This window comes from Perca fluviatilis, chromosome 13 (assembly GCF_010015445.1).
Source record: "Perca fluviatilis chromosome 13, GENO_Pfluv_1.0, whole genome shotgun sequence".
Taxonomy (NCBI): domain Eukaryota; kingdom Metazoa; phylum Chordata; class Actinopteri; order Perciformes; family Percidae; genus Perca; species Perca fluviatilis.
Window position 1 is genome coordinate 14224827 of NC_053124.1, and position 144179 is coordinate 14369005.

Sequence of the window (144179 nt, forward strand, 5' to 3'; positions counted from 1 at the left end):
ATAACGATGATGGTTCTGTATAACATTGTATCTGATGATGCTAAATGTAATTACCAACAACAAAGGAAACAGCAGCACCAATGCTGCGAATACTAACAATACATATGGTAGAGATAATAATGAGAGCGATAATGATAGTAATAAGACAAGCAGGCCTAACGTGCCTCCATAGTTCTCATAAAATAAATAATTCAAGTAGCCTACTTAAATAATGTTTTAATTTTCATGTGAATGTCTTTTTGCCGTCTGGTTATTTGTAGGCAGGATCAGAATGGCACAAAGACTACTGCCAGAATGATACAAATTTAAAAAGGAGCCACTATTTTCCCCTGCTTATCCCCTCCATCATCCAGTTTTAAGCCGGTCAATGACACATGACTGCAGACCTCTATATCTGGTAATATTCCTGTATGCCAATAAATTATTTCACATGTAGCTCGCAGTCTACAAATTTAGCAGGCAGTTAACGCAAAATTTAAGACTTCTGCTGGGTATATTGAAACGTGCAACGGGCGTGTCAGTCAAAAGCACACATCAAGAACACCTTGTGTGTTAGTGTGTATGTGTGTGTGTGTGTGTGTATGAGAGTGAGTGAGTGAGTGAGTGAGAAGTGGCGCTTTTTTTGTTATTTTTATGCAATCCTTCATAATCACACAGCAGGCGACCGTCCAGAAAATATGGAAAAGTCAAGTGTGTGACCGCCCTGTGGTTCACTGCTTTGACCACAAAAACATATTGGTTGTTATGTTTTGACAACTTTTTGACAGCCATCTACTTTAAACACGTGCCATCAAGACTGAAATTTGACTGCATGTAGTTCGTCTTAGCAGCCTGTTTTATAACACGATTTATACTATTAACGATAGAAATTTATAGCCGATCATAACTTTATATAGATATTTCCCTACTTTACCCAGGCTTCAGGAGCTGAGGCCGTGGAATAAATGGGCTCTTTCTCTCTATAATTTGGATGCCAGTACAAACAGGGGATTAAACCTTGATAATGACCTCAGAAAAGCCTCCAGGCTGTGTAGCCAACTCCCAAAGTGGAGCCCTGTCTTCCTAAGGATCCTTCAGAAAGACCAGGGATGGTCCATATCGAGATCACAATTCGAAATAGTTTAAATGAACTATTAATTGGTTATCTCGCTTGGAACTTAAAGCATAAAGTACTATTTTAATCATCATTCAGGCTGATCATTGCTATCTTCCATATCTTCTGCAGATATCTAAGAATTCAGTGCCAAGTCAACAATGAATAAGTGTTTGTGCAAGTGTGTGTAATACGTGTAGCTCTATGTTGAAATGTGCATCTATTTGGCGGGACAATGTGTTCGCCGCTCGCGCGCGCGCGTGTGTGTGTGTGTGTGTCCATTGTACTTTGGGATGTCTACTGTCTGGACTGACCACATGCGCCGGTGGCCACCTTGGCGAGGGCTTTCTGTTACTAGGATAGTTATTAAATGAATAAAATGATAAAACATAAATGATTCCTGAATGAAAACTGATTTAAAATCTAACAAGACAACAAACATTTAATGATTAACGCAAATTTGTTTTTGAGCTTGATTTGCTAACATTGAGAAAAGCGCCACAGGGCAGAACGCAATAGACTAGGGTTTGTACACTTACCCTGACTCATAGTTGCGGCTACATGCTGTTGCTGAATGATTCATTACTTTGCATTTGTTGTATGATAACGTCAAGACACATCCAGGCTACTGTGAATCCTAGTTTTAATCACATATTTTAACTCGGATTTCTCCTCTAGAAGGTAATACACATATTCCAACATAATTAAGAATATTGCATATACTTACACTTTGTTTGATTCATTGTAAACTAGATAAATAGTGCAACATTTTAAATACAAAGTACATATTGAACGAGTAGTCTTTGCAATGCAAATGTAAGAATGAAGATGTAGGCTAGCCTATATTATTTGTATTCTATCCTTGCATGTTTGCACAATTAACACTCACCTGTTACAATAAGTAGGCTAATAAGCGCTATAACACTGTTTAATGACTTATCAAGCCATGTATTTTATAGGCTATTATTTTTCATATTTGATTAAACACATAACGTGATATTTAATAATTCATAAATAATAATTGTCTGTTATTTGGATTCAAATTGACACATTAACGCCACCAAATTACTTTAGATAACAAACATAAACAAGTATGCAGTCCCACGTATTTCCAATATATCAAAAAAGAAATGATGCACCTCCCCCACAGACAAAACATAAAGTAAATTTTAACATATTTGTGGCTATAACACACACACAACCTTTCAATCTTGGTCCTTCATTGTCTCCTCTGCTCGCCTTTTGTTTTGTTGAAAGTTCCACAGTACATTTTTCCCCAGTGCTGGGCCTACAACACAAAACCCCAAATGGTTCACAACATTGCCGTAAAACTGTAAAAAGCATGTATTATTGTTAACAGGTAATCATTTTAGGCGTGTAGTTTGTGATATTTTATATTTGGTTATTGTTTAATTTCTGTATCATGTTGTTTAACTTAATTGTATGATGATATTTACTGCATGGAACTTTAACTTTTGACATATCAAAGGAAACCGGTGAAACCAAAGAAGCTTTTTCTGATATACATAAACATTATACGTCTATAGGCTGGAAACCAAACGTCTGCATCCGTGTTTTACACACTTGAGTGACTGCTTGTGTTTATTTGATGTGTATCCTTGAATAGCAGATAACATAGCCAAATTACACTCAATTGGGCCAAAACGCATGCTGTATTTTGAAACTCTGATAACAAATCCAGTGAAAGCTCCACCAGTTCCATTTCCTACAGAATAGACAGAGAGTAAACACAAACCAACAGACTAGACACACACACACACACACACACACACACACACACACACACACACACACACACACACACACACACACACACACACACACACACACACACACACACACACACACACACACACACACACACACACACACACACACGTCTATCCCGTCCCCTCTTTTCGGAGTTTAGATCATTAGATCATTTTCACACGTATCTGCCAAAAACACCTCCAAAAGATCTGCAAATAAAAAAAACAGCATTCCTTTTACATGTCCAACGCTGGGATACAGAAGTAGCTATACGCACCACCCAAGTGAAGCGGGTACAGACTAGTTCGTGAGAATACACGCTGGAGAAAACAAAATGATAGTAAAAGTTAATGTCCTCCAATAGCTTTCATTGGGACAGGAATTCTCACCCCTCTTCCGCTCTTTTCAAGCGCTCAGACGGTTTCTTCAAAGCCTGAATAGCCCGACAGGCTGGATGGCTAGACAGCAACTTTCAACTTGACCTTGGCCTCCAGCCGCGTCTACCTCCTATATGTAAAAACAAGCACGCACTTCCAACACATAGCTGTTTTCTATCTTTGCATATTGTAAACATATCGAAAGTCTATAGTGTCTGAAATATTCACCTACAACATGTTATCAGATTTTCTTTATTAGGCCTATATTGGCATGGGGCTATTCAAAGGGAAGCTGTTTCTGACTGCGTTTTGGGGAACATTTACATGAATACATTGCATTACTTGAAATATGTCGGCTCTACTTTTCTATAGCATTTCTACATCCCTTACTGAATGCGCTGTTTTGTACAGAGCACGGACGGGGAAGTATCCGTACTACATAACGTAATGTATGCGTCAGCGGGCGGCAGAGATATGTTTAGTTCCTTGTGGATAATGGGCAACATTGGAACACAATATAATGGAACATTGTTTGAGTAAGTGGAAATCTCCTTTGGTAAATGGCTGTGTGCAGGTCCTGTAGCGACGCAGACAAAGGCTGGTCAGTGTGCGTGCGTAAAGGCCAAAAGGCTATGCATATTAGTAATATAAATATAGCTGCTTTTTTATATAAATTGTTGACTATTTTAAAAAATCGACTCTTATTTGAGCTTCAGACAAAAAAACACCTTTAAGCCATTAATTATTAATATCCTATAATTCAAGCATTTGAAATGTTGAAATATAACATAATATGAATAAAAGGTAGGCTACTATTGTATGTATCTTACGTTTTAAGAATAAAGGAACAGCATCCATCTCAACTGAATCAGACACGACGAAAGCTAAATCCCTTTATAGGTACGGTCACCTTACTTCGCCGCATTTTTCTCCATTTAATTATCTGTACTGTGATGTTTACCGTCCTCTTTGCATAGCCTGGTCACGTGATAACATCTGGGCCAATGACGGCGCAACCTCCGCGCTCTTGTGCGCGTCAGAGTGGCATTACTCTCTGGGAACCAGTATCTCCTTTTCTCAGTCTCTGGGCTTTTTTAAATAGAGCCAGAAGCTTCAATGCTGGATGCCGTGCTATGACAACGTCACTGCTCCTCCGTCCTCGCTGGGTCGACCCGTCGGTGATGTTCCTCTACGACAACGGCGGCGGTTCCGATGAAGTGACTAAGAACATGGAGGGTTTTGCTGGTGGCAACTTTGCTGCAAACCAGTGTAGAAATCTGATGGCGCACCCCGCGTCTCTGGCACCCAGCACGGCTTACTCGTCCAGCGACGTACCCACCTCCAGTATGGGCGAGCCAGTGAAACAGTGCAGCCCTTGCTCTGCAGCTCAGAATTCTTCCAGCGCGTCCCTGCCATATGGGTACTTCGGTAGTGGCTATTATCCGTGCCGAATGTCACATCACAGCAGCATAAAGTCTTGCGGAGCGCAGCCCCCCTCCGCGTATGGAGAGAAATACATGGACACGTCCGCCTCCGGCGACGACTTCACCTCTCGGGCAAAGGAATTCGCTTTTTACCCGACCTACTCTTCGGGCCCATACCAACCTGTCCCCAGTTACCTGGACGTTCCTGTGATGCCAACTATCAGCGCGCCGTCAGAGGCCAGACACGAGTCCCTGCTGCCTATGGAGAGCTATCAACCGTGGACGCTCGCCGCCAACGGCTGGAACGGCCAGGTTTACTGCGCCAAGGAGCAGCCGCAGCCTGGACACATGTGGAAGTCCTCCATACCAGGTAGGCTACATCCCTCAGGGTCCACCCTTTACAGGACAGAGCGGTTTGAAGAGCAAACAGGATGCACATTGTATAGAATGGGGTGTATGAAATGTCAGTTGCTTCGCAACCTGCAGGACTTACAGCCCAACAGATAATTTAGCTATACAAAATGAACTGCAATAATGTATAGATTTTTTTTCGTTTACTTAAAAGAAGTGAGGAAATAATCTCAGCGCATAGTGTTTTTATTAAGTTTCCTGTGTAAATGTTACAACTTTATTATTTAATATTAATCAACTGGCATTATCACGGAATATTCATCCTTACCTTCCTTGTTTTAGGGATGTAACATACAATTCTACACAGAAAATCTTGAAATATTTTATTTTAAAGCAAGTGGAAATGTTTGGTTCAGTTATAAACAGATTTTCATTTATTGAAAGTTAAATGTGAAGCTAAACCACTTGTTGAGAAGCAGCTCATCACAGCTTATTTGGTCCATTTTTTCCTCAGACGCGGTGTCCCACGCCGGAGGAGAGTCTGGCTCTTATCGACGTGGAAGAAAGAAGCGCGTGCCATACACCAAGGTGCAACTGAAGGAACTCGAGCGCGAGTACGCGGCCAATAAATTTATCACGAAGGACAAAAGGAGGAGGATATCTGCCCAGACCAACTTGTCCGAGAGACAGGTCACGATTTGGTTTCAAAACAGACGCGTGAAGGAGAAGAAAGTTGTCAACAAATTGAAACCCATCAGCTAGTTTTTTTATTTTTTTATTACGGACAATATCAGTGGGAGATAAACTACGAGGCCTACATAGACACACCTACAGACACATGCTTGGACTCATGGAGTGGAACAATAAAACTCCTTCCTGACTCAATATGATTTATTTGTATGTTGCCAAATGATTTCCCGGAGCTTCTGGAACAAAATTTCTGAGGCCTATAAATGCTGGACCCTCTATTTCCTGCACTTGTTGTTAAATATTGTGTAAGGAGTCAAGTGAGGAAAAAAGAGAAAACGTATAGCTGCAGCATTTGTGACTTTTTTTTTTGCCATGCTCCCTCTCAACACATGAAAACTGACCCCAGTTCAGAAAGTTGTGCGCCACCGAGCTACGCTTTTATCTGCAACTTTAACGAGAGTGATAAAAACAAAAGAAGATTCACAGGAAGTGACGGTGTTATGGATTTGGACCTTGGGAGTTAAATATTAATCTGTCCTAGCTTCCTTTTTCTTTTTTAAAACCTACTCACATGCTTAGCTTGTATGAAGTTTAGTCTTATCATATGAACCCGTGCTCTCATTCATATCCAATCCATGGTGCAATTCTTATTATAATGCTTAGATAATCGTTCGGGAAATGTGTTCATATCAATCATAGCTTTTTATAATGTGTACGTATTAATGTGGTTGTATATAAAGTAAATTCCGGCATGATGGTTGTGTGTGTGTGTGTGTGTGTGGTGTGTGTGAGAGAGTCAGTCTGTCGGTGTTAAAGTCCGTCCCAATAAAATATGGACTTGGTTGAATTTTATCCATGGTATTATGTTGAACATAGATCCTTTGCATTGCATGAGGCTATGATGACAGCTCAGTTTATCGGTTTACACACAACCACTTCATCTTTTCGAAGAATTTGCTCCTCCATTATCGCTACACTTTAAGATACTCTTTAAGGCCCATACGCTGCATGTGGCATATGGTTTCAATAGTGAATGGGTGTAGAGGCTTTGCCGGGTTTGTAGGAGCTTTCTTTATCCGGATATACTTAATGCAAATTTCTATTTTGAAAGTCCAATATTTGCAATGTGTAGTAGAGTTCTGTTTGGCTCTGGGAGAAGAGGAAATCAATCAGTTTAGGCTGGTCTGTGTTGAAATATAGGCTGACATTGCCATCTAGTGGCGACTTTGTGGTACACTCAAGTGGATTATCAGTGGACAAATCATCCCATACATACTGAATAATACGAATAATAATAGTAGCCCAATGTCATGTATTATCATTTTTATTTAATTCTACAATATTCAGTATTTTGACTTTGACCGAGACAGCAGCCGTGGTAAACAGACGCTGGTGGAGTGTCCAGGAAAAACTCGTCATTTTAAAAATGAACCCAGTCTGTATCAAACAGAAAACAAATTACCCCCTGACTCACTGTTAGTGTGACTATACAATGCAAATAATCGGCTAAATATTGAAATTATTCCAAGGAAAATTAATCTTGAAGGACATTGAGGTGAACGTGTGTATTTTTTTCCCAAATGTATTTCTTAGTGCTTCTGTTCTATTCATAAATGCATGTTCAAGGTAAAATCTATTCGCTTCAGGGTTACTTTATAAATGCTAGTCGCCCTTTTAATAAATGACTCTGTTTACATCGACTTAAAGCATTGGGTTTACTGAGATGCAGCTGTTTTGCCTTTACGTTAAAAGGTTTTCATCTTTTATTCCCGCAAAAAAAGAACAAATTGATTTGTCAGCTTGAATCCCTAACGATATTTAGGCGACTGGTTTCAAACGACGCAGGAGGCCAGGTGTCAATCTACTTTGTCCAACTACATATTATACTTATTAGATTAGATACCTTTTTTTTGTTGATTTTTTTTTTTTAAATGAGTAGGACGGACACACACACACACACACACACACACCACACACACACACACACACACACACACAAACTAACATGTCAGAGTGGAGTGAAATATTTATGTATTTATTTGAATATAGTTCCAGTTCTGTAGTTTTTCCGTGATTTGGGGATTAATCCCAAATAAAGTGCAAAATATAATCAGCCGAAAATTAAACTCGGTCACTGTGACGAAAATATTTTTTGATGTTTTTAAATTTAATTTGATATTAGTAGGCTACGTTTTCTAGACGATTCGTGGAAATGTCTTTCAAACAAATGGCCTTTACCTATATGAATATTGGTGCTGTATGAACGGAGTCGCATTTTAGATTTAATCTGAATTAATTTTAACCTTTGCTGGCAGTTTTGTGGTGTTGAAAAAAAATTTATGCTTTTGAAACGTATTTGCTCCGTCCCCGTCACTCCGTCGTTCAGCGTCGATAATAACGTAATGTGAATATTTACTTGTTCTAAAAGTTTTTCCTTTTGAGTGACTAAGTGCAGTTGTAACGCAGTTGCAGCCAAAAACGCATCTTCCCACAATGCTCTTTTGGCGGCATTAATGCATATGATTCAATCTTACTGGCAGTCAAATGTCAGGCATGAAACCAAATCCGTCCTCATTCAGAGCTCCAGCTCCTTTTAGCTGGCTTTCCCACCTGTTAGGCTGATTTGCTTGGTGATACAACTGTTTTAGCTCATTTTGTTAACTGAAACAGCTTTATGCGTCATAGGCTATGTCTTCTCTAATTTCAACCATCTTAAACTGTACATAAGGCTCATATGTGCAGTTTATATATTTTACTTATCCCAGTAATTGATAGCGCATGGCTTACTCATTTAATTTAATGTGTTTATTTGTTTTTGCTTTGTGCTAAGAAACCTAAACGTGACTGGCATTACTCACTAAATATAAGATATAGAAGACTGGTTGTCATCGTTCTTTTGACTCAAATTGACTTAAACATTCTATAAATCCATACAGAACCTGGGTCTTTATCAGGTTATTATTATTATTAGTATTATTATTATGCATAGGCTATGTTAGTATACCTGTTATTCGTAGATTTAGTGATGCTTAATAATGTTGTGATCAATTGAAGCTATTTTGTTTTTATTTATTTGACTTAGGCTATATTATTAATGTCTCATATCTCATCTTAATAGGTGTTTGTTTTTTCAACACATTTGTAATAGGTCTATAGTCATTATTATGAGAGCTGCATTTCATAGTTTAGCCTATTTGTAAAATATTCAGTAGCCTAAACAAACATGTTTTCGGGATTATTTACAGTCAACTAAAGGCTACAATATTTTAAAACTGTGAGTAGTCTGATATCCTGTGTTTATGGCTGATTGAGAGAAACACCCCAGAAATGTTAGCCGGTACGTCCGCGAGCACGGAATGCAGTCGCCCTGCTCCCACGTCCTGTGACGTAGGCACGGCGGGGCGCGCACGTGTTATAGCCTACATTAAGCTCAGAGATGGGAGTAAAGTGTGATGTCTGACTGCTCAGTACATCCTGTACTCCAGAAACACGAAAGGGCGGAAGAGCCGAAGCTTCAGAGCGGAAGTTTACTGCAGTGACGTGATTAGCGAGGCAGCTCATTGGCTGCGAGGTAGCACAGCAGCGTTTTATTGGCTTGCTGAGAACCAAAACAAGCCTCGTGTCCCGCCTCCACTCTGACACCTAACGTGACAGTCCAAAGCTCACAGTACAAAGCTCCGCCTATCCCTCCTCCTCCTCCTCCTGATGGGTCAGCCTATCGGCTGTGGAAGGAAACACAGGGCTGGATCACTGTGCAAAAAATTGAGTTCTGCCGCCACACTAAGGCAAATATAGTGAATTACAGTTAACTTAAGTACTCAAAAATGGTTCAATTAATCTATTATTTACTTTAAAAAGCTGTAAATAGAGTTCCATGCATCATTTGTCTTTAATCACAAATAATGGAAGGAATTGAAGTAAGAAGGAAATGGTTTAATTGTAGGCATAGGCCTATGTTAAGGAGCGCTTTCAAACAACATATAGGCTTTAAAGCATACATTTTCTTATTCAGTTCCATGTTACACCAACAGTGAAAATGGCCTTTTTAAAGAAATAACCAGGTCATGTTTTCTTATCGTAAAATTAATTGAAAAGACTGTTTTGCATCCTCAGAAAGTCTGTAGGCCTCTATAATTTAGACAGAAACTCTGTTTAAACTCATATACCTTGTGAGGTTTCAGATTAGACCACATATCCAATAAGCAGCCCGGTATGTCTCCTGTCTGCCTGCCAGACGTGTAGAACACAGACAAGGCCAACACCGGGCATTGCTCTTTACATTGACCTTCGCTGTCTCTGTGCGTAATGGTGGCTAGGCCTGCAACCTTTAGTCACTTAACAATACAGCTCTGGTTAAGCTTGAGAAGACGAGTTTGGAAGATAATCTCGTAATACACCACAAAGACCTGAGCAGACATGCGTTTATCCAAAACCGTGACAGCGGTCAAATGGAAGCACTTGACCGAGATTATGTGAAAGCCTCGGTCGGCGCCTTTTTCTTCCACAGACGGTTGTTTTCTGTCCTGATCTCATGTTTGAAATATAAATGCTAAAATAATATACTGTGTTCATTTATGAAGGGTGTATGGACTTCATGCTTTTAAAGGAAAGATGTAAGCAGCGTGTATGCGTAAGGGATTACAGTGGAGGCAGAGGGTCTGTTTGCTTCGCGTGGCTTTTGTTTCCCTAAACACAGATTAAGTCAATTCCCTCAATACAAAATCCACATTTCACTTTGATTATAACCAAATAATTAACATAAACTGACAAAATATAGTATAGGGGCATTTTGTGCATCAGAAAGTATGCTTTTGGTTTTTTTATTGAATAGGCCTGTTTGATTTCAATTTGGAAAGTGTTTACAAAATGCGGTGGGAATCTGGTTAACTTGAAATGTTTTAAAAAGCCCATATATATTCGTATCCTGTCTAGACAATAGTTTGATATGACATAATTACTGTTTTAGTCCAAAATAAATGGATTCAAGGTCTAATGCCACCCTTTTCTCATGTTTGGGTTTTTTTCCCAAGTAAAATAGATCATTGGTTGAACTAATGTACAATCCGTGAGACTTTTTTTTTTTATAGAGTTAGTTATTGTATGATGATTTGGTGTCCACCCATTTATGATCTATGAATGGAACTAAAATAGCCAGTCGAGATACGTGCATCATTATTTGAGCTTGGATAAAGAAAAGATCAGTGGTAGAAGAAGTGTATTTCAGTATACTCAGATATTTTACTCTACTTAAGTAAAACTAGCAGTACCACAGTGTAGACTTACTCAATTACAAGTTCTGTATCAAAGCTTTATTTTTGTAAAAGTACAAAAAGTATTCAAAACAGCAAAAATATACTTCACGTACCAAGAGTAAAGCACTCATTATGCAGAAAGTTCCAGTTCAGAATAGTACATATTATACTACTGGATTGTAATTATTGATGCATTAATGTTTTCATCACTTTAATGTTGCAGGTAAAGGTGGGACACATTTGAACCTTTATAAAGGCTACTGCTGTGTATCTTGATCTGTAATATGTCAGCATAATTTATTAGTTGATTTATGTTTTGTATTAATAATCTAAATCTGCAAAGTAAGTTGAGCTGTCAATTAAATGTAGTGGAGTAAAAAGTACAATATAAAGTACAAGTACCTCAAAATCTTAAGTAGCCACAGCACTTGAGTAAATGTACTTATTTTACTCCATTTTATGGAAAAGCTGCGTGACAACAGTGATTATACAATAATATTCCGGAGCGAGAAATGTAGGCTAATTCTGCGTTGACGTTTTCGTTGAAGTTGGACGTTCAATCGAATGAACGTGTTAAGCATGAGTCAGGATATACTTGATCTAAATGCTCCAGTTGACGCAGATATATGCTGTGTATTTGACCGTTTACCGAGATTTTCAAACATCCTTAATTAAAAACTGCAAAGGCATCAAATTTTCGAAATTAACTATCAAACTATACTGCGAGCGTCGCATTGGTTTGACCTAAACATTGTCCAAATGTCACGTTAGCACCTGCGACTGAACTATTATTATTTTATATTGTGGGAGATCACATAAGGTCAAATGCAGAGATGCTAAAAACCAACCAAACATCTAGTATTATTTATTTCTTTAAACCATAGCATCCAAGGGAGAAAAACACCCTTTAAACAAAACAGACTCTTCTTTGTTAAAATTATTGAAATTTCTTTTTTGGGCATGCGCACACAGAGGACTGGCATTTAATTGGAAATTCAATTTCTAATTTTTTTGTGTTCAGGGGTTTCTGACGCCGTTTGTACATTGTGGGTTCCGTTTTCAAAATAAGTTGAACCCCTATCACTGTAGTTAAACTTCTTTTTGTCTTTCTTTTCCCTCTAATCTTTTTTCCTTTGTATAATTTCATGTATTCCCCCACTGAAGTCTAGTTTATGTCCTTTTGTCCATGCAGGCCCGCTCCTGCTGACGCCTTGTTTCCCAGGATACCCTCTGCAGGCTGATCCAGCATTGTTAGTCTCCATTGGTGAGTCAGAGGTGCTCCCGTTGACCGTGGAGTTGGTCAGTTTCCCTGCATAGCCTCTGTGTGGTCCGCATCAGTCGTCGCCATCGCTGTCGGCTCACATTCCTGTCACCTGTGGATAAATCAACAGATGTTCGCTAAATCAGGTTCAAATTTACTGATATATATATATATATATATATATATATATATATATATATATATATATATATATATATATATATATATATATATTCCTGCTTGTTCATTTTTTCGCAACTAAGTGCAAAGCTCTGATTGTTTCATATTTCAGTCTGATGGTTTAATAATCTCCCCGCAACTGTATCAGTGTAGTCAGCAGCATAACAGTTTAGCAAGATCATGCACCATTCAAGTTCAAAAACACTTCAAAAAAATATCATGTAAACATGCAAAGGAAAAAAAAGAAAAAGTTAAAAAACGCTTCAATTTAGATTTTTAATGAATGTTTTGTCTGAAAAGTATACACATGTATTAATTAGCTCAGACAACTGTGTTGCGACGTGTGCATTACAAACCTCCATGTTTAATTAAGTTGTATTTTGTGATCTTTTAATGTATGTGTAATAGTGTGTGCATCGAAAGTCAGTTACCACCCGTCTTCTTATTGCATAGCCACTGCCTGTGTAGCCTTTTGCCTCCTGCTCAGCACACTAAAGACGGTGTTCTCATTTCGAGATAAATAATCTAGTCAAAAGATGCTTTGAGGTGCAGGTGTGGTGGCCCATTTTTCGACCATAAAATGAAAACAAATAAAAAAACGGCCTGTAGCTACTAAAGCTCTGGGGCTTTTTTTATTTCACTTGAAGACTTAAACTACAGGAGGTTTCTTTGCAAGACCATGAATGCGCCTATTTAGCCTCCTTTATAGCCTATAGGCCTGCAGTACCTGACGCGGCGTTAAACCTTACTTTCAGATCCTCCCCACACTTGATTGTTTACTTGTTGTCTAAGAAGGTTTTATGGCACACGGATTGTCGCATTCTGTTCCTGACAAAACCACTGGGCTTCTATCACTGTCGAATATGTTGTGTTAATATCGTTTGAGTTTAGGGTTTGGTTTAATCCTAATAGCATTAACCAAATGTGTATCTGTGCGTGCGCGCTCCGAAAACATAGCTAGGGAGTTTCAATTCGAATTATATTTCAGACTCAAGAGATGGTCCATAGCAATACAAAGAAAAGGATTAAAAAGACATACAAGATAAAACCACAACAATTCATGATTTAGTAAAAAACTAAACATTTATATGTAGGATTTCTGTTCAGTGGTTTCTGAACTTTGGATGAGTAACAATAGCAGCTAGGGGCTGGCTAAAGCCTCTATGATGCTGTTCGAACATGTAAGAAAACAGTGTCCCTGTTTACACTGATTCTTTCTATCTCCATATCAAATCTCCTTCATAGTCACTCGTGGTCATTTATTACCAAAAGTCAGTGCATTAATGTTTATCTTTATCTATGTTTCCTGGTTTGTCCCAAATATAAACTGAAAGTCGTCTTTGCCTAAAAGCGCATATTGGACTTATTATAAACCTAAGGTGTTTTAATGAGAACAAGTCTCCCCAATAGTTTGAGTTAGTATCAATGGTTTACTATTTAGAGATACGATCAAACATACACCATGCAGTACATTAGGGCCCTACATCTGTCATGATGCACTATTAGTGTGAAGGTGAAACTTTTCCTCAGCTCAGAGTTACACGATCACATTATCGAACAATCGTGTAACCTTAAGCCGTAAATGCAAAAGCAATTAAAGGAACTCCATCCGGGGCACATAGGGCCCTTTGCTCTCTGTAAAGGACCCTCTCCCTCCCCCGAACTTGAAGTCGACCGTACAGACAAAGCTTTGGCTTTGAGAGATTTTACGCAGCGCCAGACTGCTGTTTTGATGACCAAAAAAACTGCACAAGAAGGATGTCCAGAGGATCAGCACAGAGACTTCCTTTAATACAAAACACATTTGACATAAAATTGGCGTTTTTATGCTTGTCTCTATTTTTAGGATAATTGCCATTTGTTTAGTCAAATGGCTAGAAATAGGCCCATTTATTGTAAGTAGATATCGTACCTTAGTTGTGTACAGACACATGTTTCTATGTCGTTTAAAATCCTCAGCTGCTGACTTTGGGTCCGTGGAGGTGGCGACTTCCTTTCACGCTTGGCCTGTTTTGTGGTGTCTGTCTGGCCGGGGAGAAAAAAACGCAGCAGAATACTATAGCAGCTATAAAAACGCAGGTCTGTACAGAGCTGGCTTTGGTTTTGCATCCTGTGCTCAATTACAGCTTAAAAGCTTCAGCACAAGTCAAAGAATTTGTCTGGATTGACTGAGAGGCGGAGCGTGTGGTCGCACACACTCGAGTTGTTTGTGCCTCTGCAATTTATCCAAATAAAATGGTCTGCAAGCAGGACGGTGGATAGCACATGCTGCATGTCTTTTCCTGTTTTGATTCACTCACAGGGCGTTAGTTGGTGGTTGCACCGTCTTAGTGTGTGTGATATTTTAAGGTTGTGTTTCACATGTGCCATAAGGAGCCCCTTGGATCCCCTGTGCACATCGGGTTGTGAGGCCAGGCCAGCCGCGGCAGTCTTAATCCGAGCTCAGGTCTCTCATTCACAGCACATTAGAGTCAGGTTGCAGCCTTTCCAAATCAAGCTCCACGGTGGCCTCAGAGCAGAGAGCCAGGGAATGTGCACTGGGGCATGTTTACCAAATCAAAGAAATTGATTAATTTAAAAAGATGTATTGTCTTAATTTGCTTTAGTCTCAGTGGAAAGTACAACTGTAATAAAAAATGATTAGCATATTTATGTATGGCAATTTATATCACGACATTAGTCATTCACAATCAGGATTTTAAAATGCATACTCGAAAAATAATGTAGCTTATTTCTAGCTATACATGTGAAATACTGCTGCAGGTATTTTAAAATCCTGCACCAACATGATCCGTTTAGAATAATGTTTTCTCATTGATTGTGTGTGTATGTTGATGGGATTTAAGCATAGGTATAGCCTACATGCGTAATGGGAATACATAGGGGAAAAAATGAAGAAAATAGATGTAATGGAAATTATTATTCATCAAAACGTAAAATTGTCTTGCTTATTTCTGGAATATGTCTTCTTACTGGACGACGAACATTTGAATAGTTGCACTAAAACGTAAACAAATAGCCGTGCGTAAAAGTGGAGCATGCATGAATGTTGCGACTTTTCGAGCTTTATTGGATCCATTAAATGTTCAAATGAGACAAAACAGAACAGTACAATAAGGATGATTCAAAAATAGAATGCATGTAGTATTCTAAAGAGATTGTTACATTTGACTATTGAAGCAGACTATTAGATTATGGATCAATTCTTCAGTGAGCCTCAGGTCTTTACTGAGAAGTATATGTCGGGTTCTTATGATGTTACCCACAAGTAAATTAAAAATATTACAATAAAACATTTTTACAATTTAAAACGCTTGTTTATTGGTGTGAGGTTTTACAAACCACCACAATTTCATTTCTAGGTTTCCCTTATATTTGCATTCTGTTCATTATACATTTTTTGAAACCGTATCCTGTATTTATTTAGTCAAAATGTCAGTTTTGTCTTTGTTATACTGATACTAACACAAGGCTGTAGCCAGTTGAAACATTAGCCGCTACTTTGAACATGACCCTGATAACCAAATGCACACTGGGCCAAATGCTATGTTGTAAACCCACCAAATGATGATGACTAAGAGGTTTCTAAAAGCAGACTTATGAGATAAGGCTGTCTCCTTCCTCGCATTCAGCTCCATGTTATCTATGCAAGTAATGCTGGTTTAGTTGATGTTGTTTTCAGGTAGGATTCGGACAAGTAATCTTGCAGAATCCCTTTATTTTTCGCGCATTGTGTACATCACAAGGAAAACTGAAAAGCTTCAATTACGCACGCAGATAGTGTGGAAAAACACAAAACATCTGGGAAATTGATATCGATATTGTAGCTAAAGCTTCGATTGAAATCCATATTTACTATTTCTTTTAACATCTAGCATGTAATTATAGTTTTCTCTTCTTCGGACTTCTTCGTTGCATGTTAAGGAATTCATTCTTAAGCCGACATGGCGATAAACCACCAATGTCAAGCTTTAGGACACACAGGCATGTCTCTTACACTCCTACACACACTCTTTCTCTTTCCCACACACACACACACACACACACACACACACACACACACACACACACACACACACACACACACACACACACACACACACACACACACACACACACACACACACAGCCTGAAAATCTGTCAATTTCTGCCGCGTGGTCACGTGGCCTCCTCCTCCGTGGAGTGGATGGAGATGGCTCTCCACGTCAGCCTACGTCTCCAAATTTCTGCTTAGCGAACCTGCTTCAAAGAGGCACGGCGCTTCAGAGCCATGTTCAGGGCGGTTATAGAGGAATCAAACCCCAACATAGAGTTATAGTAGAGGGTGAACTACGATGATGGATTTTGACGAAAGGGTCCCCGTCGGATCGAACATGTATTTGCCCAGTTGCACTTACTACGTGTCGGCGGGGGCTGATTTCTCCGGTCTTCCCTCGTTTTTATCCCAGACCCCGTCCACCCGCCCCATGACATACTCCTACTCCTCTAACCTACCACAGGTTCAACCCGTCAGAGAGGTGACGTTCAGGGACTATGCCATTGAAGCGTCCGGTAAATGGCCGCACCGTGGGAACTTGCCCCATGGCTATCCCACCGCGGAGGACATGGTGCACCGGGACTGTCTTTCAGCTCAAAGTGCCGTCGTAGGGGACATGTTTGGTAAAAACAGCCCCGCAGCCGCCGCAGCCGCCTATCACCACCACCACCACCATCATACGAGCGCCGGCTCTTCTGCCACCAATTTCTACGGGAACGTGGGCAGAAATGGCGTGCTGCCACAAGTCTTCGACCAGTTTTACGAAACTGCGTACGGGAACGCGTCGGAAAGCTCCTCGACAAATGGCTACTCAGGGGACAAAACGGCGACCAAGCAGCCCAGCTCTGCGCCGGAGGACGCACCGTCGTGCAGGGATACAGAGGCGAAGGAGCCACGGGATGAGACCAGCAGCCCGGAGTTATCTTCGGGAAACAATGAGGAGAAATCCAGCAGCAGCAGTACGTATTAAAGTCAGCGCATTGGTTAAGAGAGAAAGTTTGCAATACTGCGCGCTGCTGTTAACATTTTTATATGCTGTTTTATAAGCATATAAGGTTTATAGAGGGCCTGTAGACCCCCCACCCCCCAACAAAACTTAGTTATAAACTGCAGGATCACGTGTTTGGAATTGAAATTGGCCGTGAAAGACATGAGGCCGGTGATTTTTCTTTAACACTCCCTGACGTTTCGAAAAAGCTCCCAGTTACGAATGTAAATTCTTACGCAGACCTGTTGGTTCCATGTATTATAACGGTGCTTGTTTCACGGTTTCTTAACGTTAAAAGAGCACTTGCATGTAATGAGGGTTCTGCCTCTGGTTTAAGGTCTAGCACACATGAGCTCCTGTGTTAAAGCCAATCATGGACTCGGTGTTCCCATTTGTAGGCTGCATTTACCCCCTTTATGTGTTCTATAAAACTAATATTTGCATATAAACTGTCTAACGCAACAAGGTCTCTTTTTCCTGTTGCTTTTAGTTGCTTATATTTGAAAGAGCGCTTGTTGTTTTCATTTGCTAGAAAAGGTCAAAGCCCAAGTGTATCGTCTAGCGAACCAGCACGACTGGATTTGAAATCTTTCCAATGTAATATAATATCACTAATAGGCCTATATGACACTTGAAATGTTGAAATATGCTATTAATGCTTTATGTGGAGGAAATCCGCTCAAAGCATAACCTGGGTAACATCCAGGGCGTGTAAATCTTTTTGTAACATAGTCATGGCTTATTTGAAATGTTTATATTTTCTGTGACCGGTACACTTTCTTTTTGTGCCTTCCAGATGGACAGAGGATCCGCAAGAAAAGGTGCCCCTATTCCAAATATCAGATCAGAGAACTTGAAAGAGAATTCTTTTTCAGTGTGTACATTAATAAGGAGAAACGCCTGCAACTGTCCCGGATGCTCAACCTCACCGACCGACAAGTGAAGATTTGGTTTCAGAACCGTCGCATGAAGGAGAAGAAACTGAACAGAGATAGATTACAGTATTATACGTCCAATCCACTGCTTTAGTGGCCAACACAGCACCGTCACAGCTTCCATGGTCCCCTGCTGTGGGACTGACTGCGTTTACAGACAGACTGACTCTCCGGCTGTGTACATAGTGTACCACAATGGCCGCGACAGCAGCAACAACACTGCTCAATGGTTAATTTCAAGTTCGAGGACAACACTATCCTGCGATCTGAAATACCTAAAGACTGAGCATGAATTAAGTCAGTCTGTGGACTTTGATTTCGCTCTTGAGACTGTTTAGAGGAACGTGTAGAAAATGATTTTTCTGTCCACGCCAAGACTATGCTTGCGAGGGCCCTTGTTAATATTAACTCATAGACGCCTTGTTTATTTTCCTTTCACGCGGGCAGAAATTAGCAGTCCCTAATTGACAGACCCAGTGTATTTTGTAATCAAAAGATTTGCTTAACTACATTTCTGTTTTTAAAATTTGAAGTGGTGGATTTCGAATGATGGCGACTATGACTTTAATAACAATCTATATTGGTGTGACCAAATGAGTCCGAACGGATGAGAATATAATGTGTTTCTGTTTTGTGTGCTTATTTATTTTGTAGCCACTCAATTACTATATCCTTTAATTCCACGGTTAAATAGTCAAAGTCCATTATTACAGGCAGGCTATTGGGATTCCGTGTTGAGTCTGGTCTGACCTCAAAACGAGCTTTTCTCGTCTTTCCTGTGGTCTGCAAAATGAGGGCTATACTTATTTATATTTTGCGTATCTCTCAACACCCAAATCTATTTTCTCCTTATTGATTTTTGGAAATTATTAGTGGAGTATTGATAATGCAGGCCAAAACCAGAGAGATAAGCTTGTCCACTGGATCCGTGTGGAGTTGCACTGAGGTACACGCCCAACATATTCACACAGGTATATATACACATCTATATATGCAGCGGGCCTTTTCGGTCTGATATTGATACGCATAACAGAATATTTTTCAGTCATTTTCATTACTCGTGATCCTTTGGTACTTTGGCAGTCTGAAGAAAATAAAAAGCTACATTTTCAAGTGTACTGTCAGGGCAAGGCTGGTCAGGGTCATCGCATTGAATCAATTGCTTGGTATGCCCAAACTATTGTGTATTATACTATATTTCAAATAAAAAACAAATGAAAAGATAATTTAAAAACTATTTCTGCCTGGTCATTGTTCTGTCTGTCTCCCCTTCAAAAGCTTTTCTTTTAAAAACAATGTAGATCTGTAGCCTACATTTGGTGAATATAAATACGCACATGTGAAACATTTTACGCACGCAAAATTAACACATTCAACTTACACTTGCAATAGATTTATCATAATCAGGTGCATTGGAATGCAGCAAACGATTAAAAAACGCTGAACTGCAGCAGAGCTGAGGCCTCGCATGCAAATTATAAACCGTCCAACCTTGTAGAGGCACACACGCAATGCAAACTAAAAATGTTATGTTTATATTTAAGAATAAAAGTTCATAAAATAACAAATTAAACTATCAATTATTGTTAAAGGTTATCAAATAACCTTACACATTTAATTATGGGCTTAGGTAGATTAAATATAGATATTGATAGAAACCAAAAAGAAATTGTATCATTCTTGTGATCTCATTGCTATCCTTGTTGTTTTGCAATCATTTTGAACCCTATCTCTCAATATTTTGAACCATATAAGATAATTTACAACTCTTGCATTCCATCTGAAGGAAATCTGTTCTTGAACCACATTGGATAGCTTACAGATCCACCTTTATCTATCTTCATAGCATTTCACCATGTACACTTGGTTTTCTATACGTTTCTCACTACTTTCTCTCTCTCTGTAGTTTGTATGTGTATGTGCAAGCTGTCATTTCGCTGATTGGCTTTGGAAACACTGCTCCAACAGCAGTCTCCTTTGGCAAGGGTCGCCATATTTGCTGTTGTTATCATTGTGTTAATGGGAGCTAGCCGCAGCGCATTGGCGTTCATATATGACAGTCAAAAGGGCCATAAACGCGGGGAGAGAGGCTGAAGTTTATGGTTGCCTCTCTCTGCCATAGTCCGGCCTTGCGCATCCTTTACTGCGCGCTGGAATTTCGTCCCTAATTACGGGACATCCTCCCCGTTGCCGCAGCAACGCGGCCATAAAAGCTGTCTGAGAGTCTGGGGCATTTGTACAATTGGAGTGCAGTGCAATAAACCGTCTGAGACCCAAGGTTATTAACTGTGTTACCAAGGAGGCGAAAGCAACGACAGGGAGAGGACGGATAGGAAAAGCCTCTGCTTGCCTGCTGCATCGACTTCATTTGAGAGGCTTTTCCCCCTCGTGTGGTTTATCCACCTCGAATCAGTTTAGTGGCGACGGCTGCACTCAGGAATAGACTCTCCTCTACCACTGGGCGGCGATATTGAGACCAATGTCATGACCGAGGATCTTTTCGTCTCAAAGCTCACCTCGAATGCAAGCAGGTAAAAGATGTTGCCAACACAGCCTGGAGCTTGAATAGTTTGGTCTGTTGGAAGAAGAAACCTTCTGTATGTTCAATCCTTAGACTTTGCTCTTGCATGCTATGCCGGTTAGTTTTAGATGGGAGCCGTTTTTGTGTTTAGTTTCCACATTTCTCTTGTGCTCACTGGGCCGTGCGGTAGAGAAAGTCTTCCTGGGGGCCCTAATAAGGCAACACATCTGTGCCAAGCATTCATGCTGCATGTGCTATTCATTTTGCTGAGCTTGAGCTTTTTAATGGTTGAAGTATAGCATGGCCGGCTACATGGAGAGATCAGCAACCCCGTTCTGTTTAACCACAAATGTTTTGGATTTGGGTAGAAGGCTGCCTTAATTATTTAAAATGTATTCAGTTAGTGTCTTAAAATGCAGCCATTAGCAATGGGAGCTGGATACAAAACAAATAATTTCATTTTTCAGATGGTTCTCATGCTAATGGTCACATCTTAAAACCCAGTCTGCAGCTGTCTTGTATGTTCAATCCTCCTTGTCTTCTTTCTCTTCAAAGAATCCGCTAACAACATTTCACGTCCTTCCAAAACACATACGTGCCAAGTGGATAAAAGCTGCTATTAGAAAAGCTGATTTGATTGTGATAGGGCAGCAATCGCGTCTCCTTTTCCTTCCTGTCATAGATACAGCGCTGCACTATGAGGCTATTCGGTGTCAGTCCGAGTGGCTATTCTGGACCCTATTGCGTGTGGACCGAGACTCTTTCTCCTTTGTCTCTTGTGAAAAATAAATGCTTCCGCTGGATGTAATAAAACACCGCATTATTGTTCATAACTGCACTCGGGACGAACATGATACGACTCAAACGGCCTCTTCGGCCACGATTATATGGGCCGGATCAAAGCTAGTGGTCAGAGTAAACTGTTCTGAGGATATAATAGCCGGGCAGCTGTGAAAATGAAGATTTAATAGCTACAATTAATAACTGTAACACAAAGATATCGATAGGCCCCCATGCCAGTACAACACCAAGAAGTGTGTGCAGGCCAAAACAAGTTAATACAGGGCACACATAATTAATTGATGTATTTGGTTTCCTTAGTGGCTCATATGTCCCATCCGGAACAGGCCACTGTGGGGAAGAGTACACAGACTTTCGACCCATTGCTGTTAGTTTGCTGTTAGTTTGTCTTAATTTAGGTCAACATTGTAGCGAATTATTTTGTTTTTTGGCGAATTTACTAAACAGGCTCAAATGCTCGGTGCACGGCCTTTGTCTTTAAACTCCCGCACAGCAGAAAATCCTCTTTACTTTATATACATTTTTTTTACAATGCTTAAAAAAATTGGTATTGTATTCATACACTCATAAATAACTTTCAACCAACTTGTAGTCATTTAGGTAATTTGAAATTTGCGTTTTTTGAGCAGGAGCGATTGACAAATGTCCACCTTCGACGCGCTAAAAATCTAAAGCCAGGGTACATAAATGAGCTGTCAATGTCGGAGCGTTTGAAAACCTAAATGGGTTCAATTTACGAATTTCTCCCAAATTTCCTCATTTCAGTACAACAGGCTGCAAACAAACCCGGGGGCTAGCGGCCACCTGGGTCTGGTAATGGCAAAGCTGGCTGAGATTAACTTCAACCTGGAGAGAGCAATAGAGTACACATGGCCAAGGACACTACAAGATGGAAGGAGAGTTTTATTGTGGATCTTATTGCCCCAAAGTGGACCGACAGGATGACTTGTGTGTGTAAGCTTTATGTCTGCTCGCTGTGGCACATTGTGCCTGTTCCCTGCACAACGCCATGATCAATATTTTGGCAGTTTAACAAATGCATTTTTTTATACTGAGCAATTTGGATATGTTGATGCTTATAAGACAGATACATACAACAAAAATTGCATTTGCTTTGTTCTTGGAGCCTTTGAACAAAAGTACACGGAGGTTTTCACCTTTTTTGTGTGCTATGCGTAAAACCTAGTTGAGTAGAGATTAACTCATTTTCATATCATAAATTAGTGAAAACCCCCGGAAATACATCCATTATTAATACAAATCATAATTTCGAATAGATCTATTAAAACTACTTTTATGTTTTACAGTGAAATGTAAAATAATAAGCGCAAAAGTTTTATATATAGAAAACCTGTGCCTAATGGGCTGTGATAAAGGAAGGGACTGTATATCCTGTTACATATGGTATTTAAATAATTTAACGTTTGAAAGGTGCAGTAATTCGTCTAACATTAAGACAATTATTTGTTGTATAGTCTTTTTTTCGTTACTGTAAGTTGTATTGCTTTTAATGACTAGTAACAAGGGATTGGTTTGCCGTTGTTTACGCACGGGGATAGATTAATTAGTCTTGATGAATTTCACACCATTCAATATGTGTTCAAAATCTTAAATTAAAAATGGTTATGTTTGATGTAATCGAGTCATTTGAGGAATGCAACAGTACAGTTCAACGATGTAAACTTGATATTGACTACTTCAGAGACTTTCCCTGTAGAACAATAAATAAACGCAAATCTAAAAAAGTATGTTTGATATTACACTCTATCTCCAGGCAGGATTAGACTTACCACCTTTACTTTTAGTGCGGAAGAGCTCAGACTGCCTTGAGGCTAAAGGATGCACCATATAAAATGGCTTTTTACCAAGTCATTTCGCCACAGGCGGATTCTACCTACAGTTAAAAACACTTTATTACCTTTAAGTTCCATTGCTTTGTTGTTGTATGTCTTTGTTGGTAAGTTCTGAAGCCCTGTATAATTTTAAAGTTGATTTGCCACCTTAAGGTCGTATTTCCTTAATGTAGACTAGTTTTAGTGCGTTTATAACGACATGAGTTGGATTTTTGTAGATTTGTTTTACTTCCCATCTGTTTTTCTCTTACTTTAGGTTTTAAAAATCTGATACGTCTAACTGTGTTGCACATATTATTGAGCTTTGTGGTAAACATTTGATTTGCATATGGGAAAAGGGCAATCAGTGCTTTAGACATTGTTTAATGAGAGAAGTGATTTGAAAGCTTAAAGTAATCCATTAATGAAATGCTGCTTCTTTTTTCTTTTTTTTAATAAATATGTATTTCTAAACTTTGTATCATGTTGGACCTTGCCCCTTCTAGGGGTAATGGTGGTGCATTAAGGCGAGGTGAGGGAACACATTGATTGCTCTGCTGTCTCCTTTCTCTGCCTCAGCTCCATGATAGATATCGCTCCGGCTGCTGCGTAGCCACGGAGTGGGAGGGACTGCCCATCTTCCAGCATTTCCATTGGTTTTACAGCCCGCACGGTGGAGAGGGGGGTGCCTCTAATCATATCCAGCATGTTTTGCACAAGAAATGTCAGCCAGAAAGGGCTATCTTCTCCCTTCGCCAAAATACACCACAATAATGTCATGTTCGGACAGCCCGTCAGGAAATGCGTTTTTAGTGGATTCTCTGATCAGTGGCCGCACCGAGACCGGCGGAGGTCACTACGCGGGGAGCGCGGTGTGCGTGCCTCATAGCAGCGCTACAGAAGTGCCTTATGGACTACACAACTATGGATACTTCCCAGGTATGGGTAAAAGAAGCGAGATTGGTCCCCCAAACATGGTTTCCGCCTCTGGTGCGTACATGTCCAGCATGGAGATGTGGATGGACGCGCAGAGGTCATGTCGAATGGACCAAGAGCACCCGGTGGGTCCCCAGGTCGCGCCCTGCTCGTTCCCGCAGAATATTAAGGAAGAGAGCACCTACTGTCTGTATGAGCAACCGAAGTGCCCTAAAGCCTCCACCGCCGAAGATCTTACATATTCGAGGTTAACGACAGCCGGCCTCGGCTCGAGTTCTTGTACAGTTACCGATGGCGGCGGCGGGGGCTCAGTGCCTGTGCCGGGCTACTTCCGCTTGTCTCAGACGCACGCACATTCTCATAAACTTTACAACAGCAACGGCCCCCAGCCGAACCCGTCCCATTCTCATTTTGGCCTACACCCCATTGCTCCTGCTCGCTTCCATACGCCACCAACCTCGACTTCTGCTCCAGCCACGGCGCAAGAAAGGAGGAGCACCGTGTCCTCGCCCGTGTCCTCGGGAAACGCAGACCTGCAGCCCCACGCTGCACCGGGGACCGAGGAGGCACGCGAGTCCTCGGATGCAGAAGCCTCCTCAGCTGACGAGACAGAAGAGCATGACAAAGAGAGACCAGCAAAGACCACTAAAGGTAATCAGAGTTCAGCCTAGGTGTGTTCCAGCGCTGTTGTTTTGTTTGCATGCATGGCAGGTATAGGGCTTTTACAGTAAATGGCACCTGTGAAGTTCCATCTTACTGGTTAGACTTGTCAAGTCTAGACACGGAAATGGAAACTTGACATTATAGTATTGTCTTGTGTATTATATAGTATTATAAGTCTTTTGTATCTAAATTGTTATATTATGAGTGCATTAAAAGTGTGCATGAATACACCCCGAAAGATTATGCTTAAAATGGGGAAAAGGCAATTAAAGGGCAAAGCTAGACTTAGTTTAATAAACATTCTTCAGTGTTATAGAAAATGAATGAATTATTTTGAAACGCATAGTCTACATATAATATACTACATTTCAACTACCTATAGCCATTTAACTAGTATTTCCTTTGCACTGCGTAAAATGTAGGCTAGTAAATAGGCCTATATGCATTTGTGTATTTTTATGTACAATATGTCTTTGTATTCTTTTACTCTTTATGATACAAAAACATGTTTTTCCTTTTCACTTAACTGTATAAAATGGTATCCATTTTTTTTTTAAATATACAAACTATTACTGGCGTTTCAACAAGTCTGGTTAGTCTAACAAAGCAGCCATACCACACACACACACACACACACACACACACACACACACACACACACACACACACACACACACACACACACACACACACACACACACACACACACACACACGTTACTGTAATATGTGTATAACACGACCATAAACACAAACACGATCCTAGATAGCCTCTCTCTCACACACACACACACACACACACGCACGCACGCACGCACGCACGCACGCACGCACGCACGCACACACACACACACACACACACACACACACACACACACACACACACACACACACACACACAACCCCCCTTGTTGCAGTGCGTAAAACCATGTATCTGCCATTTTCTTTAGGAGACACAAAAAGTGAAAGCTCGGCAAACTGGCTGACAGCAAAAAGCGGCCGGAAGAAACGCTGTCCATACACCAAGCATCAGACACTGGAGCTGGAGAAGGAGTTCCTCTTCAACATGTACCTGACCAGAGAGCGCCGCCTAGAGATCAGTAAAAGCGTCCACCTGACTGACAGACAGGTTAAAATCTGGTTCCAGAACCGCAGGATGAAATTGAAGAAAATGACGCGGGAAAACAGGATCCGGGAGCTCACCTGTAACTACGGATTTTCATGATGAACAAGGTGATCACATTGAAATAGAAGATAATTGGTGAAATCAATGGCACCCACCCTCTCCAGCCACCCCACCCTTCCTCACCACTCTGTCCACATAATGACTCATTTCACTGTGGGGTATACACTTTCTTTTATTTCCAGACACGCTTAAAGTCGATGCATCGTCCTCTGTGAGCTACTGAGAATAAGAAAAGGAAAAAAATGAATGTTATGAGTTTCTATTTCATTGTTTTCTGATGTTGTGTTTTTGTATTGTCGACCTGTTTCTGTCACTTCTGTCGTACGGTTGGATAGTGTCGTCAGTGGAGTAAAATTAACGCAATTTAAAAAAACACATTAAAGGGTGACTTAAATTGTCCACTTCCCCCCCCCACCGCTGGCTAATATTCTTAATCTAAATTTAGTCAATCAAATATAAATCTATTTTATTTTAATTGGAATTGCATGATTTTAAGTTTTCCTACATTTAATTTTAGTAATTTGAAACCACCCTGGAATAGAATGCCCATGTTATCACAAAGGGAAGACTAATTCATCTTTGACCATTAGATGTAGTTCTACCTTAATATAGACCTATTCTATGTATGAGCTAAATGTACGAGTTGAATCTTTAATCACGTTGAGGATGTTTACACGAAAACGATGTGCAAAGTGAAATAGGAATGTTTTTATTGTATATTTCCGTGTACATATGACATTGTGTTTTTGTGTAATGCTTAATAAATTATCAGCTCGCATTGAGGATTAGCTGCTTGTATTTTGTACTGTGGGTTCATATATTATATTTTTACTCAATCTATTCTACAGAAGCAGAAGAAAAAGGCTTTGTTTGAAATCCAAAACAATATGTGCTCCATCGCTGGAGTCTCACTATTTTTTGTAAACCGACTGACAAATGTTTTTAGAGGCTAATGTAAAGGCCATCGGAAATAATTAAGATATTAGGCTGTAAGCCGCCTAGCTGCATGCCCAGCCGGCTATTGTAGAGTTTTATGACTGGCTGGTATATGAGCTTTCTCCCTCTCCTCTAAGAGCAGCTTCAGTCGTGGGAGAGCCTTTCAGACGGAGAGGAGGCCCGGCTCTCAGCTAGAAATGTGAACTGTACACATACACTGGATAAAACATAATGTTCTGCTTTAGTTGGGAATACTGGGATTAACATTTCTATGGCTGGGTAAGTCTATTTATCATTGTGAATTTGTCCATTTTGCGCCTTGTTGCACCGGCTTCACTATAGTGTGTACAAAACGGTTGTACTTTCTCAATACAGGCAGTTTTTGGACACTTGATGATGGCATTATGATATGGCTGATTGTGTTTCACTTGAGGCCCGGATCGACTGTCAGTGGTTTAGGTAGTTTCATGTTGTTGGGGTCCATTTCTAACTCTGCAACATGAAACTGTCTTAATTGCCGCAGTTCCACACATCGAAACCACAAGGAAAGCAAATCGGGGACATAAAGATGATGGGATTTGATGGAAATTGTAGAGACGTGTTTTGGAAGCATGTTCTGGACCTCCCTGGCTTACAAACCGGGGAGGGGTGGCTGGCTGCTGTGCATATTCTTAACCTGTCTCCTGTAATGTGTTATTTTGACTTCTCTACCTGTCTTTAAAACCCGCGTGGGCATGTGTGCTGAATTTAAACGTGATCAAAGATGAGCTGCAGTATGCGTCGTGAGATTGGGATTAATGGTAAAGCCGTGAGTGTTTTCTGTGAGTAGTAGTGACGCAGACACGCCAGACAAGGCCTCGGTTACGACCACTGCAGTGGAGGGGAAGGGGAAGGTGAATGGGGCAACAGCGACCTCCGTGGGCAATGAGACCGGATGCTTCCGCTGCGCAATAGTGGCTCAGACAAAAGGAGGGGAAGGGCTTTATGGCGATATTTAGATCCGCCAGACAGGCTGTTATCTGCAGAGGCAAAAGAAGTGAATAGCCCCTGCGGTAAACTGGGTGAAAAAACACCCTGATTTAGGTTTACAGCCTGAGAGCCATTGGCACAGTGGCGTCTTTTCCTCATCTGAAGGTGTTTGTCTATTCTAACTTTTAGTGCACAAATAGGCGCACAGCCGCTCCTTTCCCCCTTCGGCTTGTTTGATGTCTGTTGGCCAAATAATGTGAAACTACCAGTGAGGTGATAGCTTGGAAGCAATGCACATTTTTTTTCCTGTGCTCCTCTTCTAAATGTAAGAGCAGAGTGCAGAGAATTCCTGCGTGTTGAATTGCCTGTGGCCTTGTGGGGTGTTGGCCAAGCTCTCCGTTTATTTGCTAGTAATAAATAAAATACGCAGCGTAATGTGCGAGAACTCAAGGTTGCTGCTTTTTAGACGTGATATGCAATGTGGGTTTATTTAGGATGTTCTGGACGTTACACAGCTACCCGAATTTGTGAAAATCTAACTTAATATAGTTTAAGGTTTTAGAGTGTTTCTGTAATATTCATACATTCTACGTTTTTTTGTGAATATTGTGTTTCATCAATACATTTTCAACTAAATGGATTATGTGCCAGTTTAAGATTAGAATTTCAAGAAATAAAAAGGGAACATTTATGCATTTATTAAATTATTGTAATGTTAACGCGTATGAGGCAATTTTCTAACTGTTTATTAATTCATTACATTTATTTGTAACAGTTATAATATCAATCTCCACCACATAGCCTATATTTTTAATGTGCTGTTGTCTCCTGGTGTTCGCAACTGCTCGCACCATTTAACTTTAAAAGAAGGAAACCACAAGTACCACATTACGCATATTTTTAGCTCTATTTAAGTGTAACGTTACACCGATACACTGGCTAGCAGGCATTAGAGTTAATTTGTTAATGGCGGTGATGATGGCAACATATAAGCACATACAAGTGATAATGGGTGTAAATAAAAAAACGTTTAAAATAGTGGTTTAAGGAGAAAACCGGGACCCGCCAATAATGTTATTTCGAAAATATTTAATAAATATTCCATCGTGAGTCAGTTCGGTGGAAAATAACACCTTCAGTTTTCCTTGCTCGTTTTTTCTGTAGACTAATTCTATATGTGTTTTCCATTTTTGTGAGCATGTTGTAACCCACCTATTACTTTATGTCATAATATGCAGCCATAAGTTATCCTGTACATGTTAATTGTATTTGTTATAGACCAATGCTTTTACACCGTAATTAAAATCAAACTAATATTAGTCTGTAATTGCAACTAACAAGCCAAACTTGGACCTGAAATAGTCCTGTTTCTTCTTTCTTTTTGCTATCTAATTAAAAATAAAATCTTAATTCATTAAGAAATATTCTCATGTTTATTGACTTCTTTTTAACTATAAGAAATGCAGGCTACATAGTCCTGTAATGTGGATTATTAGATTTTAGCCCCAACATATTGGCTACACTGATTTGAGTTATCCTTGTCTAAATTACGAAATGTGGTTATTATAGAAAAATAATACCATGCATTATGGTTAATGTTTAAAGTTGTTAAATCAGCACAGGCCCACAAACAATAGTTATATAAACTAAAAATGACTATTTTCTCCTAGTAGATATGACCCTCACATCTGTTGGTGCGTTTGTCTGTAAAATGTTTGATTAAAGCTGAACAAAGGAAAATATACGGACACTGGAAGATGTCTGATACAGCTAAAACAAAATAAAAAGAATGTAATTTGTATAGCTGCTGTTTGAGATCCAGAAATAGTTTCAGCTTTGAGCTGCTAAGTTTCTTTAACATAGTGCTGGTTAAAATGTGTTTTGGTGAACAGCAATGGCAGGGTGCTTACGTGTCCTATAAAGTAGCTCGTAAAATAAGGCCTCCAAAAACATACTGTATCGTTTTGGATACCAAGAAGGGAATTTCTTCAAAACAGTAGGTTAAGATACTGTAAAATATTTTTAACATTCATATTTTCGTCTCATAGAAAACAGATCCAACTCATATCTTGATAATTCTTAGCTTTAATAGTAGAGGTTGTTATAGGAGAGCGGGTGAGTATTTAATGACCAGAGGGATTGATTTATCCTTTATTGTTCAGCCTTTATGATCACGTGCGTCTTGCTACCCAATGGCATGGCAGCCTGTCTCCCCATTACTAGCCCACTGTAGTTCTCTGTGGGGCCGAGTTGCTACTTGATTTCTCCACATTGTTATTTTGTGAGGCTGGGTTTACTGCGTGTGTGTGTGTGTGTGTGGTATGTGTGCGCGTTTTACTTTTGCATGTATCTGTTGTATGGCTGCGTACATGTGAACGTCTAATTTTCCTGCCATGTCGACATCCGGAACACTGACTAGTTACTACGTTGATTCCCTCATTCTGCCCGAGAGCGAGGAGCTCTCTGTGCCGAGATACCCCTCCGGTCCTGGGCTCCAGCACCCCAGACAGCCCGCCTCCATTAGCGACCACAGCGAGCATGGGACCTGTGCATTTCCGTCCAAACCTCCGGTATTCGGGCCATCATGGAGCCACGTCCCTGCTCAGTTCCCAGGCACCGTATCGTCTATGTATCATCACCACTATCCCCAAGGCTCGGTCGGGGCAGATACAGATGGCCGCTACCAGTCGTGGCTGCTGGAGCCTATGTCCGGTTCCCTGCCCATGGCCGGATTACCGACGACCCATCATTACGGAATCAAACCGGAGAGTCTGGGGACGCGAGCTGACGGCGCTCTGCCCAGCTCCCACACGGCGTTACTACTCTCTGATTACGCCAACGGAACAGTAGCGACGGCATCACCGGTGGAAAAGGACGCACTGTCCAGCCAGGCAGGGGACACGAGCGGGGAAGGTGAAGAGAAACCGGGCCTTGATCCAAGTAAGTCGCTACAGAGTCCTTTAGTCTACTATTTATACCACTTAAAGCTGTGAGGATTGGGGTGCGTGATGGGGGTGCGCGTCTGAACAGATGCCATTCTGAACGTGCCATTTCCTTATGGGGACTGTTAATGGCCCAGCTCCCATTGCTATATTAGATAACCTTTTGCAGCGTTTAAAGTGAACCTGAGCTGGGAGAAATAGGGGGACGTTTTATTTGGATGTAGCTGCGGTAATACATTTGTAGCCTTTTTCTTCTCATCAGAATAAGGACTTTTTTCTGAGGCAAATTATGAGAGATGTTGTTTTTGCATTTGGTCACTCGGAACCGGGCCCTCACCAATGTCGCACCCCACTCTTTCCAGATAACCCAGTGTCCAACTGGCTCCACGCGAGTGCCACGAGAAAAAAACGCTGTCCGTACACCAAACACCAGATCCTGGAGCTGGAGAAAGAGTTCCTCTTTAACACCTACCTGACCAGGGACCGTAGGTACGAGGTGGCGAGGCTGTTAAACCTCACCGAGAGACAGGTTAAAATCTGGTTCCAGAACCGCAGGATGAAGATGAAGAAATTTAATAAAGACGGCGCACCGAAAGAGAGTGACTGAACCGTACAGTATTTAGGCTGTTAGCGAGCTTTGTGTGTGGAAGCTCTTAACTCTGCTGGACCTTGTTTTTAAACGTCTTTGTCTTATTGTTCCATATAAAAAAAAGTTATAAAAGCTATTAGGCTTATTTGTCTTGTAAAAAAAAAAAGCATGTTGGGCTTCAGTTTGATGCGACTACCTTTATATTGCACAATTTTAACGGTGCCCACTCGTTTTGTATTTGTTATTTTCTTATGTTGATTTTAATTAATACCTCGTTAAAGTGTATCAGTTGGCCTGGTCCCTGTGCTTGTTAGTGTATTGATGTTTCTAGCTGTGCGTGTTCTGGTTTGTAGTTATATTTGTTATCTATCTCAGAGTCACCTGAACGTATAGTTTGTAAAATGTATTATTTTTTATTGTTGTTTATCCCTTACTGCTTAGAACTATGACTGATGACCGTGAGTTTGAATTAACTGACTGATGAGAAATATTAGATTTTAGATTTTTTTTGCTTAAAAAAACCCCTCAAAAAAAAAAAAAATATATAAACTATATCACATGGTGTGACACGATTGACTACCTATGTCTTTCAACTACCTACAATAACCTATTTTTTTCTCGATGGCGGATTATAGTAGATTTGCTTGCATTAGATGCTGAATTTCAGGGAGTAACATTTTGAAAGTACATGTTTGTTAGTGAGAGGAAATTAAATAAAACACTGTAGGCTACTTATTAAATACCTCACGGTCTGCTGACCGTCTGACCTTTGGTTCACAAATGTAATTTGTACTTTATTTATTAAATAAAACAAATTATATCTGCGAATGCATATGCACGTTACATTCTTATTTCACTGCGGCCTCACATCGTAATGAATTACGTTTTTAATTCTTGCTGCACAAAAAAGGTGCTTCTTTGCACTGCAGAACATATGAAGGTTACTGGTGTCAACGAACACACACACACACACACACACAACACACACACAAAAAAAAAAAAAAAAAAAAAAAAACAAAAAAAAACACACACACACAATACATAACAAATATATTTTGATAATTTAACAATTAATTAATTGAACATTAGTGGAAGTCAACACATTTTTTACAGGATTCTCAAGCATTTCTTTCCAATTAAAACCCAGACACCTATAGGTGAATATTTTTTTTTTTTTTTTTTTTTTTATGTTGTTCTGTGTTCTGTGATGGTATATTTATGGCAGAGATGTTAGCTAGCTAAGTATACAAAACAAAAAAACGCTTGACAGCTGAAGCCCAAAATAATGCAGCCAAAATGCTTCTGCCTGTTCAGCTCAGATCAAATGACAAGCCCAGTCAACCTAAAGCTCCGCGCCATGCGCAATAACCAGTTTATAAAATTTGATTTAGTGGATAAATATAATGAAATATAGCAGCCCCACGAATTTTGGATTTGTAACGCAAGCAGAGTCTTTCCCAAATCTTTTAGAGAAGAGGTGTAAAATATGACCTCTGCGTTTGTAAGGCTGGTTCAAGTCTCTGCATATTGGAGAAAATATTTTACACAAGGAATATATGAGGAGCAACAAATCCACTGTTGCTGCAGAGCTGCTAAGTCTGATGGTCGATCAGAGACAAGCACGGCTCAGATACACCGGGTTATTTAGTTCTCATTAAAAGCTACACACAAACGGATAGATTATTGTAGTTAGAAGATAACTCGGACTTTAGTCTAACTGGGAGTGCTGTTGTGACGCGTTAGGGGACGCAGATGGACCCAAACTTCAAAGACTCGACCAGAGACAGTGCAATAAAACGCCTGGTCTGCTATACTGTCTGGCATTCCAGTTTTAATGGCTTTATGGCCGTCCAGACACAATTAGGCCGTTTCCAGAATGGCACCCATTTGTTTTTTCTTCTCTTTCTGTGGGGCTACGCTGCTGGACAAAAGGCAGAGCGGAAATGATCAGCTTTATTGGATTCTGCCCCGACGGGGACGCGCAGAACTCACGGTCATTTGGAGCGATCCTTTGTTTCTACCTGGGAACCTTCCGCCCTCTGCTCCTTTGCTGGGCCCGTCCTAAAGGAGAAGGAGCAATAAAGCCAGCAGCTAGCTTCAAACGCAGTGGTAGGCCTTTAGATGCATGATGCTTTTTCAAAATACATCTGGACAAGTCTGTTAAAAGACATCAGCGCTTTGCTTAAAATCACAACGAAGAAACATAACGTTACCTTTTGAGCGTCATGTCTCTTACTTGTATCTTGCATTTTATTCCGGATTGCAGTAGAAAGAGAAAACGCCTGCGCACTGCTGCCTCCCCACCCTGCAGTGCCTTCAAGTCACCAGAGGGTGGCGACACTGTTCCACAACATCACCCCACCACTTTAAACACTCCTCCCTAATGAACCTCACTGGGGAACAAACTGTAGTAACATTTTTAAGAGTCCAGCTAAATAATTTCACACCTTTTTACAGTGTCTCGGTGCAGAAGCTGCTTCTCCAGCCTGCGGCTCTGCGGGACGAATGAGTACTGCTTCTGCCTTCACAGTCGCTCTCTGTTTAATGGTTTTCTTACTCTCATGTTTTTATACGGCTTTATAGACGCAAAGTATTCGGAACTTAGTTAATTTGTTTGATAGCAGGGTTATTAAGACTAACGTAAAATATGTGCAGTGTTCCTCATTGCATTTATTAATGTAGATTTAAATTTTCTAACTAAGATATATATATAAGTTAGGCTTATAAGCAAAACACAGTCGGCTGACAATAGTTTTCCATGTTCAGAAATATTGTAAGGAATTAAGGGCTTATTATTATTATTTTATTATTATTATTATTATTATTATTATTGTCGTAGTTCGGTTTTTGTTTAGTTTATTTTGACAGTTTGCTCTTTTATCTTTGTATATTTATTTTAGGCATCGTTACATTAATTTATTGGTCATTTATGGACATTTAGGCAACATTGTAATGTCAGTAAAACATCTTTGGAGGACGAATTGGACCTTATTATAATTATCATCGTGGATTATTATCGATACATAGCCTACGTTATGTATAATCCAAATAATGTCCTATATTTAATAGCCTACGTATATTTTATAACACGAGACTGTATGCACGTATTGTTTTAAAAGCAAGACAAACAACGAAATCACATTCTGTCGGATTAGTTATCATAACTACATTATGATAGCTATTATAGCCAATTATGTGCCGTATATTAGTGTAGCCTGTGATTGAGTGACTGTAGATTACCTAGGTTAATGTATTTTACGGTGTATAAAATGAAAAATAAATATGAAGCTTTTTTAAATAAATGATTATTTGTAAAGCAGTAGTACGAGAAGGGATAGCCCATAAAATCATGACCTTATATCACCTAACTTACCTCTAGATCACTGGGGTTGTGAGAATTTCTCCCTTGCGTGTTTGTGTGTGTTTGTATGTAAAGTGTAAATCCCACTCTGCAGTCCTGCGCCATAATGAAATACATGTCTGCTTGCTGATTGGATGAGAGTGGCCAGGCCTGAGTCACATGGGGAAGTTCTTTGGTCCACAGTAAAAATGGGGTTCGGTGTAAATCTAGGGTGTATTGCTGTCATATATCACGCTACGTCGTAAAAACGACACTGAGGATTCTTGGCCAACAAATCAGAGAGAGAAAAAAAAATATGAGTTCTTATTATGTGGATGGTCTTCTTAACAAATATACGGTGGGTAGTTCTCTCTTCCCAAACGTGGAGCGGGCTTCTTGTAGTATTGGACCCAGTGGAGAGGACTATGCCTCGACTCGGACTGCTGCGGCCATCGCGTTTGCACCGTCTCTGTCTGGAGTTTACAGCGTCAATAATGCACCAGTGTACCAGAGCCGCCCCATGTTAACCTCGGGATATGGCATGGGACAGGACGCGCGCACACTGCACTGCAGCCTGTTTGACCAGAGCCGCCTGTTCACCGACAGCTGCTGCCATCCGGAGCCGGGTCCCCTCACCTCGCCGCCGGACAAACAATACCGGATGTACCCCTGGATGAGAGCATCAGGTATGTGCTGATACTGTTTCTTCTGTGCTATTTCAAAGCCCTCAGGTCAATGCTTTTACAAAACATTGGGATACTTACATTGGCAGTTAGTGGTTCAATTAATTTCGTGAAGCCATTGGTGTTGCATCGAAAGAATCGTAAAACTTTTATTGCGCAACTAATGAGTTCTGCAGCCATAAATTCATTTGGCCAGCGCGTCTGTGTGTTCAGTACGCAGAGACCTTGCCGCTGGGGGTTTTCTCTGCACTCCTATTACTCTTATAGCCTCTTCTCCCCTTTGTGGTTGTAAAAAAGACCGGCATGTTGTGTAAATCAGTTCTCTTGCACTCTGCAGCTCCATTTCTAATTGGGTCTGCACTGCAGAGGCTCTGGTATTTTCTGAAACTCTTTCGTACACATTGCTGGATCAATATGCACCAGTATTGTCAAAAACATAAATAAGTCAAGTGAATTAAGAATGCAAGCAATTTGAAACATTGGCATGTGTTCTTATTTTGAGGGAGAAGGTGTTGGGACTGTAATCTAATTACTTATGGCTGCTTCGGTGCGCAGAGCATCGCTGGCTTTTAATTGGAAAGGCATGCAGAGTATCAAAGGAGGTTATGGGCCAAACATCCCAGCAGGACCATTTTAAATAGATACAGAGACCTTTAGAAAGAAAAAACATCCCCTACTGATTTGAGTGTGTTCTGCGAAGAAGTGTGTGTGTGTGTGTGTGTGTGTGTAGGAATATTAAAAAAAATATGAGCCACAATTAATTACTACAGATTTTTATTGTGAGCATTAATTTCAACACCACATTGATTAGGTGTTGCAGTATCACATGTCATGCTAAAAAATAAATAAATGCATTTTTATTGCAAGTTATATAGAGCTCGCACATTTTATCTTCCACAGATCCAAACCGAAAGCGGGGGCGGCAGACCTACTCTCGGTACCAGACCCTGGAGCTAGAGAAGGAGTTCCACTTCAACCGGTACCTGACCCGCAGGCGGAGGGTCGAGATTGCCCATGCCCTCTGCCTCTCAGAGAGACAGATCAAAATCTGGTTTCAAAACCGCAGGATGAAGTGGAAGAAAGACCACAAGGAAGAACCGGTGTCGACCCCCGGGGAAAAGGACGGTGATATTCTGGCAGTGCCAGAAGCCGAAGAGCCCGAAGCTGGAGACATCCGGAGCGCCGGTTCGGAGTCAGAAACGCCTGCAATGTAACGAAAGACCGGGACAAAGAATTAAATCAAAGAAACGCGCTGTTTAGTATAAATACGGGATACATCTCAGATGTTTCTCACATACCATTCATGCACTAAGAGCCTATATGCTGATTAATTGAATGACAGCTGAAGGCCATTATGTAATAAGCATTTAACAGTAGGCTGTGGGTCTGTACTTCACATTTAAACCCAAAATACATAAAGAGGCTCCAGCATGAAAGAGCGATATTGACTACCTTTTCAAACTATATTTTTATATATGCAATACGACATATGTAATTTCCCCTGATTGTACTACTGAATCAACATTCCTTAACGAAAAACTACCTAATATTTTCCTGCTAATATTAAAACACTGACACAAGGAATTCAACGTAAGTTGAAATTGACTGTAGGCTACATTAATCTATTCTACCTATTCGAGTAATTTTTCTTCACAGAACGTTGTCTTTTCTAAAGGTAACAATACACCGTTGTGCGCAAATGTGCCTAATTTTGAGTATAGGCTAATTAATAATGAACTTTTTGTTGGTTAAATGCCTCCAACTGTGATTTAGCTGCTTTCATATATGTTTTTTTTATAAGTATAACTGCTTATCACTTAGAATGTTAATATGCCTTTTTTCGATACTAATTTACCTCTTTATACATCCCTCGATTAACACACATTTGTTTAGTTTCGGATGATCTACCTCAGATTCCCAGAAAGTCAACTTGCTTATAATGTAAACCGGAATATCCATATGTAAATGTTTTGAAGTCTTAGCCGTGTACTTTAAAATGTTCTTGTCTATTATATTAAGAAACAAATTCACGCTCAAAATTTCACAATTGTATATGAATTGGCTATTGTGATCTTAAATGTGCAAATACTGTGATATATTCAGGTTCAGTGCTTACGTTCTTAATGTGAAGTACAACATGTGAACAAATAAATATCAAAAGCCCCTGGGAATTGTTTTAAATCTGTAAATGAAAATTATTGAATAAAATAGCCTTTACCTGTCTATTTGTTTGCATGGAATATTTGCCTTCAATATTTTCGAATTTAATATTGTGTAACCACAACAATGATACTAACCACAGTCATTATAACACGCGCCGATTGAGTGATAATATGTTGCTCCCAGTCGCCAGTAAGTGCTGTTTAATGTGGCCAAGATTGGGTTGCATGTAATGAAACATGTTGCAGTCCATTATCAGTGTTAAACACTTACGTTGGGGAATGTGAACTATTAGAAAGCGAGATGGGACAGGCTACAGATGAAGGAAATTACTGTTGAACTCTGCATTCCCTCTATCCTCGGTAAGATGGCGCCTGACGGTGACCTGCCCCCTTCCTTCTCTGTCTTTCCCCCCTCTCACACCCTCCCCTTTCTCCCCATCTCTCCCTCCAGCGCTGGGTCATAAATTCTTTGTTGTTTATGAAAATTTACAACATAGCAATACAACTTTACGACCCGATTCGTCCTCCTATTGGCCGCAGCTTGTCACGTGACAGGGAGCCGTGAACATTAACTTTTTATACATAATTTCCAATAGCGGAATAGAGCAGCCTTTCATTTAACGGTCTCGGTCTTCCACGCGGCTGTTTTCACCGCGACCTTCTACAATGTTACACCTTTTTTTTGGAGTTTGGAGTGTTCTCTCGACTCGACTCGTTGGAGGTTGCCTTGGGACATGACTGGACCGTTTGTGTGCCCTGCTGTCGTTCTCTTCACGGGTATGGGCAAGATGCGTGGAAAGAGCCCCGGTGCGTCACTGACCCCTGGGAGCCCCACTTTCCGTCCGGGGACTTGGTACTTCTCGTCGTCACTGCCCGTCTGCACCTGCCAACTCCCTCCCCTCACCTTCCCTGTTTACAAGCAGAAACCTTCACAAGGTAAGACAACTGGAACTTGTCACGGTTTGCTATTTTATCAATTTGCATTGACAAACAACTTAAGCAAATGATAACCAGTTATTTGTGTACGTATTGCGCCTCATTTGTTCTGTTCAAATGCCCAGAGGTTTAAATCATCTGAAAGAACTAGTTTCATTCGTTTGTTTTTATTTTGATTTGCATGGCAGATCATAAGTGGTAAATCTGATACATCGGATATATAACATTAGTGTTGCTTTGATCTTCTTGGTGGGTTTTGCATGCTGTCAAGAGCTTTGTTTGTTGTTGGATTTGAAAGGGGATGGATTTCAGCTGCAAAAGTCATTGGGTGGATGGTGGCCAGAAGATGTGCACTTTGACGCCCTCCTGTGGATACACTGGGGCTGTTGTGGTTGCAGCTCTGTCTGTTTCTGCTGCAAATGTCCTGCGGTGCAGGCTGGACAGACACGTTTACCTTTGTTTCTATCTTTGTGTCCATGCATAATGCTTGTTATTCATACGTGTGCATGCAGGCCCTGGCTCACTGTACACTGAATTGTGAAATATGCTTGTTTCCAATGAACAAAACAGGATTATTTTACAGTTCCAATGACCTTTAATTGATACAGAAGAATGTCCCTGTCTATGGATGTTAGAAAAGTAAAATGTTTCTGTTCGAAAAGATTATTTGCACTCTGTGTTTGCACATCGATGTTGTTCACAGTGTTCCTTAATATGGACTTAGCGAGCCTATTTGGCATTGAGACTCTGCTGTGATATTTCTCGTGCGATAAATTATTAGTCGATATAATGCAAAGTATGGCCGGATTTTTGCAAGATATCAAACGTGCAAGAGTGAATGCACCCAATATAATGCTAATTTCCACATTCCATATCTGCTGTTCAGTTCCGTTTTTCTTTTTGCAAACAATACTAGTTTCACATTATCGTATTGTTGGAAAAAAGTGTTGAATTGAAAAATGTTTTAATCGTGCTACAGCCGTGCGTAATGATATTCAGACAAAAATGAATTTAACTATAAAAATTATAAACGTATACGATTGTATTACTCTTACACACACGAGTGCTGGTGTTTGAGGGAGCCTGCAGAGTGCACTGCCCTCGTGTTTTTCTGCAGCAGTGGTCCCCTCGCTCCCAGCCCGACAAGTTTGACACCAGTGCGCATTCACTTCTTTCATCTCCTTGATTCTTATTTAGTTCCTGGGTGTGTCCCTGGCTCGACTCAGGGACATAATTTTCGTGGGAACTTTGTTGCCATTGGCCAGCCATAAATCAGCTGTTGGAGCACGACTGCTTAGCCAACACACACCCCGTAGGTATTCTCTTAGTGTGGGCCCACTGGATGTGGAGCCCGGTATTCACCCTTACTCACATTGTGCCTTTGGGGGGGTATGTTACCGCAAAGGGCGCACATACCTGGAACAGAATAAATAATCTATATCTCACTGTTTTTGTCAGTAACACATGATTGGGCTTGTGCTGGGTGAAGGGGCTGCTGTAGGGAAATAGTATGTGGGGGAAAGCAGAGGACAAGCCGCTGCTTTGGAGAGACTAGGGTGCCATAAAAATTCCACAAGGAGAAAACCAAACGGAGGACGCCGAACGAGGCGTCACGAATCTGTTTGGGCTTCGTGCTCTGTGCGGGTCTCCTGTTTTTGTACTCCTGCTCAGAATTAACATAGACAATAGTAGATCGTCGACTTACATTTTGTAATGAGTGGATATATATAGGTTACAATAAGACAGATTTCGTCTGTGTATTTCTAGCGCATAGCCAACGTCCCAAAAAAATGTAACTGTTTAAATGTTTTGATAATAATCATCTTTACTTTGTCTGTCCTGCATTGCAATCGATCGATGCTTTGCAATTTTTACTTCTATCACTTAGAAAGTATATATATATATATATATATATATATATATATATATATATATATATATATATATATAAAAAAAAAATAATGTTTTTATGACACTGTAGCCTAATGTCAAATACGATTGCTTATAGCACAAAGCAAACATTGAACATATGAATTATCTGAATATTGTGGCTATTTTACATTAAATATTTAAACTGCACTATCCATTAATCGCTTTGAATATTTCTTTTTCAATTTAAAATTTCGTCTATTGTTTTTTTAAATTGCAAAGCGACTGCACAAACCTCCACACTGAGTAGCTGCTTATAGAAACTGTTTTATGTTCTTCTCGATATTGTGTTAATTTTTCACAAACAGGCAATACTAAAAATGCAATTTAATAAGATGTTGACTGTTAAAATGTCAATATGAACGATGGTTCGCCTTTAAACGACAGCATAATAAAGTCGGGTTGCATGCAAAAAGCTTCTAAAAATATCATCTGGGAGCTGATTGTTTGGAATACTTCTATTTTAACCAACCTAAAATAGACAGTAACGTGGCTTTACGTGTGTTCATATATAGCATATATTTAAAGTTATTCAATCTTCACTGTGTCATAAAGGACAGGCCTTGAATGGCAGTCTGTTATTTTTCGGCAATGTGATGTTTGGCTTTCATCTTTACCCTAAAAAATGTATTCATTAGTCTTTTCCCCACATAGTGGCTTTTTCGTTGTTTTATGATTATAAGGAAAAGTGTGGGAAAAAAATGCAACACAATTTTGAAAGGGCTTTTATTGTATTAACTGTGCACACTATTTGCACTTATCGCCTATCATAACATGCACAACAGCATGTCACTTGTTGTATTGTTTAGGAGCCCGTTGGTTTTTGCCGCAATGGTCGTTAACCTCCGAATGACCCCATGTGGAGCCCACGCCTCAGAAAGCGCCGCAGACAGGCATTGCAACAGTTGAGCCAGAGGATGGCGCACCACGACAATTCAAAACACCCAAGCCGTGGCTCAGAGTTTGCCCTGGCCACGAGCGCATGGAGGCGCGCACCCCTCACATCCCACCCAGTATTTCCTGCGTGCACGAGTTTACCTCTGGAGGTCACCAAGCAGGATTTACGACTGGTCAACAAAAGCACGTGATACTCCACCGTACCCCATATTTGGGTGCCTACGTAAGAGAGAATCAAGTCCATGTCCCACTCATTTCCATAATTCATCATAAATTGTGCAAGGGTGCTATAGGACGCGCTAAACCATAAGAGCCACAAATCAAGCACACAGGTCTATGCTATTTTACCTCTAAAATAATAAAAACAACAACAATACCTACATCGAGCAAACCGTGGAATTGTCAACAAATGAGCTCCTATTTTGTGAACTCATTCTGCGGTCGCTATCCCAATGGCGCGGACTTCCAGTTACATAATTATGGAGACCATAATACGGCAAACGACCAATACAGAGACTCAACAGCCATGCATTCCAGCAGGTATGGCTATGGCTACAACGGGATGGACCTAACAGTCGGGCGGACCGGTACCGGACACTTTGTGAGCAGCGAGCAGACACCGGGCTACTCCCCGAGTCACTCAGCGGCAACAACACCCTCGGTGGAGCCGGTCAGGTACAGCCAGTCCGCCAGCAGCACCGGGACATCGTCTCTATCGCCACCACCTGACCCACTACCGTGCTCCTCGGTCGCCACCTCGTCCCCGGTCACCGAGACTCAATCTCAACACCGAGCCGTGAAAAACTCTATAACAAACCCGTGCTCAACCCCGTGCTCGAGCTCGAACGGAGGCACGCTGCTGCTCAGCCGGGACTGTGTGTCCAAAGCTTCCCCTCTCGAGGAAGAGAAGCCTGCGGGAACCGCACCAACAACTCCTCAAAATGTCACCGACTCAACACAGCCTCAGATATATCCGTGGATGAGAAAACTACATATAAATCATGGTAAATTGTTTTTTTTTAATGATCTTGTATTGATTTTATAGACCTGGTGTTGTGTTCTTGTTTGGTAAAGGTTTTATTACGTTTATATATTTAAATGTTTTAACTATAAGCAAAACAGGCCGGAATTGGACGATTTTAATATATTTATTTTCAAAGGGGCCAAATGCGCCTCTCACCTGTTTGGTGTACTATGCTACTGCTTCTCAGTGGTGTCAACATAAACCGCAGGTATACGGATGATTTGATAATATAACATATTAGGTTGAAGTTAGTTAAAAGTGTATTAGATATATGCGGGATATAGCCTACGCGTTTGTGTTTATTTAGCTTTGTTTTTAAGGTCAAATAGCCCTCATTTTACATCAGTTTACTGTGTTAATACCTTCTCGCAAGGTGCAGTTGAAAATGTGTCTATCTGACTTTGCTACTGGTTGTTTTTAATAATTTTGGCATCTATGAAGCCTCATTTAAAACTTAGTCGTGTGCCAACTTTTAAGCCATCTCTACCTGCAGAAACTAAACAGCCCGATAAAAAGAAATGTAGTCAAAAAAGGTTGCTGCACTTTACATTTTTACATCTACTGCATCTTATATGTGTTTCCCCCTCTCCTTCTCTACAAGATTTGTCAGGACCAGAGGGGAAGAGAGCCAGGACTGCATACACCCGGTACCAGACCCTGGAGCTAGAGAAGGAGTTCCACTTCAACCGGTACCTGACCCGCAGGCGGAGGATCGAGATTGCCCATGCCCTCTGCCTCTCAGAGAGACAGATCAAAATCTGGTTTCAAAACCGCAGGATGAAGTGGAAGAAGGACAACAAGCTGAAGAGCATGAACATGGCGGCTGCAGGCGGGGGAGGCTACAGGCCTTAATATGCACTCATCTACCCCTGATAGCGAGCACTCTAAAAAAATAAATAAAACAAAGATTGTCATATCAACTTCTCCTCCTATTTGAAAAAGCGCGAGAGACTTGTGAACGGGCTGTGTGCGGGACAAGGGGACACCCCATATAGGTCCACTGTATGTCGAACAACAGTCCCATTATATTCCTTAATATTTCCTTTTTATTTCCACCGTGGTTATGCTTATGTGAGTAAAATTATGCATCATGTACAGTTCTGTCTAGATTTAGTAGAGAAAGAAACAAAATAAATGTTTGTTTAAATTATTTCTTGTTCAGACGAAAAAATAAAAACGTCAAAGCTTGAAATGCTACCTAACTACCGCAACAACAAAAAAATCCAGTAAAAGTTGTGTGCTGCACTCAGAACAATAGGGTTGAGGTTGAGCTGCCTTTGTGTTTAGCGTTTGTTTTCTATGTCTGTACTGTATGTATTTATTTGTTTGATGTATTGTACCAACTTGCTTCCTAAAGTAGAGCCAGCAGAGACGTAAGCCTTGTGTGGTCATTGTGTGCGTTGTATGGACAGAGGTGCCGATTCAGTCTTGTATGTACAGTAGCTGTGCCTTGCTTCTTTTTTTTCTTTTGCTGCTGTTTGCGTTGTTTACCTGGGTTTACCAACATCTTTAGTAAAAGCGTATGTTGTCTTTGTTTTCTCTAGCTGTTTTTATGTGGAGGGTCCCCATGGTAAATTCCATTGCCTATGTGTATAACTCCATCGTGATTAGCTTTTTGTAAATGTTTTTGAAAGACTGGAAGTTAAGAATATACTATAATAACAATAATGCTGACGATGATGGCCATTATAATAAACTTTCTACTGGAACGGCAACATTACAATGAGTGTTCGTTTTTGTAAAATATTCAACATTCGTTTACGTTTAAGAGTCAGAGTTTGCTGTTTGGTCTAAAATCACTAAGTCACCTGTATGAGCTCTAAAAAACATATCACAGTTTCTTCAACTTAAATCTTTGAATTCAACAGGTCCCTCTTGAATTAAAGCTTCATGTTTTACTCACCTTGCTGTGGAGTGGGGAGGGGGGGAGGGGGAGGCTTTGGGGGGTCCTTGGCTACTCACCGGCTCCAGTGGCCGGGCGTCCCCATGCGCACAGACTTCTGGGCTATTCCCGGAGAATCAGCTCGACTTTTCAAGCTGTAAACTTTATTAGGGCCGATTCTGGCTCTCTGACATTTGGGTGCTAAATGAATGGGGGGTTTTGTCTATGAATTAGATCGTAAAAATCATCCGGAGCGCGGCCAGATAGGCTCACTGGCCATAAACGGTCACGTGATAGCCATTAAAGTAAGTTTTATGGTTTTGGGGAGTTGACAGTATATTGCACATAACATATAATCGCACTGACGGCGAGGCTTCGACTGACTCTCTCTTTGCAGGCTGTAAGTGTTACTTGACCGGTACAGACTGTCTCTATTGCTCAGTCTGCCTCAGTATGGACCGGACGCTTTCCAGGATTAGGACCGCGTCTCTGGGTAAGTTTCTGCAGACTATCCGGTAGCCCGAGAACAGCCAGCCTGTGTTAAACAGCCTCATTATTGTATTCGCTCCCTTTATCTGTCCCTATTAGTCCATTACGCTAATTTGTCAGTTGTGCAGTGCTGAATACTGGTCTCGGCAGATGTTGCGCAGGGTTGGGTCCGGCTCATGGCTATTTAATTGCTTCCTTCCCCGCGTAACTTGTTTCCCTCCATCTGTGGTGTAACTCATAATCCGTTTTTACATGTTGGATAATTATCTCTGTGTCCATTTCCACCCCCACAAACTTCTAGTTGTTGTCGTTTTATTACATTGGAGGATTCACAGACCGTGAACCAGAAAGTTTCCAAGGGATGTTTGGAGATTTCCTTGATAAAGTTAAGCGCTAATGCGGGCCTAATATTTACAGCTAGCTCCGTTTGATTGGGTTCTATATGTGCTGATGACTTTTGGAAGTTGTAGGTCCATCCCTGGAAAAAAAAGTTGTTGTTTTGCTGATCGCTGCGCTACACATGTTAGCACCGTGAATGGCTTTAGGACGGGCTGTAAACAGTGTCAAGTAAACACAACATGGGAACAAACAGCAGCAGGGAGACATTTGAAAAGGAATTCCGTTTTGTGTCAGCCACCTCGTTTTGTGTTTGGGGTTGAAAAGTTCAGATGACCTCTTAAAAAGTCACTCTCGCTTTGTGGTGACCTCTTGTCCCATCAGTGCCGAGGCGAAACCAGGCAGCACAGACCCTGGTTCCCAAAAAACATGGACTGAAAATGGGGGGAAAGAAATATATCGTTTATATTTTTTGAAGTATTGGCCTTTTTCTAATATGTTTTCTTTTTATGTTTTTTTCATCTAACGAGTGTATGACTCGATGCGCCCGTTTTCCAGGCCAAATATTAAAACCACAAAAAATAATAATATTTTTATTTTTTTATTTTTTGAATATCACTATTTGAGTCTCATGAATTTTTGGTCAGCAAACAAACTTGCAAATAACCATCCAGCTTCTGTTTTTTAAGTTATCTGGGCAGATTTGCAAAGGTTACATTGTCCGCCAGCCATCATAACTTGAATACCAAGTTTTATTTTGAGTGTAGAGAACTACACCATAATATCTAGAATCCGTACAGTTATTCTACGTAGAACTTTCAAAAACTTCATAAATCCATTTTCACCCAGGTTGGTTTGGAATTTAAAATCTGGTCATATTTTTTAAATAAATTCCTGCCAGACTAGGTGGAATTCTGCACAAATTGATTTTATGTTGTCCTCTTTTTCAGCAAACAGAAATCATACCGTTTTTGGGCAGCACTGATTGTGAACTTACCAGAATAATCCATACTGCTGATATCCCTCGGGTTTATCCATAACACATTTTGCTCATTGTTATGCAAAGAATCCCCATCTAAATAAAATACGGGGTTTACCCTCTTTCCTGTTTGGTTTTAGACACTGGAAATAGAACAGGACACACAGATAGTGCGGCTATTTGGAAATTAAAACCCATGCCAATATTTCAAAAGGAGAAATTTCGACAGGGCCCCATGTGCGGCATACTGCCAGGCAGCGAGAGAGAGAGAGAGAGAGAGAGAGAGAGAGAGAGAGAGAGAGAGAGAGAGAGAGAGAGAGAGAGAGAGGCGCTGTAGGTTCATCTGGAGGTCAGCCACAGCACCAAGATAAATCTGCATCCTCTCAGAGCCACCAGCAGAGCTCGCTTTAGGCCAAGTTCACTGTCACACTGCTGTATGGAGAGAGGGGAACCACTCACACATCCACGGTATACCGCGTGCACACACGCCTTCATGTTAATGACACGTTTGCCTAAAGCAATAACGCGTATAAATGAATTTACCGAGGGACACAGAGCCTGTGGTAACATCCTGCACTGGAGGAAAAGACTATGTGAAGAGATAGAGGGGGTGTCTAACTTTAAGTGTTGCCTCCAACAAAGATTTTTGGCTGCTTTGGTTGCTCTATAACGTTAATGAATGATTTGCATATTTTACGGCCCTATTAGTCTTGAGTGGGAGCCTATTGGATTTATTTTTTCACTCCCTCGTTGGAAACATCATAAAGCTACAATTGCATTTTAGTTCTTGTGCTGGCATCTTCTCTAATTATGAAATTTGGGGAAATGATCATCGTGATGGCAAGAGATGCACATTGTTCAAATCATTTTTTTGTTTCGAGAGGGGCAGATATCTCACTATAGGCTGGGACAGATGAGAGCGAGATAGCTGCAGAAGAGGAGGAAAGGAGAAATTGGGGTCAAAAGTTTACGCGCTGAACAAGTCTCCGTCATCTGTCCACTCGGAGCTTGATGCCAGCCTTATAATAGCGATCTTGACTCTCCACACAAAAGACAGAATAGCTTTGAATTACATATGTTGCACGGTGCACTCCAGGTGAACCCTGAAAGCGCGGTGACCTCGCGTTTGGGACCGGGGGAGGGGACCCCCCACCCGTCCCCAGCAACAAGATTGAGTGGCTGGCGTTTTATTAGGGCGGTTGATTGGTGAATTTCCTTTGAATAAATTGCATTTGATATGTTTAGGGACGAGGGCAAAATTTGCATTTTGAGGATTGATACTCTCGACCCGGTCACAGGGTAATGGGAAGGCCCACAGCCCCCGATTTGAGCCCCCGGACCCCTTAAAAAACATTTAGCCCCTCTTTTCCTGATCTGCTGAATAGAAACCTTTTAAGAAAGCAGAAATGGCACAGATGTTTCTGTGAATCGTAGAAAAAAAATCATTTTTGGTAGCAATATATAGGCTACTAGGCCCTATGTTTTTTTTACTGGGCCTATTTAACCTCTTTGGAAAATAAATGCAGCTGTTTATTAAAGCAAGCTAACATATTGAACCTTTGGTTGTAGATGTGAATCCCCCATGCAAATAAAAGTGAAAAAATATGACTGATAACAAACTCAAATTGACACCGAAAGCAAAATTATTTAATTTGATTTTATGCTTAAAAGCCCCAAACTGGCTCTCCGCTGGCTCGCAGAACTTCTTATATGCAACCGGCAACACACAGGATCGAACAACGTTTTGGTCAAAAATAGACTTTTTTTTCAATTTAAACTTAAACAATAAAGATCCCCTTGACAAAAATGAAACAAAATCTGACTATATTGGCACTTTCGATTTTATGAACTTTCTATTGTCATCTTAACAGAAAATGAAGAAACACTTCATTTTAGAAACTTTCAAAATCATATTCTATTTGTAATAGCCTATATCTAGACTTATTGTAGACGCATAACACACATTGGCGGCACAATATATGTTTTTGGACTTTGTAAAGTGTTGAAATGTTGAATAAAATTCACAGAAGGCGAAATATTTCTTCATTCACAACTTTATTATATTTAAAAGTAAAAAGCTCGTCGATGAAGAATGGAATCGACCCGATAGACAGCAAGCGCGTTCACCCAAAATCAAAGAGCTAAATGTTATAACTTCATACAGGTTTATTTATAATTTTATACCAAAATCATGATTTCATATGTTTTAATTCAAACGATGGCAGTCTGATTATAGTCCACATTCCAACTTATTTAACCTTTTAATAATATACAACTTAAGTCAGACGCTTTAGCGTGTGTGCTTTGGAAACATTAGTTGTGTCGTTCTTGTCTGGAATATTCTGGGGTAGAACTTTTGAACAGCCTCTTTACTTAGAGGAATAAGGAAGTTGTCCGTGCACTTTCTGAAGGATGTCGCTGCTTTTGTTCGCCTCTTTTAAGCGTCGTTGAAGGCTTGAAGGTCACTATGTGGTCTAATCAAAAGCTTGCAGCTGTAGATGAAAGCCATAGCCCTTTGTGAACGCTCAGTCCTTGCTGTAAAGTGGTGGAAAGGACAATCAAAAGTGACATAGTGTAGAAAAGAAACATATTTTACCATAAATATTACCAGTGTTTACCTATATCAAAATGTTTCCATAAAGGTATGAAAGGTGTTTTCTGGCCCGAATCCTTGGCACATCTTGAATGCAGAGAGGATTTTTTATCCCGTCGTGAGAGCTCGGTATGGAGCAGAGACCTTGTGAGAGCCATCTGCAATCTGTCACTATCGTCACACCACTTCTCTGATAATCTAAATTTACAGTAAACTGTCAGCATGATGTATATTGGTTAAATAGACCTTCACCTCACAGTATATGCTCTGAAAGGGGACACCGTGATCTGGCTGTTAGATTATTATAAGCTAAAATACAATCTCTAACAAAAGGCTGCAACGGGGTTTGTTCACGTTAAGAGCAACGTGGGTCTTAAAATTTAGTGGAAAATTAGTTAGATAGTGTAAGCTAGTTTAAAATAGTTTCCAAATGCTTCCTTTTACTAAAAGGGCCAGTTGGAGGATTATTATACTATTGTACTTTGCGCGTGCTGTATTGTTCGAGAGATTTCCAGATGCTTTATTGCATTCAAACATAGAGCTGCACCGTGCAGGTCTGGACTAGATAACGGAGGCACTACCACGACTGGTATCTAAAATGCTTCTTTTTTGCACTTAATACGAGTCTTGTATCATAATAATATGTATTAATGAAGTTGCTCACAGGTGAAACATGGAAGAAAAAGTAGTCATAGCAACAAGTAGAATGACCTGTAAAGCAGAGTAAGTGGATAATAGCCAAGCTGATCTGGCCCATATTTACACAGGGCCTATAATAGAATGACAGCAGACTGTAAATTTAGATATGATGTGAAGTCGTCTTACCGCTGACATTATGTTGACATATTGCCTCTCAGGTGGTCTCTTGGCCATACGGAGAGGATCTATGGTGGAAAGTACATCAGCTTCCATTTACAATGAGTTAGGTGCGAGAAAGCCTGTAAGATACACAACATAGTAGCAGGTCTGCCTCACAGCAACAGTGTGCCAACATGAAAAAAGGCCTCTTTTTTTTTAGAGGAAACAACTGAGGCCTGCCTCTGGTTGCTGTTGGAAAAAAGAATGCACCTGCTTTAATTCATCTGCATCCAAAAACTAGAGGTTTAGTGGTGGAGATCAGCACTTAAAAAAAAAATTAATGAATTCAATATTAAATATATGAGCTCATCTGCAGCAGATTTCTATAGATGCAAGATCCCATATTCCACATATCCTAACACATAGTTCGACGTGTGATTTTCTAGATAGGTTGAAGTCTTTTGCACATTTTTTTTTTTTAAATCCTTTGGGAACCTTCCTAGGTGCTGACCCACGCTAAGTGCTCCCCCAACTCCCCAGAGCTGAACAGACCCTGCAAAACTGAAGTCCAAGTCCGGGGTGAACCCGAGGTCACTGCGTCTAACAGATATGAAAATGTCGCCTCTTTGGAAAAAAAGGGCACGCCTTGTTGTTTAACAAAGACTGTCAATGGGAAGATTAATCAGAAACAAAATGGAAACGGTGTCACTTTGGGGTCAGGCCGAAGTTATCTCTGTTTAGAGGAGCGAATAGAATAGGGGGGGACCAGAAAAAAGAAAAAAAGGAGAGAAAAGAAACCTTTCAATATTTCCGAAGTTTGGCCTCTTGTTTCTCCATGCAGAGGCCTTGTTGACGTGGACAGTGTGGATCAGCTTTGTGAAGAGCTGCTGCATCTTCATGGGACACATATACAGTGTGGCACCTCAGACATGGGGAGGAAACGGGACCTGGACGTGATGGCTGATGACGAGGAGCACGGTCAGAGACTTTATATTTTCTCCCTTGGAAAGATGCTGTTTTTTTTATTATTAAATATTGATATATATATGAGTAATTACCTAAAATAATTACATTAAATAATGTTGATATTGTTATGTTTTATTGTACCTTGGAATATTTGCTCCTTTAAATTTGTAGTACCCCCTCTCTTCAAAACATATTTTAGTTTCAACACATAACGTTATTGCCTTGGTTGTTTACAATAAAGGAAACGCAGGAGAGACATATTAAGATATTGCATATTTGTATTGAAATGTTGGAAAATTGCTTGTGGATTTATTTAATACATATTTCCAAATTTAATCAGATTTGGAAAATTGTATTGGATGTGATATTGTATGCTTTACAGGGCAATTCTGGCATGTCTTACTGTAAATTGTCTATGTTGATTAAAATCCTACGCTTTGGTTTGGCATGTGGCTTTAATGTAAGATGCGTGTCCTGCAAGTGTTTGGATGTTCTTTTCAATGGCAGTTCACATAGGAGAACTGATAATACGTGATGGCCGTGCGATCAGAGCCTGGTCAATTTGATGTGGTTCAAACACAGAGCAAAAATAGCTTGAAATTATTTCTATGTCCTGGCAAATTGCAGAAAACAACCGTTTTCACAATTCCACTCATGAAATGAAAAACAAGTGGCATTGTGCATACGCAGGCGTGCAATGTGAGAGATGAGTGTTTTCTGTTGTTTGTGTCATAAGCGAGTATTCACCAGGTTTCGTTGATGCACAAGTCATATACTTTTTATGCAGGCTTGTCTGTCCGCAGAGCAGCGTCTCGTCAGTGCACTGTTTTCTTTTTCGATCATTTGAATAGGCTCATGTACAACATTACACTTTCTACTGTTGTGTTGGCAGTTTTTTGTTTCCATGTTCATCTCTTTATTAGGATTCATCCCGTTTAAAACTCCAAAAATCGATATTGACGTCACTATTATAAATATTCCTTTGTTTGTGATAACCTTTATTTTGTCAGGGCTTGAATTTCATATCGACTTTCTGTTATAGAGGATGTTTCCACATGCAGTAAAGCCTCACCCACATAAGTTTGGCCCCATGCAGTAAACAAGTTAGTTGATTGGTTTTGCTTTATATACTGTGATTTAATAAGGAAAACATCAACGTAAGCCAGTCCGAGCAGTGTTGGTGGTACCAATGCCATGCTTTCCATTGGTTCCTGTTTACATGATGCCCACAGGACACGTTGTGATTGGTGGCGCTTCACACGTGACCAGGCAACTTTGTACATTTGACAGGGAGTAGGAGGGTTTTGTGGAGATCAGAAAAACGACAGCGCGATAAAAATTAGTATTGTTGCACTTCACAAATTAATGACCATGAGTTCCTACTTGATAAACTCCAACTATATCGAGCCTTCCTTTCCTCCATGCGACGAATATCAGCAGAGCGGATACATCCCCAACCCTGGTGATTACTACGAGCGGCCAAAAGATACGGGCTTTCCCCATCACGACGAGCCATCCTATCCGAGGTCAAACTATACGGAATCGGGCTACGATTACGGAAACGTTCCCGCCACCGGACTCGATGATTTCGGCGAGGGGCATCACGCCCAGCCGCAACCGGTTCCACAGAGCCACGGTCCTCGCCTCACCGCGGCCCCAGACGGTGGCGCAGGGGCAAATGCCAGCAAAGACTGCAGCCTCGCCAGTGAGGTATATCCCGGCGTAGCGAAGGGCAAGGAGCCGGTGGTCTATCCTTGGATGAAAAAGGTCCACGTTAACAACGGTGAGTTATCTTCCCGGTTAAATAGCAGAACCACTGAGAAACAACCACTTGAACATACGCGAGCCTATTGAGGCAGCACTAGTAGCACCCCTTACAACAGCAATTTACGACTATCGAGCAGCAGGGTCGGTAATTAAGGACCCTCGTAAATTTTATTGCCTGTGTTTGTCTGTCGGGGCCATGTGCCTTTGTTGCTTTTTAACCCAAACTACCTCCACCACTGGAGCCGAGCCAAACTGTAATACCCAACCCCGCTGTTTTGTTAATCATATCTATGTTTGATATGCCCCTGGATGCGAGTGCTTGTACATTCGGCATCTCCACATTAAGGTCATGTCCGTAAACTGAAACAAGGCAGACAGTAAAACAAACAGAGCGGCTGTGATTTCCCACTAAACCCAGTAATGTTATATCGTTTTTCAACCTTGTAAAGTGTCCATTGGAGGAACTATGGATTTGGGATAAACGATATCAGCCTGCATGTAACACCTGCTTGCTTGCCTGTGTATGGCTCTTTTTTTTTCTCCAGTCAATCCCAATTACACTGGAGGAATGCCCAAGAGGTCCCGCACTGCCTACACCCGCCAGCAGGCTCTGGAGCTGGAGAAGGAGTTCCACTTCAACCGGTACCTGACCCGGCGCAGGCGGGTGGAGATTGCGCACACCATGTGTCTGTCCGAGCGCCAGGTCAAGATCTGGTTTCAGAACCGGAGGATGAAGTGGAAGAAGGAGCACAAGCTTCCCAACACCAAGATCCGCTCCTCCAGCTCGGCGTCGTCCTCAGCCTCGGGGGCCCAGCAGCAGCAGATCAAAACAGGCCAGCAGCTTGTCCCCACGCCGTGCACCGCAGGTCTATAATAGTGCCTGAATGAACTCCATCCCACAAAAACCCAATCCAGACTGAGATGGCAAATATCACAAGTGGAATTTGATGGACCGATACTCAGTATTTTACACACATGGTGTTCTCTCTTTCACCTTGCCTCTGCCATTGGGCCCCTGTCACGTCCTTTGTACCCTTTCCCTCTCCGGTCGTTCTCGCCCTCTTCATATAAGCTTGAAATTCACCTTTATTTGCCAGGGTGGCAACTGAAGTGTTTATATATTTGTTTATTATTATGAAAGAAGGATAACGCACATGCAAACGCAGGACTTGGATCAAAATGTATCATTACAGTTTTAAATTGAGTGAGGTAAAAGTAAGTTTGAACTCATTCTTCTATGTTTTTTGAGTATTGTTTTTTTAAATTTTTTTTTTATTGCTCATGAAAGGCTCTAATATACTTGAAAAGGATATTTAGTGAGACTCTAGATGCCTTTTAGAAAACCAGACGGCTGTTTTAGAGGTATGGCATCAGTCAGAGTAACAGTGTAGTTTGTGTGTTTGAGTGGGTTGGTTTACTGTTGAATGTAGTCCAGGTGACTTATACATTTAATGTACATAGGCAAATCATAATGAAGGCACAATAAGGAAAGCATTACGTCAAGTAGAATTCTGTTTGTTAGTGTTGTAAGGTCTAGGTTTATTTGTGCTAGTCCGTCCCATGTTGTGCTGTGTTCTAAACTGTGAATATTTGTGTGTGTTTTGTCTCAGTAATGTCCGTTGTGATGTAGGCTAGTGTAGGCTCAATCTGTCTTTGTGAAATAAATATGTCCTTCACTTAATAAGGTTGACTTGGCTTTGGATATTTTGTCATCGCAAATACTGATTTGATTTTTGAAGCAAGCGCGTGTTAACCATGCTTTCTTAAAAAAATAGATTCCTAATTTTGGGGCTTGCAAACTCTGACATTTTATTGTCATGCTGTTTGTTTTCATTGCACTACGTGGACGTTTTAAAAACTTATATTTAAAGCATTTAAATGAGCTATCCAATTTTGGAGATGCGTGTGTAAAATTGTGATTGTGTCTCCGAGCATTGGATAATTTACTACGCCACACTCATAATACTTGTCTTTATTTTTTTACTTCATGTGAATATAATCAAAATATATTTGCTGTATTTGCAGATATTATTACCTTGTTAATCAGTGCGCAAAGATGCACAGTATCTCTTAACGTAAGATTTACACAGAGGGAAACCGTTCCAACATTTTCAGGTGTTTAATATGTGCAATCTATTCAGAATGAAGTATATCTTACAAAACTTTCCCCCATCTGCAACAAAATGCGTAAAATGTGAAGATGTTTCTGACTGCATTATGCCCTTTAATGCTCAACTAACTGAAATGTGCATTAATGTCACGCGCATTTTCGTTGGAATTTAAGAGGCAGATATCAGTGTTGCAGGCTTTGCTTCTGAGCCGGGAATCAAATACCCAAATTGTTAAATGTATCCAGCCTCGCATATTGTTCTTTCTCGCCATTATAGGGGGAGATCTCATCCAACCTTAGTGCACCAGAGTGTGAGTGTTGGTCACTACCTGCTATTTCCAAACAATAGAGAGTTCAACCAGGGGACACTGCCGACTCTGGCCAATCACCGGCTCAGAGTACTTCTTCTGACCCCTGACCTTTCGACACACAATGTTCAGATCATACATCAGTGTTGAGACCTCCACGAGCTTTTTCTTCTCATTTAAGATTTACCCAGAGACCGCGCGGAAACAAAAAACGGTGTTTAGGTGTGAATCTGAGCCATGAATTTCCCCAAACTTATTTTAAGAGACAGCTACTATGCAATATATCACAGAAACACCCCTGTCAGGCGTATAAACAGGGCTAAAAAATATGAGCTGAAACATGCTGGCATTGTACATGTAATTTAGTATGATTTTCAATATATTTAGGCACTGATGGTTTCGGTTATATATATATATATATATATATATATATATATATATATATATATATATATATATATAGTGTGTCAATAATAGCATAATGAATGTTTGCAATGCATTTAATAGTAAATTAGATAAAACTGACATTAACCAAAATTCCCACAGAAAAAGCCAGAGAGTGACAGACACAAACAGTATTCTATCCGTGTTGGTACAGTTTTTGTTGCATCTTTCACGACACTACTTTGTTTGCATAAAAAAAGAATCCTGCAGAAATGTTAAAGCTCTCTCTGCATATACTCTTTAGCCCTTTGGGCAGCACTTGCTGCAGACATGGAAGCTGTGCAGAAGATGGCGTTGAAGCTGATTGGCACCGATTTTGCGCAGACTCCAAGAAGGCCAACTAGTTAAATTACAAGATTTCAAGTCATTTGATTCGCGAATAGAGGTCACTTCCAATGTACTGAAATTTTAATTCGCCTGTTCACGTGACTTGTTGAATAATGAATGCCCCGGGGTCAGAAATAGATCTGAAAATCTGCCTTATTTTCATTTGAAGTGATCCTCTGCAGGGTGCGAGTCAGATCTCTTTTCCCCTGACAGAAGTCTGTCCGCTGGACACAGACCGTCATGACTTGTGAGTAGATTTGGCTTTTTTTCCCTCTTAAATGTAACTACAAAAACTGCTTTAAAATATCCCGGAAGTGCAAGTTAGTTTAATGTTTCTTCTGGTACATTTTTTCCACAGCTATTTATGCAGAGTTTTGAGCTTGCTATATCACAATCTGCATATTAAACTCAAATAATCTTATTTTTTAATTTGATTGCAAAACACTTGAATCGGCATAAAATATGTACATGTATTACATATATGTATGTATTTTGTGCTTAAACGTTAAACCATACTCAAACTATGTATCATATTGGACCTCTCAGTTAATATGATACAAGACAGCAGGTCCATTTTTCCATAACTTTTTAAATCTTCAAACCAAGACAAATTAGGATGATAAAATGTAAACTTCATTTAAATGTTTTTACAAGACTAAACAATTTGTTTTATATAAATGTCAACATTAAGTGATACTATTACACTATACTCTACTGAAAATTGTCAGCTGTACCTATTTGTTTTACCTCTGCAGGGACATTTAGTACCACTTCATTTTAATAATAACGAAAAGAAGCAACAGTCTTGAGACGTTTACTATGTGTTAGCAATTGTACTAAATGTAATTAATTTATTAATTTCACTGTTGAATATGTACAAATGAGAGTAGGCCTACGTCCTATTTAAACAACAGTAACATTGCAAAGGGCTGATATGTTGCTTGGAAGAGCCTTTCAATGAGAGTGAACACAATAGTCAATTTAGCCACAGGTTAAACATTAACATAAGTCCTTAGGGTATGTGCCAATGTGTATAATAATAATAAGTATTAATGTGAATGGGCTATTTTCCACTTACCTCCAAAATGTATCTGACAGCTATTGAACAAAAATATGATCAGAGAACATTTTTCAGTCATAAAAAAGAGCCAGGAAGTTCAACATGTAAAATGCTTTATTATAACCACCTTTACGCAAACACGTTACGTTGTCCTAGTCCGTCTGCATCCATCAGAGATGTCTCCAAATCGGCTCAAGGCGTTGCATTTCGCATTAGCCTTGATGTTGGCCGATGTAAACATCGCAGAAAGAGTTATCTTCGTCTGAGTGTATCGGTAACCCAAGCCTGGCTGTTAAGAGCTCAAGAGTCAACAGTGTGGGGAGATATGGACCCATATGGCCAACATCCAGAGGTCTGCGCCTCTAACTCTTCTTCGCTGACAGTGATAAGGAGCCTTGATTTGTGTAAATAACTCTGAAACATTTGTTTTATGCGAAAACAGTTTAGATTTAAAACATAATCAATCAACTACTACTTTTAAGCAAAGGGCAAGTCTGGAAAAAGTGAAACTAAAAGTAAAAAAGAAACAAGTACGCTACTAGCTGAGGGCCTTTGGTTTCCATCTTCTCCTTGTTTTTGATCCCAAAATAACTTCCAACTCGACTCTCTATGCCTCTGCCCGGGTCAGGGAAAAGTTCGGTTGCCATTGCGAAAGGCAACGTGGGATTATCTTCCAGTGCACGGCCATGTCCAGCCATAAAATCCCAGTGACTGCTCCACATCTGTAATTGTAAAAACAAAGGGAGAACAAAATAACACCTTACAGACACAAACATTGTTTAACAAAAGATAGTCTTCTTTTCATAATCATGCCTCTAAATCCTGTGCGAAAAACTTATTATTTTAGCCCTGATCATTAATATTCCTCCTCTTTGTTCAGTTTTAGAAGTGTTGAAGGTGAATTAATAAGAGCTGGTCTGCTTCCGTTCCTGTCTTTAAAAGTTTACCGCTCAAGTTGTAGTTTGAGAAGACAAAGGCTGGTGTGGGTGTGGGATGCTGTCTATGTCCGCCCCGAATGATTAATAGTTGTGGTGGGATTTTTCCACGCCCGCTGCTCGGTGTTGACGGAAAACAAGCGCCAAACGGTGCCGAGAAGAGAGAAGCTCTTCCGGCCTAGGACTTTTGGCAATACCTGGAGTGGCAGCTAGATATCTACCATGACACATACCACGCTCTTCAGATAGAAATAGGTTTATATTATGGTGGTTCTGGCAAACCACAGCAGGATTAAGTCTTAGTCGGCACTTTTGCCATTATACCCCCTCCCCCCTTCCAAAGCTCAAAAAGTCTTCCTTTGCACAAACCTATAATTTCCAACATCACTCAGCTGGTCATAGGAAACGCGTAAGCGCATTTAGGTCGAATGGGGGTCCATGTAGTGATCAGCGGGGTCAAGCAGCCACTCTTTGGTTTCTTCACCTCCACTTTCCGCTCACTGCTGACTGACACGCACCCCTCACGACCACCAGGACGCGCACACTCCTTATTTAGGACAGGTAAATGTGTGACATTTTATACCCATTTGGCCATCGGCATGCAGGCGTATGCTGATGTAGAACCAAATGCTGATTAAGTGGTACTACAACCAAACTGTGGGGTTGTGGACGGCGGGGGCGATATTGAGTAAAGCTCCCTATAGCCCTGGTTGTGTTGTAAGAAAAAGGGTGAAGACGTTTGCTGGAGTGATGAGTAATCATTATGCCACTCTTAAATGGTATTTGTAGGGAAAGCCCTCTCCATCTCACATAGTGCGAATTATCACGCTGCAGTGCAAACCATTCCGGTTTTTAGGCTGGCTCAGAGCTGTGGCTGTACTTGAAACCCAGCATAATACAGGCAGGATTACCTCTTTCAGCCGCTAACAGGCACCAAATATATGGCACTTTAAAACTGTCTTTCCCTCTGAATGGGCGACACGTGGAAAAGCTGCTTCTCTGCGAGAGACTTGCTCCTCTGCCAGATACATTGCAGTGTCACATACCCCTCTTTTTTCTCCCTCCAAACTGATCCGTTTCTCCTCAGGGGCAATGACTGCCTCCATTAATGATTCACGGGCTCAAATAAAAGGGATTTAAGTTGACGTTGCGTCACGTGAGCGGGGCGCATAATACTGCGCGATGTTATGGCACGGGGAAGAAAACCGGAGCCCCGGTCTGGCCATATGATGCTGATTATATGCGGGTTACCCCCACTTTCCGCGAGGGGAGTCCGGGTTTTGTAGTTTGTTTATCGAGGGGAGAAAAAGAAAAGAGAGGCAGACTGAAAGAGAGAGGATCCCGGGTTTGTGGATGTATTATACTGCTGTCACGGACGGATATGTTTTTCCACGCGGACAGAGTCTGAGCCCGAGCTTTGGGAGGATGGATTTTATTTTGAGGTATTTCCGCCGATTGTTCATTACTGTCGTGAGTTATTGCTGAGCGAATCAGAGGTCAGTAAAATAGGGGTCCAGGGTTTCTGCAGGGCGAGAAAATGGCATGTACCAAGAAGCTATCGATATCCACCTATCTGTTAATATCTAATATATTCATCATAGCTTATCAAACGAAACATAAATATGCCTTCAGAATATACACACACGTAATTTATAGGTAACGATTGAAGGATTTGTCTGAGACGTTAAGAAATGGGCATTGTTCCGTTGTGTACTTCCCAGGCTAATAAAGCCATTATTAGTCTCCGTGTAAACTTAGAATAGCAAAGAATAAAATATTTTTTTGTTTTATTCATATGTTTAATAGCATAAGCAGCCATTTGGAAAAAAAAATAGGCCTGCACAATCGTTTGTAAATAAAGCGGCCATTTAAATATTGGCTTCCAAGAAAAAACCCAAACAGAGCGCGCGGCCGCTCCAAGATGCAACCGGTCCTATAAAACAAAACATCTCGTGTCTTAACGTGGTGTGTTTTTGCGTAAATGATACATCAAGATGAGGTCCATAAAAAGTAGGGGAAAGCGGTGGGTTGTGTCGCTCCGCCAGGGAAACGAGGATATAATGGAAGACTGAGTGCCATCCAGGACCGCGCGGCTGCGCTGAGGTCACGGCGCTCCTGCTTGATTTATGGGCGCAGGGACTTGGGGAAGATGGTGCGCGAGAGCTAATGACTATTCGATCCGTGTGTGGAGAAAGTGCTTACCGGCCAGCAGGGAAACAACAAACACGTTATTTGCATAGGCCCATTTTCATGTTATTAGTGATATTGCGTTGATAGGCAGCAATATTTGGTTGTATTGTTATTTTCTTCTGGGGAGAATTTTTGCATTCTGCCTTTTTTATTTATGCAGTTTTGTTGTGGTCTTGTTTTTCCTATATCCAGATGAATATACTTTGGATAATATTTTGTTGCAAAAACAACTAAAAGGAATCTAGATTTTAATGATTTAATAGCTGTAAAGATGTTCATTTAACACAAAGACTTGACCCAAATAACTATCTTGAAAATGCTTGCATCGAATTTGACTAGATTGGGGTTAGCCTGTTTGCCAGTTCTTTTCTTTTCTTTGTTTCTTTAATTTTAAAATAAGGCCTAAACAATTAGGCAATAATAACAAGACTTAGGCTATACACATTTTCTAACTATAAAGGTAGCGCCTATTCTACAATAAAACCCACACTAATGTATTTTCCTAAACAGATTAAAAGGCTGTATGATATTCTGAAAAATTGAAAACGTTTATTCCTCATTGCAGAAATCCAGCCAAGTAAATCCAGGCCATCGTACGGTCTCCGACACACCTTGAACTGCCTTCGGTAAGTCCATATATCTTTATTGATTTGTGTTATGAATGCTTAATGGTGATATCCTTATTCAATTTCTAATAAGTACCACACACGCCCACCAAAGCACTCGCAGGGATAGAGAAGCAGCCTATGGCTTGTATATTTCCTTGTAGAAGCAATATGACCAGCCCGAGAGCAATAATTCCTTCTCTTCCACTTGTCTTTGTGGTGTAATTTGTCACTATAAAAGTGACGAGGGGAATCGCAGCTCTTGGAGCGGTGCCTTATTCCTTTCAAAAACTACTTTCAGTGAAAGCCATCTGCTTGTAGATGCTATAGTTTACTGCCCTGAAGTTTTAAACATGGATTTTCTTTCATCAACATTTTACTTTTTTTTTTGTTAAGCCTTATTATGCACGGCATTATACGTCCACCACCTCACTGACATTTCACCCTTAGCTCAGGGCCAAATTAAAGAGAAAGACGAATCAGCATTTTAGCAAAACAAAAAGAAGTAAATAATTATCGATGTGACTACTCTGGTTTCGAAAAGAAAAAGCCGAGTTGGCTAAAAAGAAAATCCTCACGCGTGAATTTTTGTCCCACTCACCCTCCCACGCCGTCCGTGTGTTCTACCTTTTTAATAGTGTCATTGAATGTTGTCCCAGAGCCTGGAAGCAGCAGAATGCTGCAGCTCTGGATGTGTTTACAGCCCGGGGAAGCTGAGATGTCATAAATCTATTTTTTCCCCCATTCTTTCTTTTGGCTGCAAAAGAGCAACATTACCATGCAGAGGGATTCCCCCTGCTGCCGGCTCTCTTCTCCCCTGCTCCTCGCTGCATGTCCTCCGCTCTGCCTTTTGGTGATGAACCTTCTTCCCATGTTTCACACCCTGCTCCTGGTGGGGTTTTTCCCTTGATACACATCGAACGCAGCTTTGATGTTAAGTTGTTGTGCTTTCTGATCTTAAAATAATATTGTGTTGGATTCTCCGTACAAGAAGCCATGCAGGCAGTAGTATACCTGGTGCTGGAATGAAAACGAATGGCGCGTCCCTTGTTCCAAAAGATTTAGGACTAGATGCAAAAATGTGGGTTAATGATTAAACCGCGGATAGAAGCCCTTTATGTGCCGTGGACATTGAAATGCAGCATGGTCAGCGGCTGATTATTCCTTTGTATTCTCCCCTCTCTTCAACATCTCATCCACAGAGCTCATAATTCCACTGCATGAAGTGGAATATATAATAACAACAAATTCTTTTTAGGTATGGTCTTCCATGCTATTTGTAACGATGCATTGTTTTTTCTAGACACACTACCTCATTTGGTTGGGGGAGGAGGAGAGGCAGCCACTTGATTTGAACTGGCTTTCCAAGGCGCTACTTATTTGCATAATTTTTTTTTTGTCTATGGTGACGCTCTGGTTCGGGGCAGTTCACTGGTGTCTGCATGGTACTGGTGAAGGATCACATAGTCTGTCATAGCCTTGGCTGAGTTTAATATTGCTATGAAGCCCTGGCCATTGCTCTATAGCATGACGATACATTCAATCTTAAGGCCAGATAACTCTTATCTCGCTGACCCGACTGCTCACGCCTGCTTTCGTAATCTCGGTTTACCCATCCACGTCGAGTAGGAAAAAAGACAAGGAAAAAAGGAAAAGGGGTTCTCTAGGCTCTTCCCTTTTTTGTTGTGGCTGCTAATGCCTGGTGCATGGCAGGGCGCACTCTGCTGCTGCCGCTTCACCCAGCCAGCCCTGCCTTTAAACTTTTCTCTGGATTACTGCTTTGATCGATTTCGTCGCTGAATGAGAGAATATCGCTTGGTGCTCTGCATTCGTCGTCAGAGGATAAGGTAAGCAGGCCAGAAATAGGCTCCGTCGGTTGTAAATGGCCGAGTTTGTGTGTCGCGCGGTGATTTATCACCGTATGACTTAGATCGCGGTTCAGGAAGAGTTCACACACATACAGTCAGGCAGCAAGATTTCTCTAACGCGGAGCAGAAGGCTGCGCAGAAAGTCTGTCATTTGTCTCTGTTTCTCTGTCTTTCATGACTATCGCAATGGCTCGCCTGGCGATATAGCTACACCACAAAGCTTTCTGATATCTTTTCCAGGTCATCGTGAGTGCAGATACAGCGAAGACATCTTCTTTCACTCTGCGGTTTAGCTGCGTTGAGGACAAGCTCAATGCTCATTTTATACTGATTTGCTTTGCACAACTCAAGAGTTGGTCGACATTTTCTATTAATTTGTTTGCGCTCAGTTTATGAAAATGAATTCCAATTGTATGTCTGCTCCGGAACTATAGCCTACACCTAAGTGATGTCAGCAAGACATATTTTTTATTGCAGCCTACAGAAGGCTATTAACATCGATATTGCTGGGATCACATGTACTATCAAGACACATAACACCAGGGCCTTATAGTTTCAGCAGTTAAAATTTGAAGTTAGGGTTTCAATGCAATATTTTTGATTGAGTTTTTATTTATTTTGTTTAGTCTCCAAATGATCTGCTTCCTTGATCGGGTCAAATCTAGAGTGCAGACAAAATAACTGCATTATTTTACAACCAAATCTAAATGAAAAGGGCGGGTTTAAATTGTAGTTGTATTTAAAATGATTTACTTTTATTTAAAGGTATTGCAGCGCATTATTATTAGTATTCGCCTATTATTATTATTATTATTATTATTATTATGCATTGTACTTTTCTGTTTTTAATGGCAATGGTTAAAACACCGGGAGTCCACATTAAACATTCCATTATTTCATTACTAATGTCACATCATAAAAGACATCCCCAAGATGACCCGAGGATCTGTGTCTATTATGGTTTATAGTTTCCCCAATAATCTTTTAGAGGCTGATCCCCATGGTTACCTGCGCGAATTATGGGGGTTTAGGAGCAGGCTCTAGCTGTGCCATGCCGGGTTTCTGTCCGCCTGAGTACCGGGCCGCTCATTCCGAGCAGGCCGTCCCGGCCCACTGACCCCCATATATCACCGCGACGGGCCGCCGCGCAGACAGCACCAACAGCAGCCATTTATATGGGCCTGCAAGGAAAGGTTCACACCGTGGTCATGGAGATGCACGGATGCCCGCCCGGTTTTTCAGGTTTCCTCGTGGCCCTTCCATTTATCTTGCAGCATGCAAAGAGAAAAAAAAGAAAGAGAAGAGAATGCGATTGTTAATGCTTTGCGTCAGGTGTCCGGGGAGGCACGGCACATTGAGGTCTATCATGTTACTAAAGGAAGATTTTTTTACTCAAAGTGAAAAATAAAGATGGGTTAAAAGTGTATGGGCCACATGGTATGAAACCTGCTACATTGCAAATTAGATATACTGTTGACAGCCCTGTTGGTAGAATAACAATATATCAGAAATATTATTTTCCTGTGTGGTAACCCGCTAATAAGATTTCCTTACAGCACCCTTTTACCTCCAGCATTTTCTCTAAAAGGTGTTCCTTTACTCTATAATCAGTCACATTGTTAATAAGCTCAGAGTTTTAAAATGCCTTGCAGTTTCTTGTTAAGGCCTAAAATTGATTTGGCAATCTGAAATGCTTTTGAAACGGTTTTTGTTTTGATGTGGTTTGGCACAGATGGTAATACAAGGTTAGTGCGTGCCTTTGTGCCCTGTGTAAGCCATAAGGTAAACGGTAATAGTCTACAGAACTGTTGGCCCTATCTTGCTTCCATAGTCTCCACTGTCAGGCCTGTATTGAAAAGTAAGATGGATCGCCACCATTTCTTCTCCTCACAGTGCTTCTTGTAACCCTAGGTTCACCCGAGGAGGCCATTGGCGGAGAGGCGTCACGTGACCACGGGGTGCCAATGTTATTCTACAAGGGTGTCAAGACCCTGTCAGTTTCTGAAATAAATATTGGGAAACGGCGAGATGCAAAAGGCAACCTACTACGACAGCTCCGCAATTTACAGTGGCTACCCATATCAAAGCGCAAATGGCTTCAGTTATGATGCCAATCAGGTCCAATATCCCCGGGCCTCTCATGTGGAAAGTGAGTACCATCGACCTGCCTGCTCCCTGCAGTCTCCTGACGGCTCCGTGGCTCTGCAAAAGCCGGGGGAGATGGCGGAGAGCTGCGACAGGACCACAGCCATTCAAGCGGCGCAGTCCAAGGTTCATCCCGAAAGCAATCAACCGCAGGTGCCAGTATCAGCCCCACCCCCTCCCTCACAATCCCCCGGTGCTATCAGCCAAAACACAAGCAACGGGTCCAACCAGCCCAGTGCCAAGACCGGCTCGCCGACCTCTACTGCACGCAAACAGATCTTCCCATGGATGAAGGAATCCCGTCAGAACACCAAGCAGAAACCCACCAGTAGCTCCAGTTCAGGTACTTTGAACCCAAACACTATTGACACGCACATAACGTGATAGCCTCTGACCAGAGAGTTACATAAGTTTTGTTGAGGGTGGGTGGGCAGGTAAGGGGATAGCAGGGGGGGAGGCAAACCGCAACAGGACAGTCCCCCTGTGAGGGTTAAAATGTGCAGTTTTTGTCTGTGCCAGTGTCAGAGAGGTGTTAATTTTACTCTATAATGTTCAAGTCAGTGGTTTGTGGTATTGCATTATATGTTATTTTCTTCTCTCTAGGGATCCTTACATTATTCGGGAACTGCCAAAAAATGACCACAGAGTTTAATCAACACCTCCGTTATACAGTCAGAGTATATGTACAAGTGTTACTTTTATCAACTTTATAATTTTGTCTTCCTGGAAAGTTTCCAACTTTACATATTGGAAATTCTCCAAAATGATACCCCACACAGCAGGCTACATATACTATAAATACAATATAAGATTATAGAGTGCAAACGAAATATGTGCCTCAACATTGGAAGTAGATTCCACCAGTTGTTGTCCCTGTGCCCTGCAGCTGACCTGTCCCTACTGTAAACACGCATCACCACTGATCACATAATGTTCCTGGAGGGACAACAAACAAACACGCACAACAGTTGTTTCAGTTTGTCCTGCTGTTTTGATTAGAGGGAAACTTGGTGAGTCAGAGTGGGGGGTTTGTGTTTGGGGCTGTTTATTTATAAAGAGCCAACCTAAAAATTCAGCAATGCTCATCTTCCCATGACCTTCTTATTTTGTGAATTCTGTGGGTAATATTTCGTTGTGCGGCTTAATTTTAAATTATGTTATTTATCTCTTAAGGCACGTTTTAGGCACATATGCAAGCCAGTTCCTGCTGTTTGGATGACAGGAAAACTTGATGGATCAGGTTGGGGAGTTTGGGGTATTTCTTTACATATACTCAACTTAAAAATTGAGAGAGGCTCATCTTCCAATTACCATATTTGTTGTAAATTAAATGGGTAAATTAAATAGGTAAGTGTCCTATAAAGTTCAAAATGCAAAACAAGGTGGCGCCTTCAATTTAATTTAATTATAATTTATGTTAAGGGAATGTTTTCCATTAGTTTTTAACAACATGTTGACATTAAAGCATGTATGGAACCCCTTTTTACTTATGTGTGCAGGCCAGATCCTGCTTTAATTGCAGGAAAACTTGGTGGGTCAGAGTGGGGAATTTATATATGGAGTGTTTGCATTAGAGGCTCATCTTCCTATGACCTTTCTATTTTGTAAATTAAGTGTGTAAGTTTCCAGTTACCTTATAAGTAGTCTCTACAGTAAGAGCTAAAATGCAAAGCAGTTCATTGATATTTATGTTGGGAAGGTGTGTCGATTAGTTTTTAACGACTGATAAAAGTCCTAGCATTTCAAATTATTTTACGCAGACTTAACGCACATGCGCAAATGCAAGCCAGATCCTGTTGGTTATGATGAGAGGAAAACTCGGTGGGTCAGGGTGGGAGTTTGGGTTTGGTCTTATGCAAATATATATATTATATAGGTAAATGTCTAATTAAGTTATATGTACCCTTCTGCATTAAGAGTTTAAAATGCAAAGCATGTGTGTTGCCCTTCATTGTGATTTATGTTTGGGAAGGGGTTTTCATTAGTTTTAACAACCCGTTGAGGGTGCTAACATTTATGAAAAGTCCTTTTACGCAAGTTTTACGCACGTACGCCAGACAGATAACAATAACCCTCACTTAACACACGCTTCCCAGATCAGTCTTTTAGCCTATAAATCAAGTTAACTAGCGTTTTAAAAACGAAATCATAAGTAAGCACACTAATTAGTGATTGCCCTACATACATGGGTATTCCTCGTGTTAACTTATCTTTCATCTATCTTATAACCTAATTAGTCAGGTTATGTCATGCTGCATTCCTTTTGCTCCGAATTTGGGCGACAGGTAGTGAAATTTATTAAGTGTTGGCCGCCTGCCATAGCGGCGAGTAGACCAACACCTTACCATTCTACAGCCAAGCTCCAGCTTCTTAGAAGAGGAGGCTTATCAGTGAGGGCAGGGCCAGCTGCTTTTATACACCCTGTGGAATACATAATGCTTGTGTTTGTATTACGTGTGCTACTCTGTGACTACGGGGGAAGATGAGGGTCCAAATGTTTTACTAGGAAATCTGAGGTTACCTGGTTCCATTTCAGATATTGACCTACTAATATTGACCTATTATTCTTCAGTTAGGCCTACATTAGTGTAGTGTGCACACAGACACTGTGCCCAGACACAGTGCATAGACTGATTGTTAATTGTCTTATGGAGCCCTCGTGATAACCTTAGTGCTTTGCAGTAGGCAGCGGATTTATGTTTGTGTTTGCAACACATAAACACGCGCACATAAAGAGAGAGGAGAAAGAAACAGTCGATAATGAAACCCCCATTAAAGTAGTGGAGCAGGGCATATTTATCTAGTAAACCCCCTCCTGATGGTTGAAAGTTCTGTTATCAGCTGTGTGCGTGTTGTCAGATGGTTTTGCTTTCCCTCTCCTGTATCTGCCTCTGTACCTCCCTATCTCTCTCTCTCTCTCTCTCTCTCTCTCTCTCTCTCTCTCTCTCTCTCTCTGTAATGGATTACTGATTGACATCCTCCTCCCTTCCTCCCTGACAGTGGAGAGTTGCCCCGGAGACAAGAGTCCTCCGGGGTCAGCAGCATCGAAGAGGGCCCGGACAGCTTACACCAGCGCCCAGTTAGTGGAGCTGGAGAAGGAGTTCCACTTTAACCGGTACCTCTGCAGACCCCGGAGGGTAGAGATGGCCAACCTGCTCAACCTCACCGAGAGACAGATCAAAATCTGGTTCCAGAACCGCAGGATGAAATACAAGAAGGATCAGAAAGGTGTCGGAATGATGCCTTCCCCTGGCGGACAGTCCCCTCGGAGTCCCGTGGGCCCGGCCTCCGGCGGCGGTGGTGGTGGTGGAGGATACCTCAACTCTATGCATTCTCTTGTAAACAGTGTACCTTACGAATCCCAGTCGCCGACGTCTTACAATAAACCTCATCAAAATGCATACGGTATGGCTACGTCATATCCCCCTCCTTTGAACAGCTCCCTCAACAACTGCCCGCCCTCCCAGAAGAGATATGCCGGGACCGACTCGGCCACGCCCGAATATGACGCGCATCCTCTCCAAGGCAATGGCAACTACGGGACTCACATGCAGGGCAGCCCTGTTTATGTCGGCGGAGGTTACATCGACTCAATGCCCAATTCTGGGACCTCCGTTTTCGGTCTGACCCATCTCCCGCACCCTCCGTCCGCAAATATGGACTATAATGGAGCAATCACAATGGGCCACAGTCAGCAACACGGAGTGTGTGATCCGACACCGACGTACACAGACCTAACGTCGCACTACTCTCAGGGAAGAATCCAGGAAGCGCCCAAACTGACGCATCTGTAGCGGTGGCGCTGCCCGGATCACTCCGCCCATTGTCTTATCCACCTCCAGACTCCAGACACATTACTGCTTTGTTTCTTCGCCTCCTCACGGCTCCCACCTCTCTCTCTTCTTTTGTTTATGTTTTCTATAGTTTAACGTGTGAAGTAGCGTAGGATAAATAATCACGATTTGCTTGAATTTTTCTCTATTTGCTCGTGTCATTGTCTCACAAAGACCTTTATATGGGCTGTAGGACGTCTAGAGTGGGAGGGAGGGGGGCACAGTATAGGCCTATTTAATCTTTTTTTTATATTGTTTAAAAATCGAAACTCAAACAGGGTATTATGAACATATGTTATTCATTTTAATGTGAAATTGTCCGTCTTTTTATTTATCCGCAGTTGAAGAATTATGTTTTGCATTTTGTTGCACTTGTGAAAGGATCCTTCTAGAGCCACGAGTTGGGATTATGAGGAAAATACATTTTCAGAAACAAGGGTCACTAGCTTACACGCAACCTCCCTTGCTTGTGTTATTCTATTGGACTTTCTAATGTTATTTATTTTGTTCGGTGTTAAGATAAAAGAGTCCTTTAGTATTATTTGACACCTCTGCAATCTTTGTGTGGGGACAGGTTGGTAGAAAATGAGCGTCTCGGCTCCTTTCCAGCCCATACATGCCGTCTGCAGAAGCTCCTCAGCAGCAGCAGCAGCAGCACAACATGTTGCTATTATGTTTCCATTTTTTTCTCCTCCGAGGTGGTGTTTTTATTTTCTCAGCGAATGTAAAATCAATCAGTCATGCAATACGGCTGGAAAGAAGGACACACATTAACGGTTTCTTTGTTGAAGAAAAAAGAAACCGACATTAACTTTCTTTTTCGATGTCATACATTCCACGCTGCTCCAGTTTGAAGAAGTAAATAAAATAATTGAAATATAATTCAAGCAAATATTGCAGTTTTAATTTAGAAACATCAGAAGCATTTCACATGATCACAAAATTAAACACAATACATTTTTTTAAATAAAAATGTCAAAATATATTTCTAGTTTTGCAATTCTTACATATCAGTATTCGTATATATTTCATGACGGTAACGAATTGTAGTAGAGGTACTAGCAAAAAGAAGAAAACAAATTGACAATTGGCAATATAAGAGACAATACAATGTTAATAGTTAATCAAAATAATGAACATGGATGATCATTGCTAAATCTATATATTGGTATAATATTTATGCATACAAAATCATTTAAAACCAGTGGCTATATTTCATATCCAATAACAGAAAGGGAAATGGCCGCAGAAACATTCAAATATTAAATCAAAGCTACTTGTTTTTTTCTCTCCTCTTCTTGATTCGACGTGAAGGAAACACTCGGGTGGCCTTCTTCCCTCCTCTCATCTGCGTGGGCACATCCATAATAATAAAAATGTCACCGGGCCCTTCTGAAGATTCTGCAAGAAGACAACAAGCTAAATGAGAAATCGTTTGAAAATAATTTCCTGATATGTTCAGTCAGTCAAATGCGGTCAGAGAGGATACAGGCAGAAGTAGAATCGTAACGGGGCTTATTTGTCTCATTATATTACATATTTGCAGATGCAAGCGTAAAGCCACTTCAACACGAAAAGCCTCGGTTGTGTGGATGGTTACAGCAAAGCAAATTATCAGTGGAAAGCTAAAAAACGGCAGTGAATTCCTTTATGTATTTTGTTAAAAATGAAGGGCCTGCATTAGAAATGATATTTATATTTGAATTATTAATTGTTTGCAGTAAGTACTAGCATTGCTAGAAAAGTAGAGGACATGCACACATGGAGCTAAAATGCCTATTTTGTTTTGTCTTTTTTCAGGAAAATTGCTAATATTTTCTTTACCGTGCTCAAAGACTTTTTTTTTTTTACTTTTCTCATCAAATTACCAAAACCTTTTTGTACCATGTTTACACTTTGTGATTATGTTATGCCTTTCTGCAACTGCAGTATTATTTGTTCTCACAAGAAATCATTTTCAGCCCAATGTGATTGATATGAGAGGGCATGAAGATTACTACCCCTGACATATGGTTAGCAGGGAAACCTAGAACAATTGAACCATGGTGTGTCACAGTAAAAAAAAAAAAAGCTGATGCACTGTGTATTTCTGCATCAAACACAGACACACACACACACACACACACACACACACACACACACACACACACACACACACACACACACACACACACACACAGATACACTCGCACACATGCACACGCATACACAGCAAGACACTGATTTGACCCATATGCGCCATACACAGGTAGCACATACAAAACGTTTGAACTGAAACAGAAGATTTGTATCTTTCATTGCATTTCCATCCGTGGGAAAGTGGTCCTAAATCAATCCTGCTGTAAAGACAAGAGTGTAGAACAGGCTGGGGTCCACTATATGCCGCCACCCACTCCTTTCCTTGCACACAAAGCCTGTGCGTAATTCCAAAAAAAAGCCATCCATCTCTTCTCCTAGCAACTCTGTCCTTCACCACACGGTCTGGTCTGCTCATAAACCTGCATGTCTACCAAAACGACAAAAATACATGTATTTTTGTAAATCCATTCACAATTCAAAGATAAAACTCAGGTGGAGAAGCTGCCTCACCTTACTCACCATTGGCGCATTACAGTCTCCTCAAAAAGGAAATGGTCGCATCTTGTGTAGCTGTGTTCTTATTTATCTTTTAAAATATCCCTCCAGCGACAGCCCGGCTACAACTGCGAGGAGAAACTGGTTCTAATCTGAGTGGCCAGTGTTTCTCGCCGCTTCCTGGCTGCATTTGATCCGGGGGAGAGTAAGAAGCCTTAAATGTGTTGTGAGGGCACCGAGCTGTCAGACCTTTTGGCGAGTAAGATTGATCGCGCACAGGCTTCCAGGACTCTTTGTTTGGTATATAAGCAACAAACTGAGAGAGGTCTACCACTTCTCTTCTTCCTCTCTCTTACTCACCAAGCCATACTATTTTTTGGAATGAAAATAATACATGTACTGCTTGACGAAAAACATCCCAAATGTGGCTTTCACAGAACATGCTGGAAGGGCCATAAACCCAAACACTGCAGGGAAGCGCCATTCAATAACAATTCCATTTACATAATAACTCTGCAAATGGATTCATTCTAAATGGTCGATTGGAAACGTGATGGTTTTTCCTTCATTGCAGTTTCAGGTAGAAATGATCCTGGCAATACAGTGAGATGGCTTTCTCAGCATTGTAGCTACTGCCCTCCAAGTAAACCCTGGTTTAGCCTTGAGGTTGTCCACTGTTAACACAAACATGAAACCAATCTAAATAGTAAGATCATATTTAAAATAAGGTACCAATTATAGCAGCTTTTGGTTATCGAAAAATGTGACTATTACTAATCCCAAAAGAAAGGGTTTTTGTGTGTTTAACCTAGTGTTTGTAGGTTTGTGCACGCACATGGGCGCGGATGACCTCGTTATAAAATCGAGCTTTTGTTGAATAAACGAAAATCCCACGTGCGTATATAGCATATCTATAGAGGCCATATAAATAGCCTATAAAAAAAAAAATGTTTGTGAGTGCACATGCGTGTGTATCTTTTTACACGTTTCTGTACCGGATCTGTAAATGTTAAACAGCTGTTATGGGATGAAATGGTGTGAACGTGCCATATTTGTCAGTATTAACTTAATGGATGGGCATTTTATTGTAACACATGTTAATGGTTGCACTGCATATTTCATTATTATGCATCTTTGAAGAATCACATACTCACGAGTCCACACTCACTAAGCAGGCTGTGTTGTTATGGTTTGTTTCTGTCGAGAAGTCTCAATATCAGTTTTTGGGGTATGTTTTTTTTTCACCTCTGAAGCCTGGCTCTTGCCTATATAAAAAGCTACTGGGATGAAATGTGTGTGTGTGTGGGTGTGCGTGTCTGTGTGTTTGTGTGTGCGTGTGTGTGTGTGTACGTGTGGTGGGGGCGTTCTCGACTGACATCCTCAAACAATACGAGAAAGGAGTGCACGAATCCGCGCACCCTAGGCTGGGCTCCTTCCCTGTAATAGTGAGCGTCAGCCATTCTTAAAAAACACATTTTGTAGCTTAGTGGACTGGACTGGAAGGGCGAGAGGAGGATAAACTGAGCGGACAAATATGTAAATAAAAACAGTCGTCCCCCAGCTGAGCGAGGCGTTCTTCATCAGAGTTTTTGGATCAATCAGGCAGACAGTGGCTCCTTTTGATTAAACCCCAAATTGTCATTGGGCAGAGGTAATCATGTGACAGGCAATTCGGTCCAATTTCAACCTTGTCTCCATGAATTCAATAGTTTAATAGTAGCTCGGTCCCCATACGGCCGTAATCAGTGATATAGAAAAAAACCACCAGGAGCTTTTTTAATGATTTTTTCTTTCTCGTCCTCACTGAGCCGCAACATTTATAAAAATACGCGTGCAAAACTTTCCTCGGCTCTCAGGGAGCGGAGATGAATTACGAATTCGAGCGAGAGAGCGGTTTTATCAATAGTCAGCCGTCGCTTGCTGAGTGCCTGACATCTTTCCCCCCTGTCGCTGATTCATTTCAAAGTTCATCAATCAAGAGCTCGACGCTTTCACGCCCGACACTGATTCCTCCTCCCTTTGAGCAGACCATTCCCAGCCTGAATCCGGGCAGCCATCCGCGGCACGGCCGGCCCAGACACAGCCCTGACGGATGCAGCTCGCTGCCCACCGCCTCCTTACCCCCGGAGTACCCGTGGATGCGGGAGAAGAAAGCCTCCAAAAGGAACCACCTGCCGACCTCCACCGCTACCACCATCTCCAATGGACCTGTGTGCTTTTCTCCAAAAGGTGGGTGATTTCAAAACACGGGAACTTTACTGCAAAAGTGTTTACTATCTGTTGCTAAACTGTAGCTCAGTGCGCAGGGCCTTTCCTAAAAAAAAAAAAGAAAAAGAAAAAAAGAAAACAAATAGGCACGTTTTATTCTAATAGGTTTATGGATATTCTGTGATAGTGTTTGAAGCAAGAAAAAAAGTTTGGGTAAAGTTTGGTGATGTAAGATGATTTATTCCCCTAGCCGTAGCAGAGTTTTGATGTGTGACAGTAATGAAGAGTGATGGAGTGCCGTTGCCGAGGAGGGCAGCTGGAGCATTCATTAGTACCCCACACCAGCCTGGACCTCACTGCTTTTAGTGCACTGTGTTTGCTTCACGCTCATGATAGACGTTATTTTATGTGTAAAACAATCTGATGAGTATCTTTATGCTGTAATGATTTTTGGATAAAAGGTGTACAGGCTACAAGCTTGGTTCAGTAGCTCCAGCGGCCATTTTGCTGCAGCATGTTGTGAGCCACTCTATGGTGTTTTGTGATAGCCATAATGTGAGATTCACGGCCAGCGGGGTTATGTAACTGTTGATTCTTGCTTTTTTAATCCCATGCTACCGTGATGCTTATTTTCCAGGCTCGCCTGAGATTGTTGAGAGTGCTGGGGGAGGAGGGGGCTCCCGTCGGCTAAGGACAGCGTACACCAACACACAGCTGCTGGAGCTGGAGAAGGAGTTCCACTTCAACAAGTATCTGTGCCGGCCAAGGAGAGTGGAAATAGCGGCCTTGCTGGACCTGACCGAGAGGCAGGTCAAAGTCTGGTTCCAAAACCGGCGCATGAAGCACAAGCGACAGACCCAGACCAAGGAAAACCACAACGGGGAGGGGAAAGGGCCGGGCGCCGAGGACTGCATCCACAGCGACGAGGAGGACGAGGGCCCCCTGTACGAGCGGAGCGGGGCCCTGCTGGAGAGAGATACTTGCTCCTTTCAGAACAACTCTCTTAGCTCCACACAGCAGCTCCACAATGGCGAGTCCATGAGCTTTGCTGCTGCGCCGCTGAACAGCAATGACAAAAATCTGAAACATTTTCCCAACCCGTCACCCACTGTTCCGGGCTGCATGTCAACAATGGGCCCAGGCTCCGCATCTGGCCCGGACAATAGCGACAGTCCCCCGGCCCTGGATGTTTCTATACACGATTTTCAAGCTTTCTCTTCGGATTCCTGCCTACAGCTCTCCGATGCAGCCTCGCCGAGCTTGTCAGAGTCTCTGGACAGCCCCGTGGACATTTCTACGGACAGTTTCTATTTTTTCTCGGAGTCCCTAACCACAATCGACCTGCAGCATCTGAACTATTAACTGAAATCAATCACAATAGCTTTTTTTCGGGACAATAAAGATCAGGCTACAATGGTATTAACTCTGATGTTATTTGTTTATTCGGCCCATTTATTCTGTTGATATTTGACTTGACGATTAATACAAGGTAAGGATGAAATGAAATCACTGAACTAGCTCTACTCAAACGTGGCTTGTAATTACCATAAGAAATTGATCTCTTGAAATGGAAATTATGAGTGTATGTGAATAATTATACAATATTAGGCCTATGGAACCTGGTCATTTTATTTTTGTATAGCTTCCAATGTCTTGGATATTTTTGTTAGAATACAATTAACTTGCTACAATCCTTTTTTTCTGGTGTTTTGAGTCGTTTCTTGCATGTTGCTTGACACTGCATATTTTTGCTTGAATTATTCATAGTGAGAATATGCAAAAATAAACGAAGTAGAGCGAAAAAAAGATAGAGACGTTATGCAAATTTCACAACAGGTTGGCAATGAATACAAATAGCCTAGCCCGCGTCGAGTTGTGAAGGCACACACATGATTCAAATGTACTTTAATTGTAGAATTTATTTTCAACTTAATGCAGATTGTTTTAAATAGTTTAACTGAAACACATTTTTGCCTTTTTATCAAATGAATGCAATGGCAGTTAATTATGTTATTTCAAACTTTGATCTAACTTTTTAAAATGTAGTAAAATTACTTTTAAATATCTGCTAATTAGCAGTTTATTAACTAATTCTTCATGCAAAATAGTAGCATTTGTTTTGCTGAAAATACTTTAGATTTTTTTTTTGTATAGATTTACACACTATTTCAAGCATGCCTACATAAACCCTAATGCAGATTATTTTTATTTTCACCTTCAAACATTATACTTTGGAGAGTAAAAGCAAACACTCCAGCACGGATCTTAGCATGGCAGGGCTCTTAACATTGTGTGCATGTTGCACAGGCAAATACCCGAGCCATGTTTGCCTTCAGGAGCTCATAAATCACTCCGTGGCATGAATGAGACGGACATTAAGGAGACCAATTGTGGTGTAATGTGCACAAATAAAACCCCACTTACATTTTCATACAGGACTCCCCAATTCCTGCGCTAAAAGAGGGCCGAGTCTCTGCATGCCTTTGGTAATAATTCATTTTTATAGCTTGTTTAAACACGGCTCTGGCTCGGGGACAGCGGCAGCATGCAGTAGCAGGCTGCTCGGGTTATGAGGCTGCACTCTTTCCCCGTGCGTTAAAAGTAGCCCAGACTCAAAACAGACTACTTCTGGACTAGATGTAATTTATCAGACACACATTTACTATGTATAGCTGCGGAGAGAGGAGCATGATGCAATATCTGGCTTACTTTATCTGGAGAGTTTGTGCGTTTTGGGGAGATTTTACAACATTATTGGAGCAGTTCAAAGGAAGTCTTGGAGTTCAATATAGGGATTATGAATGGTCTTGCTCTATTGTATTGCACTTGAGGTGACTTATGTGAATCGGTTATTAGCTCATGCACAACTCGACTCAATATCCGCTTTAGCAGCTTTGTGTGTGAGAACAGCAAAACAACCGGCCTGCACGGATCGATTCACCAACTCATCTACACGTGCGAAATTCATAAACTCGAGTGTTCAGCGTCGGTTTATCGAATAATCTGGAAGCCATAAGATGCCAATCGACTGGTTTAACATTAGCCTACTGGGCAACTGGAGTGTGTGTGTGTGTCAATGTGAGTGTGTGTTTAAGAAAGGGGGTATAGGGGTAAAAAAAAGAGGAGAAGAAAAAGGAGGGGGTGGGGGGTCCTCTACACTCCTGCAATCCAGCGCCCAGTGACTAACCATAGGGTCAGCATAACCAAATCATTCCGAGACAGCGCGCCTTTTCTGTTCACATGTGTTCACACAAAGAGCCAAGAAAGCTCCAAGGCTTGGCGAAGTTTCCACAGGCAGACAAGGCAGGATCCACTGCGCCCACTCACTACTGTTGCAGAGGCAGCTGGGAAGACAGAGAGGAGGGGGTGGAGGGTAGTGTTGACCCCACTGCGCTTTTTTCAGTGGTGGGAAGTTTGCATCGCCTCTTTACTTTCTTTAATACTCCATGAGCTTGAAATACCTGAAAACTTCAAGTATCAAACTTTAAAGAAGGACATGTCTTTTTTTAGTAGACCACATATTTTTTTTAAACTCATTTACATATACATCTAAAGGCAATGGTGGAAGAAGTATTCAGATCCTTCACGGTAGTAAAAGTAGCAGCAACACACAGTAGAAACACGTTTTTCTCATCACAAGGAAAGGTCATATTCATTTGTACTTAACTAGATGTATTAGCAACTAAATAAAAGTATTAGGAATACTTTTGATAGTAGCTAATACTAATGATTCTAATCATGTGGCAGCAGTTGGCCTTGTCAGTTTAACTGGCATATCACATATTATATTATATTATATATTATAGATATTATATCAGTTTATTATTACTAATTACATGTAAGCAAAATTGTAATAATGCAGCTGGTCGAGGTGGTGCCACATTTAACATTTTTATATACTGTTATAGTTCAATTTATAAGCTACAATGTAGACCTATAATTTTATCAAGTGGTTGTGTAAAATCTTAATCTGAAAAGTAATAGTAACTATCAGAAATACTAAGTAGAGTAAAATGGAAATAAGTAAAGACAGCAAACTATCAACACACTGAAAGGCATTTTGGTTGTTTGACCACATACGGCCAATGGGGGCGCTCATCCATCCATGTGATCCTTCGTGCCTCCTTCTCTCCTCCCTTTTCTTTTCCTTCCTCAGTGAGAGGTTGGCTCTGCACGCTGCTATCGCTACACTACAGCTCTCCCACGCATACTCTCCCCCTGTTCTGTCTTTTTTTTCGGCACAGCTTTTCCTGGCCATTAATTTCAAGCAATAAAGCAACAGCTTTATTTGATGAACTTACCAGGATAATCAGCACACAGACGCACCTCGGGCTATATGGGCGCATTAGCTCCACGACGGGCCTCGCATTATCAGATCATTTGATCACTATACATGCATAATGAATACGTGTGGGAGTGAAATCAGAGTAGATAGCAGACCCTATGACCCTGGGAGAGAAAAAATTAATACTACATCATCTTAATGTTTAATAGGCTTTCTTGTCGTTACATCACCTGTGACCTCCCAGCAAGTACTGAAAAGCAGCCAAACATTTCTAATGCGACCTTGATGGGGAACACAGATATTGAAAAGCTCTCTTTGACTGAAGTCAAGTACTTTTTGCTTGTGTCAGAAGTGAAACCTTCCTGCCTCTCTCTCACTGTCACACTGTGAAAATGTTTGCTGAGCAAATCCTTCACAGTGTTAAAGCGTGAAACACTTCGCATTGGAATGGGACACTGGTAGCCCACATAGCCTGTGGCAGTGGCACACACACCAACACACACACACACACACTGAGTTATCCATCCATGCAGGAGAGAATGAGACCATTATACATATATGACATCACGGCTGATACGTGCGGTCGGATAGAGACACGCACAAAGGGCACACGCACATCCTCGCGCGCGCATACGCACCAACACATACACGCACACACACCAACACACGCACACACACCAACACACGCACACACCTATTCTCCTCTCTATTCCAAAAATACCGTACCTGAGGTGAGAGTGCTAGGTCGTCCTCGTGGAGGGGTTGCAGGAGGTGAAACGTTAATCTTTCCCCGGGCGGGAGAGCGCACAGCAGGGGTTAGAAGACGCCGTGTTTGCCGTTCTCCGCTCTTCATGCGACCCCGGAGCAGTCCACCGTCGTCTGCCTCCCAGCTCATTGTTTGCTTGGCCAATACATTAGTGGCGACGCACGTCACCTTGATCGACGAGCGCCTGGAATTTAAATAGCCACTCAAACACCAATCTGTCACCGGCTAAGGGGATAAGGACAAGTACCTCACTGGCTGACCCGGGCCCACGTGACAGCACCCGTTCATTGATATCGGCCCGTGCGCCCCCCTCCCTCCTCTGATCAGGACAGAGTATAGGTAAAGGTTGGCACGGTCACTCAGGGTAAGAGGGGAGATAGGAATAGATCAGAGGGTGTCTGTAGAGTGGACGGTCCCTCAGCCCCGGTAGAACAATGCTACAATGAGCAGCTTCTTTGACTACTCAGCGATGAGCGGTGAAGGTGGCTCATGCTCTGTCAGGGGTTTCCACTCGGACCACGGGATTACAACTTTCCAGTCCTGCGCGGTTACTGTCAACAACTGCGGTGCGGATGACCGCTTTATGGGGAGCAGGGCTTCCCCTGACGGCATCCCTCACCAGCCGGCTTCATTCCAATCTACCGCGAGCTCCCTGGGTCTCTATGGAGCCCATCCGGCCTGCACCTCCAACTATGGACCACAAAGTTTCTGTGCTACGTATAACCATTACGCGCTCAACCAGGAAGTAGAATCCACCGCGGGATTCCCCCAGTGCGGCCCACTGATGTACTCGGGTAACATTTCCTCCTCCATGGTCTCTCAGCATCGCCAAGGTTACAGTGCCGCCCCCCTGGGTCAAGTGCAGTATGCCCATGCTGCCTATGGCGGCGGGCACGAGCAAGCAGCCCCTTTTCCTGGGTGCTCAAACCCGCTGTCACCACTGCACGCAGCTCACCTGGAAGCTTGTTGTTCACCTCTGTCTGAGGGTGCATCTTCTGCACAGACCTTCGACTGGATGAAAGTCAAGAGGAACCCACCAAAAACAGGTGGGTGCCAAGTGCCAATGGCACAAAGTGTCTGTAAACAACACTGGCTTAGAAGTGATCCAAACCCTTTACAATAAAGTGCTACATTTCGTGTGCGTGGGACACAGGAATATAAACAAACTTAAAACCAAGTTGTGGAGTTCAATTTGTATACTTTATATTTGACACTTCCCGCCTGATTGTGCTATATTTGTAATGTGTTATGCAGTCTTAAAGGTAAAGACAGAATACTGGAAATAGTGTGTTTTGCAGTGTTATGTTAGACCATGTATACACACATGTATCACAGCATATTTCAAAGTAGCTGACATTAAGTGGCTGCTGCGTAAAAGTTGCTTCCATGCACACGCAGTTGTCTAATAACTCATGTGTACATAGGGTTACTTTTCTTCAAAGTTCAGGGTGATTTGTTTCTCTGTCTGCAGGCAGGTCTGGGGAGTACGGGTATGGGGGTCAGCAGAACACGGTCCGGACCAACTTCACAACCAAGCAGCTGACGGAGTTGGAAAAGGAGTTCCACTTTAACAAGTACCTGACCCGTGCGCGGCGCGTTGAGATCGCGGCCGCGCTGCAGCTGAATGAGACTCAGGTGAAAATCTGGTTCCAGAACCGGAGGATGAAGCAGAAGAAGAGGGAGAAAGAAGGTCTGCTGCCGGCCAAAGCTTCATCTTCAGACCCGGGAGAGAGCAGTCAAGAGAAAATGGACGATGCAGCATCAGAGAAGTCTATCTCAGCTCCCTCTACTCCGTCTCCCACATCATCCACGGTGTCTGATCCTTACTCCTCCAACTAAAAAACAACAACTGCCTCCTGACCTCTTTGGGCCACAGGCGGCCTGTATATATCAAAGCTTGTACCCAGTGTATCAAAGCCAAAGTCTTGGTTGGTGGATGACATATGTGGACATTTAGGATGAATTAATGCACTATTTGGGACTTTGGACAATCATGTGGACCATTTCTGAGTTAACGAGTTGTTTTATATTGTGTATTGTGTTCGAAAGAAAGATAACATTGCTGTCAAGACAACTGTAGGTCGATGGTTTAAAATGTGTCCACTTTCTTTAGAAAATGACGTTAATTACGCGTTGCGCCACGACTATGATGGTGCAAAATATATCCAGTTCCTTCCTTGCACATGCTCCTGACCAGTGCTGCTGAGTGTGCAAATGTAATGTCACAAAGCTACGCACACAAACATATACCTCAAATATGCCAAAGTTGTGCGTATTGTTCCACGGCCAGGGTGATTGCACTGGATGTCGTAAATTAGGCAGCCCACAATCAACGAGATGACCTCGTTTATTAATCGTTATAGAGTACATTGTTATAGTACCTTCTTAATCACTGTCACCTCTGTGTTCGAGGCCTGTGTGTTTGTGTGTCACTCACGACTGTCTGAATGTCTATTGTGTGAGATTTGCATGATGCGTAATGCTGGGGCGCTGAGTTTTATCAGTTGGGGAACAGGTCATGTAAGGCTATGTATGTCCCAGGCTTTTATCTGTTTATCTATTTAATCCAGTTGAGCGCATACAAAATGTTTTGTCCAGAGATACGTTTACGGGTCAATCATGTGTATTAAAGTGGGTATACCTCTTAAAAAATATTCATCTGTGTCATTGCTGAGGGGACGTCTTGGGAGAGACAGAAATTGACACTTTACTGAGGATTTTATAGCACATTTTTCATCTAAATCCGCCCATCAGACCTTTATTCTAAGCTCTACAGACAAGGACAGCTCTGTCCAGTTTCCCATCGTTTGAAAAGCTGCACGTGTCTCTTTTACGCACAGCAGATTCCCTCAATGTATGCGTATGTGCGCGCTCCCGTCCCTGGGGTGAAGAGTTATTGGCATTATAAAGGCATGTTTATCCACGGAGGAGATGAGAGCGCAGACGTCAGCGTCATTTGTGATGACAACCTTATCGAGCTCTCGGCTTATTGAGGGGACAAAAAATTAAGTCATCTATTAAAAAAATCGAGGTTTGGCTATTGACACGGATGGGGCCCCACTGGCCCTGTCAGCATTAACTCCTTAGTTCCCTAAGTCCCAACGACGTGTCATCATCCCCACCTGACGACAAGATGAACTGTGAAAACTTGCAGCACTGCATGTCACACAGTGAGCTACACAATTTTGCTTTAACAAGAGCTATTACGTCAGGTTATGTTGTATTTACGCCTGATATGTCCATCTGGTCTTTAACGATCATGAATTGTGCGTTAATAAAGACCATACTGTCTTTAAAATCAATTTACATTATGACTAACATTTATTAATATGTATTGTGTAAATCAATGAAGTCTAAACTGGACTCTACACTGTACATTTGTGTTTAGTTTTATTTTACCTGCCTTTTTTTCCGGGCAGCCTATCCTCTGCCTTGATTCCAAAAGAAAAAGAAAGGTGTTATCTGATTATTTTACTGTTTAAATTCCTAGTGTACAGGCTGCTAGTCCATCATAAGGGCAAACAGCGCAGAAAGAGCCATGCTTAATGAGCGACGTTCACCTTTCGATCCACCTGCAGGAGCTGCTCTATTGGAGCGGTGGGAACCTGCTCAGTCTAATTCAGCAACAGCAAACAGTAGTAAGTTATGTAGCCAACCTCTGTTTTATTATTCTCGTGTGATATTGTTAATGTGTTATATTATGGGTTTTTCTCCATGGGGCAATGGTTGCCCTGAAATCTCTGACAAGGTTTGTTTGGTAATTTCAAACACCCTCATTTTGTTGTTGGAGGAGTTGTTTTAGTATAAACAGTGAAGTATGTAAACAGACATGTTGCTCAATGGCCCTGTTTGTGTTTGTCAGGTCAACCTGGATGAGAATAAGGTGAACCATTAGCCTATCTAATTTGTTACCCCCCCCAAAAATAATACATAAAGTCAAAATGATGTTTATGTGCTCTCTCTTTATGACAAACTGTTTTGCTTTAGCAAAGAAATTACTGCAATATATTTGTTTAATGTAAGCTCATTTTAATGGAATATATTTCAATGTTATATATTTAAATAGGAGATTGTTATTTGACCATTTTAAGGCAAAACGACAAGTTAGCTGCTGTGCTCTATTATATCAGCATTCTGCTTATTTGTAAAATAATTATATTATAGAGCTATTGAGAAAGTTTAGACTGATAGGCTGTGGAAACCACAGAGAATCGATTTACGAGGCTGTATTAAAAATAATTTAATTACTTTGAAATGTTATTGTCCCGCATTATTTTGAACAAAGGAATACAGATTTTAATTTTAAATCTTATTATATCGCGGCCAGATCTCCTAAAAATGTGTTTGATAAATTAGTTCTCATCAAAACTTATTATAATATCCAGACATGTCGATTTTATACTCATTGGACATGTTTATTTAATCTGCATAATTAGGTATGATAACGAGTTAAAAAAAAAAAAAACACAGTCTTTATATATATTTATTTTTTATTTTTATTTTTTATTTTAATCAGCAGCCTAACTTGTTTCACAATTATTCTTCAAATCTAAACATCTGGTGTCCTTCTATTTTGCTTGCAATTACAAATCTCCCACTGTGACAACATTTTGGCACATAGTTAGGCTACTTATTTGGCCGTAGATTCTAATTTAATTTATATTCTTCGTGTGTGCGTCCAAACCTGATAGCATTAAATATGTTAAATCAATTTAAATCTAAACAAAATAGAAGTTGTTTTAGAGAGGAACACAATGAAGAAAGTTATTTTCTTCTTACACATTATAAACAGTTATTAGCAAAATGGTGTGTAGCCTGTTATTGGATAATATAGCCTAAATAGTAAAAATGAAAGCATGTGTTTCTGCAGAGTCCAACAAACCATCTCAAGGACCCTTGGGTGTCGCCGGACCCTACTTTGGGAAGTTTAAGCTCCACGGTTCTCCCTCCAGGCTCCCGTGCGCTATGCAGGAGCCACATAGAGGAGATTAGAAACGCAGCTGATCCTCAAAAGAAAGCCCGGGGTCAATCCTCGGTCACAGTTTGAGTTTGTTGTCACAGCACCACCCACACCTAAACAACAGTTTACAGACCACACCGGGCAAACAAGCACCTCGACAACGCAGTCACAGTCCAGCTCCGACGGCCTGTTTGACCATAACACCCTCATATTCGGTGCTTAATGCTCGAAATGACCTCAGCGTGGTAAAAGAAGGTCTGTCGGGACGTTTTTACTGGTCCGACCGCCAGAATCTGGCCCCGCGCGGCTGATGGTTCCCATTAAAGCCTTCGGATAAACACATGGACGAAGACAGATGTTTGACGAAAACCATTACGGCTTTGTGAGAGAGGAATATATGTTTAAATATTTTGACTGAAGGAGGTGACGCAGATATTAGATGGAGAATTTATGTGCACGTCCTTGATGTGGCCTAAAATAGACGCGCGCCTTGTGCCAACCACCATTTGTGCCACGGAAATGATTGGGATACAACATATAAAAAAATGACTTTTTGACTTTGGTCAACTAAGTAAGCACTTATTATAACTATAGGAACATACATATCGATTAGTCTGTTCCTTTGACATGAAGGAAAACTGTGAAATTGAATTTAAATTACATTCGTCTACACTGTAGTTGTAATATTCCACTAAAGAGATGGGGAAATACAACAAACATTCTGAAACTTTATTTTAAAAACAAGCTAACTGTTACGATATTTTAAATAAAATGGCGTGCATTAAAATGTTTATATTAGATTTGACCTCAAACATGAATATATTTATATATTATATACAACAAAAAAATATTTAGGATTGCAGAACAAGAAAGATCGCCCAAAGCCTTATTTAAAAAAAACTTGTTAAAAGGAAAATTGTGATTTGGAGAAAAAAACAAAAACTAATGTATTTAAATTTCGTTTATAATTTCTTTATATATTCTTACATATATTTTATCAAATGTGACCTGAATTAGATATTTAGAAGAGGTTTTTCACTTCGCAAGCATTACGGCATTTGCAAGGAAACCCAATTCCCCAATATTTAAACGAACAAATCAGGTTTCTAGGCTATGCATTTTCTTACGTTTTGGGCTTATATTATATTAGCCTATTAAATAATACATCATAATAGTAATATCTTAATTGTGACTTTGCCTGTATTTTTTTAGGATGTCAGGAATCATTTCACCTCGCATCTTTTTGCTCAGAATCTATGCTGTGGAAAAGACACATTTCAAAAGGTTTCCTGTACCTAGCTAAATGACAGTAATGTAAATAACATTACCACTGTGAATGTGTTGCTAAAAAGCAGTGACTCATTTTCTCCAACAGTATCGGTGGACACAGTAAGATGATTTGTGACACACGAAAAAGGAAGCAGAGTTGACAGCAACTCTCACATAAGCCACCACCTGAGAGTATACAGGTATTCACCTCATAACACACACACACACACACACACACACACACACACACACACACACACACACACACACACACACACACACACACACACACACACAAATGCAGTCAGATGTAAAAGACATTTGTACTGAGGTTGTTTGTAAGCATGTGTGCAAATACAGGTGCTTAAGGATATTGAGGTCAGGGACGAGTTTTCACATGCACAGGCACAAACCAGTCTATGGCACACACACACACACACACACACACACACACACACACACACACACACACACACACACACACACACACACACACACACACACACACAAAGACACACAAAGACACAGAGAGAAATAGAGAGGAAATACATTTAAAAAGATTTTACCCCCCCGAGTGTCAAACTAATTCTTCTGAAATCTCACCTTGTGTTAATTTCATTTTCTCATTTTTCTAGAGGCTTGTGTGTGTGTGTGTGTGTGTGTGTGAGTGAGCGAGAGAGTGAGAGACAGAAAGAGAGACATGGGATGAACAGTCTGTCTGTCAGGTGTTGATACTCACATTAGTCACATAAAAAACAAAGAATGTCTTTTACATCTGACTGCATTTGTGTGTGTGTTTGTGTGTGTGTGTGTGTGTGTGTGAGATAGAGAGAGAGAGAGAGTGTGTGTGTGTGTGTGTGTGTGTGTGTGTGTGTGTGTGTGTGTGTGTGACACCGCAAAGTTCAGAGACAATTACCAAGATAGAGATAGAAGAAAATAGATAGTAGGATTTAGATGCAAACGAGAACACTTTTACAGGGAGAGGAAAAGATGTCAGAAGACATGTCATTGTACCACTTATGGTAAATATCCATTTGATATTGCCATCAAACCGTATTGACTATAGCTTTTCATGTTCAGCCTCATTTCTCCTTTGTAATGGATAAATCCTAGGTGTCCTATAGGGCATTATGCAAATGAAAGGTGCAGGGATTTGAGCAAAACTGTAGTCGTGTGTCCTTGAGGCCTCTGATCAGACTGTGCTTTTACACATAGATCTTAGTTGTGGTTTGTTTATGGTCAGCTATGGTTTTCTGCTCTCAACACACAGTTGGGCACAGTACAAATCAAAACAAGAGAGTGAGACAGACAGGTTCTTGGTCTAGTTGTGATCACACATTAGCAGACAGAAAGTGCTGGAAGCTCAGAGAGGCAGAGAGACAGAAGTCACTCATCAGAGTAGTCGAGGTATTGGCACATCTGCACTCACTGACCACTCCCCTGTCGTGATTGGCAGCCAAAATGAATTCCTCCATCGACAGATGTGCGTCTCCATGTGCCGATAAAGGGACGGAGCCAATAGAGGGATTGACAGTATGATGGAGGAAGAGAAGATGGGGAAAGAGAGAAGAGATGACATTGTGTGATTGCATGTATATGATGAAACAGTGACGGAAACAGTAACGTGTGTTGTGGTGCTTAAAGTGAGGAAAGGCAGAGATGAGGTGGTAGGTTAGAGGCTGACTGTAGCACTGTACGTCCACAGCAGAACTCACCTCAAAGAGTTGTCTGCAGTTTTCTTTCAAGCTCCTTTTGTCTGTTGAAGCAGTCCTGCTTGGCCAAAGGGAGTGACTCAAAGTGAACAGAGGAGAGCACAGCTAGGACGCTTCAGCAGGTCTGAGGCCCAGAGGAGGAGAGAGGACTGGGAGAAGAGCAGTGGTCTAGAGACAGAGGTCCATCCATCACCCATGTCCTGACCTCAGCTTGACCCCAGCATGGCAGCCAATGAGGCGCCCTCGCACTCAAAAGAAACTCCCCACCACATACACACATACCCACACAAGAGACATAGACACCCACGCACACACTTACCTACTCACACACACACAGAAAAGATCGGGTGACGCTGAGTGGAGTCTGGAGGCTCTTTGTGTCCATGGTCGTCGCTTCCCAGAATCCTTTGTTTTTTACGTGACTAATGTGAGTATCAACACCTGACAGACAGGCTGTTCATCCCATGTCTCTCTTTCTCTCTCTCTCTCTCTCTCTCTCTCTCTCTCTCTCTCTCTCTCTCTCTCCCTCTCTGTGCACACACACACTCACACACACACACACACACACACACACACACACACACACACACACACACACACACACACACACACATGATAGCTCTAGCCTACATGAATAATACACACAAATAAGACAAGAAAATACTTGTGACTTCTGCAAAACACCATAAAACAGTTGCCACTCTATATTGAAATTGTTCAAAAGAGAAATATGCTGTGTTGTATCTTCATGTTGGCTCTATTGAGGCTTTTCTTTTCTTAAGGCTACCTATTTTCATCACAAGAATGTTACCATATTACTGTTACAAAACCTATCCAAGTCAGTTTTCAATCTGTAAATTTGGGCGCATTCAAACTTTAAAATAGAACATCTTTTCTAAAATTCATACCCTTAAAACACCATCTGCGAACACATTTCTACAAATTAATTACAAATACAGGGCACTGGCCTCTCGATATGCTGGGGAACAGATGTCACCCCCACAACAATGTGAGGGCAATTTATACTTGTCTTACAAACAGCAGATATACAAAATCATTTAATTTTAGATTTGAAGCACTTACAGTAATAAACACCATCTTCTCTTTGACGCTGAATAGAGTTCTATATTCTATTCTATAAAAAGAAGGTCTTTGGCACAATCATGGCTGACATATGGTTTAAAACACCCATGTCAATTATTCTTGTGGTTCAGTTAAACAACTCACACATCATATTTTCTGTATAGTACAAGTGTCGAAATAGAAAACAAGACACTGTAGTTTAACAGGCAGACAGGAAAAGATTATGAGATATTTACTAAGAGCTAATGTTACCTTAGCCCCGGTGATTGACCGCATTCAGCAATCCAGAGATGTCTTGTTCTCAACTGCTAACCAACTGAATGTAAGCTAAGCTCAGTGGCTGGCAAGCAGATAAGTAGACATAACTCAAATATATCAAAACAAAGACAACTCAGTTTTTTTTATTGCCAAACGACAGTGGGCACAACTGGAGTCACGTGCAAAACTCTAACCACAGTCTGCATTACCAACAGTCACCTGAGCTAAACAGTTCACATCACCTGCAAAACTCATTCAAAGCAACACAACTCTTAACACACATCTGAAAACAGGCTCAGTGCAGCCAAACACTATGCATAAGCCTCACTGAGATAACACACACCGTACTAAAAACACACTGAGAGTAAAAACACTAACATCTAGCAACACCAAAATACAGAAATTACAAACTTTCTCATCTTTACAGTTTGAACAATTGACTTGACTTTACACTACTCAATAGTTTATTTAAGGAAAATATATAGATTTTATAATATACCAATTTTTACGTAAGGTAAATAAGAAGGAATGAAAAGCAGCAGTTTTCTTCAAATATAGTATTTTGTCTCTACTAATTTATGGAATTACTGGGGGAAAAAACTAAAGGTACATAACAGTACCAAAGAATAGTGTGACTAATCCTGCCTCTCTCCAGCATCATGTGGCAAGTTTTCTTCATCACATTGGACGTCTGCATCATCTCTAAATACAAATGAATGTGTTGTTTCCATCGCTTTCACTTCCATTACTTTCTGAAAAACAGTATGAAAGCAGTTTTACTATAGTAAAGATATAGTGTTTTTCACATTTTTTTTTATAGCGGTGTACATAACCTCAGACATCTTACCTGGACATGTTGGTATCTTTGCTCTTTTACCTGTTTCTCTCAAAGGGTACAGTATATACTTATTTCCTTCTTATTTGGTGTGTATACAAAAATAAGGCTTTCTGAGCTTTCTCTATATAAATACCGTATATGCTCACTAACTAGTCTAAAAAAAGACACCCGCTTAGGCTTTCAGCTAAAATTGCAATCAGCAATGTTTGATAGCCACCAGACTGAAATCTATTCTGTTTTGAATGTGTGGTTAAGAGTTTTGACAGCAATGTGTTAGCATTTGAAGAAAGTGCTGTAAATCTACAGTGTTGTGCACATTGTGGTTAAAGTCATGGGATAAGTGTGAGTTGAAGCAATGAAAAACAAACTAGAGTTTGGTCCACGTGAACTGCTGCTGTGCAGACTGTAGTTTGAGTTTTGAATGTGTCTCCAGCTGTGCCCACTGTCGTTTAGCAAACGAAAAAAAACTTTAAGTTACCGGGAGGCACATTTCGCCACATTCAAGCAGGGATCTACAGCATGTGATGTAAGCCACCCATGTGGCCTGTTTGTCCCAGTGCATGTAGAAGTCAAGATTTACAGTTCTTCTTGATTGCTTTGATGCAGCACTCAACTCAAACTCCCCTTTTTCAAAAAAGTTAACACACAGGTCGAAACAGTGGCACTCATGGTCAAAATGACACATTTTGTTTGGTGCCAAAATATTTAAAATATGCAACAAAAGCTAATTTTGCCTTCAAACAACACAACTTGCAAACAAGTGTATGAGCTCTTCCAATCAACCATTACACAGTGGACAGCAAAATACAAAATACAGCAATCAGTGTGAATCAGTGCACCATTGCTTGTCATTGTAGCCTAATACTGTATGTAGCTTTCATGCCAATGCCTTTTGTTGTCAAATTTGTCTTCTTGCATAGAATTAGATCCAGAATTAGAAATGCTTTGATGCACATTTTTTTATTCCATTGATTCTTTTTTCAAACTGTGGCTGAAAACTGAAATGCTGTAAATATTACACATAATACATGTAAACCAAAATAAAATCTATTAAGAGTATAAGAAATTAAGAAAATAAAAATAAAATATATTACAGTAAAGTATAAACATCTATTACTGTAGAGTATAAGAAATAGCCACTATTGATACTGAGTCTCTTGTGTCTTGACGATGGGGCCACATGGCCTAACCCTGCACACTGATCTATGGGGCCACATGGCCTAATCCTGCACACTGATTGCTAAGTGAAGATTTGTGTGAAGGAGTGTCAAACAGGTGCTTCAGTGATTTAATACTGATGCAGGTAGTTTTCTAATAGTTACATTTTCTAATAACAGATGGTTTCTGTTTGGTTACCATAGCTAAAACAATGGAGTTTGGACTGCTTGAATGACATCCGTGTTAACTGTTCTGCAAAAGGGTGGGGGAAATGTGTCAATCCAATGAGGAAGGGTTAACACATTTGCAAGAGGTGTCTTCTGCTCTGCTGAGACAGTGATGACGAAAACCAAGTGGATCCCAGTTTCTTTAAGCAGGTCAAAAGAAATCAAGAAAAACTGTAAGAGTCAGAATCTTTTATTAATCCCACAATGGGGAAATTCACACTGTTGCCGCATCAAGGGATAAGAGGACAAGTAGAATACACAGATTAACACACAATAATAAATATAATTAAAGAATAAATATTAAAATAGTAAAATGTATTTACAGTATTGCACAGTCACATATTTTATTGCACGTTTTATCAGTCCTGGTGTGTGTGTTTTATCCATGTGGTCCACTGGGAGCAGTGCTGATTGTAGAGTCTGACAGCAGCAGCAGTCACAAAAGGAATTACTACTTTTTTTTAGCCTTCTTTCAACAAATAAAATAAAATAATGTGCATTTATCTTTCATATTCTCATATTTTGTCACAGGGAGTCAGATGATACATACATTTTTGTCTTCAGTGTGCCATAAATAGTCAGGACTATATAAAAAATAACCCTAAAATCTTATCTTTTCCTGGTCAAGCAAAGATGAGAAAAGGCCAATTGCTTTGTACTGTATATACTGTGGTTTTTCATTTACTGTTTTGCCTTTTGTTTTGCTTGTTATCATTTCCTATTGAGCCAAAGGTGTACGATTAACACACAAAACTAAAACATAATCCCTAACCCTAAACTGCAAAACCCACCAGCCTTTCTATTCAATAAGCGAGTACAGCCTGAGCCAAGCCTTTGATATTAAGGACCTGAGCCTTTGGTCTCATGAATAACTAGACAGGTAAAGTAGCATGTGTTAAAAATTGCCTCAAGGAGATAATTGCTAATATATCACAGAAAGAAACACAGAACCACAGGCACAACTTTAACACACAAACAGACACAGCTCCTGGGCAGAAGAGAGGTTTCAGCACCTCAGTTTAAATGTCTCCATGTCAGGGAAAATTTTGGGAGTGTGTGTGCGTTGGACTCTGCTCGGGGCGACGTGCAGTGATTGTCGGGATGTTTGAGCACACATGACACCTTTTTACCTGTGAACCACCTGTCAGTCCGCCCCATAGGAAGAGGAATGGTGCTCACGTGCGGTGTGACAGGAGACCACTGGAAACACAATCTGGGAGGATTAGGGAGCAATTTGTGCGTTAACTGACAGAAAATGGAGCGCTCGACCTCTTTGATGGTTGCTGACAATGTTAGCAGAGCAGGTCACATCAAGAAATTGTGATAATTCTCTGCAAAGTTTGACACAGTTGTTGCGCTTGGCAACATTTCTCCTTCTTCCAGTCGTTTGACTGACATGTTAAAGCGTTTCTGTTATTAATAACACTAATTGAAATTAACATATTTCAGCCTTCTTGAGCCCATACATGAGCTGCCCCCTTCAGAAGCAAAGTCAAGTTAAGTGATCTCATCACTTGGCTGCTTATGACTGTTGTGATGCCAGGAATTACACACATCTGTAAAGCCAGAATGTATCTTAAAACAGGCAGTGTTAATACAGCAGCTTGTTATTGTAAAGAATGACAGAGATGTTTCAGTGACAGATGTAAGGCTTAGTGTAACTCTAAGCCTCTCATTTGTAAACACCCTGAAGCGCCCACACTGTGGGAGTCTGAGAGGCAGAGTGAAACTATGCACTGATAGGCTGCCTGTCCCCTTTAGGCAAAGAGCAGTCCAGATTTGAATCTCACAACATTTCTAACTGTAAATTTAGCAAGACAATAGAATTTCACCGTATTCTACTATGACGTTTTTTGACATACTATGCTATGACTGTTTTCAAAATGCCATAATTGGTGGTATGGTGGCTCAGTGGTCAGCACAGCTCAGACTTGATCTAGCAAATAAGCACTTCTCACTCTCACCCTTGGTTTAATCCCTAGTCAGGGCTAAATGTTTTTGTGTGGAGTTTGCATGTTCTTCCAGATTTTCTTTGACATACTATGACTGTGTTGAAATGATAAAAAGTCATAATATAGTTTGTCTAAAAAGGTCATAGTATAGTATCTCCAAAAAAAGTCAAAGTATAGAATGTCCAAAAAAAGTCATACTGCAGTAAAAAAAAGTGAAAAAAGCTGAACAAAGTATGTCGAAAAAAGTGAACAAAAGCCATAGTATAATATGTCGAAAGAAGGTGAATAAAAAGCCATAGTATACTATGTCAAAAAAGTGATGAAAAAGCCATAGTATAGCATGTCAAAAAAAGTGATAAAAGCCATGATATAGTATGTTGAAATAAGCCATAGTATAGTTTGTTGAAAAAAGTGATTGAAAAGCCATAGTATAGCATGTCAAAATAAGCTATAGTATAATATGTTGAAAAAGTGATAAAAAAGCCATAGATTATGTCATAAAGGATTACAAGGAACACTTTGACATTCAACAGGAGAAATGTTGGATTGAACAGCCACCCTTGTGGTTATCAGACAACCATTTTATCTCCAAGCCACAAAACACTGAGTAGGGAAAATAGAAAAAAAAGATGAAAAAGACATAGTATAGTATGATGAAAAAAGTCCCCCCTCCTATAGTACAGAATTTTGAAAAAAGTGATAAATAAAAGTCATAGTATAGTATGTCACAAAAAGTCATAGTATAGTATATGGAAAAAAGTGACGAAAAAGCTATTGTACAGTATGTTGGAATCGAACAGCCATCCTTGCAGTTAAGAGACGACCATTCTACCTCCCAACCACAAGCCACCACTTCAGCAAAAAAAAGCAATAATATACCATGTCGAAAAGAAGTGATGAAAAAGCCATAGTATAGTATGACAAAAAAGTCATAGTATAAAATGTCGAAAAAAAGTTAAATAAGTCATAGTTCAGTATGAGGAAAAAAGCCATAGTATAGTATGTCAAAACAAATGATTAAAAAGCCATAGTATAAGTTATGAGACGACCATTCTACCTCCCAACCACAAGCCACCGCTTCTGCAAAAAAAAGCAATAATATACCATGTCGAAAAAAGTGATAAAAAAGCCACGGTATAGTATGTCGATATAAGCCATAGTATAGCATGTCAAAAAAAGGAATAAAAAAGTCATAGTATAGTATGTCGAAAAAAGTGATGAAAAAGCCATAGTATAAGATGTCAAAAAAAGTGATTAAAAAGCCATACTATAGCATGTCGAAATAAGCCATAGTATAGTATGTTGAAAAAAGTGATTAAAAAGCCATACTATAGCATTTCGAAATAAGCCATAGTATAGTATGTTGAAAAAAGGGATAAAAAAGCCATACTATAGCATGTCGAAATAAGCCATAGTATAGTATGTTGAAAAAAGGGATAAAAAAGTCATAGTATAGCATGTCGAAGAAAGGTATAGTATAGTATGTCGAAATAAGCCATAGTATAGTATGTTGAAAAAAGTGATTAAAAAGCCATAGTATAGCATGTCAAAATAAGCTATAGTATAGTATGTTGAAAAAAGTGAGAAAAAAGCCATAGATTAGTATGTCGAAAAGGATTACAAGGAACACTTTGACATTCAACAGGAGAAATGTAGGATTGAACAGCCACCCTTGTGGTTATCAGACAACCATTTTATCTCCAAGCCACAAAACACAGAGTAGGGAAAATGGAAAAAAAAGATGAAAAAGCCATAGTATAGTATGACGAAAAAAGTCATACTATAGTATATGGAAAAAGCTATTGTACAGTATGTTGGAATTGAACAGCCATCCATGCGGTTATGAGACAACCATTTTACCTCCCAACCACAAGCCACCACTTTTGTTAAAAAAAGCCATAGTATAGTATGATGAAAAAGTAATAGTATATTATGTCGAAAAAAGTTAAATAAGTCATAGTTCAGTATGAGGAAAAAAAGCCATAGTATAGTATGTCAAAACAAATTATTAAAAAGCCATAGTATAGCATGTCGAGAAAAGTGATAAAAAAAGCCACGGTATAGTATGTCGATATAAGCCATAGTATAGTATGTCGAAAAAAGGCATAGCATAGTATGTCGAAAAAAGTGATACAAAAGTCATAGTATAGCATGTCAAAAAAAGTGATTAAAAAGTCATAGTATAGCACGTCGAAATAAGCCATAGTATAGTATGGCGAAAAACGTGAAAAAACCTTAGTATAGTATGTTGAAGAAAGGTATAGTATAGTATGTCGAAAAAAGTGAAGAAAACCAAAGCATAGTATGTAGAAAAAAGGCATAGTATAGTATGTAGAAAAAAGTGATAAAAAAGTGATAGTATACTGTAGTATGTCGAAAAAATTTGATAATGAAGTCATAGTATAGTATGTTGAAAAAAGTGATGAAAAAGCCATAGTATACTATATCAAAAAAAGTGAAAAAAGCCATAGTACAGTATGTCGAAATAAGCCATAGTATAGCATGTCGAAAAAAGTGAATAAAAATCCATAGTATACTTTATCAAAGAAGTGATTAAAAAAAAAAAGCTATAAAAAAAAAAAAAAAAAAAAAAAAAAAAATAATTTGTATAAAAAAAGAAAAAAAAAAAAAAAAAAAAAAAGAAAAGGGATAGGCAGGAACACTTTAACATGCAACATGAGAAACATGTGATTGAACAGCCAACTATTGTAAGACAACTATTTTATCTCCAAGCCACAAGCCACATGGAAAATGGAAAAAAAGATGAAAAAGTCATAGTATAGTACGTCGAAAAAAAGTGAAAAAATACATAATATAGCATGTCAAAAAAAGTGAAAAAAGTCATATTTTAGTACGAGGAAAACAAGCCATAGTATAGTATGTAAAAAAAAAGTGACGAAAAGCCGTAGTATAGCATTTCGAAAAAAGTGAAATAAGTCATAGTTCAGTATGAGGAAAAAAAGCCAAAGTATAGTATTTCAAAAAAAGTGATTAAAAAGCCATAGTATAGTATGTCAAAATAAGTGAAAAAAAGCCATAGATGTGTATGTCGAAAAGTGATAGGCAGGAACACTTTGACATTCAACATGAGAAACATGTGATTGAACAGCCAACGTTGTGGTTAAAAGACAACTATTTTACCTCCAAGCCACAAGCCACAGAGTATGGAAAATGGAAAAAAAGATGAAAAAGTCATTGTATAGTATGTCGAAAAAAGTCATAGTATATTATGTCGAAAAAAGTGACAAAAGTAATAGTTCAGTATGAGGAAAAAAAGCCATAGTATAGTATGTAAAAAAAGTGATTAAAAAGCCATAGTATAGCATGTCGAAAAAGTAATAAAAAAGCCATAGTATAGTATGTCGAAAAAAGTGATAAAAAGCCATGGTATAGTCTTATCGAAATAAGCCATAGTATAGTATGTCAAAAAAAGTGAAAAAATCCATAGTATATTATGTTGAAAAAAGTGACAAAAAGCCATAGTATAGCATGTTGAAAAAAGTGATGAATAGCCATAGTATAGCATGTCGAAAAAAGTGAAAAAAGTCATAATTCAGTACGAGGAAAAAAAGCCATAGTATTGTATGTCAAAAAAGTGATTAAAAAGCCATAGTATAGTATGTCGAAAAAAGTGATAAAAAAAAGTCATAATATAGAATGTGGAAAAAAGTGATAATAAAGTCATAATATAGCATGTCGAAGAAAGTGATTAAAAAGTCATAGTATAGTATGTCGAAAAAAGTGATAAAAAAGCCAAAGTATATGTTGAAAAAAGTGAAAAAAAATCCATAGTATACTATGTCAAAAAAAGTGATTAAAAAGCCATAGTAGAGCATGTCAAAAAAAGCCATAGTATGTTGAAAAAAGAGATAAAAAAAGTCATAGTCTAGAATGTTGAAAAAGTCATGATATAGTATGTCGATAAAAGAGATAAAAAAGTAAAAGTGTCGGAAAAAGTGAAAAACCCATAGTACAGTGTGTCAAGTAGCAGTGAGACTGATGAAAGCAGATTGTGTACTATAGAAAATGCAGCAAACTAGAAGCTCTGACTGCTCATAATAATATCGTAATTACTTTGTGTGGATGTTGTTGTAAATTTGTATTGGAATGCATTATATTTAAAAAACTAACTAGCCATCAGTCTTAAGGCTGATTTATGTTTCTGCGTCAAATCGACGGCTGACCCCCGTAAACCTCTCTGCGTCGCCACGAACCCCCCTCCGAGCCCTCCGCCGTAGCTCGACGTGCACCTCCAAAAATGTGTAACTTTGCGTCGAGGTGACGCAGACTGTGATTGGTCAACTCGTCCTGTGTGTTGATGGTCTGTGTTTCAAGCAGCCTACTGTGGGGAGTAGCACCATGCTAGTTCACTGACATAAGCTTTGCAAATAAAATTTGTTAAGTGTCTATTAATATGTCAGTAATGTTTCGAAATTAGCACTTCGCCAGCAAGCAGTAGCTACTTGTTGGCAGTTGTGTTAAAGTTTGCTTGCTAATATAACATAAACTGGTTGGCAGACACCTGCAAATAACCTCAGACTTATCACCCCCTAGCGTTATGGTGGTGAAATGCACCGCGATGAAAAGCAACCCTGACGCAGAACTCCGAAAGGGTCACGACGCCGTAGCTACGTGGAGTTGACGCACAAGCATAAAACAATATCAATCACTTGAACTAACCCTGGCTAAGTCTAACATACCGTCAAAGTGCCGGTACAGACGTAAACATAAGATTGCATGACTCTGGTACCAGAAAAGAATTGTAAAAACTCCCCAGAAACCAAACCAAACAGGGAAAAAGAATAAACGGCAAAGCATGACATGTGCTTGGAGTGTGTGCTTTGTGTCAGTCAATTGCATAGGCCTAAAGGTAGGCTACTTTGTGTGTGTGTGTGTGTGTGTGTGTGTGTGTGTGTGTGTGTGTGTGTGTGTGTGTGTGTGTGTGTGTGTGTGTGTGTGTGCGTGTGTGTGTGTGTGTGTGTGTGTTAAAGCCAGCTGACCTCTCCAATGCTCACCTGCAGACAGCTGGACAGTCACCCTCGACAACAACCCCCTTCTCTTCCTCCCCCTCGCTCGTTATCATTTGAGCTCCACAGAGACTGTTCTAATGACAGCGCTTGTCTATAATGTCGTCGTCACGGCTTGTGTACGTGTGTGTGTTATTCTGTGTTTGTGTGCGTTTGTGCACTCGTACGGTACGGGTGCATGTTTGCCCTGTAATGACAGCGGCTGTCTATAACGGCTCGTCCTGGCAGGGATCATTCGGTCCTCCCTCTCTCCCACGTCCGCTGTCCGGTGTCACCCGTGTCCGGGTGGACGATGATGTGATCTTTAGTCCCCTCTGCGATCTATAGACTGGCATTTGGCTCAGGGAGCGTCCCCCACCCTGACATGCATGCTAAAGCTTTCCGCTGTTCTGCCGATATCCCTGCCCGCCTTACCTCCCCTAACAGGAAGTTAATGCCAGCCAGCGCAATATTCCGACAGGCAGCATTAGATACCGGAGTGGCAGTTAGCCACTGACGTTCGAGCCCCTGTAGGGAAAAGTAGGCTATAACGTTCAATGGTTGTGTGTATGCATGAATGTTCAGCATGCTTTTTGTCGGTGTGGTAGTAGTTGTTGGATGCCAAGAACTTATATAATTTTTGCATAGCCTATTATTAAAGAACCATTTCATTGTTGTTGAATGTTACTTACTTAGTTACTTGTATTAGGCAAACGGTTTAAAGTAACCTAGAAGAAAGTGGCATGAAAAGACTCAAGTAAAGTACAAGTACCTCAAATTTGTACTTAAGTACAGTACTTGAGTAAATTACTTAATTACCCTACTGGTCCTATGGACAATGCTGTTTAAATAAAAAAAATAAAAAATGATCTTACAAACTCTCACTTTAAAGTAGATGAGTTCCTTTAAACGTAACATTGAGTTTCCTTTATGTTCATATGTGTTTGACCATAGAAAGTCTCTATCTCGACCCGTATGATCTTATTATATTGACACGTGTTCTGTTTATGCGCCCATGTGTTTTATCTCTAATGTAGGCTTATAAGCTTCTGTGTGTGTGTTCTGCCTGGTGGTTGTGGTCCTGAGGGACTGGCTGTGTCAACTCCTGCATTGATGTCATCACACGCTCATCTGCATACCTGACAGCACAGATCTTCCATCCCCCTTTCCTCCATCTCTTTCTGTCTGTGTGCTCCCTCCAGTGCAACCTTTTGATGTACTTTTCTCTTTTCCTTATTTACCTTTCTTGGTTGTCCTGCCTTAGTCTCTCTTCTCTCTCTTTCTCTCGTTCTTTGCTTTCTCACCCCCTTGCTATTTTTCTCTGGATCGATACTGTGTGTGTGTGTTGGGGATTCAGCGGCAGCAGTTTCTAGATAAACACCCTGTTAGCAGGATTATCCCTGTTGTCCTAACAATGTAAACCTGGGATTAGGCTTGACTCTCCAGGGATATAAGTGTGTGAATGTTCGTGTGTGTGTGTGTGTTGTCCTATGCCCGCTGTCTAAAACAGGCTGCCTTTCAGATCATGTAAGGTTCCAATAGCTCACTGCACATAGGAACAAGTCACTGGAGGCAGTGTAATTCATGTTTGTGTGTTTAAGGTGTCAAAATGTGCATCTTTACATTATATCTTTTAAGTAATTTAACTAACTGTAATAAAATCTATGATGTGGAAACCTTTTCTTGCTATGGACGCTGAAAGCAGGATGACCTCTGAAATGTTAAGTAAACAAAGTAACAATAAAGGTGCTGTACTCGATATTAAAAAAGAGGTCTGGGATTGCTTCCACAGGCTCTCACAGAACATTCCCCAACACGTGAAATCCTGTTTATGCTTTCACGGCCCTGTGCATCAGATACTGACACATAAGGTACTCACATGCACGCGGCCAAAATGGCTATCAAAACAAAGAACAGAGAAGCTCGGATTACAACACACACAGAAGGAGTGTAACTTAATTCTCTGCTCGGGACACCATTACTCCACTATATCTTTACATAGCAAGTAGTTGTTTACTGCTATATTAATGTTCTGAATATCGAGTACAGCCCTTTTAAGTATTTTTCACCAAAATGCGTTGTGTCTATCCTTGAGGCATAGCAAATGGGTTGAGTGCATTTTCTTCCTGAAAAAACAAAGCCAATTGCAAATCCGATGTTTTGAATATCTTAAATAGTGCTAGCAGTCTTCTTCTTCTTTGCCTTTGCGGGTGCATTGCTACGCTTCTTGTCACATTGCTGCTGCTTACTGTCAATCAGTGGAATAGTGTGAAACCAGCAACAGGAAGTTTTATTGCATCAGCCGAGTGCTCATGCCTGTGCACGATACAGATAAAAAGGGGACCTACTCGTAAAAACATTGCTTCAGAGCGCTTCAAAAACTCCCCAGGGTACCTCTAAGGTTCATTGAGACTGTAAACACCACTGTGCTAAAAATACACAAGAGGTTATGTTGGTTGGGGTGTGTTGTTTCAGATACTGTTAAGATGACAAAATATCATCCAGGAAGTCCAGTTTGAATGATAGATCCAAAGGCTTATCACACACCTAAACACAACACAGCTTTTTATGATACTGATAGGGAGGATTTTTTTTTTCTGAAAAGCTATTACAGTGACAATTGTTTGATCCTCTATTGTAACAATCGCCAGGTTAATAGTAGAACTACCCTGTTCAGGTTAAAAGGCAAAAGAGCCCTCTGAATCAGGATCCCATCTGTATCAACACAGTGGCCTAATTGACATTATGTGGGGCTGCCTATTTTCATGCATTGCAGTGCCTGTATGAACATGGGCTTAGGCTTTCCTCACATGGAATTGTGTTATGGAAGTAAGGGATTTTCAAAGATAAAATATCTGAAAGATGTTTTTATAACATATTTTACTGGAAAGTTTCTTTGTTTTGCATTGTTGTTAAAGATCAGAATCTAACTGTCACTAGAAACACATTCTTTACATTAACTTAGAGATCATGACGAATCGGCAAACCACCGTTCTTAGAGCCCTGGGTAACGAAACTTCTGGCGAAAGGGAGAAATACGGAGTAAAGGGCTGGTTGAGAAGGCGGGGCAAGGGCTGAGGTGGCGATGAGGAGGTGAGAGGTTAAAGGTCAGGCCCCCTAGTGATATCTCCTGTGCCAGAGAGGCAGTCACGACCCGGTCAGCGGAGGTTCAGGTGTCAGAGAGTGACGACTGACTGACGAGACCTCTCCTGCGCTCCGTCCCGGTTGGACCTTTCATCCTTCCTTCTCTCCCTCTCCCTGTCACTCCTCCGTGACCCATCCCTCCCTTCCTTCAACCGCTACCCTCTTCGCTCTCTTCACTCTCTATCTGCCCAGAGAACCCCCAACCCTGTCATCTTCTCATCCTTCCCTCCTTCCTTTCCCCCCACTCACCTTCTTTTTCACCCCTTAAACTAAACATTACCACAGGGTTTCACTCGGCAGGCCAGGCTGACTGGGGCAGCTCTCTGTGGAGCTGCCTGTCTTTAGTCCACCAGCATATGCTCACACAGCTTACATTCACACTCATACAGAAACATGCAAATACATGTGCCAACAACCTGTGTGCATATATGTATATGCACACAGGTTGTTGGCACATGTAGCCTACACTGTGCTGCCAAACCTACAGGAGTATTTGAGTTTCCAGTTTTTACATACTGGGCCTATGTTTCTAGTTACTGCTATGATCGGTTATGCACTAGGCAAAGACTATAAAAAATGAAAATATGACCCTGAGTATGAAAGACGATTTCTATTATAATGGTCTGTTTTATTGCTGAGCTTCTTTGTTATTTGAAGTTCCAGGAATACCCTATACCATACCTCCTTCTTTAGGAAGTTTGGACCTGCAACATCAACTGATAGAGACTTTGTTAAGTCAGTTTGGACAATGAGTATTAAGGGAACAATTGTTGAGTCACTGCTATTGATTAAATTAACCTCCACACACCTATTATGGTCATTGTGTGCTGTGCTTTAATTTATTGCAGCTTTAACACATATAGTAGTCATTTTCATCTTGTGGTGCATCCATTAAATCAATATTACCACAATACCTGGGATTGAGCAGCCCATTTCATCATATATGACTATTTCCTAATTACAGCACACTGTATTGCCAATAATTGAAAAACAACATGCAATGTCATAACAGTGGACACTTATAAGTTATTGACTGACCTGGTCTTGCTTTCTACAGTATCTTCAAATAAACTACTGTCAAGGCATGGTCAAGGTTTTGGCAAATTTAACACCTGGTCAAGGTTAGAGAAGGACTGTGGTTACAGTTTCTAAAACATAGGTAACCTTTAATTTCAGGTCTGTGATATGTGATATGTCACATGTGAAAGTCAGATTTCTTACACACCCATTATCCACCTGATCTCCACACCCTCTCTATCTTGTTACATAAAGTGCACACTGTACACTTTCTGCGTTGGCACTAAACATTGGAAGTAAATCGTATGGTGCAGAATTGTCCAATATGAGCAGAATTCCAGTGAATACTGGGTTGGGCCTTAGACAGATCTTAGGATCTATTTCTTAAGGATATGCATGCACACATATACGCTGAAAGCATCTACTTTGCATTATTGTGGCAGCACGTGTCTAAGATCACTTTGAAGCAGTCTGGGGATTTAGTTAGTTAAGTAAGACCGTTAGCTAATGGCATGTACCTGCAGCTCTATCACAAGCTCAAATAGTTTAACATTTTTGATTTTTTTAATTATTTTTTCCTTCAGCTTATTACATCTAGTGTGGGAACAGTATTTCCTAACCATCTCACGTCTGCAGAACGGACCTCACCCTGAAGGTATGGACGAGCTTCTCATCACTCTCTTACTGTCTCATCATCGTGTTGACTGGCTGGCACGCCTAAGGACACCAGACATCCAGAGATAGGCGCTGGCAGGTATGCACGCACAGACATACACTTTGGCAGGTGCAGGCTGCATGAAGGGCTGCCAGTCGTTTCTTCTGTGTTGCTTTTCGTTAACTTGTCTAATACAATCAAAGACTGTCATCAAGAGTGACAGAAGGAGAAAGAAATGGAAGACAAGGAGCAGGAGAGAGACGTTGCCTCCTTCTTTTCATAGATATGACTATGTGCATGCAGCTGCATCTAAAAAGAAACTTCCTTTTTCTTTCTGATAACATTGTTTCTGGCCCTTTGTTGCTTCTGAAATGTCTTCGGGGCGTTTTGCACACAAATGCATCACATGTACACACACGTACAGGTGAGAAAATGCAGTGATCGAGTGCTCTGGGCGGCATATAGTCAGCTCATCGTATATCTCCAGAAGCTCACACCTGCATATTCCAAAAAAACATTAAAAGGCTTACTGTTGAAAAGCGGAATTTGCAGCAATGCAATCCGGACGTTTAGCGAAATGCCACATCTTAATGAAATAACGACAGAATACATTCACCTCTCTGCATAAACCGATGGCTTATTTCTTTGCTTTCGGGAGGCGTGTCACTCTGCTAAAGGTTAAAGGGAAGATATTCTAATCAGGCACTCTTTACAGAGCAGCAGCTCAATAAGGTCAACTAGTGTCACAACATTCAGGTTGGAGGGAGGAATGCGTGCATACAAGTGTGTGTATGTGTGCTAGTGTGATGTGTTACTTTGCAGTCATCCTCTGCTTACCTTTCTTATGCTCGTGCAGTGCTTCATTTTTTTATTTTTCTCTTTTTCTAACGTTGTTTGCTTTTATCTTATATATCCCATGAAAACACTATCACTAGACACACACACACACACACACACACACACACACAAGTACATACACTGAGTCACATGCAAAGCACTGGTGTCTGACGGGGTGATCCGCCGGCCAATCGGCTGTATTGATTATTGGGCCAGGGGAGGTTGGTGGAGCGGCAGCAGTAATTAGGGCTTTTTGGTGTGGATTAGCCGAGAGAAAAGGTCACCTGCTCAACATCAGTGGCAGGACCACAGGCAGGGACAGGGAGGGGTGGAGGGGACTGTCCCCAAACGTAATGACCATGATTGGCAGGGCCATGTAAGTAAGTAGCATGTAATGTATGTAAGCACATGCAGAAATTGAGTGACAAAGGATAATGCAATTATATTTTTTGTCCATCATTTTTTTGTGGTTATAACAGTGTACTCACTGGTTTATTGGCCTTTCTTTAAACCACTCACAATCGTCTTGGGTGGCAATAAGTGCAGCGAGCGTGGCTATTCAAAATAGTCTCAGGAAGGAACTTGTTTTGCTGGAACATTTGCACCCTGAAAAAAACCTGTGACATACAATATTAACATGAAGTTAGCTGTTCACACAATACAGTAACGCAAGCTATTTAAATTAGGTGGATACATGGTTAAACGTAATTTGCTCTTACCATTGTATTGCCGTGTGTATTTTGTCCATAGCAAATCCCTGCCAAAAACATCCAAGTTAAACATATTCTTTGTAAATCTTTACAGTCTTTCCCCGAACGAACCAAGCAGGCCTGCCTTGTTGTACTATCTAAGTTTTCTTTAAAGTGCCCATATTATGAAAAAATCACTTTTTCTGGTATTTGGGGTGTTATTTTGTGTCTCTGGTGCTTTCGCACACATACAAACTTGAAAAAAAACAAAACATCCAGGCTGTTCAAAATCTGCAGGGCTTTCTACGTCACTAACCGAAACGAAGGGGCTAACCGTAGCATGCTAGCTCATTCTCAATGGCAAAACACTGCTACAACACACACTAGTTCACCATAATCTACAAAATAACTACTTGCATGTCCCTGTTCTGCAGGTATTCCACGCAAAGTTGGAAGTGCGCCCTCGTTTAAAAGAAGTCTCCCGGCTAATCCTGCCTTGTAACTGACCGAAGTTGGAGAAAGAGCTAGCTAGCTGATATGATCCTTACCTAGGTACTGCACATATGCGACTGCCAGCAAATATGTTACAGCAGTGAGATGTCTCACTCTGTAGCTAAAACAGAGACCTGAACACAGGGTGAGAAGAGGAGCTGCAGCAATGTGCGGTACAACAAAAATATGGTGTTTTTTGAAAATTAAACCATGTAAACCTATTCTGGTACAACTTCAAAATACAATTATGAACCTGAAAATGAGCATAATATGGACACTTTAAAACTTGCCATTTTCAGCTTATAACGTTGCTCAGAGGTTCTGGTTAATGTTGCTCGATCCCATAGCTCAATCCGACTGGACTTTCAAGCTAATGCAAAGAAAGCGGAAAGTGAGGGACAGCCGGTGGCATCGGAACTATCCCGTAAATGAACCATCGCCGATTTAGACTATCACCAAAGTAAATGCTAAGTAAAAGATCTGGGAACACAGTGAAAATCTGACAGGGCAAGAAACTTAAATAGGTTGTAAACAAGGTTTAGAAAGACTATCAAAACCACTTTACTTGGACGTCAAACTGTAAGTAATAATCTCCCTTTGCACAGGAAAACTGTGTGTACAGAACTACAATAAATGAGGTCTGTTAAAGTTAAACCAAGAGGTCGGTCTATAGCCAATTTGGATAAGTACAAACTACAAGTAAAGAGTACTCCCTCTTTGAAATTGAGGGTTTTATCCACTGTGACTTTTTTTCCGCAATGCTGCCTCTCCTCCAATCGCAGCAATTGAGCTAGTAAGTACAAGGTTATCATAACCTGTATGACCAGACCATGCAAGGACATGTGACTATTATACGGTAATGACACGAACATGGCTTTAAATGACAAATTTGAATTCTGTTACAACACTATTATACTGTAATGACATGAACATGGCTTTAAATGACAAATTTGAATTCTGTTACAACTTTTCCTCTCTCTCTCTCTCTCTCTCTCTCTCCAGACCTGCAGGTTGACTTCTCAGTGGTATGACAGGTCTGAATGTATCTTAGAGGGTCACGACCCTCCCAGGCTGGGACCTGGACAAACAGGACTGAGGAGCTACAACAGGACATGGAATGTCCCTTTTGTTTTTGTCTTGTTTCGCTTTTTGGTTGAAAAGGTGAACTTGCCGAAGCAAAAGAAAACATTTTCTTGGCAACATATGAGGCCTGAGTTTACATAATAAACATGATGTGACTGTAACAGTTTACATAATAAACATTATTTGACTGTAACAAAAATTATAAAAGCTCAGGCAGTGCTCAGTTATAACTGAAGATGCATTTTTCTTTCTTTTCTCTGATTGTCATCTTATAAGCCACTGAAGATGTGATTTATTTTAAGAGCAGCCTTTTTTCTTTGTGAACATATTTTTGGTGTTAGCACAGCCACTTGTCTGCATTATCTGTATGTCCCAAATTATATATGTTCTATGCGCCTGGTACCATATGGAACCAATTGTTTCTTAATAAAAAAAAGCCAATGTGAATGATTAAGAAGGTGTCTGCTTGTCTGCAGGTGTCAGCTCCCCTTCCTTTGCTCCACAGCAGCTCAGTGTGAGGCAGCAGCAGCTGTGGCAGATTTGGGGAGGGCTGGTTTTGTGCAAAGCTGCAGCAATCCTAGTGGTGGAAATGCAGAAATGGTGCTACATTTCTACAAAACCAACCAGACAGGAGTGCAGATTCAGAGAGCTTGTGCATGAGTTTTGCTTTGCATTGCATGGCTTTGTGTTTGTATGTGTGATAGCGGTGGGACTCGCATGCAAAATAAAAATGTCATTTTTCTGTGTCCGTCTGTCCAAACACACAACAAGCTATTGCGTGTGTTCACTTATGTGTGTAAGTGCATATCACAGTGTAGTCACTTGCACATGTGGGCTTCTATGTATGTCGTGCATGATTTGTAAATGTCAGTGGAAATGTCATGCCAACAGAGGTTCTGAAGAAGTGTTGTGTTGTGTGACAATAAAGGACATACATAACTGAGAGCCGAGTCAGAAACAAATGTGCAAGGGCCAAGCAAACCTTATATCCTTCAAAACAGACTGCATTTGCCTTTCAGATTAATGTGAACAGAGTAAGCGTGGCAGATCTGTATCCTGACGCCCTTCTGCTGCTGCAGTGTTTAGCTGAATATTTGACGCAAAAAAACATGAAATGTTTACAGTGACTGGTAAAGGTGAATAGAATTGTCCAATGATTAGCAATTTGATGCATCTTATAACTAAATGTGCACGATTACATTTTAATCTACAAAGTCAACAAGCATTACAACATCTGCAGATCATAGCACTCGTTGCCAAACACATCAGTCCTGTAATACCATTCCTGTTGTCACAGCAAACTGGTGTTGATGAAGACTTTATTGAGATTTGGTTAGGGTTCCATGACAAAGGTATGAAGCCTTGATCTTGACTGATTGTGTTTTTGACAGAAAATCTGTTGTCCCAGTGCCCTGGTCATATAAAGCTAGCTATATGGTACACATAGTGGCAGGATAGGCAGGGCAGCCAGGGACCATCCGGACTCTGCACAGCTCCTGCATTAAAGAGTTCACTAGAGGGTCAAAAGTGTCACCACATACATCACAGCTGTAGCAGAACGGCACACACCGTTGTCATGGTGATCGGCCATTTTTCCCCCACTGTGCTAAGCCAAACAGTGGTGGGTGGGTGCCGAGATACGGGAAAAGACAAAAAGGATTGTGTTGCCCGGTCTTATGTATGTTTCAGGGTGTTTGTATGTGAAGTGTGTTTATTTGGTCAGGCGTATTTCGGTTACTCCTAAAGAGACACATGTGTACCTTCCTGGTTTGGTCTTACTATCTGTGGTCTCAGCTGTACTCATCAGGAGAGCTGTGCAACAATAGCTAAGGTGCCCGCGGAGGGAGCTGCACAGCGTGATCAAACTGGCAAAATGAGGGTGTCAGAAGCTCCATTGAACATAATCAGGCTTTGGTAGATGGGCTCGGCTGTTGGGTTTGGGACCATAAGTCTGGCGATTAAACATGCATGGGGAGAATCCTTCATCACAGGGCGAAACAAAGCCGCCCTGCCCTTCCCACGTGTTCCAACATTGCCATGGAAAAAGCCTGTTTCCCTGGCAACCAAACTGGCTCTCTTTGTCACACGAATGGGGAAGGAGGAGGAGGGAAGGGGGGGGGGGTGAGTGGAGGCATGACACTCCACGCTGACCTCCACCTTACCTCTAGGTGAACATGCCGTATTGGTTTCCTGCTTTTCTAAAGGGAACACTGGTCATTTTTCAGCCAAAACAAGACAAGCTCTGTCACATGAGTTTAAAAATTCTACAGCAAAATTTCTCTTTTGTTAAGACACTTATGTTTCTGTTCAAAATGTCATAGAGTAAAGAGAATGAGCAAATGCTCTAGGACAGCAAGAGGAAAGACATTTACATCAATACTCTATGCTGACAGACAGTCCTGCCTAAATGCTTTCCAAAAAGCTGACATCTTTTCTTCTACTGCCCCTCGTGGTGCATTGAACGGCCAATATAGGTGAAACAGGGAGAAGCATAAAAAGGGCTGAGTGAAAGAGAAATGACTCGTACTGCTCCCATAGCTAAGGTTGGTACTCTAGCTGTAATGTTAGCACTAGTGTTTCCCTAATGACCTTAATGACATATGGAGCACAGATTGCAGCATGAGCCGGCTCACTTTGAAACCACTGTCGCCTCCCTCAGGGCTTCGCGAGCACTACAATATGAAGGCAAGGTGACTGAGGACACAGGTCATGTCTGGTGAACTTTAATGGTCATCGGATGAAAACTGAAAGGATCTTTGTCATGACCTGAAACATCTTCACATCTGATTGTACGTGGCTCTCAACAGGTGTATTACTTTCTTTTCGATTGTTAAAACATAAATTCCCGGCAATCATTATCTAAGACACCACACGATGATATGCCTTCTTCCGTAAATTCTCGCCACTGGCCCGTATGACATCTCCCCAAGCATCTCCCCGCGCCAAACCACCCGCCATTTTATTTCAATTTGTTCCCATCAACAATATCGCTTCCTCCTCTCAGCTCTTTTAGTCTGTCCACATCTCGCTTGTCGTCTGGCCGTCATCTTCTCGTGGACTGTTACTGATGATATCGGATTGCTGTTGGCTTTACGGTGCTGGAAAGTGGAGCTAATGGGATTTCACATGCTTTATTGTGAATGCAACCTGTCAAGAGGGGAGAGATAGCATCAGATTTGATTAGGTGGCGACAGCGGCACAATGAAAGTATTTAAAAAGAGAGGAATTATTGTTGTTCTGCATGTCTGTGCGCAGTGAAAGAAAGAAAAAGAGAAACTTCATACAGTATATATGAATATTTTGCCAAATATACTGCTTTGACCTCATTAGATGCCCTTGATCATCCTTAACTCTGCAAGTATTTTCATCCCTGCTTCAATACTCCTATCTCCTTTCTCTTCAGTGTGCCTTTTGCCTATGTATCCCTCCCCAGTGGAGTAGAGAGTAACACTGCCTCTTTTGGATGGACGCGGTAAATGTGTTCCTTTCTGGCAGATGAATGATGTCAAACAGACATATTTATATTCATTTAGGACTGAAAAGGAGGAGAACCCATCTGTAACGGATGTGATAGAAACCACTACGTGTGAGTGTGTGTGCATTTAAGTGTGTGTGTGTGTGTGTGTGTGTGTGTGTTGTAAGCACACGCGTGTTTGAGCATGTGTTCCAAGGTATCCATCGTTTGTGATGAATGAATTGTGCTTTTGTGTGAGTTGATACCGTGTTTGTGATTGTGTGTGTGTGCGTGTGTGCGTGTGTGAGTGTGTGTACGTGCATGCGAGGTCATTCCCCGGTCACTCGTTCAGGCTGTGTGATGAATGAAGAGGAGAGGTGCCTGCAAAGCCAGAGAGATTTGGGAGAAACATTGTTCCACAGGGTTAAAAATGGTCTTGTGTTGTGCCAGAGGCTGAGGGAATGTTACTAAAAAAAATGTAAGACTGCAACTTAAGTGGATGTTCATCATATCCAATGTTTAATATCAAGCTCGGCAAAGTAATAAACTCATAAAATATTAATATTTGCCATTTGATTTGGCAGATTTGCTCAGTGATGAGATTTTGCAAGTAAACAAAGTATCCAAAATGTGCTTCCTTCTCTATGTCTATTTGTTCTTTCCTACAATAGAAGTGAGGTGGAAGTGGCTGTGTTTGGTTTGGACGGCAGGCCGGTGGGGTCAAAGACATTTGACTCAACCAGGAAGTATCAGGTTGCAGTAGACAGGAAGTCAGTGGACTAAACAGTAAGGACATTACGCAGAGGAGGCTACTGAATGCCAGCAGCATTTACAGCCATCAGTGTCTGTCAGCACAGGGCCAAAAAATAGATTGTGTGTGTGTGTGTGTGTGTGTGTGTGTGTGTGTGTGTACGTGTGTGCGTGTGTGCGCGTGTGCGTGCGTGCGTGCGTGTGTGCGTGCGTGCGAACATATGGATGTCTGTATGTTCTAAATATCTCTATATTGAGCTTTTTGACATCACAAGTCTTACTTGGATCCTGGATTTCATGAAATCAAAATCACTTTTTTTAATTAATCCAAATTTTTAAACGCTGAATCTGTAACTAATGTAAGGTGTATAACAACAGTAATCAGTTGGATGTTGGCTTGATAGAGGTCAGCTCTGATCTGAGGAACTGCTGAGGATGATTTGTGTGTGTGTGTGTGTGTGTGCGTACATTCTCAGACACAAGTGTGTCAAAGTATGTGCTTGGGACAATGTGGTCAGGCAGAAGTGCATTGTGGGATCGATGTCCACACCTCGTCCTAAATTATTCATCCTGTCAGCTGGCCTGTCGACCATCGCCATGGAAAACGCTGACCGAGAGCTTTACCCCCATCCCTGCGGATTCACCTCTTCATCCCCTCCTCAGCCCTCACTTCCTCCTCTCTCTCTCTAATTATCTCTTCCCTGATTCGTTCATTTACAGCCTCTCTCGCACTCACTCCCACTTCCAGTCTTCCTTACTTCTCCAATCTTTTCATCTGACTTTCTTCTACTCCCATTATTCAGTATATCTGTCTTCCTCATTAGTCCTGATCTCCCACTGACTCACTTTCTATTTCTTTCTCACATTTTTTTTCTCTTCCTGTCGTCCCCCATGCTGACATTCTCTCCTCTGCTACCCCTGTGTTGCTGACTAAGATTATAATGTGTTGGCTTTGTAGGATGTTTATGTTTGTGTCTTTGAAGTCTGCCCCAGTGGCCTCTTGGAAGACAGCCATAATCCTAGTGAGCCGCCAGAGGTTGTTCAGCGTGCCGTGCATGTGTGTGTATTCATCCTCATACATGTGTGAATGCATGTGTGCACATGATCAACTCCGAGTACAGTGTGTGTGTGCGTGTGAGTCAGTAATTGTGACATGGCTCATACATCATGGCCAGAGCCCGTTTGATTACAAGCGGAGGGGCCCGGTGATTAATCGTTGGATTCAGCTCCCTGGCCCGAGTTGTGACACCCGGTCACAGAGCATCTGTACTGACACACCCCCCTAGCCCCACTGCCCTGCTCCAGCGTACCCCCATACCGCCTACACCTCTATACACACACCCACATACTCACACAAATACCCCCTGCCTTGCCCTCACTTCCTCCCCAGCACTCCATTACCTTCTGCCCTTCTCTCGCCTCCAACAACACACACCTTACCTTTTCCTTTTTCTTTTTTGTACTCCTCTGCCTCCTGTTTCATCTTAGCCCAACCCTCCCACTCTATTCCCCCAACTCCAGCACCACCGTGTATCTTGCCTTTACCACTTTGCACTCCCCGCCTCTGCACTCCCTCACATTGCTCCTCTCCCCTAACCTTTTCTTTTCAAGCCATTCTGTGCAACCCACAGCTTCATATTAACCAAAGCTACTGTTTTGATCTTATCACCTTTAGTCTTGCTGGTTTTTCCTCTTTCTCACAAGCTATGACCCCTCCATCTCTCTTTTATATATAGCAGCCACACTCACCCTATCCCCTAATCTGGTTCTGCTCCCCTCGAAATGTATTTTAACTCCCTAATGCACACACGAAGAATCACACATGCAGTATATTTATCCTTGCATCTAAGTCCACAAAACATGCACACACACACACTCTTCCCCTGCCAAACCAAAAGCCTCTTCTGTACTTCAGTTCCAGCATCTAAAAGGATCTTTAGCCCTCTCCACCTGCTAGTTAAGGTCATGGGATTCAGGTCCCTGAGGTCCAAAGCAACCCTTAATCCTAGGTAGAAGCAAGCAACCTTGAGGCCAAGCAACTGCCCTTTTGTGCCTCATACACGGTACCATCTACTAAAATACCTGGAGTTAAATTTGTGAAAACTTTTATTAAACCAGGACTTTCTGTAGTTCCTTGCACGTGTTCATGTTAATGGAGTTCAATTGTGTTGCTCACTGATGAGATCTATAGCAGAGAGGTATAAGCAGGGCCACACGGAATCTTCAGACGCAAAATTGCACAGAATTTTCCACAGTATTTAAAATAAAAAATAAAGCCAAAGTGTTTACAGATCTCTACCCCTAGCAGAAAAAAAGGTCCACAAAATTCCACAGATTTTCATTCTGGATCACCACTGAGGGTCTGAGTATAATATATTACACTTAGACAATACTTGTTAGTAGGTAAATTAACTGTTGACTTTGGTCTCTTCATGGTAATTGTTGACAAAACGTATACAAATATAAATCATACCCTTTAAACACATGACAGATTGAGCGATTTGATTCTATGAGGAAGATAAGGAAAAAGAGTGTAAGGAAGCAAATATGCAGGATAAGAGTCAATGGGAAACAAAGGAAGAGAATCTGTGAGTGTGAGCAAGCAAGCTAGGGAGAAACAGAGACAGTTAGTGTGTGTGTGTGTGTGTGTGTGTGTGTGTGTGTGTGTGTGTGTGTGTGTGTGTGTGTGTGTGTGTGTGTGTGTGTTTTGTGTGTGTGCGTGTTCCCCTGGCTCTCACCTCCATGCGATATCAGGATGAGGGATGGTCCTGCCAGCGATCAGCCCAGGCCTGGACTCAAGCTCCGCACAAGGATTCCCTGCTGAAACCATTAGTCTGGGCATTAAACACCATTAGAGCACACACACACACACACACACACACACACACACACACACACACACACACACACACACACACACAAACGCACGCACGCACGCGCACACGCCGCCACACACACACACACACACACACACACACACACACACACACACACACACACACAAAAACCATTAGATCAGAGAGTGGAGGAGTGACTGCCAGAAGGATTGTTGTGGCTAAAGGTAAAAGAGCAATAGGAGAAAGAGAAAGAAAAACAAAGAAAAGGAGGGATGGAAATATACAGAGGGTGGAAGGGCATTGAAAATCCACTTTTCATTTACAGTAACGTCTCCTTTCTCTGGCCCTCATCTACTTTATTTGCCTTTTCTAATGCAATTAATGTCAAGTAACAAAATAATTTCTTGGATGTCAGTTTTTTTTTTTGTGTAGGCTTAACTCATCTTTCCTCCACACTTAACATTAATGTTTTTCTCATACCTGCATGTGTATGTATTACCTGTTTCAGCATGTATGGTGTGTGGTTACGTGCATCTCATGTTGCACGCTGGAGCGAGCATGTCCCCGGCGATCCAGGTGTAATTGGGTTAGTGACAACCAGGACAATGTGACACCTGCAGGTCTCAGCTGTGCCTCTCCCCACTGAACTGGCCTGGAGTCAGCTGGAGCTCTGTCATCTGGACTGGCCACAGCTGAAATGGCCATTCTGGGACCGATCCAGGCTCCACTGCAAACAACACAAATATCAGTCTAAATACTACCCTTTTGTTCTTTTAGCTGGACAGAAGCAACAATAAAGGACAGAGAAAGAGATTATGTGACATCCATCTCAGAGTATTAAAAACGGTGGCAATAAAGAGCTGCTTCTTTTCACGCTCACTAATAGGCACATTTACATAATAAAGTGGAGCAACATGAAGATAAAGTGATATACACGATTTTTAGGTGTGAAATGTAGTTTGGTGTTTTGCATTGAGTCATTTTTACTTGTCTAACACACACTTAGCACAAACTGTACAATGTTTTGTTCAATATTCAAACCACTATTCATGTATGTAAAAAAAGTATCTAATCTGTAATGATCCGTCCAAATTCTAAATGAAGTGTATAAGAATGACTTTGTCATAGTCATATTCTGGATTGAAATTGAGTGAGTGTCACTGTAAAACCCTGAATTATCATTGAGTTACGGTTATAAAAAACAACCTTTCCTTAGACTTCTTTGTGTTTATTCATTTATGAAGATTGATGGGTAAAGTTATGTGAAACATCACTTCATGATCACTTGTCAAGTTAAATCTTGATCCCTTTTCACATGTTTCTCTGTTTAAATGTTAAATGCATTAATTAAAACATCAACAGGGAGTGAACCACTTATTCTCAAATAACATTCTCAAAAAGATGTCTAGGATTTTGCATAAAATCAAACAGAAGCAAAAGATATTCATTGAAAAACTCTATGCTTGAAAGGCGCCTTGTGTGTCTGAGCATTACTGACAAAATATCCTGCATACATGCAGCAAATAAACGCTGCTGATGTGCGACAGTTTCCAGGATGCCCTCCTCCTCTCATCAGGCACAACTTGTGATCACAGACTGATATCATCACACAGACGTCCTTCTGTCACATTGGATTTCTGCGGCTCAAGTCTGTGGACTGTCTCTCCAGGCCCCAGTGGCGGCAGACCATGCTAACCAGCGCGACGCCATCGGAAGCTAATAAATCATCTGTGGTTTTATTTCAGATTTATTCGGACCGTAATGAAGACGTGACGGGCCCCGGGCTGTAACCGACGGCGACAGGGTGACACTGATGAATGGCTGAAGGTGCGCTCTCTACAGTCGGAAGGAGAGGGAGGACTGTCAGGCTGTTAGGTGCTACGGTGCGCTGTGTGTGTGTGTGTGTGTGTGTGTGTGTGTGCGCACTCCAAGGATCTGTTGGATTACACAATAGGCGTTACCATCAAATTATAATTATTGCTCTTAAAGAGCATGTATATCCAGAGAGCACTATCAGTCCTCATCCGCACTATTATCATTATCACCATCATCATTACTAAAATCATAGCTATTGTCTTTGCCATCCTCATCATCAAAATTATTAAATGTATAATCATCATCATCATCATCATCTTCACTTCCTGCACGATTAACACATCATCTTCATCACCTCATTAACTATTACCCACATATCATCATCATCAACACAAATCAGCAACAACAACATTGTCGGCAATTTTGTCTTCATCATCGTCATCCTGAACACTGTCCCAAACTTCAACATCTTCATCACCTAAACATCAACATCCCCGTGATCATAACCATTTACATCCAAATCCTTGCCATTAACTTGTCTTTATCATCGTCGCCATCACTTTTATAATCATCTTCATGACCATTGTCATCCCCACCCCTACTACCATTATGATTATTTTCAATATCATGATCATCATTCATCCTCACAAGCATCACCATCATTATCGTTCACTTTATCATCATCATCATCATTAGTGTGATTATGAATATTTTGTTATCATCATCATAACTGTCATTAAACGTACCATCAGGGACAACATCACCTTATTAGTAATCTCTATAAACTGATTTTTACATATGAATGCAGAATCAGTATGAACGGGATAAGATGTTGGTATCAGAAGCGCTCTAGTTTCCGTTTGCAGTCCGTTTGTAGTCTGAGTAGTATTGACCAATCACGTTTGAGCGGGCTTTGGTTGCATGCAGGTAAACAGTCCATGTGTAGAGCAAAAGAAGCAGAACACATTGGCTGAAATGTAATCTTGAACCCATCGGTTTTCGTCTGACGATGATTTAGTTTTATTATTTGTATTAAAAAAAACTTTTTATTAGAGACATTGTCCCTTAACTTCAACTCCAACTCCATTCTCGTCTCTCAAGTTGCTAATCAGACCCGGCTTTGTCCGTTGCCCCCAGAGGCTAAATCATCCTGAGACCGAGATTGCCTTACTAGTAACAATACCACCACCATAACCATCACCATGACCACCAAAATCCAAATCAGTGGCATTAAGTTTATCATCACAATCATCATCAGCCTCATTTCCATGATTATCATAATCACCAACATCTCATGAATGTTCCTACTGACTCAATCATCACCATTAACAGCATAACATCACCATCATTGCCATTACCTTTGTCAAGGGTTGATCCAAATGATCCAACTTTTCTTCCTGATACCTTAATCAATCAGATACAAATGGTCTCTTTTCACCTCAAAAACCATCTGCATGCCTCACTGCATGGATATCATTGGTCCACCATGACTAAATGAATGTGCCCGGAACAGAAGTACTGAATTTTCATAATGACATTAACATTAACGTCATCAAAATCAACATCAAAATCATTGTTTTTAGCCTCACCACCGTCATCAATATCACAATCATCATCATCATCATCATCATCATCATCATCATCATCATCATCATCATCATCATCATCATCATCATCATCAAACCTTTGACCTCTCCCCACCGTGAATGTATTCCCATCACTCTCTCTGTGTTGCTGTACTCTATTACCCTGACTCTGTGTTTTGATACTGTGCTCTTTATGTGTGTCCTCACAGTCCTCTCTGTCAGCCAAGGACAAATCGACTGAAGCAACTCAATGCTCCAAGCCTGGCAGCTTCCAGTCATCTTGTCAATCAATGAATCCATACGAAGCTTGTCTCACCAGGGCCTGACACAGTTTGGCACAGCACTTTTTGAAGAGCACAAAAAGATGTGAATACATCATACACAACACAACACAATTTGACAGCAAGTTTGACAAAAACAACTACTGGGAATTGTTGGTAAAGGAATACTTAACTGAAAATATATCTTTATATTCCCTCACCTAGTGAAGAGGCTTGAAACATTTACAATGTATTCCATTAGACACATAAAAAAAGTGTCAAAATGTATCAGAACATAAATAAAAAATGTCTTCTAGGCCGTTCATCTATAGGTTTACACTTTCACAATTGTCACTAAACCAATAAATTGATAAATATGTCTTCTGCTGGAGCTTTGGAGCTGTGAGGATATGGTAGCAGGACACGGAAGTGATGCATTTATCTATGTTGGGGTGAAATTTTGAGTTGTGTTGAAGATACTCCAAAGTCACACCGGCCCTTGGTTACTGTTGCAACCTCAGCCAATAAATTCAATCGTGTATTTTCTGTTTAGCCACCTAGCACAGTGTATAATTGTTAGTAGGAGTCATGCAACATATCTGCAAGACACTGACAGCAATGGCTTTAATAAACTGTTTAAACAGAGATTCAAGGTGAAAGAATTTATGAGCAAATCCATGAAAAGTTTGGATCAAGTCTCTCCTCTCTCAACACAAAAGACATGTTCGATTAGTCTCTCCCATAGACAGTATATAATGGACCAACAGACCCCGTTGCACTGGACGGAGACCAGTGAAGGCTATTAGAAGCACTTTTCCGGTGATGGCCAGCTTTACTGCGCAGCCTCCAACTGAGAGAATGTGACGTGAGCAACGTGTCTGAAAGTTGGAAGTCTTCTGGTAGCTGTGCCAAAAGAAATCTCAATCATTCCCAATCTTACAGAGACGGAGAGTGTAGGTATATGTAAGGAGATAACATGGGCATAGGCTAATTATTGCTAACTGTTAGTAATGTTAGTTAACATTAGTAATTAATCCTAAACAGCTCATGTAAGCCAAACTGCCTGCAAGCTTATCCTGTACTATACGGTAATTCCTCTACTATGTGACACAATCGTTAGCCTATTTTTACAAAAACGTCTGCTACGGAGCCACAACGTGAGGTACAAGGTAACGGAGCCTTTTATACATTGTTGTGTTTCTTCAGAAATAAACAACGGACAAATAGAGTCTTTAAACGCTTCATATGTAAAGTTATTCGCAGTCAAGTGACGTAAAAAAAAAATGGCGGTCAGCGGAATGCTAACAGGAGGTGATGGCCAGGTAGCAACAAAATGGCGCCATAGATGGCTCGAGTTCTGAAGCGAAGCTTACCCCCTTGGTCTCTCCACAGAGCTGGGGAGTAAAGTCTGGTTCCACCACAAATACATTCTAGGATAGGAGGAAAAAAACACTCTGGTTTGTTTGCATTTCTTTAAACCAATCACAGTCGTCTCGGGCAGTGCTAAGTTCCAGTTCCAGCGACATGCACACGGTCCCAGTTATTTTGTTTGTTCCCAAGTGTTTAACGTTGTGAATTGACACAAAACAACTTGGTTAAGTTTAGGAAAAGATTGTTACATAGGCCTAACTTAAAGGTCCCATGGCATGAAAATTTCACTTTATACGTTTTTTTTAACATTAATATGCATTCCCCCAGACTGCCTATGGTCCCCCAGTGGCTAGAAATGGTGATAGGTGTAAACCGAGCCCTGGGTATCCTGCTCTGCCTTTGAGAAAATGAAAGCTCAGATGGGCCGATCTGGTCATAAGGAGCAAGGTTACCTCCCCTTTCTCTGCTTTGACCGCCCAGAGAATTTGGCCCAGCCATGAGAGAGAGACATCATGGCTTTCAAACGAGCAAAGTGGCAGTTGGTCAAGGCCACACCCCCACCCTCCACCTTGCCCCCCCTCTCTCCTCCTCAATAGCTACAGACACAGAAATGGCACATCCTAAAGCCTGATTCAGACGGCAGGATAATTAGGCCGATTTTAGCCCCGATTCACCCCTCCCGACAATCTTAAAGATGCTCAGATTATCGTAAAATAATCTGATCAGATATTCCTGCCGTGTGTGGTGTGTTAAGACTGCTCTCGTCTGCTCGGAAGGACGTCGGGACCGCTCCGATCTCAAATCGGGGATATCCAACATGTTGGATTTTTTTGGCCCAATTTCTCCTCGTGTGTGGTGTCCCCCAGGGACAAACGAGCACGCAGCCTGTGGACTGTGGCATACAATAAAGTCGATGGGCATAACTACATCCACAACTGCAGTCCACCAGAGTACATGGAAACAAATATATGAACGTGTATTTCAACGGTAATTAATCTGTGTTGTACGTAACGACATTTCTATGAGAAAAAACAACAACTCACCTCCATATCATGATGTAGCTGAGTACAGTCCATGCTTGCATTGTCTCCACTTCTTTGACCATCGCCTTTTCTTTTGATAACGTTTTTTTTCGGTTAAAAACAAACTACAAACTATCGCCACTGCATCCGCCATGATTGTTTACTCTGAAGTCACGTTTGATCTCGAGGGATTTTGCAAGATTTCCCGTCTGACCTGGGAATGCTCGGCAGTCAAATCGGTTCGTGTGTGATGTGTTGATTTTGCCGTGTGCTGCGCACCACACACTGTATGACCAAAACTGTTAGACCCGTGATTTTTTATCGCCGTGTGTGGGGTCTCTCAGGATTGGACAATCGGCCGACAATTTTAAAATCGTCCCGTGTGAACCAGGCTTAAAGTGATGGTTCGAGTTCATTCCTGTTCGACCATGACCTCGAAGCTAACACTTTCTCAAGAGCTTTTCTGGTCGATAGTTAGCGTGAGTAGGTGTATTCAGCTGAATAGCTTGCTAGTTGACGAACTCCATCGTCTGTATTTTCAGTTACCCCACTAATGCGCCGAAATGATACCAACGTTTACAAGTAGTACAAATAGGTTGTGCTCTCATAAAACGATGGATTGGAACGTTTGTAAGTACACCCAGGTTTTATAACACTTGCGTTGTCTTCGCTCTCCTTTGTTGCTGCTGCTGCCTGCGAATTAGACGTAGTAGTTAGGCGTCTACAAATTACTACCGAAAGAGATACAACAAAAATATTTATTAATTTAATGATTAAATAAGGTAATGTCTCCAAACTTACCTCAATTATAACTTGTCTCCGCGCAGTTATACTACAGCACTTACTTTAAAAAAAAAGTTAAATTAAAAATATTTTTGTTGCATCTCTTCGTGTTGTAATTTGTAGACGGCCCTAAGCACTCGTCTTACAGAAGCAACAACAACAGCAGAGAGCAGAAGCCAGCAGGCAAGTGTTATTTACATAAACTTCTGGTGTACTTACAAACTTTCCAATCCATCGTTTTATGAGAGCATAACCTATTTGTACTACTTGTAGACGTTTGGTATCATTTCGGCATTATTAGTGGGGTAACTTACAAGATACAAACGTGGGTCCATTAGCCCCTGCGCTAAGCTATTCAGCTGATAACGCTACTCTAGCTAACTCTCCCAATGTTCGACCCAGGTGAAAAAAGCTTCTGGGGGGGTGTTTGGCTCGAGGTCATGGTGCAAAGGACCCTAGGGTGAATTACTCCAAACCATCACTTTAAGGAAAGCTCATTGTGGGACTGGCTCTAGTGGCTGTAATTCTGCACCAAGGCAGACTTTGGGGAAAGAGACTTCAGATACAGTATTAGGGGACCACTAAGGTCTATATAAAAGCATCCAAAGAGCACCATGTCATGGGACCTTTAAGTTACTTACATAAGTTTGTTTACATAAGTATGTCACGTATGTGCTGTAAGTTAAACTATGTCTATGTTGACTTTTGGTTTAACACAGGACACAGACTGGTGTCTCCTGGGTGAAAGTCTCACGTTTGTTTGACCAATCCATCCACCTTGACTTCCTCCGTACGCTGACTTTGATTAGATACGTATTTGTGATGTATAAAAAAAAACATAATGGCGACAGGGCTGGCTCATGAACAGTTGAATGTTATTATTTAGCAACAAATATTTTCACACTCTCTGCTTTTGTCCTTCATCCACACTACGCCTGTATTTTTCATACCTGAGAATGGAGCTTTTCAAAGCTGTGATCACTCATCACACAGCTGTGGTCATTAACCTGTCATGTTTATTTTGTCAAACGACTCTACAATCATAAAAATCAATGTCTCAATGGAGCAGCCCAGGTATCACTGTTTGCCTTGGTTAACAGAGGTTTATGAGCAGTAATTGCAACACTATGTCATCCTTTTTTGGATGAAACTGAAAAATAGGTCAATGAGAACAACAAAATCAAAAAGACTTCAGTTATTAAAACAGTATAGAAGTTAGCATGGTTAGTGTGGGGACAGACTCAGCAGAGTTAACCAGCCGTGTTACTGTCACTTCTTTTATGGTTTACCAACATCCTTACATTTTTGGCTGTGATGTACATTTTTTATGTTTGCTGACCAAGAGAGCACGATTTTCTATTATTCAGGCTTTTCAGCGTGGACTAAGATATTCGTGAAAATGTTAGTGTGGATGCAAGCCTAATATGTTGGATTTTTACATGTTTCGTGTTTTGCTTATCTTTCTGTTTTATTAATCTTTCCTTTGTCTTTTATCTGTCTTAATAGTCCATTTTCACAGAAGACTTTTTGATATGTGGGACAGTAGGAAAAGCACAGCTGTAAAAAATGAAATACTGTATAATGATGGCTGAATTCCATTTAACTGCGTCAGTTTCGGGGTCCTAGTTAGTGCATTCTGGCTCATTGTCACGCTATCATGGCTTACTGGGACACTTGAACAGAACAGAGCCATTGTAACCGCTATCACTAACACCTATGTTTTTCCTTCTAAAACTAAATTGAAATGTCTGCTATGGAAAAAGAGTATTTTTTAACAATTTTCTGTTCTATTTTCTGTTTTTCTGATAAGCAATTCCAAGCCTTTAGGTGTAAAATCTATATTTTTGAGTACTAAGTAAATATTTTGCAATCAGAAAGAGAAGATGTGTACCGATGCTTTTGCAGCTCTCTGTGTGTATATAATGTTGTGCACTGTAGTGTGAGTGTGTCGTCACTCCATCACCCTGTCTCTGCAATTACTGCTGTTTGTCCATGGTGAGACAACATGAAGGCATTTGGCCTCTCTGGCTGACAACCACCATGAAAGGACAGATAACACACTCCTCCTTTACACAAGACTGGCACCATTTCTCTCCTTCCATCTTCATCACTTCCTCTCACACACTCTGTTACACTCTTTCACTCTGCCTCTCCATCCCCTTTCTACTCCTCTACAAAGCTGTCACTCACTGGCAGTAGAAATCTCTATTACAATCTCTTATCCAGTTATCTACCCTGTCTTTCACTACTCTCTCTCTCTCTCTTTCTCTCATCCACCTTTTCTATCCTCTGCCCTGCTGAGTCTAAATGAAAAGTTGTGCTCTGTTCACCATATTTGCAGCACAGTTAAGTGGGTCTTTTAATTTTAGTTTTCATATGGGTGACAAACACACTTTCATACACACATAAAAAAAGCACACACACACATACACACACACACACACACACACACACACACACACACACACACACACACACACACGCCTATAAGTGCACAGAGCCAGTTAATTAGAGCTGGAGGCCCTACTCTTCTAATGAACCTGAGGGTAATTAAAGAGCCCCTGGACACGGGTGTGTCTGCGAGCTGCTTCTAATTAAGCCCCAGCGAGCTGATTTAGCTAATTAGCTAAAGGCTCGATGTCGGACACCAAAGCATTCCAGCTCCCGCAGAACACAGGAAGTTACAATGTTCCCATCGTCCCTGGCAACACTTTCATTTCCTGGGGCATTAATCACCAGAGTCTGTCGCAATAGTGAGTGCCATACGGGAATGAAGAGATTGGGTGGGGGGACAGCTGCAACCCTGAAGGTGAGAGGTGTGGACCATTCATAGAGACAGAACACATTGCGTCATACTCTGAAAGCCACGCCTACCTGGGGGGGAACAACTCTCCCCTCTCCATTAACTTGTATTGCGTGAAGGTGCCTCCCTGTCAATTTTGACTGCTAGCAAACAACAGAAAAATGCCTAAAAGCTGATGTGTGGTAATATTTTTTTTTTTGTGCAGTGAAATTCACTACAAACAGGGTAAATAACCTATGACTTAAGTTTTCATAAACTGCTGCCCCTAAAACTAAGCTTTTACGAAGACAAAAGTATACAGGATACAGATGTGAGGAATCAGCAGCGAGAATGGGAAGACTGTGGGATCCTGACACTAAGCTAACATTATGTCCGACGCTTCGTTTGCAACAGGCATTTCGTTACCAAGTCAAATGTTAGTTATAGGCTAACTATGTCTGGAAGTTTAACTAACACGTAATGTCGTACATTACGTTAGCTTAGTGTCAGGATTAGTGTCTCCCCCATTCTTTCTGTTGATTTTCACGTCTGTATCCTCTTTTGTCTTCATAAAAGCTTATAAAAAACTTAAGCTATGCGTTCTTTGCATTGTTGGTAGTGAATAAATGGGGGCAGGACTTAAATGCGCTCTGTGTCTATGTTTAAGCTCCAGACAAATTGTCAGACAAATAGTAAGACAAATTGTCGCCTCTCCCTGTCTGCACACACACCTGAACAACACCTATAGCTGCCAGTAGCTCCTCACAGGACAATGATTGGTCCGAGTCATTGTGGCTCAGACAGAAATGCATTACAAGATGGATTTTGTGTTTTTTTTGTGATCAGATTCTCTCGTGAATTTGTGATATTGTGAGAATCCAGCTGCAATGAACACAGCCCTCCCAATTGTGCCACTAATAATGGGGTTATAGATCATCTTAGACTATATGACAAGCACTTCATTTGATGCAAGGTAAGGCCTTAAAATTCATAGTTGTAGGATTACTTGGACAATGTAAGTATTTGTTTTGGTTGTTATGATACTGCATTAGTGTATTACCATTATTAAAAGGACATCAAGCAAAGTAGTCTGTCATCTGCATATGTGCAAAGTGTTTAAGGGTAAGCAGAAATAAAAATGCAGGTAAGTAAGTGCTGTTCTCATATCACAGCCACTAGGAGTTGGTTTTTATGAATTCAAGTGTTTCATAAGTCCTCTCGGAAATCGCAAAACTTCTAAGAGCGGATACATCCCAAAGTAGATTTTCATCTTGTTTCATCTGCCTCCTCCTCATTTTCATCTCTCCTTCTCTTCCTCTCTCTAGCTCGAGTCACCAATAACTCAGCGTCCAACTTCATAGCTGGAGCGCATCTGATCCACATTCATTTCCGCAGAGGGGAGAGGGAGAGCTGGCATTGGCCACTAAGGCCCTGATCAATCATGATCTAGCACGACAGCTTGTATTAGAGAGGGAGAGATGGAGGAATGGAGAGATACAGAGGAAGAGAGTGGGGAATATAAGATATTCAGACATGGATATTTCTCTTTCGAAAATGCGTGTGATTTGTCGACATGACCAGATGTGATCAGAAGGCGGTCAAAGGAAAAAGAGTAAGAGGAGGAGTGAGAGATGTAAGAAAAAAACATCCCCAGCCCTGTTCGTTATTAAGAGATTAAATCCCATCTCTGACAGACTTGTCAGTGCGGGAGACAGAATCGAGCATGGCCGGTAATTTGACTAGTTCCCTATCTCCTCACCGCTCAGTTGGCGGATGACAGCCAGGCGACAGAGCGTTGAATATGCAAGATGTCTCTCCCTCTATTCCTCTAAACTCTAGCATCTACCTCAGAGACACACGCAGACAAAATTGTATGCATACACACACACACAGCCCTGTGAAATGGTACATTTTCAATAATTTGCATCTTTACCAAGAGGTTTTGACCTTCGAGGATATTGACAGATGAAGGCTTGCAGGTTCAGGTCCCTTAAATTTGGGTTAGCAATATGAATTTTCACTTTAAATATCAGCTTTAGCTTCCCTCTCAGTGAGTCTGTGCGCATCTCCTCTGACAGTTCCTGTTAGCCTGCTGTGCAGATCCTTCCAGCACACCCACAGTGAATCCACTCAGGCCAGGTGTTATTTTAACACTCACTTTCGGGAAGATGAACGAGGGATGTTTTTCTCCTCCTCCTAACTCACACATTCTCATCCGTTGTTCTCTCTCTCTCCCCTTAGTCCCATCCCTCCATTCGTAAAATCCTGACCCAGTATTACGGTGACATTATGGGGCCACTTACCACCCTGCTAAAATAAACCCTAGTGAAGGAGGCATGTGACAGAACGGGGTTACAGAACGCCGTCGCAAATTAATCAAACAAATAAACGAGGAATTTAGAATATAACAAGGAAGATCTCTCCCTCCCATCCTCTCTCGTCTATTCTCTCGTCTTGCAGCTCCTGTGTTTGTTCTCGTCTACACTCTGAGACACACAGACACTTGCAGATTGAAACACACTATGCAAACGTGCACACACACTCACACACACACACAAACACACACACACACACACACACACACATTAATGCATCAGCTGGAACTGTTCACGGTCAGGCCGTCTTATGCTCTGGAACATCTGTTGCAGCTGGCATTCACGTGTACCGAGAAGCAGGGCTGCACCACAAAATAGCATACAATTATTATTCAAAGATTTCTATCCAAATTTTTGTCAAAAAAGCTATTTCCTATCATTCCGGTCAAACTTTAACCATTTCAATGCCTTCTCTGTCAACAGATTGTAAAATAGTAAGATCTATAACTTTGAAATGCTAACAGGCATGACAACTGTAGCATCACTAACTAGCTTGCTGTTCCTGTTGTGATCTGTTGCATGTTTCAATGTAAACTAATGGGGACTGCCCATTGTTCCACTGTTCCCATTGGGCCAAAAGCCCATTGGTCCAACAGTTTTCCTGAAAGCAAATGCACATTGCCCCAAACGGCCATTTCTCTAAAAATAGCTACACCCTCTCCCAAACAGAAGCACGTGGCTAATGATTATGCAGAATGACGTTATCGGACCGTCCTTTATGGCGAAGGTACGAGGAGTGAGATTAAGGCTAGGGTAAGAATATCAGGGTAAGGCAATCAGAGGCAGAGTTTTGACGGGTCATGCCTTTGCCTCAGTAGGAAGGTCCGATGATGACATTCTGCATAATAATTAACCATGAATTTCTGTTTGCCATTGGAGAAACAGCCCTTCGGAGAAATACCCATTAGTAGCATTAGCAGCACATATGAGTTTATCATGTGACAGCGAAAACGTGAAAGGCGGAGCAGTATGTCCTGTTTGTCCCTTACCGGCTAACGTATTTCAAGATGGCGCATGAATATGGAGCGTCTACCCCAGTTCATGTGCATGCAAATGTAAAATTTCAAGCCAAAAGGAATACTTGGAATTGATGGTGGCGGTAAATATCAAGTTTGTGAACGGGCAACAAAGATTTTGATAATGAACAACTAAACATGTTACACACTGGGCATTAAATTCAAAGACGTATGTAAGCTGTATTGTGTTGCAGCGATATCTACTGAAATGATCATGCTAACCAGCTAGCTATCCACGACCTCTAAACACTGTATTACGTGATATTGGCATGTAATGTGTTACAAATATGTCACCACCAAATAATGCAAGCACTATGAAAATGTAGGTTGAGGCAACATAAACTTGTTTAGGTTTAGGAAAAGAGATCTCAACAGCGGTCTCCTGGTTTAGTGTCCCTTGTTTATTTGACCCTACGTGGACTTTGAGACAGGGCTATGCTGAACCAGGGAATTTGTGTGTTCACCACGACAAATTATCCTAATTGACTTTCCATTGCCATTGTTTCTGTGGTTCCAGCACCACATTACACATTACATTTCAACACATTACATGCCACCATGGTCATTTCATGTATTTCTGTGAGATCAGGTTGGAATTGCACACCCTTTCTTCTGTCTATACTATCATACAGGTGGTATTTAAATTTTCTTCATCTTTTAACCTTGAAACAATTTTCTCACCACAGTCAGGAATGCAGAGTGACATCCAAGTTTTAGTGGCAAACAATTGTACCAGCCAACTTACCTTCCTTCAGATTTTCCTCCCTGCACTGGATTGTGCTGTTAGCTTTGACTTTGGCCACCAAACCCCACATTTCTTTTTTCATTATTTTGCTGTTATTGTGATGTTTTGTTATGTTGGCTTACATTTGCTCTGGACAGTTGCTCTGACAAGTGTATCAGCTGAATGTAGTAAATGCAGATGCTATATTCAGTGTACAATACTTGTGCTGCATTTTTGTTACGACTGACCATCTTGTAGAAAGGTAAAAGGACTGACTGAATCAGTTTCTTAATTTTATTACTGAACCAATAAAAAAATACAATAATTTCTTATTGATTCACCCACACACAAAAAAAACAAAAGAAAGAAAAGTTAGAAACATTGCATTTTCTTAAATTTAAACACCAGTTAGTTCATGCAAACATTCAATCACTATGTGACATCTCTCAACACTTTCAGATTGCTTCCAGTGTTACACGCTGGTTACCATAGCAATGGCTCCGAGGCCCATTCTGCATGCAGGCAACATCTTGATTAATCTTGACGATGACAGTGCGACTCTTGATGTGGACGGCTCCACATTGATCCGTAATGAAGCCATTGAGCTGCATGACGAATGGAGGGGAAGGAAATGTGTGAGCACATGATTAATGAAATAATTAAATAAGTAATTAGATTTACTTAATTATTTATTTCGCAATTCTTAAAGTCAGGGAAAAGTTTGATTGCATATTCAAATTAGAGGGTGCAATGAGGTGAGCTGTGTTCTGCTTTTGATTCTCAGTTAGTGTTCCTCATGTATACAGATCAAAGGCATCAAGTACAAGTATCTTTCATTCAAGTCTTAACCAAAGATAACTCCTCCTTTACCACTTTTCAGCTCATTTCAGGGACCTTTTCCACCCACAGAAAGCAGATTTCTTCACATGACAAAGTGAAAGTGCCTTCCAAAGTTTTGGGGATGATTTGTTATTTAGATGATCAGATTAATGAACATCTGGTCAGCCTGTCTCACGAGCTCTACAATTTGAGCCAAACACAATTGTTTCAGTTTTTCATATTGTTAATAATATAGATGATTAACTATCTTAATGAAGAGTTAAGTCTCTGATCCTATTCCCATATGTGACTCCCAGGGTGTCTAGAAATAGATTTTCTCATTCCACGTTGCCTTTTCCATCTGCTGCCTGCTGTTATAAGGCATGTGGGATGTTTCCTGGACCTGCTGTCAGGACTGTGAGTTTTTCCAGAGAAAACATGCAGGAATTTTTGATCTTCTTTTAAAAAGCTGGCCTGGTCTTCTTCCATGAGCTTCTGCATATGTCATTGGCATTATATATTTAACTTCACGATAACTCAAATGGAAAGCTTGTTCAAATGTCCAATAAGTCACATCATAAAAAGGCTTATATAGTGGTTGTTCGGGCTAGCTTGGTAGCAAGCTTAAATTTACAGCTCACCTAACTCCCCTAAACATATTTTTATTATCTTTTCGGTCTCCACTGAAACATTTCAAAGTCTAATGAAATAAGTCAGACTCACAGATTTATTCTTACAACCTTTTTTTATCCTGGGAAGGACTTTGCTGAGTATGCATGCTCTTTTTCCAGCTACTACCTGCTTCACAGCCCTACAGTTAGACATATCCACACCTGTGAGCTGCCCACTGCTGCCACAGTATTCCACATACACATTCCCTAGCAGAAGTTTTTTTTAAATATTTCTTCATATAGTATGCTAGAGTTAAAATGACTCTCCTGGTAACCCTAAGAGAAGTTTAGAGACACTCCAGTCCATGCCTTGTCTGTCTTTTGTAGCTAAGTTTGGACCTATTCAACATGGAACATATCCTTAAAAAAGTACCGTATCCAGGAGGAGCCCCACCATTGTACAAAACAGACGAAACACTGAAATTGGAAGATTCAGCAACATGTCCAATGCCAACATTATTAAAATCCTCACTTTACAATTTACAATAATCACTCATCTTGTTTGTTTGTTTCTTTCTTTCTTTCTTTTGTTTGTAAAGCGTCTTTGAGTTCTATGTAAAGCGCTATATAAAACTTATGTATTATTATTATTATTATTACTTTCTGCACTATTATGCATGGCAACCACATTATGGTTGAGATTAGGGAAAGTTATGGCAAATAAACAGTGATTAGGGTTAGCCAACTAAAACACCTGGTTGCCGTTAGGGAAAGATAGTAATTTAGGTAAATAAAAAGGTTAGCAACATGCATGACCATCCACCACCCTGACCTCCACACTTTTACTTTCCATCCTTACTACATAAAGGGCAGACTACTTCCTGTGTTGGAACCAATTGTTGGTCCAATATGGACGTTATGCGTGGGGATACTGTGCTTTGCAGGCCCATACAACAAAGTTTCCTGTGTGATCACACCCTAATGAGTTAAATGTAACCTATAAGAAAACTGGACAAAGTGGTGTCCGACTGCTTTACAATTCCTGTGTGGTTAGTAATAAACATGCAGTATCCACTAACAATTCAGCTTTTAAATATTTTAAAGAATTGAGCACAAGATGTACTGAAGAGATGTAAACAGAATGAGCAAAGAAAATGGCAGTCGACCAATAAATAAATGCATCCTCTAATGTTTGTGTATAACTGTAAGAGCCTGGACTTATGGGTCTTTGTATGTGTCTAAGTGCCTGTGTGTGTTTGCATATGTGCTTGTGTGTGCACGTTTAAATGCAGCGTGTGCAGGTCTCAGTCGTATTGGAGATTATTGTGCATCCATCAGTATGCCGTTAAGTAGTGGCCAGTGAGGATATGAAATGGCTATCGCTGATCAATGATCATAAACATTTAATGTCATAATCAGCCATCAGGCGGCACAATAACACATCAGCACTAACAGCTTTGGGGCGCTGATGGCAGGATGGCAACACACATTCACATGCAGACATACATGCTCATACACACATATATGCACATGCTTACTTCTTCAGTGTAACATCTCTGGTACATTGAGTAAGTATATTTTACATGGAGGTGGAAACAACCTCTGCTCTGCACCACAGACATTCGCAAGCACACACACATTAGATATCTTGCCTCACACATCATTAAACAAACACACACCATCAACCATTTAGGCACTAAAATAATGTGTGTGCTCAGAGTGTGTATGAAGTTATGCTGTGGTCTGGGTGAGAGATGAAAGAGAGAGACAGGGGGAGAGTGGCGGGGTGAGGAGTGAGGGTATTATCGAGGGAAGGCTTTACAAAGTAAGCCAATTTATACAAGGTATCCCGGCTTGAATTAGCGGCTAATGACTCTATTAGCTTTCATTTTTGCACCGAGGAGATTTGCCTGCATACATTAGGGCCCGATCATTGGCAAAGTGTCACGGCCAAAGGACAGTTTATAAATACAACAGCCAGGCCCTGTCAGCCGCGCCGGTCACTGATATAGACGTCTCTGCAGACTTTGCCGTTGAGCGCAACAGACTTGTGCCAGTCAGACGGTGACAGGGGACCGTGGGGGTCCCAAGGGGAGCTCTCTTGCCGTCGTCCCTGAAAAGGTCAACTTGACGTGGGCACAGCCCATCGACCTGCCCCCTTGTCGGCTCCGCTGATAAAAATCAGATAAACTTAAGACCACTTATTGATCCAGGCTGCGGAGCCTTAGGCAAATGTTGGCCCAGCCCTCCTCCTCCTCCTCTTCCTCCTCCTCATTCTCTTTTCTGGTGCATATGATTACACACAGGCAAATTAAAATAAGGGGGGGGGGGGTTAAATAGAGAGAGAGGAGAAAGATAGAGAAGAGATGAGAGAGGGAGAGAGGAAGGCTTGTTTCTCTTAGGAGGGGAAGGGATGTTATTAAGAGGTGAGAGGATGAGAAGTGGGAGAAGGGACAGTAAGATTAATCGCAGAAATTTGAGCAGAGACAGGGAAATTTCATTAACTATGAGAGCACTTGTTAGAGCTAAATGTTCAGAGAGAGGCGGGAGGTGGAGGGGGGGTAGAGAGGAGAGGATCTCTGAGGTAAAAAACAGAGATTTACACAGAACATGTCCATGCAACTTATAACTTATTTTTCCACCCCTAAAAACAGCAAAACTGATCTATTCCAGAATGTCTTGCTTTAACTGTAAAGTCTGAGATAGTTACAGAAAAAGGGATGAGGACACAACAGATGAGTGAGAGCGGCTGTGGGAAAGAATGAAGGCAGAAGGGGCCCTGCAGCAGGAAGGATACAGAGCTGAGCAAAAGGCCAGGAGTCAAAGTTAGTGAGAAGACCAAGTACAGACTGCTGAAGAGAGACAGAATTAGAGCAGGCGAACTGAGGGAGAGATACAGAGGTGTAGCACATCTGGCCGTCAACACAGTCGCCTCAGTAATCAGACCACACATCCTCTCCAGTTTCACTCGCCGTCCTCTATCACAACGTCTCTCTTGCCAGGCTGGGTGTCTGTCTGCTGCCCTCTGCACCCACACTATCTTTCCACACTTCCTCCCTCCATCACTTCGCCAGGCAACCACACGTCTACCCCTTTCTCCACAAACACACATACTGTATGTACACAGACAGGCACACATACACACACACACACACACACACACACACACTCGCTCTGTCTCAGTGTCTCTGCGTCTCTCTCAGGAGGATGAGCAATACAGCTCAGGGCAAAGAGGTGCTGATAAGGGGACAGGAGTGTGACGCGAGCAGGGGCCAATGACCACAGATAACACGCTGACTTGTGTGTGTGTGTGTGTGTGTGTGTGTGTGTGTGTGTGCGTGTGTGTGTGTGTGTGTGTGTGTGAGGCCCAAAGTCATCAGTGTGTAAGTGGGAATGATGAGGGTAACCCTGCTATCAGCTCTGTCTATGTCAGCACCTCCATCTGGTGTCGGCTCTCTTGCTAGTGTGTGTGTGTGTGTGTGTGTGTTTGTGTGTGTGCGTATGTTTGTGTATGTGTGTGTGTGTGTGTGTGTGTGTGTGTGTGTGTGTGTGTGTGTGTGTGTGTGTCACTACAGGGCGATAGTTGTCTGGTGAGCAGGAAGTGCAGTCTGGGTCTGACTGGTGACACATGCAGCACAGCCTGTAGTGTCTGTCTCGTTCTCTTATTCTGTGTGTGTGTGTGTGTGTGTGTGTGTGTGTGTGTGTGTGTGTGTGTGTGTGTGTGTGTGTGTGTGTGTGTGTGTGTGTGTGTGTGTGTGTGTGAGAGAGAGTATATTAGCCTAATCAGTGCAAAAGAGAAATAGAGGTTCATATTTAAGCAATCTGGAAAATATTTTACGTAGTGGATCACCAATATTTTTCTGCCTTCTTTTTCTGCTATGAGACACTATCTATCTATTGCTATTTCAATGTGCACAGCTGCTAAAGTGTTAACATAGCATAACATAATATATTATGTGACACACTCTAAAATAAATTAGTTGCATCAACAAAACATGTAACTTAGTGGCATGTTGTGCCCCGAAGAGATAAAGATGCAGGCGATGTTAGCAGAGGAGGTGTAAGTGAGTACTTGGATGAAGCCATGATCCACAGCTTTAGTCCTCTGCTGCAAACTACTGGTGGAAATTTGGAACAGCAGTTACTCACGCTGAATTTGAGGAGCTCTCTGTGACTTCTCTCTCTGTAAAAACCGCCATTGTAAATCTAAAATAAGCTGTATTCAGAGAAAATCTGAGAATTCCAAATGTAATGTATGGAGTTGTCACATAATTGTGAAACAACATTAGTTCTTATTAGTGGAGGATTTTCATGTAGAGGCAGATCATCAGATTTGATAGTGGAAGGATTTATCGAGGACTTATAAGCAGTAACGTTTCCCTCTAAATTCATAAAGGGTTGTAAATATTTTTCCACTGTATTCAAAACTACATAGTTATATTTTACAAGAGATTAATACTCAGAAATCTAAGGCTATTATGTGCAGTAACATTCAACTCTTTGAGACTCTTGTCTCAAGGATTTCACCCTACATACATTTTTTAAAGAATGCAAAAAAAATTTGGCTATGTGGGAGGGTTATAAAAGAGACTTCCAATGACATATGATACATTTTTTAAATGCCCCCTTGCACAGTAATCCTTCAGTTTATTGTTTAATGTATTGTCATTCTCTGCCAAAACACATTGCATCAAAATCAGATATCTATCTGACCATGGGACATTACAACCAAAAGATAGCTTGTTCTTATGAATAGTAACAAACAAAAAACACAATGACCACTGTTACTCTCTTATCTGAAGCAATTTCTTCTCTTTCCATTGCACGCACATACCACAAAACCCCTCTGATGCACCAAAAAAAGTAGACTTTATCATCCTAAATGTATGCATATGATGCAGAAACATAATTCATATGGACAAATCCTGATATAACTCATGGGAGATAGGTCATTATGATTTCACAGAGTGCTCCCTACTGGCCATTATCATTCAAGTGCAGCTTTACACTGAAGGACACAGCAGACCCTGTTTGGCTCTGACACTATGGTACAATTTGTGGCTTTGTGTTTGTGTGTGTGTGTGTGTGTGTGTGTGTGTGTGTGTGTGTGTGTGTGTGTGTGTGTGTGTGTGTGTGTGTGTGTGTGTGTGTGTGTGTGTGTGTTCGCGCGCGCGCGTGCGTGTCCATGTGTGTGATGGAGCTTCCTATTCGAAGAAACAGGGAACAGGTGCACCGAGTAGGCTACTGCAGAGTGAAGTTTTAAGGACAGTCTGATCAACAGTACATTAATATTGGAATAAGTCAATGCATCTGACTGTGTGTGTGTGTGTGTGTGTGTGTGTGTGTGTGTGTTTGCGGGCGCGCGCGCGCACGTGTGTGTGTGAGTCTATTTCATCATAAGTTGCAGTGGACACTAAAAGATGCAAATATGCTCAATAAAATATCTGTTATTTTAAAATCTAATATCGATGATTCAGTATGTAGCCTCTCAATAAAACGTTGCAGTAAATGGCTAGTGGATTTATCTATAACCATAACCTGACCATAAGGTTAAGTGTTCCTAATAGTTATAAATGAGAGCCTGCCCGTTACTTTTGTTTATTGGCATGCTTTCTTGCCCCCTCTCTGATTCCAGTAGGCTAATATAACATGTCGCTCTCACCGCGCTGCAAAATGAGATTAGACTCTGACATGGGCCCCGCATCATCCGCCGAGGAGCCCGCACCATGAACTCTTCACCCGGGCACGGCACGGCGGCGAGACGACGTACACAGAGGCGGAATATCCAAGCAGGAAGGACGGCAGGCAGGCAGTCTGCGGCTGCGCGCTCCCTGGAGCTCCAGGCGCGCTCCACTGTTCCTGCGAGAATTATTCATTCAAGTCTGCCCTCTACCGACGGAAAAAACGCAATGACACTGTCACATGTGAGTGCTGAGATTCTGTATTACTTGACAAAATACTATACCAAATCCTATAAGGATTCAGTAATCTATAATACTGAATGGTATCTCAGTATCATCATTATATCATTACAGCATAATAGGCCTATAGACCTACAAGTTTTTGTTGTACATGTGCAGCAACTAACGCTGAGTGTAGGCTATATCTTATCATAGTAAGTATTTTGTATCTCCTATGAATTCTCTCTTACATGTTCAGAATATTCATGTTTGGAGGCCTCTGGTGAAATAGTCCTCTAAATGTTGATAATTATGTATTATGTATCTTTAAATTGCAACAATTAAAGACTGTCCTGTGTCTGCAGATGTTTGATCCCAGAATCAGTCCTCCTTGTGGTGTGTCATTGGACAAAAACACTTAAACCCTGTATGTGCTGACTCATTGTAAATTGCTTTGGATGAGAGCTAAAGTTAAAGTATTTGCAAGTGAGCCGGATTAAATTTGCATTCTGGTCACTGAAAGTGCTGGTACTACGTACAACACAATACAGTACAGAGAAGAGAAGGAGCTGCAGGAGAAACAGAAGACTGTTTTATTGGACTGGTTTTATTGCTCTCACTCAGGACTCATATCCTGAGTTTAACAGGGCTAAAGGCAAAAGGTTTTAAGTGTGTGTGTGTGTGTGTGTGTGTGTGTGTGTGTGTGTGTGTGATATGTGCTTGTGTGTGGGAGAGAGAGAGAGAGAGAGAGAGAGAGAGAGAGAGAGACAGGGAAGAAAGCAGAGAAGGTGGGGGTTAGTGCCTATAACTGAGGGTTGCACATGTAGGCCAAAGCCACATTGTGTTGGACCAAGTTGAACACAGTAATGTTGGCTGTGACTGTGTTACTGTCTACTGTCTACTGTCTACTTAATGTGATTAGAGAAGCGCAGTTACAGTTTATTCTGTGGCAGTATTTCACCTTATATTGATATTGAAAATGAACAGTAATCTGTAATTTTCCACTCTTAATGTTGCATTAAGCAGTTTCAAACTTTGAATCAATGGAAATCATAAAGCTGAAAATGTCTGAGGAAATACACAACACGTGAGGAAATAGCCACAGCTTACAATATAAGCTGCCATCCCCAATTCATTCTGCTCCAAAAATGTTTGACATGATACAATGGCTTGACACAATATTTACAGATTCTGTTAACAGTGTGAGGGATAGTATTTCCCAGATGGCCTGAGATGCATCGTTGCGCTGGAATATTTAACAGTTTGTTTATAATGCAAGCAAACAAAAGATTCCTCGCCGTTATTCAATCCGTCTGAGAATGGACACAATCGCTTTGAAGATAGAGTGACACAAAATCATTGCATTGTTTCATCCTGATATCAATGTGCAGAAATAAAGGACATGTAAGCAGGGAGTGGTGCAGTTTGTGCTCTGCATGTAGCCTTTGGGGAGGGCTGAGTAAACATGAACAACAGTTTTAATGCTCTTTAATGGCCATATGTTAACTTTTACATTCCGTTTAAATGGATATCAAAGTTTTTATGGCTTTGAAAATTTACATGTAGGGGTTCGAGTAGGTCAATCCTTTGCCCATATTTCCTCTGAATATTTCTGCTTCCATGGGGTCAAAGAGCACACAGAAAATACCTTTGCTAATAGCTTGGTGAGCATGTATAGGCTTGTAAATCATTACAGACAAAAAAAAACTATATTTTAGCTTTTGTGACCATGAAAGTAACAGCAGAAACTCTTGAGCAAAATGATGTTGGCTTGGACAGATGCATGTCAATGATCCCTGTTTACAGAAGATTCTTCCTGTCAGTGCAGGACAAGGACAGTTTACATCCAGTGTAAACTTTGCTGTGTCGAAACCCTTATAGCTGCGGTTTGAATGACATCAACACATTGTAGGAATCTCCCATTTTCGCAGGGCAAATTAATTGAAGCTGAATTCTGGATAATTTCTCACATTTATTCATGAATAAGTAATATACAGAAAGTCCAAGACATCTTGATTTGTTAAAGTAGAAAATGCACAGGTGTTACTAATAACATTAGCCTAATGATGGCTCCGTTCTATTCCCAGGAACACTCCCATGACAGTTTGGCAGTACGGGATCCTGAAACTGACACATCTAAATGGAATTCAGCCAGCATTCATTTTATTATTTACAGATGTGCATTTCCTACTGTGACATATCAACATTTCTTCAGTAAAAGAAAGGACTATCAAGACAAAGGACAAATTAAAAAACAGAAAGATAAGTTAAAGATGAAAACTGAAATAAAATCAATTAACATCATTTTTTGAAATTAAGTCAAAAAATAGCTAATAAGGTAACAAAGATTTTAATAAAATGAAAATTGCTTGCCGTAAGAAGATATAGATGCAGATCCATACTGTACCATAGTTAGAAACATCAAAAAGAAAAGAAAAGAAATTAGGAAGCATTAGGGATTTTTCAGCATTTAAAAAGTGGAGGATGTACCGCACTTTGATCTGTAGATGGCAGTAGAAGACAACAAGTGGCTTCCTCACTCTTTTACCTGACAGGATGGTGGTGTGTTGTGATCAAGTTCCCACTAGGCGTTATTTGTGCCCTAATGTCACATTTTAGTTGCCAAAACTGTAACACAGAGATCCGGAGATCACATTTAGAAAGGCTCCACACTAAATGCACTTTAATGTCTTCATACTCGGGATACAACTGTGATTAGGTCTGTAGCATCAGCGATTTTTCATATAGGCTACCTCATCATCAACAACACACACACACCCAACACAAAGGACCTAAGACGCTCACAAAAGTGCTACTCTTAAGCAAAGCCACTTTCTGAAGTGTGTAGGCCTATTAAAGTGTTTACTTGGAGAAGCCTCCTAAACGCTGCTTGATGATGAAATTACTCAGGCCTGCTTGTACATCAATTCATCTCTGCCTCGCATTGTGTTTCAAATTGATTCCATCTAATTCTATTACAAGCTGCTAAACCTGCATCCGTGATGATCTACACATACAACTATAATTGACAATCTTCGTGTCTGTCGTCATATTAGGGCGGGTTAAATGCAACATGGAGGCGCGCTTCGGCCAGACTATAATTAATATGAACTGTTTACGGCGTCGACCGGGCCACGTTGGTTAATGGTGTTGTTTATTGTGTTGCAGGAGCCCCGCGTTTCCGGTGCATCAATCCTCGTGTCAATGGCTGAGCCCCGGTCTCGCCGAGGAGTGATGGCCGTGTGGTGATTATAACGGAATAAAAGGACGTAATGAAGTGCTTTCCGCCCAGTTATTCTCGTGTGCCCGGCCGCTGTCATCCACCTCCAGGCTGCCTTGATGCTCCAATCCTCCCCCTCTTCATCTCTCCATCCCATCACTGTGTTGCCACGGCTGGCTGCTTGTGTTCTTTTTTTAAATTATTATTCATAAGGTTCATATAAAGTTGAATCATTTAAAATGCTAATATCTTGACAGGGGCCACATCCACGTGTGTGTGTGTGTGTGTGTGTGTTTTTCTTTCTGCCTTCCTTGTGTTTTCTGTTAATATTGACATGTCTTTGTGTATTGCCATGTTTCTATATTTGATGTGTGTATCTCTGTGTGTGCATAAGCAAGAAGAGAGGGAGAGAAGGAGGGAGAGAGAGAGAGAGAGAGAGGGAGAGAGAGAGAGAATAATGGAACAGGTTGGTGGTGATTAATTGAAGAAATAGAGAGTTGATTGTAGTAATTAAACAAAACAAGGTAAAGCAAACGACTGGGCTGCCATCTGGGCCCGCAGGCTGAGAGCACACGCATTTACCCACTGCCAAGCACACCATTTATTTACCCATATAAAGATGCTAGGGGACCGGCTGGGGCTCACTGTGCTTGTTTGTGTATGTGTGTGTGCATGTATGTGAGTGTGTGAGTATTTTTATCAGCAAGAAAAATACTTGTATTCATCATATGGCATTGACGTACGTGCACATACAAACTGATGTTTTGTTTTCAAAGAGAAAATGACTAGGTCTTTCAAATAGCAATGCCGGATATGTATGTGTTGTGTGTGTGTGTGTGTGTGTGTGTGTGTGTGTGTGTGTGTGTGTGTGTGTGTGTGTGTGTGTGTGTGTGTGTGTGTGTGTGTGTGTGTGTGTGTGTGTGTTTTATATGTTTATATCATATTTGCATCTGTGATGGTAGAGACATTCATCCAGTGTCACTCTGCTGATCATCTGTGCTGCTTTGGTGGATAAACACTACAATCAAGTGATGCTGCGACGGAGAGTGAATGTGCAGAGATGCATAACGGAGACATGAATGGCATCAGATTAATTAACACACACACACACACACACACACACACACACACACACAAACTCACCCATAGCCATATGAACTCAAATGCAAATGCTTTTATGTGCACACACACACACACACACACACACACACACACACACACACACACACACACACACACACACACAAAACCAAGCAGACATCTACCCACACATACTCCCAGGCTATGTGTTATTTTTGAAATCAGTCAACCATCAGCTAAATCTGGTCTCTTCATTTTGCTGGGCGCTTCAGAGAGAAAGCTGTGAGAGGTGGTGTGCGCATATGAAATTGCTTACATTATATGCTGCAATGTTTTTCCAATGGGCTGGAACATATTAAGCTGAAAATGAATAGCAGGTCTTCTCGACACCATGTTGCGCGGTGGATAAGCCTTCACTTCCTCTTCTCCGAGTGCTCCATCATAACGACAGCTGTCACTTTTATAGCGTGTGTATGCGTCTGCTTGTGTGCATATACTGTGTTTGTACCATATGTTTGAATTTATCCGCATGCATGTGTATATTTATGTGGGTGTGTGTGCCTGCTACTGTATAGCTGTGTGATGTGGCCCTCTATAGCAGGTCATGTGTTGAGACAAAGGATCACATTTCCTTACTCCCGCTGGAAGGGGGAACCATGTCCATCTATTTGTTTTAGTGCCGGTTGTACAAAGCAGGAAGATGTTCAAATGATGTGAATGCAGATGATTATCATAAATATGACATCTTTTATATACCCCAGCAGGTAGAGTGTATGCATCTGAGCATATGCATGTGTTGGGGGGTGTGTGTATGTGTGTGTGTGTGCGTGTGTGTGCATGTGCGTGTGCGTGCGGGTGTGTGTGTGTGTGTGTGTGTGTGTGTGTGTGTGTGTGTGTGTGTGTGTGTGTGTGTGTGTGTCAGACGGTGGCTCATTGGTATGCTGAGTGTCTCCGGTTCCCCTGTGGTGCTGGGTGGGATAGGAAGCATCTGTCACCTCTGCAGAGATCCAGCATGCTGCCGACTTAACCCTTAAAGCGCTGCATCACCTGAGGGCTGCTTTCTGAGAGAGAGAGAGAGACAGAGAGAGAGAGAGAGAGAGAGAGAGAGAGAGAGAGATTTCTATTGGCAGAGCCACCCAGATGGGTGGGTCTCTTGTCAGAATTTTTCCTTGATTGATAAATTCAAGGGAGGAGCAAATGCAGACAGATATGGCCTATCCTGGCAGGAGGAGGAGCGTGGTTGCCCCAGCAACCCAACACCTTGATAACCTATTGGAGGATAAAAAATTGCTGACATATTGCTCTCTCTCTCTCTCTCTCTCTCTCTCTCTCTCTCTCTCTTCCTCTCTCCTTCTCTCTTCCCCCTACATCCTCATTTCCCTTTCTGAATGTCTCTTTTTGCCCATCTCTCTGCCAATAGAAATCTCTCTGTGTCTCTCTCTCTCTCTCTCTCTCTCTCTCACACACACACACACACCCACACACACATTCACTGTGACTTGATCTGTCCTGTAGGTGTGTGTGAGGGGTGGTAACACCAGGAGGAGTTTGAGTAAACAGGCAGCATCAGATAATTTACACTTTCCAGTACTTGCAAAAGTATTGTGTAGACCTTTTTTAACACATGACATTTTGACACATCATATCAGGAAAAGCACAGTTGTAATTGATAACATTACTAATGCCAATTTCAAGGTCCTGTTTTTTGTGCGTGTTACCATCATTCATATTGAGAGTTACACCTGTGCTATTCCTGCAGAGCTTGATGACGTGACGCTAGTTGGTGTAGCTGGTGAGCTAGCTGATACACTAGACAGCTACCACAAGTTAGTCAAAATAGAGATTCTTATTATTTTATCTGCACTGTGCTGTTTACTCCCCCTGGCATTTTGTCCTCGGGATTGTAATTCAATAAATAGTGTTATCAGAGAGGGAAGATGCTCTCGAAGCTAACAAGTTTGCTAATCGTTAACGTGTTTGCTAAAAGTAACAATATGTTTACACAGTTTATTCTAAAGATGTATTTATACCATGGTCTCCTCGTCTCGTAACTGTCTGCGAACCATCCCTCTTTTGTGGAACAGTTTATACTGGGACAAAGAAGGGTTAAATAAAAGTGTATGGTGCAACAGAGCTAATAAGATAGCTTCCTTTATTTTGGGCTCTACGTTCCCTCAAAAGTTGGCACTGTCAACACGGCTTGCTATTGGTGAATGTTGTGGATTTGTGTGAAAAGATTTACTTTACACCCACAAGCAAATCCACTGATTGTGTCAATTCCATTGAAATGAATTGATTCCTCCATGACATATCGCATTTCAAATCTGGTTTGACCATGCCTTAAGACATATCAAAATGTTTCCCATTAAAACGCTTTATTGAGACACTTTTAAACTCACAGGTGGTACTGTAAGTTTTCCGACTCTTTGCGCTGTTGGATAATTGGACACAATGTCAATATAGACCTATGGAGTATTTTAAAATACAAACACCAAAAGAAAGAAAAATAGGAAACATATCCATTAGAATATATTCCCTCGCTTATTAATGCAAGTTTGTGTGTGTGTGTGTGTGTGTGTGTGTGTGTGTGTGTGTGTGTGTGTGTGTGTGTGTGTGTGTGTGTGTGTGTGTGTGTGTGTGTGTGTGCGTCCTCTGGGTGTCATTGAGCTCTGGTATAAATCAGCTGGGTGTGCGAGCGTCGGGCTGCAGTAAATTAGCCAGGTTTTAATTGTGTCTGTAATAGATGACTATAATTAGTCAAGGCTCTTCCTCAGCCTCTACTGCCCTGACATAATCTTCTTCTAACCAAACTACGCATCCCTTCGTCTCTCCATCCTTCATCTCTCTGTAGCCTGGAGGGAAAGGAGGGATCTTCTCCTCCTCCTCGAATCCCCCTGGCTGACAGCTTCTCAGAGAAACCCACCAGAAAAAGGCCCTCTTCTTTTGTTTATCTGAAGTCTTCTCTTCTTCCTTCTGCACGTCTCATCAGGAAATCCTGTTCCCTGGAAGAAAATGGCATGCAGGTTTCAGTCACTTTTTAACTTGTTGTAGTTAAGATCAGAGCCAGTTTAAAAATAAGTGGCAAAGTCACCACGTGTTTTCTGAGAGTACGATCCTTGTAGAGTTATTATGAAGATAATTAAAACAATTATCTGCAATGAAATAACTTAGTTATCCCAAAGCTGTACTTGCTCTGCTCTCACACTACAACCTCTGGAATCCAGACCTAATTTCTACATCTTCATGAGCAGGAACGTAACACATGCTCAGAGTTATGCCTTTATGGACCAGAATAAAGCTGGCTCCTAGCTGAGATGCCTCAAAATGAGCTTTTAAAAGTAAATAGGTTGCTGATCTTTTGCTTTTCCTTAAAAGTTGTCCCATCATGTGAATATACAGCCTCCATCTGTTATACAGTAAAATTTACTTCCTGCATCTCAGATACTGTAACTGTCTTAAAAGGTCAGTAACCTACATGGTAAGTCAACAAAATGCTTGTCCGATGCTTGCCAAATGATGTAACTTTCTAAAACCAATGATCCACCAACGATTGGCCAGGTGTGTGGAGGTGAGAAAATTCCAAGCTCTCTTTTTTAAATCTTCATACAACTACATCAGTCACTTTTGCGCAATCCAAACCACCAAAACAGCCAATCCAAGCCATCAGATTCCACAAATATCTGGAATTCTACTAGAGGGACAAAAAGCATTCTTCCAAAACATATCCCCAAATCTGGTGTTTGGTGTTGAGTTTGATGGAGACCACTGCATTGGTCCCAAATCTCCCACAGGTGTTCAGTTAGGTTGAGATCTGGTGATAGTAAAGGTGTGATTCATATCGTTGTCATACTCATCAAACCTTGCAGTGACCCCTCGTGACCTGTATGTCAGCATATACAGTACGTTTGTCATCTGTAGTTCCACTTTGAAAATCCCCCATACGTATATTTCAACAGCTTCCTGGTGTCTCTCTGCGCTGTTGTTTGCATCATATGCTCATTATGAGTCAGAATCCAGGTAAAGACCTTTGTGACCAACCATCCCCTCTCACAGCTGATGTAAAAGAAACTTAAATTGACTTACTTAACAACCTTAATATCAAAAACTGTTGTTTTCATGTTGTGCAGCTGAACACACTTACCTATGAACACATGGCCTGCTGCAGAAATCCCAGCCGCTGCTTGATAATCTGTAATGCACCTAATCACCAACCTGTGTACGTGACAGAGGGGTCGGACCAATGGGATTTGACATTGCTGACGGCCTGCACTTGATAAGGCAGGACAAAACTGAAAAATGTTGCTGCAAGGGGATCCATGCGCTGATTAGGCTTGTGTTCGATTCCTCTGGGTGCCGATTCATCAGTGTCCACTAGCACCCGTTTACCGGGTTCTCGGGTGTCAGTGTGGTCACATCGCTGCCAGGACCTCGCCAATCTCTGTCGCACAGAATCAGCGTCCGGGAAGAAGAAGGAGCTCACCCCTGCCCCATTCAAACACACACACATACAAACACACATATATACACAGCAGTGCCATGCCCCTTATCACAGCAACAAACATGATAAACTGCGTACACTAACCCTGCCTGTACAAATACGGACCACACACAACTTCAGCTGAAACTGACCACACACACACACACACACACACACACACACACACACACACACACACACACACACACACACACACACACACACACACACATAACCACACATTAGTCCATTCTGAGATGTGACCCCCCCTGAAGTGCCTTGGTCACCAATCAGGACCACTTTGTCAAGGCACAGGTAACCGTGACGACTCTAATCCCTCGGCAATCGCCCGGTCATTCATCACCGCCGAGGGAAGGAGAACGAGAGGAGCCGTGAGAGAGAGAGAGAGAGAGAGAGAGAGAGAGAGAGAGAGAGAGAGAGGGAGAAAAAAGGGGGGCGGGTGTCACAGACAGGGGCAACGGTGCAGACAAATGGCCCCAAAAATTCAGTATTAATCAGCAACTGATTTGCTGCCCCTTTAAAGCCAATACCACTTAACGACTAGAGAGAGGGAGGGAGGGAAGGGATGAAGGAAAGATTAGTGTGAGCAGGAAAATAGAGACAAAACAAGAGAAGAAAAAAGATGAATAAGGAAAGGGATAAAGGAGAGAAAGACTGAAAAGAGAAATACGAGAAAGGAAGGCACCTTATTGGAGTCTACTGTTGCATCCGGTTGCATTGCAGGTGTTCAGTTTGTGACATAGTAAAATGCTGCGTAAGGTGCTCCCCTCACCACACACGCACAGACGCACACAAACACACGCACGCATGCATACACACACCAGTAGCCCCTCTGTTGATTTGTCACTGGAGTTGATCAATAGCTGTGATGGAAACAGAATCAGCTCAGATGGATTAAATGTCCCAGTGGCTCTGACGTTATTTTCCCATTAAGAGAAGGCTAATCATTACACACAAACATGTACACACACACACACACACACACACACACACACACACACACACACACTGAAGCACATACATATGCATAAATCCCTGCACTGCATGGATAGAGTTAAATATCAATTTAAGCGCAGTTAGCGACATAAACAGGACTTTATACACATAGTGGCACGTCTATAAACTAACACATATACACACAAAACCACACACATTGGATGTTAAAGAAGCTGTGACTAAAGTGCTAACAGCGTCACTGTATTGATCCAAGCTTGTTCCCCTCAACAATACACACTTTTGTATTAAACAAAAAAAACACATCACTTTTTTTCTTAACAATTTTTTTTGTTTTTCACTTTTTATTAGGCGTAAGAAACAGAGTAGACAGGAATTTCTTGAGATTATTGCCCATGCAATGGGCCTAGGTTTTGAAATTTAGGATTTCCACACCATTGTGTTGAGACAAAGGGCAAACGTTGAACGGAAATAATAGCATAAGCCTCCAAAACAGCTTGTTAGCATGCATGGATTCTGTAAGTCTGGGGTGCTCTACTGGAGGGAGGAAGACCATTTCTCCAAAAGATATTCCTCGTTTGGTGTTGGAGAGCACTGTCACACGTCACTCCCTCTGATGTTCATCGGGTTAACATGTGGTGACTGGAAAAGCCATACTATGGGAGGCCCGAGTTGGACTCGGTTAACTGTACATTTTATTCTCGTCTTTTATCTGTTTTACATTTTTTTAATCGTTTTTAACTGCTCTTTAATTTTTTTATTGTTTTTAACTGCTCTTTAATGTTATATGTAAAGCACTTTGAATTGCCCTGTTGCTTAAATGTGCTATACAAATAAAGCTGCCTTGCCTTTCCTTGCCTTACGGCAGTATATAGATTTATTGAACTTTCATACTTACTAAACCAAGTGACTCCTCATTATGGAAGTTGTATAGAAGCAAACTTTTATTTTTTGTCACCCATCTATATAGCTCAACGCCTGGGGATATAAAACCAAAACTATTTGCAAGAAAAGGGGGGGGCTTGACATTTTTTGTGAGCCAGTGCTTTAAAAGATAAAGCTATTGTTCTTTATGTTTCAGTTTGTCAACAAATCTCATGAAACAAATAAAAACACCAATGTGTTTGTCCGTCTCTCAATACTTCCCTACCCAGCTGTGGCACTCTACTGAAGATGTACATCTTTCAAATTGGGTCCCAAGCATATAGTTTCACTTTAAAATAAAGTTAAATAACTTCCTTAAAGAGCTGGGCACTGTAGTTGTTAGTAAACTCTTCTCACACAGGAGTAATTGTGCATTTGTTAGGAATTATTTTTCAGCCATGGATTAATACACATATGTGAGTATCACAACAATTAGATTATTATTGTTATTCATATTCTTATTATTATTACTTTGTTTACACAGGAAATACTTGCTAGTAGGATGAATACATTTTCCTGCCTGGACACATTCAAATCACTTATCAAAACCTGCCTCTTTAGATTAGCCTTCACCATGACATAATATTACATTTCACCTTCAGTTGTTTGCTGGTTTTATTATTTCACTTGCTTTTAATAGGCTTGTTTTTTATGTGCTGGTTGTATTGCTTCACTTGTTTGTAATGTGCTTAATGTACTCGTTTTATTGTAATTTGTCTTTGAGTACTTTGAAAAGCGTTATATATAAAAAGAAATATTATTATTATTATTGTCGGCTTTGGTATTTTTATGGGAGAAAATTATAGAATGTCACCAACATTATCCTTTCAGGATAACAATACCACAT

At 41.1% G+C, this 144179-nt stretch overlaps 10 protein-coding genes and 1 long non-coding RNA gene across 16 annotated transcripts; 10 read left to right on the forward strand and 1 right to left on the reverse strand.

Moving 5' to 3' along the window:
• Nucleotides 1-4288: 4288 nt before the first annotated feature.
• Nucleotides 4289-7405, forward strand: hoxa13a (homeobox A13a). The gene is made up of 2 exons (XM_039819305.1): nt 4289-5034; nt 5530-7405. The coding sequence occupies exons 1-2, from the start codon at nt 4374-4376 to the stop codon at nt 5775-5777; spliced, it is 909 nt and encodes a 302-aa protein (XP_039675239.1). The 5' UTR covers nt 4289-4373; the 3' UTR covers nt 5778-7405.
• Nucleotides 7406-10992: 3587 nt separating this feature from the next.
• Nucleotides 10993-34503, reverse strand: LOC120571873. The gene is made up of 3 exons (XR_005641311.1): nt 33946-34503; nt 33725-33793; nt 10993-12330 (listed from the first exon to the last, which is right to left on the reverse strand). It is a non-coding gene; the product is annotated as an uncharacterized LOC120571873 (long non-coding RNA).
• hoxa11a (homeobox A11a) lies at nt 16540-19584 on the forward strand. The gene is made up of 2 exons (XM_039820980.1): nt 16540-17394; nt 18220-19584. Exons 1-2 carry the CDS (start codon nt 16734-16736, stop codon nt 18450-18452), a joined length of 894 nt encoding a protein of 297 aa, XP_039676914.1. The 5' UTR covers nt 16540-16733; the 3' UTR covers nt 18453-19584.
• LOC120571870 (homeobox protein Hox-A10) lies at nt 23873-27067 on the forward strand. Its single transcript, XM_039820978.1, has 2 exons — nt 23873-25099; nt 26061-27067. Exons 1-2 carry the CDS (start codon nt 24235-24237, stop codon nt 26333-26335), a joined length of 1140 nt encoding a protein of 379 aa, XP_039676912.1. The 5' UTR covers nt 23873-24234; the 3' UTR covers nt 26336-27067.
• On the forward strand, nt 30267-32200 carry hoxa9a (homeobox A9a). The gene is made up of 2 exons (XM_039820981.1): nt 30267-31141; nt 31506-32200. Exons 1-2 carry the CDS (start codon nt 30595-30597, stop codon nt 31748-31750), a joined length of 792 nt encoding a protein of 263 aa, XP_039676915.1. The 5' UTR covers nt 30267-30594; the 3' UTR covers nt 31751-32200.
• Nucleotides 34504-34607: 104 nt separating the features above from the next.
• LOC120570791 (homeobox protein Hox-A7-like) lies at nt 34608-37102 on the forward strand. Its single transcript, XM_039819341.1, has 2 exons — nt 34608-35758; nt 36656-37102. Exons 1-2 carry the CDS (start codon nt 35389-35391, stop codon nt 36967-36969), a joined length of 684 nt encoding a protein of 227 aa, XP_039675275.1. The 5' UTR covers nt 34608-35388; the 3' UTR covers nt 36970-37102.
• A 1637-nt stretch (nt 37103-38739) lies between these two features.
• On the forward strand, nt 38740-74811 carry LOC120571480 (homeobox protein Hox-A2a). Of its 2 annotated transcripts, XM_039820440.1 has the most exons (3): nt 38740-38853; nt 72940-73141; nt 73758-74811. In XM_039820440.1, exons 2-3 carry the CDS (start codon nt 73051-73053, stop codon nt 74480-74482), a joined length of 816 nt encoding a protein of 271 aa, XP_039676374.1. In that variant the 5' UTR covers nt 38740-38853; nt 72940-73050; the 3' UTR covers nt 74483-74811. The 2 variants fall into 2 exon arrangements, with proteins under 2 accessions (XP_039676374.1, XP_039676373.1); XM_039820439.1 differs by lacking the exon at nt 38740-38853 and having other exon boundaries at nt 71706-73141.
• On the forward strand, nt 41914-44411 carry hoxa5a (homeobox A5a). The gene is made up of 2 exons (XM_039820441.1): nt 41914-42683; nt 43305-44411. Exons 1-2 carry the CDS (start codon nt 42089-42091, stop codon nt 43553-43555), a joined length of 846 nt encoding a protein of 281 aa, XP_039676375.1. The 5' UTR covers nt 41914-42088; the 3' UTR covers nt 43556-44411.
• hoxa3a (homeobox A3a) lies at nt 50642-69220 on the forward strand. Of its 5 annotated transcripts, none has more exons than XM_039820436.1 (4): nt 50642-50758; nt 60453-60513; nt 64272-64848; nt 67506-69220. In XM_039820436.1, exons 3-4 carry the CDS (start codon nt 64389-64391, stop codon nt 68297-68299), a joined length of 1254 nt encoding a protein of 417 aa, XP_039676370.1. In that variant the 5' UTR covers nt 50642-50758; nt 60453-60513; nt 64272-64388; the 3' UTR covers nt 68300-69220. The 5 variants fall into 5 exon arrangements, with proteins under 5 accessions (XP_039676370.1, XP_039676371.1, XP_039676372.1 ...); XM_039820437.1 differs by lacking the exon at nt 50642-50758 and adding an exon at nt 55835-55949; XM_039820438.1 differs by lacking the exon at nt 50642-50758 and adding an exon at nt 58240-58258.
• On the forward strand, nt 50788-54290 carry hoxa4a (homeobox A4a). The gene is made up of 2 exons (XM_039820442.1): nt 50788-52529; nt 53059-54290. The coding sequence occupies exons 1-2, from the start codon at nt 52112-52114 to the stop codon at nt 53385-53387; spliced, it is 747 nt and encodes a 248-aa protein (XP_039676376.1). The 5' UTR covers nt 50788-52111; the 3' UTR covers nt 53388-54290.
• Nucleotides 74812-78607: 3796 nt separating the features above from the next.
• On the forward strand, nt 78608-81134 carry hoxa1a (homeobox A1a). Its single transcript, XM_039819402.1, has 2 exons — nt 78608-79217; nt 79643-81134. The coding sequence occupies exons 1-2, from the start codon at nt 78614-78616 to the stop codon at nt 80008-80010; spliced, it is 972 nt and encodes a 323-aa protein (XP_039675336.1). The 5' UTR covers nt 78608-78613; the 3' UTR covers nt 80011-81134.
• The last annotated feature ends 63045 nt before the right edge of the window (nt 81135-144179 follow it).

Coding starts and splice junctions, on each gene's coding strand:
- hoxa13a (XM_039819305.1), top strand. CDS start 4,374: ATGACAACGTCACTGCTCCTCCGTCCTCGCTGGGTCGACCCGTCGGTG. Junction 5,035..5,529: donor GTGGAAGTCCTCCATACCAG/GTAGGCTACATC, acceptor TTTTTTCCTCAG/ACGCGGTGTCCCACGCCGGA.
- hoxa11a (XM_039820980.1), top strand. CDS start 16,734: ATGATGGATTTTGACGAAAGGGTCCCCGTCGGATCGAACATGTATTTG. Junction 17,395..18,219: donor GGAGAAATCCAGCAGCAGCA/GTACGTATTAAA, acceptor TGTGCCTTCCAG/ATGGACAGAGGATCCGCAAG.
- LOC120571870 (XM_039820978.1), top strand. CDS start 24,235: ATGTCAGCCAGAAAGGGCTATCTTCTCCCTTCGCCAAAATACACCACA. Junction 25,100..26,060: donor ACCAGCAAAGACCACTAAAG/GTAATCAGAGTT, acceptor CATTTTCTTTAG/GAGACACAAAAAGTGAAAGC.
- hoxa9a (XM_039820981.1), top strand. CDS start 30,595: ATGTCGACATCCGGAACACTGACTAGTTACTACGTTGATTCCCTCATT. Junction 31,142..31,505: donor GAAACCGGGCCTTGATCCAA/GTAAGTCGCTAC, acceptor CACTCTTTCCAG/ATAACCCAGTGTCCAACTGG.
- LOC120570791 (XM_039819341.1), top strand. CDS start 35,389: ATGAGTTCTTATTATGTGGATGGTCTTCTTAACAAATATACGGTGGGT. Junction 35,759..36,655: donor CCCCTGGATGAGAGCATCAG/GTATGTGCTGAT, acceptor TATCTTCCACAG/ATCCAAACCGAAAGCGGGGG.
- hoxa5a (XM_039820441.1), top strand. CDS start 42,089: ATGAGCTCCTATTTTGTGAACTCATTCTGCGGTCGCTATCCCAATGGC. Junction 42,684..43,304: donor AAAACTACATATAAATCATG/GTAAATTGTTTT, acceptor CTTCTCTACAAG/ATTTGTCAGGACCAGAGGGG.
- hoxa4a (XM_039820442.1), top strand. CDS start 52,112: ATGACCATGAGTTCCTACTTGATAAACTCCAACTATATCGAGCCTTCC. Junction 52,530..53,058: donor AAAGGTCCACGTTAACAACG/GTGAGTTATCTT, acceptor TTTTTTCTCCAG/TCAATCCCAATTACACTGGA.
- hoxa3a (XM_039820436.1), top strand. CDS start 64,389: ATGCAAAAGGCAACCTACTACGACAGCTCCGCAATTTACAGTGGCTAC. Junction 64,849..67,505: donor CACCAGTAGCTCCAGTTCAG/GTACTTTGAACC, acceptor CCTCCCTGACAG/TGGAGAGTTGCCCCGGAGAC.
- LOC120571480 (XM_039820439.1), top strand. CDS start 72,778: ATGAATTACGAATTCGAGCGAGAGAGCGGTTTTATCAATAGTCAGCCG. Junction 73,142..73,757: donor TGTGTGCTTTTCTCCAAAAG/GTGGGTGATTTC, acceptor CTTATTTTCCAG/GCTCGCCTGAGATTGTTGAG.
- hoxa1a (XM_039819402.1), top strand. CDS start 78,614: ATGAGCAGCTTCTTTGACTACTCAGCGATGAGCGGTGAAGGTGGCTCA. Junction 79,218..79,642: donor GAGGAACCCACCAAAAACAG/GTGGGTGCCAAG, acceptor CTCTGTCTGCAG/GCAGGTCTGGGGAGTACGGG.